The 136,286-nt window shown below is 51.2% G+C and overlaps 33 protein-coding genes across 33 annotated transcripts; 14 read left to right on the top strand and 19 right to left on the bottom strand.

Annotated features, from left to right (window-relative positions):
• Positions 1 to 6,682: 6,682 nt before the first annotated feature.
• Positions 6,683 to 11,931, bottom strand: T069G_07119 (ubiquitin carboxyl-terminal hydrolase domain-containing protein; the record flags this gene model as incomplete). Its single annotated transcript, XM_056174329.1, has 5 exons — positions 6,683 to 7,350; positions 7,423 to 8,179; positions 8,280 to 10,996; positions 11,115 to 11,845; positions 11,903 to 11,931. The coding sequence occupies 5 exons, from the start codon at positions 11,929 to 11,931 to the stop codon at positions 6,683 to 6,685; spliced, it is 4,902 nt and encodes a 1,633-aa protein (XP_056027908.1).
• Positions 11,932 to 14,271: 2,340 nt separating this feature from the next.
• On the bottom strand, positions 14,272 to 17,754 carry T069G_07118 (peptidase M16; the record flags this gene model as incomplete). The annotated part of the gene is made up of 4 exons (XM_056174328.1): positions 14,272 to 14,741; positions 14,802 to 16,437; positions 16,497 to 17,351; positions 17,497 to 17,754. The coding sequence occupies 4 exons, from the start codon at positions 17,752 to 17,754 to the stop codon at positions 14,272 to 14,274; spliced, it is 3,219 nt and encodes a 1,072-aa protein (XP_056027907.1).
• Positions 17,755 to 21,424: 3,670 nt separating this feature from the next.
• Positions 21,425 to 22,231, bottom strand: T069G_07117 (uncharacterized protein; the record flags this gene model as incomplete). The annotated part of the gene is made up of 2 exons (XM_056174327.1): positions 21,425 to 21,769; positions 21,848 to 22,231. 2 exons carry the CDS (start codon positions 22,229 to 22,231, stop codon positions 21,425 to 21,427), a joined length of 729 nt encoding a protein of 242 aa, XP_056027906.1.
• A 369-nt stretch (positions 22,232 to 22,600) lies between these two features.
• Positions 22,601 to 23,209, top strand: T069G_07116 (zinc-finger domain-containing protein; the record flags this gene model as incomplete). Its single annotated transcript, XM_056174326.1, has 3 exons — positions 22,601 to 22,861; positions 22,918 to 23,085; positions 23,147 to 23,209. 3 exons carry the CDS (start codon positions 22,601 to 22,603, stop codon positions 23,207 to 23,209), a joined length of 492 nt encoding a protein of 163 aa, XP_056027905.1.
• A 606-nt stretch (positions 23,210 to 23,815) lies between these two features.
• On the top strand, positions 23,816 to 24,533 carry T069G_07115 (uncharacterized protein; the record flags this gene model as incomplete). Its single annotated transcript, XM_056174325.1, has 5 exons — positions 23,816 to 23,981; positions 24,079 to 24,169; positions 24,226 to 24,250; positions 24,306 to 24,368; positions 24,429 to 24,533. The coding sequence occupies 5 exons, from the start codon at positions 23,816 to 23,818 to the stop codon at positions 24,531 to 24,533; spliced, it is 450 nt and encodes a 149-aa protein (XP_056027904.1).
• A 129-nt stretch (positions 24,534 to 24,662) lies between these two features.
• Positions 24,663 to 25,521, bottom strand: T069G_07114 (nucleotide hydrolase domain-containing protein; the record flags this gene model as incomplete). Its single annotated transcript, XM_056174324.1, has 3 exons — positions 24,663 to 24,919; positions 24,984 to 25,251; positions 25,294 to 25,521. The coding sequence occupies 3 exons, from the start codon at positions 25,519 to 25,521 to the stop codon at positions 24,663 to 24,665; spliced, it is 753 nt and encodes a 250-aa protein (XP_056027903.1).
• A 2,007-nt stretch (positions 25,522 to 27,528) lies between these two features.
• T069G_07113 (uncharacterized protein) lies at positions 27,529 to 29,451 on the top strand (the record flags this gene model as incomplete). Its single annotated transcript, XM_056174323.1, has 1 exon — positions 27,529 to 29,451. The coding sequence occupies one exon, from the start codon at positions 27,529 to 27,531 to the stop codon at positions 29,449 to 29,451; it is 1,923 nt and encodes a 640-aa protein (XP_056027902.1).
• A 604-nt stretch (positions 29,452 to 30,055) lies between these two features.
• T069G_07112 (uncharacterized protein) lies at positions 30,056 to 30,391 on the top strand (the record flags this gene model as incomplete). The annotated part of the gene is made up of 2 exons (XM_056174322.1): positions 30,056 to 30,085; positions 30,146 to 30,391. 2 exons carry the CDS (start codon positions 30,056 to 30,058, stop codon positions 30,389 to 30,391), a joined length of 276 nt encoding a protein of 91 aa, XP_056027901.1.
• Positions 30,392 to 30,622: 231 nt separating this feature from the next.
• On the bottom strand, positions 30,623 to 31,453 carry T069G_07111 (transcriptional regulator domain-containing protein; the record flags this gene model as incomplete). The annotated part of the gene is made up of 3 exons (XM_056174321.1): positions 30,623 to 31,236; positions 31,312 to 31,374; positions 31,441 to 31,453. The coding sequence occupies 3 exons, from the start codon at positions 31,451 to 31,453 to the stop codon at positions 30,623 to 30,625; spliced, it is 690 nt and encodes a 229-aa protein (XP_056027900.1).
• A 573-nt stretch (positions 31,454 to 32,026) lies between these two features.
• Positions 32,027 to 38,314, top strand: T069G_07110 (uncharacterized protein; the record flags this gene model as incomplete). Its single annotated transcript, XM_056174320.1, has 3 exons — positions 32,027 to 33,982; positions 34,025 to 37,711; positions 37,835 to 38,314. The coding sequence occupies 3 exons, from the start codon at positions 32,027 to 32,029 to the stop codon at positions 38,312 to 38,314; spliced, it is 6,123 nt and encodes a 2,040-aa protein (XP_056027899.1).
• Positions 38,315 to 45,896: 7,582 nt separating this feature from the next.
• Positions 45,897 to 46,382, bottom strand: T069G_07109 (life-span regulatory factor domain-containing protein; the record flags this gene model as incomplete). Its single annotated transcript, XM_056174319.1, has 1 exon — positions 45,897 to 46,382. One exon carries the CDS (start codon positions 46,380 to 46,382, stop codon positions 45,897 to 45,899), a length of 486 nt encoding a protein of 161 aa, XP_056027898.1.
• Positions 46,383 to 69,074: 22,692 nt separating this feature from the next.
• T069G_07108 (pyridine nucleotide-disulfide oxidoreductase domain-containing protein) lies at positions 69,075 to 70,560 on the top strand (the record flags this gene model as incomplete). Its single annotated transcript, XM_056174318.1, has 2 exons — positions 69,075 to 69,223; positions 69,300 to 70,560. The coding sequence occupies 2 exons, from the start codon at positions 69,075 to 69,077 to the stop codon at positions 70,558 to 70,560; spliced, it is 1,410 nt and encodes a 469-aa protein (XP_056027897.1).
• Positions 70,561 to 71,975: 1,415 nt separating this feature from the next.
• T069G_07107 (cytoskeletal-regulatory complex EF hand domain-containing protein) lies at positions 71,976 to 76,165 on the top strand (the record flags this gene model as incomplete). Its single annotated transcript, XM_056174317.1, has 6 exons — positions 71,976 to 71,997; positions 72,075 to 72,226; positions 72,374 to 75,149; positions 75,195 to 75,333; positions 75,434 to 76,064; positions 76,136 to 76,165. 6 exons carry the CDS (start codon positions 71,976 to 71,978, stop codon positions 76,163 to 76,165), a joined length of 3,750 nt encoding a protein of 1,249 aa, XP_056027896.1.
• Positions 76,166 to 77,066: 901 nt separating this feature from the next.
• On the bottom strand, positions 77,067 to 79,163 carry T069G_07106 (exocyst complex component sec6 domain-containing protein; the record flags this gene model as incomplete). The annotated part of the gene is made up of 1 exon (XM_056174316.1): positions 77,067 to 79,163. One exon carries the CDS (start codon positions 79,161 to 79,163, stop codon positions 77,067 to 77,069), a length of 2,097 nt encoding a protein of 698 aa, XP_056027895.1.
• An 859-nt stretch (positions 79,164 to 80,022) lies between these two features.
• T069G_07105 (HIT zinc finger domain-containing protein) lies at positions 80,023 to 81,300 on the bottom strand (the record flags this gene model as incomplete). The annotated part of the gene is made up of 1 exon (XM_056174315.1): positions 80,023 to 81,300. One exon carries the CDS (start codon positions 81,298 to 81,300, stop codon positions 80,023 to 80,025), a length of 1,278 nt encoding a protein of 425 aa, XP_056027894.1.
• An 830-nt stretch (positions 81,301 to 82,130) lies between these two features.
• Positions 82,131 to 85,142, bottom strand: T069G_07104 (DENN (AEX-3) domain-containing protein; the record flags this gene model as incomplete). Its single annotated transcript, XM_056174314.1, has 3 exons — positions 82,131 to 82,333; positions 82,383 to 84,678; positions 84,747 to 85,142. 3 exons carry the CDS (start codon positions 85,140 to 85,142, stop codon positions 82,131 to 82,133), a joined length of 2,895 nt encoding a protein of 964 aa, XP_056027893.1.
• An 8,117-nt stretch (positions 85,143 to 93,259) lies between these two features.
• T069G_07103 (uncharacterized protein) lies at positions 93,260 to 93,922 on the top strand (the record flags this gene model as incomplete). Its single annotated transcript, XM_056174313.1, has 2 exons — positions 93,260 to 93,319; positions 93,431 to 93,922. 2 exons carry the CDS (start codon positions 93,260 to 93,262, stop codon positions 93,920 to 93,922), a joined length of 552 nt encoding a protein of 183 aa, XP_056027892.1.
• A 1,005-nt stretch (positions 93,923 to 94,927) lies between these two features.
• On the top strand, positions 94,928 to 96,200 carry T069G_07102 (pirin domain-containing protein; the record flags this gene model as incomplete). The annotated part of the gene is made up of 3 exons (XM_056174312.1): positions 94,928 to 95,331; positions 95,398 to 95,969; positions 96,034 to 96,200. The coding sequence occupies 3 exons, from the start codon at positions 94,928 to 94,930 to the stop codon at positions 96,198 to 96,200; spliced, it is 1,143 nt and encodes a 380-aa protein (XP_056027891.1).
• An 861-nt stretch (positions 96,201 to 97,061) lies between these two features.
• On the bottom strand, positions 97,062 to 98,247 carry T069G_07101 (CFEM domain-containing protein; the record flags this gene model as incomplete). The annotated part of the gene is made up of 6 exons (XM_056174311.1): positions 97,062 to 97,130; positions 97,190 to 97,413; positions 97,468 to 97,672; positions 97,731 to 97,870; positions 97,924 to 98,107; positions 98,167 to 98,247. The coding sequence occupies 6 exons, from the start codon at positions 98,245 to 98,247 to the stop codon at positions 97,062 to 97,064; spliced, it is 903 nt and encodes a 300-aa protein (XP_056027890.1).
• Positions 98,248 to 100,714: 2,467 nt separating this feature from the next.
• T069G_07100 (fungal specific transcription factor domain-containing protein) lies at positions 100,715 to 102,721 on the bottom strand (the record flags this gene model as incomplete). Its single annotated transcript, XM_056174310.1, has 2 exons — positions 100,715 to 102,397; positions 102,473 to 102,721. The coding sequence occupies 2 exons, from the start codon at positions 102,719 to 102,721 to the stop codon at positions 100,715 to 100,717; spliced, it is 1,932 nt and encodes a 643-aa protein (XP_056027889.1).
• A 362-nt stretch (positions 102,722 to 103,083) lies between these two features.
• On the top strand, positions 103,084 to 104,244 carry T069G_07099 (RTA1 like protein domain-containing protein; the record flags this gene model as incomplete). The annotated part of the gene is made up of 4 exons (XM_056174309.1): positions 103,084 to 103,346; positions 103,418 to 103,761; positions 103,836 to 104,032; positions 104,173 to 104,244. The coding sequence occupies 4 exons, from the start codon at positions 103,084 to 103,086 to the stop codon at positions 104,242 to 104,244; spliced, it is 876 nt and encodes a 291-aa protein (XP_056027888.1).
• Positions 104,245 to 104,590: 346 nt separating this feature from the next.
• On the bottom strand, positions 104,591 to 107,478 carry T069G_07098 (ribonucleotide reductase, barrel domain-containing protein; the record flags this gene model as incomplete). Its single annotated transcript, XM_056174308.1, has 4 exons — positions 104,591 to 104,634; positions 104,698 to 107,188; positions 107,243 to 107,400; positions 107,460 to 107,478. The coding sequence occupies 4 exons, from the start codon at positions 107,476 to 107,478 to the stop codon at positions 104,591 to 104,593; spliced, it is 2,712 nt and encodes a 903-aa protein (XP_056027887.1).
• Positions 107,479 to 108,281: 803 nt separating this feature from the next.
• Positions 108,282 to 109,597, top strand: T069G_07097 (tatD related DNase domain-containing protein; the record flags this gene model as incomplete). Its single annotated transcript, XM_056174307.1, has 3 exons — positions 108,282 to 108,344; positions 108,404 to 108,590; positions 108,645 to 109,597. The coding sequence occupies 3 exons, from the start codon at positions 108,282 to 108,284 to the stop codon at positions 109,595 to 109,597; spliced, it is 1,203 nt and encodes a 400-aa protein (XP_056027886.1).
• Positions 109,598 to 109,686: 89 nt separating this feature from the next.
• Positions 109,687 to 111,207, bottom strand: T069G_07096 (kinetochore protein CHL4 like domain-containing protein; the record flags this gene model as incomplete). The annotated part of the gene is made up of 1 exon (XM_056174306.1): positions 109,687 to 111,207. The coding sequence occupies one exon, from the start codon at positions 111,205 to 111,207 to the stop codon at positions 109,687 to 109,689; it is 1,521 nt and encodes a 506-aa protein (XP_056027885.1).
• Positions 111,208 to 113,755: 2,548 nt separating this feature from the next.
• On the bottom strand, positions 113,756 to 115,028 carry T069G_07095 (uncharacterized protein; the record flags this gene model as incomplete). Its single annotated transcript, XM_056174305.1, has 6 exons — positions 113,756 to 113,837; positions 113,903 to 114,235; positions 114,296 to 114,318; positions 114,382 to 114,787; positions 114,844 to 114,898; positions 114,992 to 115,028. The coding sequence occupies 6 exons, from the start codon at positions 115,026 to 115,028 to the stop codon at positions 113,756 to 113,758; spliced, it is 936 nt and encodes a 311-aa protein (XP_056027884.1).
• A 1,022-nt stretch (positions 115,029 to 116,050) lies between these two features.
• T069G_07094 (uncharacterized protein) lies at positions 116,051 to 117,336 on the top strand (the record flags this gene model as incomplete). Its single annotated transcript, XM_056174304.1, has 2 exons — positions 116,051 to 116,356; positions 116,419 to 117,336. The coding sequence occupies 2 exons, from the start codon at positions 116,051 to 116,053 to the stop codon at positions 117,334 to 117,336; spliced, it is 1,224 nt and encodes a 407-aa protein (XP_056027883.1).
• Positions 117,337 to 118,055: 719 nt separating this feature from the next.
• Positions 118,056 to 118,646, top strand: T069G_07093 (uncharacterized protein; the record flags this gene model as incomplete). Its single annotated transcript, XM_056174303.1, has 2 exons — positions 118,056 to 118,517; positions 118,566 to 118,646. The coding sequence occupies 2 exons, from the start codon at positions 118,056 to 118,058 to the stop codon at positions 118,644 to 118,646; spliced, it is 543 nt and encodes a 180-aa protein (XP_056027882.1).
• Positions 118,647 to 119,256: 610 nt separating this feature from the next.
• On the bottom strand, positions 119,257 to 120,483 carry T069G_07092 (uncharacterized protein; the record flags this gene model as incomplete). The annotated part of the gene is made up of 2 exons (XM_056174302.1): positions 119,257 to 119,419; positions 119,471 to 120,483. The coding sequence occupies 2 exons, from the start codon at positions 120,481 to 120,483 to the stop codon at positions 119,257 to 119,259; spliced, it is 1,176 nt and encodes a 391-aa protein (XP_056027881.1).
• Positions 120,484 to 125,061: 4,578 nt separating this feature from the next.
• On the bottom strand, positions 125,062 to 126,369 carry T069G_07091 (uncharacterized protein; the record flags this gene model as incomplete). Its single annotated transcript, XM_056174301.1, has 1 exon — positions 125,062 to 126,369. The coding sequence occupies one exon, from the start codon at positions 126,367 to 126,369 to the stop codon at positions 125,062 to 125,064; it is 1,308 nt and encodes a 435-aa protein (XP_056027880.1).
• Positions 126,370 to 128,650: 2,281 nt separating this feature from the next.
• Positions 128,651 to 130,073, top strand: T069G_07090 (inosine-uridine preferring nucleoside hydrolase domain-containing protein; the record flags this gene model as incomplete). Its single annotated transcript, XM_056174300.1, has 3 exons — positions 128,651 to 128,793; positions 128,856 to 129,025; positions 129,085 to 130,073. 3 exons carry the CDS (start codon positions 128,651 to 128,653, stop codon positions 130,071 to 130,073), a joined length of 1,302 nt encoding a protein of 433 aa, XP_056027879.1.
• A 256-nt stretch (positions 130,074 to 130,329) lies between these two features.
• On the bottom strand, positions 130,330 to 130,792 carry T069G_07089 (LSM domain-containing protein; the record flags this gene model as incomplete). Its single annotated transcript, XM_056174299.1, has 3 exons — positions 130,330 to 130,524; positions 130,608 to 130,684; positions 130,765 to 130,792. The coding sequence occupies 3 exons, from the start codon at positions 130,790 to 130,792 to the stop codon at positions 130,330 to 130,332; spliced, it is 300 nt and encodes a 99-aa protein (XP_056027878.1).
• Positions 130,793 to 132,251: 1,459 nt separating this feature from the next.
• Positions 132,252 to 133,675, bottom strand: T069G_07088 (uncharacterized protein; the record flags this gene model as incomplete). The annotated part of the gene is made up of 2 exons (XM_056174298.1): positions 132,252 to 133,100; positions 133,214 to 133,675. The coding sequence occupies 2 exons, from the start codon at positions 133,673 to 133,675 to the stop codon at positions 132,252 to 132,254; spliced, it is 1,311 nt and encodes a 436-aa protein (XP_056027877.1).
• A 423-nt stretch (positions 133,676 to 134,098) lies between these two features.
• Positions 134,099 to 135,655, bottom strand: T069G_07087 (WD domain, g-beta repeat domain-containing protein; the record flags this gene model as incomplete). The annotated part of the gene is made up of 1 exon (XM_056174297.1): positions 134,099 to 135,655. The coding sequence occupies one exon, from the start codon at positions 135,653 to 135,655 to the stop codon at positions 134,099 to 134,101; it is 1,557 nt and encodes a 518-aa protein (XP_056027876.1).
• Positions 135,656 to 136,286: the final 631 nt, after the last annotated feature.

Here is a 136,286-nt window from a genome sequence, read left to right as displayed (position 1 = left end):
ACTAATGTACGAGCCCAGATTGACTCAAGCCGTGGAAGTCTTCCATGAAGAAAAAGAAGGCTGCAACGAATTTTCTGGCGAGGGGGGGCTTGGGGGGAGTCTAACAATCTGGTCCTTGCACTGGGCTCTGCTGCAGTCCCACCCGGTGAGCATGCAGCCAACCACAGCCCGCGGCAGCCGACAGGACTTGGAATTACGAGAGAGAGAATGCGGGAATATGGCCTGATGGGAGCAAAGGTTTTTGTTTTGTTGAGACATCAAAATGTATACGTGTTAAATACCTAGTACTTTAGAACTAGGCAATACGTTCCAAGTTAAAGAAGGGAAAAAAAAAAAGAAAGAAAAAAAAGAAAAAGAAAAATCAATAGATCAAGTCAAATCAAACCCAACGGCACGGCAAAAACCAAAACCCCCCCGGCTGGAAGGAATCCCAGCTCGTGCTTGCTGCACCACGCAGAGCAGAGCAACAGATTGCGCTCGCACTGTGCCGCCCCATGCGCCGCACAGCAAATAATATTCTCCGTATCGCTTCCCTGCGCCCTTGGCCGCACTGATGCATTTTCCTGTTTTCCCTTCCAGGGCTATCTCTTTTATCCCTCTCTTCCCGGATAATACTGCGAGTAGGTATTACCAGGTACTGCACAAGAAGGATTTGCCCGTACTGTACCGCGCGGGTTTGCTTTGCGGTCGCGGCAATCTATTCGCATCATCCAAAACAGGCACACTGCGCTAGACCATGCAAGCACGCAGCACCATGGCCGCTAGCAAGTGTCGTGATTGGTCGTTTTGTGGAGAGATAAAAGAGCCTGGTACGAGAGAGCATGTACCTGCTTGAAGACGGCAAGGAAGAGGGGAGGGCAGACATCAAGGGACAAGAAGGAGCATGAAGATGCTCGAGTCTTGATCAATACTCAGCCTCAGCCGCTTGCTCGACTTTGCCGCATTCCGTATTAGACGGATCTCGGCCGGCCCGATGATGGCAATATCCGTAGAAACGGAACGATGGAAAAAATCAGCCACTGACAACATGCGTGTCCTGCACTACAAACTACGAGTACACCAACCAGAAAGTTGTCTCCTGCATTTGGGACTTCCAGGTCCAGGTACTCGTATACATACAGGTACTGTAAGGACAATCCCTGGAAATGCCTGCCCAAGCTTCCTCACTCTTGTCCAGCTTGCAGCCCAGTTTTGCAGGGGCAGCGCAGCCCAGGGTGGAGATGATGGGATTTCGACTAGGCTGCGGTTATTATGGCAACAACCAGCCAGGGCACTGAGGTTTGTGGATCTGCAGTCTTTCAGCTCGCAGCAAACTGCAGGGGATCATGTTTGAGGAATAAGAGGGGGGGAGAGAGGAAATGGGCTCAGCAAGCACAAGGACGAAGGACCAAAAAGGGTACAAGGGATTGCGCTTTGTCTCGAAAAGGAAAAAAGAAAGGAAACAAAAAGAGAACCTTGAACGAAAGAGTAAGAAAAATATAGGGTACGAGTACGTCAAAGGCGCAGTTTCTGGCGGGTTGGTTGACTCGTGAGCTCCGAAAAGAGCCGGAGGGCCATCGAACGATGGATCGAGTCGACGGCTTGTCCGTTCGGTACGGAGGGCGGAGGCCCGTAGCACGGACAGCCAGCTTCACTCATGTTACCTATCTTTAGAGCCGAATCGTGGAGACGATGAAACGCGCAAGCCCTTTCAGCTAGGGCGCTCGGGGAGCTCGGTCTCGCTTCCATCTGCACTTTGATGCTAGAGTCCGAAGGCGTGAGGCCCGTGAGTACGGTACGTACGACCGTATAATACACGCTACAGGAATAGGAGCTTCGCGTCAGAAAGCCGTGCCCTCCGTGCTCGGGGATGAATGACGAGACAGGGATTTCGCGGATACAGTAAGTATTACAGTATTTGTGAGGACACATGAAAGGGACACAGGAGAGCCAGCCCAACAAGCACGAGGGCTTCGGAGGCTGATCCTCCCCAGCGCGCGTCATGCTCTGACTGTTTGCCCAAGGGCCCACGATCAGCAGAGCACGTTGTTTGCTGGGATGATTGGAAGCTGACGGACAGGAAACCAGAAAAAGAGAGCAAGAAGCCAATCAGGCAAAGCAACAAAAATCACCCAACAATACCGACCAGCGCCCCTGTCAAGAAATCAACATGTAGCTGTCGCACTGTCCAGCTCCAGCCACCCCCGATGTCTTGCAAGGGACAGACGGACAATTGTCCAGTCCATGGGCCTTTGACCCTTTTTTTTTTCCTACGTCAGCAAGTCTGTCACCGTGACGCCACGGGAAACTCACGAGAAAGAAGGAAAAGGAAGGGACAAAAGTGAGACACTGACACAGACAAAGACAGTGGATGAGCCGCATCTCCGAATCACGGCAGTGCTACCCGCGCCAGTGGCCCAGCCCAGCCTCACCGTTGGGACGCAGATTCGCGGGAGACGAACAGCCCTACTAGTTCGATTTTAATATCCCGCGCCCTTATTTGTGATTTGCTTGTTTGCTCTTGGTTAGGCGCAGTTGCGGTCGCAGCGACACCCAACGGACTAGAAGGGCCAGCTCAGCCCATTCCAGGCAGCCCGGCGCGTGCCGAACAAATCAAGGGGTCTCTCTGCTGTACCACATAACATATCTATGCATCTATCCATTGCATTAGTATTTGTACAACAGTAGATTCCTCTCTATAATACTCCGTATCTACGAACAGACACTTGTTACACTGTTCTGTTCTGTTGATCTCCATCTTCACTGTACAGTCGTGCTTCTTCGTGTCCTTTCTTTTCTGGTGTGGCTGATGCCTGGAATGAGACAGACAAGGACCCTCCTTGGGCTTCTAGCCTTCTAGCGCCATTCTAGAAGAGTTTTTCCTTCTTGATTGCATGGTCCGAGCGCCGCACTTCATCTTAAACCCGACTGCGCGGCTCCACCGGCTTACCCTCTAGTCAAGGATCCCTCGGCTGGCTAGAATCCCATTCGATTCCCTTTTCTGTTCGGGACGCCTGCCATCCGACCGAGCATTTCGACGATTGCCATGTTGCTAGAGTTACAAGATTGGTTTCTTTTTTCCATGTGTTTTACTTGTACTTTTACCTTCATGTGTTTTCTTTAGTTGTGCTCTTTGACTCACGACGTCCCTTTTTACTCGAAATTCACAAACTTACTCAGTAGCATTTGCCGTATGACCATTGTCTTGGGAATTTTACTTGTCATCACTTTATATCTGCACTCTCTTCCACGCTTACCACCCTGATCCCGGGAGTTCGGGATTTTTCTTCTTTCTATTCTAATCCATCTTCGCGTCTACTCCTTACGCGCTCATCGATTAGTACCCGATTCCCATTACACGTCCCTATTATCAAACCCTCACTCAACGCGCAGAGAGAGAGACAGCCCTTGCCCTGATTCGTAATTCTGTCGCCGGACCACGGAGAAGCCCGTCCATCACCCAAAAATCGGGGAGGGGCCCCCATTTTCGAAGAAAAAAAAAAGAGGTTCCATTGCAGTGCCCTTACTGTACTAAAACCAACTTTGCTGCATACTGTACTCCGCAATCTTTTCCCAACTTCCGTGGCCCTGCTTTCTGAGGCCCGGCTCCGGACTTTCCCTTGCATTCTTTTTTGCCCCCTTCCAAAATCTGATGGCGCCAGTTTTCTATATCGTCATCTGGGGCTTTTGTTGCTCTGATGTGGCAAAGCTAGAGCGTCTTTCCCTTGCATGTTCGCCCTGCGTCGCGTGGCCGGTGTAGGCCAATCCTTGCGAGTCTATTCATCAGCGTATCATTGATTCCCTTGTAAAACGAGCGAGTGCTTGTACGGTAGCACTACTACGGTACTCGTATGTAGCTAGTAGCGGTAGAATGTTCGTTTACACAGATGCAGCCACTCACAACGGTCCACGAAATGCATACCATCTGCACGCTTTTTTGGCTACATGGACTCGGTGCGCTCAAGTCTCAGTCCGAGTCTGAGTCTGAGAAATCTGAAATCTGAAAATTCGAGTTACATCCCAGACTCAAAACGCATGGGCTGACACGCTACTCATACCCGGGCGTTGCTCTTATCGTGTTCGCGCCGGAGAGGCTATGAAGCCTGTATTGCTTACTCCCTTGGCTTCACGCACAAGACAGGCGAAAACCACATGCTTTTTTGTGGCTTCTCCCCCCATTTTCACCAGGGATGCAAATTCCCCAAAGTGCTCGCTTATCACCAATTCAATCAATCTCCCTCGGCATTAACTTGCACCATCCCATCTTCCCCCCTTTCCCCTCTTTCTCCGTGTCCAAAATAGCCCGCTTCAAAAGTGCGACCCAATGTCTAAACGAGCCGCGCTTGCTAAGGTCCCCTTCAAATCCCTCCAAAACTGGAAAATCCATCCAGGGCCCCATACAGCGCCCGCAAATGAAGCCGGCGGTTCTTCTCCTCTGTCTTTCTCTTTTGCTGATCCACCATCTACTAATCCATCTAGACTACTAAGGCTTTTTGTTCTTTTTCTTCCAAATTGTTCTGGGCAAAAGCCCCAGTCGATCTCTCCCCCCCTCTCTCCAAACCCGATCCATCTCCGAAACACGATAACCTATTTTTGCAGCCTTCTAATCCTAGACAAGCTTCTTGCTTGCAGTGAAACAAGGGGCAGGATAAGAATAGCAGTGCTTTTGAAGCTCGCTTGTCTAGTTGAATACAACCTCTCATTGATACTCATAAGAGTATTACACGAACGAGTACATATGCTACAAAATTGATATCGCGTTCCCAAAAAGAATGAATGGATGAAACAAAAGTAGAAGTGCACTGAATCGTGCAATCGTGCCACAAGGAATCGTTTCTATCCGTCTTACCCTACATACACAATTCGCCCACCAAACACCATTGATTTGAAATCATCCAAACTAGTAATGTTGGCTAATCATCTCTATCATTTTACCTCTTTCGTTCACATCTATGGCTCTAAGTTCTCGTAGATCCACGCTGACTTGATCACTCACGCCATATTGATCGCCATCCATAGTGTTACGGGTTCGATATCAAAGTTTAGTAGTATAGTACCTATGAACTGAAGCAAGAATACGTAGTGTTCAGGTATTGTTTGGATTAGAGCTTCTCCTCGATCTCACAGGGCGTGTGATTAGTATTCAAGCTTTGAAATACCATATAATCAATAACTCTCGGAGTAGTCCGAAGCTGAACTCTACTTCGGGCTCCAGATCTATTGTTGATGAGGCTGAAGCATGCCAACCCCTCTGGGCCTTCCGACTCGTTCAGCTGCCCAGAGGCCCAGAATCTCGGTCACCCCCCATCGATTTTCCCATTGTCAGATGCCGCAAGCTAGATGCCGCAAGCTAGCGAAGCCCTACCTCTCTTTTACTGCTGATTGTCGGGCTTCTCTTGTTCTGAATTCGGCATTAGCTGATGGATCCCCGATATAGAGGGCCTTAAATCAGACACAGCTCCATATATATGTCATGTAAGATATCGCGGCGGGGAATCAAAGACGAACCCGAGTCAGAGGACGCTGTTTTTTTATCGTGCTCTTCATTCTTAGTCTGCTGAACGGCGTCATTATCAGCCTCTTCGACGTTCTTGGGGGCTACTGCGTGTAGGTCCATCACAAGGCTAGGATCGTAAGGAATTGAAGACGGCATTCTTCTGTTAAGCTTGGGAGACCGGGAATTTAGAGAGCCTGCGAATATGGTGTCGTTAATTGCAGTATTAAGCTTGATTGACAATACTATTTGTGTAGTATCTGGATTGACTTGAAGGCCGAGCAACCATTAATACTTATACATGTAGCTCTATGGTGTCTCCCTGGGTTAGGCAGCGTCTTAGTTGAGTGCTGTTGGGTTTCGTTAGTCACCTTGTTCGAGTTACAAACATCTGCTTCAACAGAGCTGAAATGCATATTAGTGGAGCGCAGATGAGAAGCTGTAGTGGCCCTACGCTGAGGTGCATATCTGGCGTAAAGTACTTGGGGAACGATAACTTGGGATCCCACAACACAGACATTCTTTCATCTAGATTCCATGTTATAAAGCCCAGACACTTATTTCGGCTACTGCTATATTCTCGCATGCTCGCTAATTCTTGCTTCATCCGCTTTTCCAATCCCTGCCGCCTCTTCCCCAGATCGCCCACCAGAACCCGCACAACATATCCTATCCACATAGCCAAGGCATATGATACATCATTTGTGACGACAGCTACAATGGGACGGTAGAAAAGTTCACGACGGGCTTAGAAAGTGGTGGATCCCTTCCCGATTATCAAAATACTGTAATATCAAGTACTTGTGTCTAAGTACAATGGCCACCACTATGTGCCAAAGTGGTAATGCAATGCACTGAGCATGCGATGACATCCTTTGCCCTCCATCTCCAATTTCAAGCCACCGTAATGCATACTATGTACATATAATCGTCAATTCATGCGGCAAATGCCGTCCCATCTTGTCCGGTCTCAAGAGGGATCATCGTCATCTAAGTTCTATCTGCACGTCCAGCATGTGTGTGTGGTTGTGTGCATCCATATGTATACTGTCCCCGCTCCTTTTCTTCTTCTTTTCAGCCTGTTGACCATAGTCATCTCACATTTATCCACGGTTCACACAAAATGTCTACCTATGTACGCGCCATAGTCGTTTGAACCGTATTCATATCTCATGTTTTCATCCACCAACTCTTCGTTATGTCATCATTTCACTCAGCCCGAGCGGCATTGTCGCCCTCCAGGTGGATTTCGGTAACTTCGTCTTCATCGTCGCCACTGGGGGGTCCCGTAGGCACCGTCAAAACATCCTCGTGGGCGTCCGCAGGAAATGATGCTTCTCCGTCCACAATTCCATTGGCAGAATCGGCCGATGTCATATGAGCATCGGCTTCAAACAAGTCTCCCTTAGAGCCGCTCCGCTCATCGCCAGATGAGTCGAATTGTGCGTCATCGCTGGCATACTCGGCGGCTGTAGATCCCTCTGCTCCACTGTTATCGAGCCCGCTAAAGCTCCAACTCTGTGTCATGTCGAGAGATTTTGGGCCGGCTGCTTGGAAGTTGCTTGAAGCACCCAAACCTTCGTCTTCGATGCTACGGATTGCCTCCTCATATGGTGGTAGAGTTCCGTCCTGGCTATCAGATAGAGACTTGATTGTGGTGTGAGTAACGCCAACCTTCAAAGGCGAGCCTCGGCCAAGACTGTCGTCGTCGGCAGATTCGCCTTCGTCATCGGCGCTCGTATCCGTATTGTACTTTTCAAAGATTTGAGCATATCGCGGACCGCCCAGGTGGCCGCTGGTCCGGCGACGGTAGAAAAGCAGATATGCTGCGCTCGTCACCACCGACGAAGGGTCGGAAACTGCTGAAACGGAAGAATCTAGTATCAAAAATTAGCCCTTGTCCATCTTTATTTTCTCGCTCGTAGAATCGCCCGAGACCCGAGACTTACCATTGTAATTATACCACCGCCCATCGACAAAGTTCTTCGCATACGCGGTGTAGTGACCTCCGCCCAGCCCTCCGTAGTGGTCATCAACGCCAATCAGGTCGTAAATCTCTTCCTTTCCATCTTCTTTTTGAATGACTCTTGAGGAGAGATCGAGTCCCTCAATGGGGAAGTCAACCAGAACATCCAATTTATCTCGTCGCCATCCAGAGCTACTGAAGCGCTTTAGGTGGCAAATCAAGTAGTCCGGTGTCTTCCAGAGGTCAAATTTCTTGCTGGCTCTTCGGTGTTCTTTGCATCGCGGGCAATACCACATGTCTTGCTCCGACAAAACCTCGGCTCTTTCAAACTCGTCCAAACACTCCTCTAGGGTGATGCCTCGGGACCTACGAGTTTGGCGCCGTCTCTGGTTGATCTTAAGGGCAGGGTCATTGACGGTTTCAAGATCGACAAAGGTCTTAGCTCCCTGACTTGCATCCTGCTTCTTGCCAGTGTAGCCAAACACCGTCTCCCAGCCCTCCTCAGTCCAATCCACTACAATGCCCTCTTGGAGTCGAATTAATGGACCGCCGTCAGCAACTGCTGGGGGCGTCGGCTCGGAATCGACGACTGGTGAGCGCTGCGCGTGCTTACCAGCCCGCATTTGCTTGTCGCGACGCTTGTTGCCCTTTTTACCGTATGTTTTATGATTCTTGAACTTCTTTCGTCCACCTGCGATCTTCTGAGCAGGTGGTCGGTTACCACGAGTTTGAGCCAATTGCTATATGCATCAACACCAGTCAGCAAATCCTCACTCAAGGGATTAATGAAAGGGGAATCCGATTAAAAGCTACGAAGATAAAGGTATGAGAGAAACTTACCCGGGCGCCGTGAGGCAAATCTTCTTCATCAGACTCGTCCGCCATGCGTGTCTGTACAGACTCCTGTTGAGGGCTCTCGTCCTCATTACTGCTTTCCTCGTTGCCAGAGGCGGTGCTGTTCCAGCTTTCGGGGCTTGCCTGGTCTTCGTCCTCCTTAATGAGTGGTTCTGGGATGCGATCCGCGAGTTTTGGAAGAGTTCTATTGTTATCAACGTTCGACCAACCGGTTGGAACAGGGCCATCTGCCGTGGCGGCAAAGTAGCTGAACTCAAAGAGGGTCTGGAGTTCCGGGTCAAGGAACTCGCCGGGTTGGACAAACTTGGGACGCTGAGTGTTGAACTGACGAAGAATCTGTGGCTGGTTAGGTAGAGGTAGCTCAGGAGGAGGCATGGCATTAGCAGTAGCCTGCGCGTCCTTCATGGTCACGTCGACCATGTCATCTTCTCCCTCGACAGATTTTGCTACAACCTTAGCGTCTGCAGAAGAGTCGGCGTCAGATGCAGTGGTGATGACCATGTCAGCCTCGGCTGCGTCTGAGCCTTCAGTGCTTGGCAGCTGGTTGAACTTTGACCAGGTCGAGAAGGTTGCCACTCTCTCCAATACCTTGCGCTTGATAATGTCATAGTTTGACGCTTCTTCCCTTGTCAAGATGATGAAGTGCGGCGGAGAGGTGCCTTCAGTCACTTTACTGGAGCTTTGTGGCCTTCGGTGGAGAACTGGCACCACCATTCTCTCATACCTGGGGTCATCCCATTCATCGGTGGTTTCAGGTGGAGTGTCGTCGAGATCCAACATTGAACGAGGCTTCTTTTGATAGCCCTTGGCGGGCCAGTTGGTAGGCACGGCCTCCAACTCGTGGAAGGTCGCAACATCGGAAGTGCCTATCTCCTCTGATATGTCTCCGCTGTTCTCGTAGATTTTGAAGAACTTATCCTTGAACTCTTCGGCCCCCATAAGACGATTCACCGGTACACCTGTGCGAATTGACAAGAAAGACTTGAGAGTCTCAATCGAGCTATGCTTGGACAGCTCAATCTCAAACTTGACGGGAACGTCATTAAGAGGGAAAAATGTAACAGTCTTGGCCCACATGTTCTCAACGGGCAAGGGTAGCGTCAAGTTGTTGAAGGGGTCGAATGTGATGCTAATTTTACTGCACACGGGACATTTGAGGGTCGACTTGTACATTCCAGTGAACAGATCGAAAATAACGGAATCGTCTCGTCTTTTGGTAATATCCCACACTTTGTCTGCCATCTCTTTGATTGCCGCTGGGTTGTTGATCATGTCATCTGTAGAATCTGGCTTCTCAATGTATGGCTTATTCTTGATGCGACTGAGGTCTTCCTGGAGGGCATCGAGAAGGAATCCGAGAAATTCCTGCGAGTCTTGCTGGCCCCAACCAGCAAAGGTGGATCGAACGCGGCCAACAGTGCTCTTAAAATCCCTAGGGACTACAGAGCCCCTGCCCTCGTCATAGATATCTTTCAACAGCCCGTTGTAGGCCATAGCGACTCTTCCGTTATAGCCTAGAGGATTGGTCTTGTTGAGTTCGGTAGAGAAAGTCCCTGTCATAAAATATTTGGACAATTCTTCTATGGCACGGAGGCACTGCAGCGCCGAGTTCATGTAGCAAGTGTTTCCAAGATTCTGCAAGCCCACAGCGCCAAGGCTTCGACCGTTTCTCTTCTTCTGCATCCTGCCACGAGTGGCGGGCCCATCTGATGAGCTGGGGCTGCTCCGGTTGCTCAAACTCTTGGACAGCGCGGTGTTATTGGTTCGCGTGGGAATTGCCTTTTCGAGTGACCGACTCGTGCAGGTGCTCACCCAGAGGTTCTTGTCAACCAATTCATCAACAACGAGGGTCTCATCGGTCACTAGGTCGAAGAGCTGAATCGAGGCGGAGCCATTGTAGTTGGGGTTTACGGTGTGATCTTCAAGGGCTGCTTGCCGTCTGGCATTCCGGACGCTGGCGAACGAAGGAACGTCAAGGAGCAAATGTGACCAGGAAGAATTTGCCGCGCCTTCCGCAGCTTGATCGCGACCAGGAGAATCGGGCGGCGTTGTTAGGGCAGCCGGAGGTTGGGCATTGCTCGTTCCGAGCTGCTCCGTGTTCACCACGAAAAGTCGAATCTTGCGGTCAGGTGGAATGCCGGCAAGCCGTTTAATATCCTTAATAAATGTCTGGGCATGATATTTGCGGCTTCTGGCCAGAGCCAGAGGAGGGGGATTCTCGGCTTTGAGGGACTGCTCGATTGGTAGCGGGCTGAGCTCAGACCACAGGCGATGCACACGGAAAATAGGGGGGTGAAGCTCAAAGACAACTTCGGTCGGGGACTGAGCATCGACAGCAGTATTGATAGCCGTTCGGACGATGGGTTTTTGCCCCTCTTCCATGCCATACCACTCCATGACCATACTCCAGGCATCTTCGGGGAAGAGCTCGAATGATTGTTGATCAAGACCAGGCTTGAGGCGAACGAAATCTTCACGGCCAGGCTCTTGAATGACTTGCTCTATGATATCCGAGTTGTCGACTGGGCCCAATGACACTTCGGCCGTGTCCGCCTTGCCCGAGCGTAATGACAAAGCTTTGTCAACCCATGTACGCGATACAAGGTAGGCTTTATCACCCTCCTTTGGCAGCTTTTCTGCTGAAGCTTTGAGTAGCATTTCAATTATCTTGACCTGCTCAATGAGTGGGGGAGGAGGGGCAGCTATAATGGGGAAAAAGGTAGGCGTTAGTAACCGTGCAACGTGGAGTATTTCCCTTCTCAAAAACAAATTTCATCGTTTTTGTGGGAAGTTTCTAGTTTAGAATACACCACAACTTACATTGAGCAGAAGAGGTATCGGTACCGTTGGTCAGCGGTTCTGAATCCGTGACTTCAACAACGTCAACGCTCATGGCGCGGGGCAGCTCCGCCGAGGGGTGGGAGGAGGATGCCATCTCCACGTCCCCGGTGCTGCTGGCAGCATCGATGTTCTTGTCCGGGATGGTTTCGGGATCCATGCTGGAGGCTCGTCGTTTTAGCGGAGAGGATGAACGTTGGGGCAGCTCAGCATCTCCGTTCATGATAGCCCTCTTGGAGATGAGGAACGGCGACTGGCTCCTGGCGTAGGCTTGCACGGAAGCGGCGTCGTCCCCTCCTCTTTCGCTGCTATCGATGGAAGTCTCGTGATAGAAGGACGCGCCGGGGGACGAGGCAACGGACGAGGCGTAGTCGGCAGAGACGAGAGACGAGTTGACGTGGGCTTGGGCCTGGGTCTGAAGGCGCGGGGGCACGCTGGAGGCAGTGATGGAGCCGGCACGGACGTAGAGCGGCGCTTCAAGCCCGGAGGCTATGGGCGTGGCGGAAAAGGAGAGGGCGGCGTCGTCGTCGGGCTCGCACGAGGGGATGGCGGTGTCTGGTGATGGAGAGGTCGGGTCGTCAAGATCGAGCGTCAAGGGACGGGCAAGCTTTCTCTTCTTTGAGGAAGACGTCTTGACAGTGAGCTGCCCGGGCAGCTCTGGGGGAAACGGGGAGAGCGAGTGGTCGAGGGAGGCGATGGGGAAGGCCTTGCATCTAGACACAGGACACAGCAGACCGTCGCCTTCGAGGGGTTGACAGAATCAGCCAGACAGAAGACTGGAAGCAGGGCCACCGGACATCGGGGCAGTGGAGGCGGGCGGCGTTGTTTCGTGCGAGTAGAGGCGGTGTTTGACGGGCTGTGTGGGGCGTCTTGTCAGCTATTTCTGGACTTTTTTCCCAGCGGCTCGAAGGGGCAAAGACGTCACAGCACAAGTACCGCCGGGGTATCTGCGAGTACAGTGCCGGGAGCAGCGCAAGGGCAGCTGGGCAGAGCAACGGCAGAACTGAACACAACAAATACTCCGGCGAATACTCGATGCAAATGTACCCGACCCGAGGCTTGATGCAACACAGCATGAGCTGGTGGATGCTGGACTGGGCATAGCGCAGTGTTCTTGTGCCGCGGTGCCTGACCTACCTGTGGGAGTGCCTGTAAATCCGTGGCCTGTGCCTGGCGAGAGGTGACAGACAGACAGCCAAAAAAAAGGATCAATACGTATGGGTACGTATGCCTGCGCGTGCCTGCAGGTTGTGCCGCTTTAGCAGGTGAATCAGGCCAAAAACAGAAACAAAAGGAGGGCGAAGGAATAATACCTAGAAGTGAATCGAAGAAGGAAGAGGGAAGAAAAAAAATTGAGCGAAGCGAAAGAGGAACAGCGGGATCTGGTTAGGGCCCCGTTTTGTACGTAACCCAGCCGCGAACCACTAGAGAGTGTTGGCCCAGCTGTGAATGCAAAAGATGATGGCAAGGGTATTGATGGATAAAAAGCAGAGGCACCGATGATGGGGAAGGTAGAAATTGAGTCAACGTCGCTGATGGTCTGGATGATTCCAGCTAAAATTTGTTGTGATTGTGGTTGTGGCAGCCTACAGATACATGTCACAATACTCGAAGCCGCCAGAACGAAGCAAAAAAGACAAAACACATGGAATTCATACTAGTAAAAAAATAAAACCAAGCCACATCAACTTTTCACTGGTCTATCTACCTAAGATACCTTAAGGTGCTCCCTTTCACTAACTTTGAAAAAAATCCATAAGAGAGCACCGAAAAAAAGAGGGCTGTAATCCGGACTGTATTACTTGTGTGCCTGTACTTTTTAGCTGCAGACAGGGCGAGACAAATCCCCACACTCGTCCAACAGCCGCCCACTAAACGACCCAGGCAAGGGTTCAAGTGAATCCATAATTCATCAGCCGGCATGGCCAGCGCACAGAGCCAGCAGGGCGCCTGAATTCTCAACTGCCGTGGCGGATATATCACGGCTGGTACATTTGTGTGTAGACTCCGGTACATGCTCTATCTGGAATCTTCAAGTTGTTCTCTGGGAATGGTGGCAAACGCTTTCGGAATCTTCTATTTGTAATTGATTGACTTCGCCCATTTATCATCGAGGAACTAGGTACCGATGAATTACGAATCGATATAGTATTCAAGTACGAAAAGACACATTACCATCGTCAATCAGGAGAGGCGGACGAAAAGTAGATTATACGAGAATGGATGCCGCAAGCACATGGCAATTTTTGCGAACATTCAGGCATCCGTTGTCACACGCACATGGCGTCGTTCCTCTTGCTTTTCAAGCCTCCTTGCATCAAACATTGGTACTTGTATCTTAAACTTTATAGGGCTGTCATGTTACTTTTTACCTGGTAATACGAGGCTTCTGTAAACTACTAGGTACCTACATAATTTCCAGGTTACCTTAGTAATTAGCAGTTCCAGTGACGCCAACACTGTGGCGGTTGCTGGCGTCTGCCGGATTCAGGGAGAGACGGTTCGATGCGCCGGCCTGCAGAGATTTTCAGGTCTCTGTACTAGACACACGGCGTATCCGTGCCTAGCCTGACTGGCTTGGAACTTGGTCATCAAATAGCTGAGTGAGATGTCAGGGAAACTCTGAATTGTCTAATATGCCCGATACGAGTACTTGAGGCCCTTCTAGGATATCCTGACTCTTTCTAAGAGCCTTGTTACGAGCATGAGCACAGTGAAAAAGAGGTAGTCTTAACCGGTGATTTTCTAGCAATACAAGTTCTGTACAACAACCTCCTCTTCCGTACAAGAAGTCGAGTCTACTACCTATATAGTTGTCTTTTTTACCAAACGAGGCGAGTGTCCAGGCAAACCCAGTAAGTGGCTATCTAAGGCATCCTTGGGCAAAACAGCAACTCAAGCAACAACAACCTCAAAATCCGCCGCTCTTCTTTCTCGTGTCCCAGACCCCTAAAACAGGAGAAGGAGGGAGAGATGTAGAAAAGCTCTAAAATATGTACTTGTAGTTAATGCCCCGTCCACCTCTCCCCAAGGAAATCCCCTTTGCTTGTGCAGCATCAAACATCTATCAGGTTTCCTTTTCCTTATTTGTTTTGAATAATTGGAAAATCATCGTAATTCATCAAAATGCCGCGGTGTTTCAAAGCTTTGAATCGGCCTCTTCGAACTCGGTAAGCTCCTTAACGGGGCGAGCACCAGAGCTTGCCTGAAGACCAGCCTTGTACTGTCGGCCGTCGGTAATCTCTATTGCCGCATCTATGGCCGCTTCGACATCGCTATCTGTTCCCTCAACTTCAGGAGCGGTTTGAGGTAGTCCGAGCTCCTTGGCCTTGGAGAGGAGAGATGCGCGTTTATCATCGGGAACTGATTGTTCCGCCTTGAGATGTCCTTCCAATGAGTCGAGGCTCGCTCGGCTCTCTTTGGGAATATCTTCCAGTCCCAAGTTCTTCAGGAGGTCCACAAGCTTCAAATCCAGTTCGTTAGACCCCCGAGCATACAAGTGAACCGAAAGACGGGCTCGACTGCTAGAAGATGGGCTAAAGTATTTGTCAAAGAAGCTCAGCATTTCAGCCTTTGTAAGCGGCTTCACGTGGGCAGCATCTTCTTGAGCTATAGGTTATAACACGTTAGTATCTCGCGCATATTGTTAGGGTCAATCATGTCGCTTACCTTGCTCAAAGTCGTAATATTCGCTAGATATTTGGGCCCAATGTCTTGAAGTCTCTTGGTCGAGATTACGCAGCTTTTCAAGTCTCTTGATGACCAAGCTTCGCTTGTGGCCCTCAAACTCGGTATCCGTCATTTTCTGGAGAGTCTCTCCAAAGCGGACCAAAAAGGCCTCGATACGCCTGTCCAGGTAATCAGGAGTCCTCTCGCTCTGAATCAGGAAGCGGAAGCCGCAGGTGGTGGAAAAATTGCGGATGCTGGCAAAGACAATATATCCAAGCTGCTCTTTCGTCCTGAGCTGGTCGAATGCGGGCTCGTGCATCATCTGATCAATAAGAAGAGTCTTGGCGCGAAGCACTCGGTCACCCCTATCGCCCACGTACAGCCATGTTTCAACGCAGTGGTTGACGTTTGCGGGGTCTTTCAGCGTCTTCTTGTAGACGTAGTTTGACCCAGGGGGTAAGATGAGTGAACGAATGATGGGCCACTGAGACTTGGGCAAGACGCGGGCCTTCAGAGTAGACTCAATCATGTCGGTTAGTTTCAGAGCCTCACTCTTGTACATGTTTCCGTGTACGTAGACCTCGACGTGCATCTGGGCCAACATTTGCTTCTGAAACTGTCGAACGTCATCTGCAGTGACATCTCGCAGTTCCACGGCAAGCTCCTCTACCAGGTAGTCACCTTCTGCGTTGAGCCAAGATGTGTAATCTCCCACTTGCTGATACGAAGATTGAAGCTGCCAGTTGTCGTAACCGCGGGTAAGACGTTCCTTGACAATGGCGAAGCGAGCATCCTTGATGGTAATGTCTCTCAGGGTCGCGGCGACATGCTCAAGAAGAAGCGGAAGCTTATCGTTGTATCCCGAAATGTCGAGGAACAAGCCTCGAGAATCCATTGACACCGTGTACTCAAGTCCTGCAAGTTCTGCGTCATACGAGTATTCCTCCAATGCATCTCTCACCAACTCCGTAAACAGTCTAGCCTTGACGCTGCTCTGGGCAGAGGCGTAAATGATGGGATTCTTCAGGCTCACAATGACATTTGCCTTGGGAACCCAGAAGGTGTCATCCTTCTTCCACCAGGTGCGAGCCTCTGCATCATTTCGCAGGATCCGAGGAGACAATGCAGGCTCTGATACCTCCTTCTTCTCCACCTCGAGCTTGCTGGGAATGAAGTTGTTCTTGTGAGGTAAGTGTAGCTCTGGCAGTCGCTTCTGGCTGGGAGTGGCCATGGCACGCCTCCAATCATCCATCAGATCCGCAGGAATCTGCTCGCATGAATACTCTGTACCATACCACTTCTCCTTCTGGTCCCAAGTGCCCGGGAAAGTGCGTGACACCACTGAAAGACGAAGATTGTCTGGCTGAATCTTGGATAGAACCTGCTCGATAAGCCTCGAGTCAAATGCTCGTAGGCGGCTGTGGGCACTCAATAGCCACTCTCGCGGCAAGGGCTTTTGCATCACAGAACTGACTCTGCTAGTGAACCGGCTGGCAGGAGTCTTTTGTCTGAATTTGAAATCTACATCGGCCATGCCCTTTTGCTCCTGGAATATCCATTCTTGAGGGGGAGCTTCGCGAAGGAGAGCAATGTACTGGAAAAAGATGTTGATGATTTGGGGATATACTTTAAGGCCCTATAGTATCAAGTTGTTAGAGAGGTTATCAATCGCTCAGAGCAAGGAGCTAGGCTTACTTCTTCCGTCAATCGGATCTGGACTTCAAAGACACCTGGTGTGCCAGGGCAGATGGGGTAAGCGCCGGCAGATAGGCTATTGGCCCAGCCCTTGTTTTTGATATATGACATGATACTGCCGGGTCCCTCATGGCCAATGAGGTGAGAGCAATATCGACTAGGTTGAGATTCGTACAGGTACTCCTCGTCAATGAAGGGGAAGCAGAGGTTTAGCTCTCTGGTATCCATGACTGGCTTAGCGAACCATTGGATGCCAATATCGCTCGGTCGGAAAGGGAGCTCGTCTGTCCATCTGTTGGGGGCTAGATTTTTGTTGGCAATGCCGGAGAAGAACTCGACAGTCCATTTCTGGAGTACATCGAGAGGCTCTCGGCCCAAAATGACAAGCTTCATGCGATTGGCAGAGTAGTGCTTGGCATGAAACTCAATGAACTTGTCTCTGACATTGATCCCACTGGCTTCAGGGAGAGTCTTGAGCACCTCTAGATTGCCAGTGGAGAAGTGGCAGTAAGGGTGCTTCGGATTTGACAGAGACTTGTCGAGCTGGTGCAGGCGCCAGGTGTCATTCTGCAGATTCTTCTTGTTTTCCGAGTCAACAGCTTTAAGTTCCCTGTCCAAGGTGCTGGACAAAAAGAGCGGCTCTATGAAGAACTGCGCAAAGCGATCGAGGGCCTCACGGAGTGGTGAGGGGTTGGTATCTGACGGGTCTTGGTCGTTGGCCGGCTTGGCCGCGACGTCGAAGTAGTAGTTGGTCGAAGTGGCGGCTGTATACGCATTGGAGCTGCCAGAGTTGGCAGAGAGATACTGGCTGTACTCATTTTCGATAGGGAACTTTTTCGTGCCCATGAACAAAAGCTACAACGGCTCCAGTGTTAGCCCACAAGTGTTGGCTCGCAAGAAGCACAATTGGTAAGATACGGCAATTGCAGTGTAGGAGTAGGAACCAAAAGAACCCAATCAAGTCCAAAAGAAAGCAACAAGAACAGGAGACGCGACTTACATGCTCAACCGCGTGTGCCATGCCCGGCATTCCATCCTCGTCGCTGAAGTTGCCCACATTGACATCAAGAGCGGCGCTGGCTTTGTCCGTCTCAGGGTCGTGAACCAGCAGAGCCTCGAGCTCGTTTTCCAGCCGCACCACGCGGTAATCGCGGTCATCCAGCGAGGGCTTCTCGAGGCTGTCGCTCAGGACAACGACCGGCGATTGGCGACTGGGGGCTTGGGCCTCAGCCTTGACCGGCGCCGGCACACGCTGCATTGCGGGGGTTTGTGTTGGTGAGGCGTGCGGATAACAAAGAGTCCAGTGTCCAATGTCCAGTGCCAAAAGATCAACAGACGCGGCAGCAATGAATAGGTGCCGACAAGCCTCGGAAAGGAGAGAGAGGATGTTCAGCCCAGGGAACTAAAAGGATCGTATGGGTGATTGGTTTTGGAGGTGGCGGCTGTAGGCTGACTGATCGAAGACCCGTTGCGGTGTGAGGCTCGTAGTTTGCTAGTGGGGGTGCGCCACCCAGGTTTAGGTGCCGGACGGTTTCGACAAAAAGAGGATCGGGAAAATCACCGAAATGGAGCTGACTGCAGTGGGTTAGAGGTTTGTGTTTCAGCGGGTGTTTCTCAGGATCGAGATTGGTGGGAATGCAACGAGAAAAGAGGGTGATGAACAAGAAGAAGAGGAAATGGTACTGTAGGAGTAATGGCAGCAAGAGAAGGAGAAATAAGAGGGTTGTAGAAGGGACAAAGGTCTTCGGCAAAAGTTGGACCAGTACATGTAATCAGTCTTATATAGCGGACGCAGCTGCTTCAACAAGTCCTGCATATACACAGTACCGAGGCATTGGTAGCGTGGGCTTTGTGAGATGGCAAGAGTTGTTACGTTGATTGCGTACTTTGTCAGATGCCTGGAACACCCTGTCCGAAGCGGGCTGCTGAGAAGCTGTTGTTGCTTATTTGCTTGCTTACACGATCTGAGGGTGAAAGAAGCTCCCCTTTCAAGCTCGTTCCTCACAGTCCCCCTTTGAGACTTCCATAAGACGGAAGCGGACGAAAGATTATTTATACCTGGAGGATTTGCTTCCCTTTGGATCGCCCAACTAACCGTGCTACATACATTTCTTTGTGGAAGCTCATCTCATCGACTGGTCATTGTACATGGTGTTTACAACTTCACACACTGCGCAACTTGCCACCGGTTGTAACGGGCTATTAGGGGACCAGCGTGCAATAATCATGCATGTCTTTTGCCGCCTTCATATTCCCCAGGCAAAGATGCTCTTCCTTGCTTCCCAGCACGGAGTAGCTGGTCCTAAGATGAAGCCAAGGGAAACTAAAATGTTGCCATTATGTACAAGGTGGCATTTCTGGACGACAAATCATGGGGCCAGCAGGTCGAATGCCGCCGTTGTTTGTTGGGATTGTGCTTCGGGATGTGGTGACACAACTGTCATTGGCTCCGCAGGGTCAGTCCCAGTAGTCTATGATGCACAGCAAAGGAGACGTGAAAAGCCAAAGCTTTTGTGATCCTGCAAGGGGTGTGGGGAGCAAGATGGCGCGCTCCCCGTCTCGTTTCCACCGTCTTGGATGCGGATTCGCAGTGGGTATGATTCTCTCCCAAAGCTCCCACTAGTCGTTCAGCGGTGGGCTTTGTCCTGGTCGTACTCGGAGCAGGGATTGCCGTTGGTCTCAGCGTGAACTTGTGCCTGATAACTTCCTGGTGATGGGCAAACATTTTGCTCAGACGTCCCACGGCATGATAACAGCGGGGGGCTGTCCAACCACAGAGCGTTGAGTAGACGCCGAGGATTCCCTCGGCAGGTCGCTCACAGCCTCCCAAGTACGAGTACGGGTATGTCTGCTTGGACTCCGTGAAGAGGGGCGCGCTAAACACAGAGGTCAGGGTTGCGATCTGATCTGCTTACTTGGGTCAGTGAGCTTAGGCCACGGCCATGCATAAGGCAAAGAGATGGCTATTTGACACGTCAACGATCCTATGGGCTGCGAGGGTGCCACCGGCCCATCAGGGTTGTCAAACCGAGCCATGGCCATCGTAAGAGATTCTCTGATCAACGCGGGTTTCGTCTGTTGTGCCCGCAGCTCCACAGCCAGCGGGCAATGCTTGGAAGGAAAGCCGAGTCAAGGGCTCATGTGCCATATCCACTGGCACAGAGTCTAGGAGCTTTCCGTGACATTTGATCGTGTGCTCGCTCGCTTCTTGGTTGCGGCACAGTAACACCGTCGAGCTTTGACACACGGGTGATTGAAGCCTGAGCAAGCTAAAGACGATCTATTGCTCATTAGCACTATTGGCTTCGCCTCCTGGACAAGCGACCTAGCTAGGTGCTGCTGTGATGTCCGAATCCGCTCTTCCATGGCTCTTGGTCCATAGCGGGGAAGTGGGAGGAGGATATTACTAAATACTGGCCGTCAGTTGGACCTGGGGTCGCGCGAATGCAATCCGTATGCATGTAATATGTACGCAACCCTCCTGCGGGCGTCTTTGTGGTCCGATTTGACCCTCGAAGTAGGTGACTGCGTACGGCAAGGTTGCTAACAGTGCTAACCTGGTGGATTCATCCTTCACAACAGACTGCCAACGAAGGATCGTGGACCCCGCAAATGGCTTTGAAGATCACACATTCGCGCTGCAAAGCGCATCAAGGCCGTATAAGATAGGGTGCTGAGTCTCCCTTGTGTGACGACCTCGCATAAGCCAGGTCCCGTTCCGTGTATCGGCAGTGCTTATCCAGACCTGATCGCAAAGTGTTGTTCGGTAGTCTCAAGAAAGCGAAGGGAATGGCTGTTTGCCATCCCTATGTCAACCTGAAGTGATATAACGCAGCACTTATAAGTATCTCTTACTCACTTCCATTATCATATCAGATGCTAGAAGAAGATAGCGATAGATAGCAGCAGATACTCGAAGAAGGTAGCGGTAGCAGCTGGAGCTTAGGATTACCACTCAAAGAGTAAGGTGCATGATCTTACTATGACCCTTGAGCTGCAGGTAGCCGCCGGAGCGTTGAATGAGTAGCCATTGACTTTCAGTCAATTGCCAACTTACGGCCAATATCTCTCTATGCTAGAGTTCAGTGACACCAAGACCGGATATAGCGTGCCATTTGCAATGCGTCAGCCAGGGAATCGGACTCTTCAATGCGTGTAGACTTACCTTGTTCCATTGCCAAGGCTTACTGAGAGCTCTACATGTATTCTTGCGGATATGGGAGGCTGTAGTATTGTAATTGGCATTTATTACTGGTGAATGATTAAAAAAAGGCCGCGACGAGCAGTAATGAGAGATTTCATTAATTACTCATCGTTCTCGTATTGTGATATGCATGCATGTAGGTATGTGATAAAGGAAATGGTGTCTCCGCCCCGCGATTGGATTGTAAGGATCTTATATTCCACCAAGATTGCATGGGGATTGCGATAACACGGGAGAAGTGGTGCCTCCTGCAGACCAGCTCCAGCATCATACCCATGCCCGCAGTAGCATTGCCTTCTGCTATAATCAGAATGTGAGATACGGAAGAGAGCGAAATGGGATATAGCATATGCACCTGAACTTCACTATGATTATCTACGAATGGATATAATATTATATGTTTTATCTTGATAAGCAATATGATTTATGCTGTACGGGCGAGAAGCTGCCCATGGCTGAATTTGTGTATTGTTTGGCTGCCGCATCCATATGGCGGCGTTGTGTCTGTTCGACAGACCAGAGCTTCTAATATGAAGGAATAAATGAAAAGATGCCAGCTAACTGAAGCAAGCATTTGTCTATGAGCTGTTCGGGTATAAATCAGAGAGGCTCGCCTCTGCACTCATGAAAATTACGTATCCCAATGGGGACAGAATGCGTATAAGCAATAAATGGGAACACGACCGTTCTCACTAATCTGGGGCCAAAAGGACAGGATTGTTCGTCATCTCCTGGAAGCTCCCTTGGGACAATTGGCTGCTTTGTGCCCAGGCTGTTTGCAGACATAGCAGTTGATTGAAGCCTGGCTGCCACCGCCGCCACCGCCGCCAGCAGATATAGAAGAGATGTTGTTCAATCGAACCTCCTTCTTCTTTCGCTTCTCACGGAAGTCTTTGGCCTTTTTAGATTCATCGCTGAATCGAGGTCTTGACCGCGACTGAGAACGACTTGAGCTGTCTCCAGTATCTAAACGTCTACTCTTGCGCTTCGGGGCTGAATCGTCATCGTCGTCTTCATCGTCACTAGATGATTCTTCATCTGGCCGCTCGTCTTTGCTAGCGCTAGGCTTCTGTTAAATGTCAGCCAAGGGACAACTTATACTCTAGGCTGCGATGGAGAGGCTTGGACATGCCTGATTCTCGGCTACCTTGGGTTTCCGCGTCGAGGTCCGTCCACTCTGAGGAGCGTCTTCGCCGCCAGACTCGTTAGATGAATCGATGTCTCCATAACCGACATAAACGACATTTAGAGAGGGTTCTGAAGGTCGGCCAGCATTCAATTTATCCAATTTTGTGTTCAAAACCCAATGCGCGCCGGTCGCAGTGTGTTGGGCCAGCGCTGCCTGTCGTTTTGCCTCCTGGTCTTCGAGAGCTGCTTTAATTGATGCCTGATCTATCAACGCGCTAACTCGTTCTTCCGCAGCCGTGGTCGCTGAATGTCTAAGCTTTCGTTTTTTGGAGTTCTGGGAGCTGTCGTCTGATTGTTGTGGCGAAGATGAAGCCGACGCAACAGCTCGTTGCATGAACTTCATCGTTAGGAGCCTCGAAGAGACTCCTTTGGGTGTTTCTGAAGCCATCTTCGTGAAGAAGCCCTCTGGCAAATGTCCAAAACTCGGTGACCAGTTATGCTTCTTTTTGCGAAGCGGGTCGTGTTGCAGATAATCTGCCTCTGTTGAATTTGCAGTTTTTGAAAATGTCCAACAGAGCCAAAGGGAAAAAAAAGTTACTGCTGGGTACCTTAGCTTGTCGCGATGCGTGCGCCTGCAGAAAGCAGCTGCCGATCTCGGACAATATTTGTTCCGGTGTTCGTTCAACCCACCTCCAGATCCAACCTCAACTCAAGGCAATTGCTGCTCGGCTTTGAGTCCAGATCACACAATCTCATCGCAAACGTCGCAGCCATGGCCTCGTCCCAATTGCGAGCGGTTCAAGCGCTGACGCGCAACCTGCGCGCATCGAGCCGATCATTCGCCACCTCCGCCCGCCGACTCGAGGCATCTGCGCCTGTTACTGGCACGAGCGAAACGGCCGCTGTCCTCGAGACCGATTCGAAAGCCATCAGCCAGGCCCCCAACCGTGGTGCTATCTGGTCTCGAAGCCAGAAGCCTCGATCAACGGCCATGACCGGTCCTCGATTCGAACAGACTGATTTCGCCCTTCAGGTACAAGCGTCGAGTGGTATTTGCTGTGTGAGGCCAGAGTATTGATGTGATTGCAGCCTCAACCCTATTCAGCTATGGAATTGGTGCACAAGGTGCCTGTTACATGGACTCACGACAAGATTGTATCGTGCGACGGCGGCGGCGGCCCTGCTGGTCACCCAAGGATCTTCATCAACACCGACAAGCCCGAAATTGCCTCCTGCAACTACTGCGGCACCCCCTACGTACGCCCGACTGCTCAATATGAATCAATAGGACATTGGAGAAAAGCTAACAACAAAATAGGCCAACGAGCACCACCGAAAACACCTCGAATCCCTACCCGAGACTTCCTACCCCCTAAAATAGACTTCTTCAGCAAGGCGGGAATCTGGGTTATTGAGCTGCTGGGCATAGACAGGCCTTGGGTCGGTTCACAAGATATTTTGTACTAGTCATGAAGAGTTTAAATGAAGAAAAATAAGAAGCCATCATATTGTACATAAAACCAGGGGGTGTGAAGTTGTTCTACTTACACATTGAGTCTACTGCAATGTAATGGATTGTGTGAGCTGTAACTCATGCAATTGTAGTGATGCTTATTTATGCTTGCCTCTCACATTCCGCCATTAAGTTAATTTCAATTACTACATTATCTTCTCCTAATGCAATTACTCCTTGAGGATGCACGCCAGACGATGTCACAAAGTCCGTCCAGTTTCTGTACTTTGTACACACACTCACCCAAAAACCACTAACCCCACTAAAGCGGCGAGGTAGCAGCTTCAAAGTCTCCACCTCACACATCATCGAAACCTCAGAATGCCTCAGCGTCTCGACGACATCACAACCATTTTCCTTATTTTACTGTTTATGATATCTTTGTTTCCTAACGCATTTCACTATATTTGGACTCTTCCTCTTAGCTACATCTTCTTAACACCGCCCTTACCACCTTTAGATTCCATCGCCACCATGACCTGGTTCCAGAAGCAAATCGCACTGCCGGCCAAGTCGCGCGGCTCTTATCTCATCACGGATCAGATTGTTTCCGCGCTGCCTGAGATTCAGGAATACAAAGTTGGCTTGTTGAATCTGTTTGTTCAGCATACGAGCTGTGCTCTTAGCTTGAATGAGAACTGTGCGTTCTTTTCTTTTGGCTTTCTTTTTCGTCCAGCTCTATAGCTATCTGAATGATAAGATGATTGCGTGCAAAGTCTGACATGATGGACTTTTAGGGGACGAGGATGTTAGAGCAGACATGAGTGACGCTCTTGATCGTATTGCGCCAGAAGCTGGTGCCAAGGGAGAGGCTCTGTATCGCCATGAGTAAGTAGCATCGATATTGGCTTCATGAGATTTTGCACTAATACCGTCACGAACAGTGCTGAAGGCCCGGACGACATGCCAGTGAGTCTCAGCCATAAATAAATAGACAACAAGTCAAAGATCTAACCTCGCATAGGCTCACATCAAATCAGCCCTCATCGGCGCCAGCGTCACTATCCCAATCAGGGACGGCAGACTAGTAAGTTGACACGGCTGCGCCTTCGTTTCCCGTAGCATGCCCAACTAACATTCCTACAAGGCCACTGGAACATGGCAAGGAATCTGGTACCTGGAGTTTAGGACAAGCAAACATCGCCGTAACATAATAGCCACCATTCAGGGAGATAAGGGAGAAAAGGCATAAAAAGAGTCTATGACATTGATTCGGAGGTCTGTATGGAAATAGACAGCCAGTAATCTTTGAAGATTGCACAATTTTACCTATACGCCAAACACCATCGCAATGTTTTTTCCAACATATCAGTCACCTTAATTAATGTGTCCCATTTTCCTCAACCATATCCGTATCGTCGCCAGCCAAGACCTTGGGCTTGGGCACATATCCGTCGGGGGCACCTGCGCCGGGGGTTGCGGCAACAACATCTCCATTCTCATCGACGAACTCAAAGTTGTATCGGCTGAGAAGGTGTGGAATGGCAGACAGCTGCGGTCCGTATCTAGCGGTGTTGTCGTAGAGTTCGAATAAGGGGACGGCGAGAAGCTTCATGTTCTTGGGCACGCTGAGCACCTCTTTACGAAGGGGGGAACGATATTAGTATGTGTGACAACCTGCTTGGAAATGGATGAGACCTACTGCTCTTGGGTAGCTGAATAAAGTAAAACTTCTTGCACTCCTTGGGCCGTGTAACGTGCGCAGGGATGAACGGATACATGAAGGTCTCAAAGTTTGGTCTCCAAAACTGCGCCAGACACTCGCCAACCTCCCAGTCACCGGCCTCCTCGCCTTCGCCCAATCGGCCTACCGGCGCAAGCCTCTCATCCAGCCGAGCTTTGAACCCTTCCACCTCGTCATCTTCCGGCCGCAGGTAGTCTCCAGGGAGCTTGAAGAACGCGTTGGCGATCTGCAGCATCAGGATATGGGGGTGGTTGTGCTCGTGGCACACCAGGATGCCTTCACAGGTGCGGCGCATGCCATGTTCACTAAAGTGCTCTTCTAGGCGCTTCAGGCGGGCAATTACAGATGGATCCTCCTCTGGCTGTGTCTCCTTGACACCGAATGTGTAGTTGGATAGCGGATACAGCGTTACCTTCTCGGGCTGTTTGGCATTGAACGGCAGCGGGATGATGGGCGGAGACCCCGACTGGAGGGCCGAGGTTGGAATGGTTGACATTCTGGGAATATCGTCGCAATGGGGTGAAAGAGTGTGAGATAATCCCGCGGCCGTCGGATTCCCTCGATGGGATTCGGTCAAAAGTTGTTGATGGCCAAAGGGGACATTTGCGAGAGCGAGCACGCGCAGCCGATACGGCCCACAACGAGCGAGGCTATGGGCAGAATTTCGGCACCCATGTCAGGGTTATCCAAAACAGGGAAAGCGGTGTAAGCTATTGGCAGGCAAGCTGAGCACCAGCCACAACCCCAGAGCAACTGGAGATACGAGGCATTGTCATGTGCCAGCTGCCGTGTGCTATCAAGTGCTCAACTCTGTATTTCCAATCATTACAGGGCATCTAGAGGCCTAGGGGCAATTAGCATGATGGGTTCCAGCACCTGAAGGCACCTGAATAGCTGACGGAGCTGCCGAGGGCGACGATCAGCATTGAACCCACAGGGGTCCCTCAGGTACAGCGATCGCCGGCCCTCAGCCACAAAGACACCTCGACCTCGAGTCCAGATCCGTGAGGCTGCAAACGGCTAAGTAGGTAAATCCCACCATTGTTGCATCCGTTCACATGTAAACACTGAATGGAGATTTTTGCTATTATTAGATTTATTCAGGAACATGCCGTATCTACTTCGTACTCCGTAAACCTAATTCTCATTCCTCAAAGCTGATGGCGCAAAGTGAGCCACCGTACTTGTCCAGGACATCAGATTGGTCCGGTAGCGGCAGAACAATGCACACACCAAGTGCCTACTAAGTTGCATTGAGCATGAGACACTATTTAGTAATATTCCATTGAACGGATACGCACATATCGGGCCCAGAGCATCAAGAAGCCGTGAGTAGCCCTCACCGTCTTCATTGAGTAAGTCTGGTGTCGTATCCTATGCTCTTAAGCTGCTGTCTACGGCTTAGATATGAGTAATTGGGTTCACAAGCTGGGCATGTGGCACACAAAGACACAAGGCATGTTTTGTGTGCACCCAAGGGGCCCCGCAAGGCAGCCAAGCAAGCACCGCAGACACACCGGCCGGGCTGTATGACTGCACAAAGCTCCAGGGCTGTCCGCGTGCTGCCGGATAGAGGAGAGATGAGAGATGAGGGGTTGCCTCGCCTCACCGAGCCAACAGGGGAGATCTGCAGCATGATGCATGAGCAAGCACCCTAAACCCCTCTATATCCCACGCTTGCCCACGCTTGCCCACGCTCCTCAGGCCTTGTTGGGGGCACGGAGGGCTTGGCTCAGGCCTCTGGTGGTCTGGAAGCAGCCTGGAATATCCGGGGTCCGAAATGGTGGTCTGCCACATCCAGACATGCCGGGCAAGCTGCTTGCCAAAGCCGTGGAAGAGTTACCAAAAAACCAAGGCTTTTCCCTTTCACCGCAGATGGCGGGCACTAGCAGGCCGCATTGCTGATTTGCTGCTGCTCAAGGCGCCTATCAACCATGGCATGACAGGCAAACAATCAAGTCGCTCCAACCACGCGGCGTGGTTGGTGCGATGGCTTGACGATATCCGATTGAATTGCCAACCTAATATCTGCCTAGCGTAAGCCCCCCTCAACGCAACGGATCAAAACGCCCAACGTCGCCCAGCTTTCTCGGAGGCCAAACCTTGCAGACAGTGTCGATTACCTTAAGACGAGGGTTTTGGTCATATCCTAGACAGGGCTTGAGGAAGAAATGTCGAGATGCAGGATGAAAAACAACGAGAATAATATTTGCGTAGATAGACAGGGTCACGGGCAGGTCGGAGGGTGGGGGAAGAGGCCGCGCTATGTAAATGCCCATACATGTAGTTAACCCACTTGTTCGCTGCCCAGATCTACATGCACCTGGCCGTGCTTTTCAATCTCGTCTGCAACGACGGAACTCAAACCGATTCTTTTTCTGGCCAGTGCATAGAGTTTGTCGGCTCCAAACCAGCGGCCGCCTTTGATCCCCGCCCTGCCTAGCGTCATGCGCAGATCAAGGCCATTGACACGCTCCAGTCCGCTTGCAGCCTCTTGTTAGCCATGGAGGCGACGTTGCTCAGCAGCCTCCACACCAAGCTGGATGACTTGGAGGGCAAGATGCTTGCCTACCGCTACGACCTGGTCTCCGACTTCCAGCGCTACTACCACGACCTTCTCACCGGCGTCAACCCCAGCGTCGCTACCAGCATCCAGCAGGCCATTTCGCCTTCCTTTGCCAACTACCCGACACTCCGCCCCGAGCTGGAACCCGAGCTGGAGGCCGCTGACTCACAACCACCTGACCCGGCTGCATTCCAACAGGCTCCGACGCCTGAGGTTGCTGCTCGTATCGAGGCTCCGGCTCCCAATAGCAGCTCGCGCGAGCGGGAGACGGAGTTGCAGGGTCTCTTTACGCCAAGCTACCTGCCCCTGCTGGACAGCTCCCCTCCACACGATCGCAGACCTGTTGCCACCTCGACTGTCGTCTCGACGGGCACAACAACCTCGACACAGACGGCACTCGCCTTCCCATTGCTGCCTGTAATGGCACCACCAGAGGTCGACAATGGCACTGCCACGGACCATGGTATCACCGTGGATGGTGGCCTTATAACCACAGGCAACAGCGAGGTTCCGGCAGACGCTCAGGCTCCAGCCGAGGCGCACCGCCTCGTCAGGACCACCACCGAGGAGTCAACCTCGTCTGTCAACTCGGATAAGAGCGACTCCAAGACTAGACGAAGTGCTCTGCGACGTTCGTCTAGTATATCCAAACCTCCCCAGAGCCCAAGGCGAGTCCGGTTCGAGTTCATGGGTTCAGAGGTTCTGCCTACGTCATCGCCCCAGCAGGTGGAATTCATAACTCCCGCTGTATCGGAACTAGCGCTGGAAGACGAGCCAATTGCTTCCGACATGATACTAGGCGACGACATTGACGAGTGGGAGCCCCCAGTTCGGAAGAGCTCTTCTACCGAGGCGCTGAGAGCTTTGTCTAGGGCGCCGGCAGAGGAAGGTACTATTTGGACCGTCGTCAATCCTAACTCGGACAGGCCCAAGTCTGAGCAAGACGGTACGAGTACGCCAACCCTGGAGAATCCCAGGTCTATCGAGCAGTCCACATCTACAGCGAATCATTCAAGAATAGACACTCCTTCAGTGAGAGTTGTGCATGGGGGTAATGCGACATCTATCGTATCCAATGACGTCAACAATCGCGGATCAGAAAACGGCAAGGATGCTGATGACTCTTCAGACGACGAGGACGAATATCTCGCCATGGGCAAGCGCAAAACTTCTGCCGCCCAGAAGCCTGCGTCGGCTCCAGTCGCCCAATTGCCGGCAGCAAGAGTGAGCAATGGACTTGGACTCATAACTGCGACATCTACGCAAGACAAGCCACACCTCAGTCCCAGCCACTCCAGCAACCCCAATGAGAGCAGAATCCCAGCTACTGTGGAAGATGAGAGCGTGGACGATTATGGCGACGACGACGATATGTTTGAGTTCGAACCTGGCGGTCTGAGTGCTCCACCAAAACCCCGCGAAAGGCCGCCTCCCCCGCAAGATGAGGAAGACTCTTCCGACGACGAATCTCAGGACGACGTGCCAAATATGGATCGACCTAGCCAGCCAACCCTCTATTCAACCTCACCGGCAGTCTCCATCGCCCGGCCCAGACCAGAGAATGCCATGTCCACCGTGTCTAGATTTCAGCCTGGGTCTCTTGGATCATACAAAGGCCGTCCGGTCATCATGCCTGTTGTTCGCAACCCAGAGGTACATGCGAGGGCGGCCTCGTTGGGCCAATTTAATACTTTTGTGGGCGGCCTAGACGGTCGAAGCGGAATGGATGAGGGAGACCTCAGCAGCTTCCGTGCTAGTGTTGTCCAGCCTGGCTTTACAGGGACGCCTCGGAGTTTCACTGAGCGTTTCATGATGGAGGAAGCACAGGCAGAAAGGGAAAGGAATGGAGCCGCTCAGTGATGCGCTTCTTGGTATACGGAACTTACTGGCGTCTTTGTCTCCGGGGGAGGGTTGGGTCTCCTATCTCAGCTTACCATAAAGCTTTGTGGGTACGGGTTTTGGATTCTAAGGAACTGGAAATCTCGACGGCGTTGTATTTTTGCGAGGATTCATGTGGTATTGTTATTTGTTCATGAGAGAATGAGCACGGTTGGGGATGGCCTCCTGTCCAGGCGACGTTATATTATAAACATCATTTACCAAACACCTATTTTTGTTCGTTGGCGATCAAAAGTGTATACGCATAGTCATAGTCTGGATAAGCCCTGGTAAACACATATGGGATTTGATACTGTACTATTTTCTTGATTGATGCGGTGCTTAATGTAACAGTAAATAAACAGCCCCCGGGCCAGATCTACCATCAGCTGATTCTGGTAGACAATGTGTGGTGTGAGGTGTGGGGGTTGGAGTTGGCGGGGTTCAACAGCTACCGCTTTATCGAGGTTATGGTGTAAACGCATCTTGGCGAACTTCTCGTCATCCAACAGCGTCTAGTTTCCGAGATTGACGTTCCCACGCATTGACCAACCAGTATCTCGACAAATAGCAACTGTTATTCAACATGGGTGGCCTTAATCTCGAAGTCTTCAAGGTAAGCTTCCTTGCCGCCAGCTGTGACGACGATTCCTGACTCTAGTCCTCTCCGGAACAGTTCGGTACCTACCTGCTTTTCCCCATCGGGATCATGTACTATTTCGGAACGAACCTGGATAATCGCTTCACTGTGAACGACTTCTGGCCGAAGCCTGAGGAATGCAACAAGTTACCGCAGGATAGAGAGGAAGTCAAGGCGGAGTACGAGAGAATCGTGGCGCGACAGAAGTTGCGACAGGCTCTCTTGGAGGAGAAGCAGCGACAGCAGGCCCAGCAGGCCCAGAGGAACGAGAGCAGCTCTTAATGGTGCTTGAATATGCCATTACATTCAACGATGAGGACGCTTGCAATCAAATGAAGAGGGAATGGACTGTATTATATCAAATTTATGTGGATGGGCGCTATTGGCGACAACAGGACAAAATGCATGATCGGCGTTCAGGCTGAAGAAAAAGGGGATTGGAATAGGAAAAATTCAACTCTAATAGCTCGGGGTGATTTTTGTACAGTATACGACTTGTGTTTATGATGCGGTTTATATATCAATATGCCTCTCCAACTTGTCCCATTCGTCATCTGTGATGGTGCCTTGGCGAATGTTGGCGAAGAGTGCTCTGACTTCGGTATATTCCCTAAGGCCGGAAAGCAAAGTATTCAAGCTTTCCACCAAGTCAGCCGAGTCGACGTCGGCCTTGGTGTCTTCATTCGCAGCCCACATGATCTCGGACTCGACAACCTCGAGCTCAAACCGCTTTGAAATGGCCTCGGTGATGGCCATGAGCTTGGATGGCTCCGTCCAAATCAAGTACCCGCCGTCAGGGTGCTCTTCAACATCTTCAGTACCCTCGTGCTCAATTGCCTCCTCTAGGACGTCTGTTAGAGATGGGCCATCATCCCTAGGTTTAAACACCGCACGCCCGCGTCTTGAGAAGTAAAAGGCTGTTGATCCCACAAGACCACCGGCCTTTTTGACTACAAACTTGAGGTCGTGCAAGCTGCGTGTTTTGTTATCCGTCTCAATATCAGCAACTAGAGCAATATTGGGCGGCATGAGAATCTCCATGGTCATGGGCTCAAGCTGTGCGCCGGTTGCAGAGCGGCCCTGGCCTCGCGCAATGGCCCCTTCGATTAATGACTTTGGGACGCTTGCTAATTTACGTATTAGAGGAATACCTTTTTTTTGTCTATGGGTGGAGAGAGCAATGAGTTTTAAGTTGTTCATACCTTTTGTTGCTGCCGCAACCGCATTTGCTAGCTGTGGATTGAACCTGACATCCTCACCATACACTTTGCATATCAAATGTCAGATGGAGCCGTCTGAGAGCTAGTGAGGGGGAACTTGGCGTTACTCACTCTTAGAGTACATGGTGATAAGCTTTGTAAATGAAACCCGCTCAGTCATCTTCTTTTTGTCTGTCACCGCCTTGATGTGCTTCGTTTTAGACCATTTGTTATGTCCAGCGTACTGAGACGCCGTTACTCCAAATGACCTTGAACATGACGGGCATAAAACACTGCCGGGAGACAGAAGAGACTTTCTCGCGAACGAGAAGGACCTTGCAGGATTCATTGTAACGCTTCTCAGTAATAAACAACGAAACAAAAATCCGCCCAGCTGCTTCAAAGCCTTACAATATCTTTTTTTGTCTTCTTCGAGGCTTCAATTTGAGGCATTCAATATGGCATGTTCCTGGAATGCGCCGGGTTAATAATCTTCCCTGAAGCTTGGGGCGGAAGGCTGCCCATCCAGGGCCACAGCGGCCTGCTGATTGGCCATTGCACCACCGCTAGTGTCGATGCCCATCATCATACTTGGATAGCTGGCCATCCCCCTATCAAAGACATCATTACGAAGACGAGACGATACGAGACTAGACGAGGCATCATAGAATAAATACACGACCAGACGGGGCCACTCTGACGACGCCGGATTTTCGCCATGTCGTCGAGCCAGGAGCCCGAAGCTCCCCCTGCGAGTGGGCAGACCAGCACCGCCGTCGATCCTGCCACTGCCAACCCGGAGCTGGATCTCCCCAAGCTTCAAGCACTGCCCGCCGAGCAGCAGGATCTCTTCCTGCTCACCTTTGTCTCGGGCCTGAGGAAGCACGTATTGGGGCTTTCGGCGGACGACTGTACAGCCCAGCAGTTCTATCTCAAGCGCGAGATATTCCAGATCATCAACCTCTCCGCCCCGCAGCCGTCCCGTGTCATCAGAAACAACCTGGGAGCTTGCTTGGCGCACATTTTCGGCAAGGGCGACAGGAAGCTGCTGTTCGAGACGATAAACGACCTTATTGCGATAGCGGCCGGAGGAAAATCAAAGTCGGATGGCGAGACGCGCGCAAAGCATGCGGCTGTTAGCTGCCTGGGCGATGTGTTTGCCTCTGCTGGAGACAGCGCCATTGGGCTGCACCAGCTGGCATGCACGACGCTGCTGAAGCTGCTGAAGTCTGCCTCGAGCAACGCAGGAATAAGAGCGGCGGTGTTTACCGCCTTGGAGAAGATTGTCATCATGGTCGAAGGGTCCATGGATGAATACATCTCGAGGGATGTGTGGAAGCAGGCGAGGAGCCATGCTGCAGGCGACAAGGGAACGCTCGTTGTTACGTCTGCATGCCGATGCCTCAAAGCCTTGGTGAAACACACCACATACTTTAAGAATTCCACCGATTTCGACAAGCTGGAGACGGCCATGTTCAAGGCCGCCGATTCATCATCTGCAAAGGTTCGGAACGCTATGGCCAGCTGCTTCGCTGAGGCTTTGGTTCAAGGATATTCAGAGTCCAACGCTGCGGAAGCTGCTGCAAAGAATAAAAAGACCAAGACTAAACTGAAGCGAGCATCCACGCACCCTAGCATCGCGGGAGATGACGACGAGATCCCCTCCCGCTCGTCGAGTCCGGCTCCTGGTGCAAGGCGAAGCCAAGACCTTGCTCTATCGTTCCATGATATCCTGAAAATCTTTGCCGGTCACTATGTCAAGGCTGCAACGACGAACAAAACTCGTGCGGCAATTGGAGTGTGCTACGGTAAACTCTTCCGACGGCTCGGTGAGAAGACGGTACAGACCAATTATCTGAGCATAGTGGAGAGTCTGTCCGTTGATGTTCTTGGCGCCACAACCATCAGCAACAACCGCTACCGCTTGTTGATATCCAGGAAGATTGTGGATGCAATCATTCAGGATGTAATTGGGCGCAAGATTCTGGGCGAATCTGGCCAGACATCTGCGGCGGAATCTTTGATTAGCGGCGTGCTGAAGAATTATCCCCAGGCCCTGGCTGAAAGACCAGAGCCTCAAAAGCACACCCTTATCACCGCTCTGAACGCAGTCGCATCGCTAATCAAGTCTCTCGGTTCCGCTGCAAACAGTTTTGCAGAGTCATGCCGAGACGGGCTTCTGCAGGTTCTCCAGCACCCGAGCTATTCGGTGCAGGTTTTTGCGTCGCATTGCATGAAGACGTTTGTTCTCGCATGCCCTCAGCAGCTATTGCCCTGTCTCTCGGTCTGCATGAACAGCCTCAGCCGAGAATTAACTCTGCTAGGAACGGGGCGCAACTCTCCCAGACGGTGCATTGGATTCGCTCATGGACTAGCTGCCACTCTAAGTGCCAGCCCTTCTCGTCCACTACACGGCTCTCTCGATGTCAACAGCCGAGTCTTGACAATGGCAACGAATCTGCTTAAATCTAGCAGCCAGTCAGAACTTCGGGTTTCGAGCACGCAAATCCAAGTAGCTTGGATTCTCATTGGCGGTCTCATGTCATTGGGTCCAAACTTTGTCAAGATTCATCTGTCCCAGCTGCTCTTGCTCTGGAAGAATGCACTGCCAAAGCCCCTGGCCAAGGATAATACCTCAGCCAGGAGTCTTCTCGAAGCATCATTCCTCACACACGTGAGAGAATGCGCTCTGGGGTCCATTCTGTCTTTCCTCCAGTTCAACAATCGACTCCTCACAGTTGATGTCTCCAAACGCATTGCGGCCATGCTCCAAAGCACAACAGCATTCTTGAAGACGCTGCCATCGAAGAAGATTACCGAGGACATCTCGCAAAGACTCACCCCTGCTCTCCAGCTACAGGATCTAGACAGAATGGTACAGCGCAGAGTTTTGCAGTGCTATATCAAATTGGTTAACTTGAGCCCTGCGGGTGGCAGCGAGGCCCTCTTGCAGTCAAATCTGCTGACACTCGCGATATCTCTCTTTGCAGACCCCGACAACTACACACCCAACTCGCTGAGCGCGTCGATAGCAAATGCTGCCGGCACCTTTGAGTCTATTTGGGACGTTGGTGATAACACAGGCTTTGGCATAACCGGTCTTGTGTCGGGGTTCAATGTCAAGCCGCTACCTGGTCAAAATGAGAATGCCATACAGGAAGATAAGATTCAAAAGAGTGATTCAGAGGCTTTCATTCATAGCTTACTGCAATCGCCAGTCTGCGGCAGTCTAGAGCACGATGCCTCTATGCTGTATATTGGCGGTATTGATGATGGCACGACAGACCCTGATCCTCCAGCTACCGAAGTCATCAACAACGCCATTCAGCTATTTGCTTTCGCATTTCCGCTTACCCCAGCCAAGGTTCAGGAAAGTATCCTCGAGCAGATAAGGACGTTTGCGTCTGCGGGCTCTCTCCAACGAGACCCGGGCCGCAAAGCAGCCATCAACGCCAACCTTGCAACAGCAGTTCTCTGCACAATGAGGGTTGCCGTAAAGGAAACTGGCTCCCCATCCGGAGATATTGGCAACATCGCAGTTGAACGATTATTGCAGGATATCGTTAGAGATTTCGTTCTCGACCCTGACCAATATGTCCGCAGTCTCGGCTACGCAGCCGTTGCGAGACTGTGCAATGTATATGGTAATGCATTTACAAACCAGGAGATCAAATATCTTGTTGACACCATTGTTGGAAATCGAGAGCCCAGCGCTAGAGCAGGCTGCGCAATGGCTCTGGGTGCCATCCAAACCAAGGTAGGCGGAATGGCGGCCGGCTATCACTTGAAGACAATACTGGGCATATTGATGTCACTCTGCAACGACCCTCATCCGGTAGTTCATTATTGGGCTCTTGAGGCATTATCTCTAGCCTCAGATGCTGCCGGGTTGAGCTTTGCCACCTATGTGCCGAGCACTCTGGGAATGCTTGCTCAGCTCTACGTTTCTGAGACACATCATGCCGAAATATCGTCGGCCATTACAATGAACTTTGAGATGGAACTGTCAACCACGGCCGCTATTGCACGATGTGTAGACTCGCTTATCAACGTGCTCGGTCCTGATCTTCAAGATGCCAACAAATCAAGAGAGCTCATCTTTACATTGGTTGGGCAGTTCCAGGAAGAACACGACATCTTTGTTGAAAGGGCCGCGTTGGGCTGTTTGGAGCATCTATCCTTGTACGCCCCTGGACAGATGCATTTTGGAGACTACGTCAAAGTGCTGCAGAAGTATCTCTCATCCGAACACGCAACCCTACGGGACATAGCCGTGGATGGATTGTACAACATCATGAAACGAGACCCTCGAGACGTTCTACGAGAAGCAGAGAAAGGATTCGAGGACCGACTATGGCTGGTGCTGGATGCTGACCCATCTCATGACGGTATTCGAAACATCATTCGAAATTGGCTACATCAGACAGCTCTGAGCGAGACCTCTTTATGGCTTCAGCGCTTCCAGGCTGTTTTAAAAATGACGAGAGCTAAGCCAGAGGAAGAGAAGGATGTGAACAAGTCTACGAGAGGCGGGCTGCCTGACTTACGAGATGAAGAAGCCGCAGGGTTTGCCGCCGCTTCGACAGATGCAAAGGAAGACAAGGCCGAGACAGCAGCGGAAGCAGAGCCTCTGCGCTGGCAAGTAACGACGTTTGCCATGAGCTGTATCCACGACATATTTGCCATTATCGCCAAGGATGTGGCAGCAAATGGTGAATCTAAGGCTCAGCTTGCACTGCAAAACAAGATTGCGGATGTCGTTCGCATGGCCTTTTCTGCGTCGACATCGGGCGTCTTGGAGTTGCGAATCTGGGGTCTCAAGATTATCGGCACAGTCCTCAAGATGTTTGGCAAGACACCAGACCCAGACTTTGAAGAAGCAATGCTGCTAGAGCAGTACCAGGCCCAAATCAGCTCTGCCCTGACACCGGCATTTGCGGCGGATTCATCTCCTGAGTTGGCCTCGGAGGCTGTCAACGTCTGCGCAAGCTTCATCTCCATAGGTATTGTCACTGACGTCGACCGAATGGGCCGTATCCTAAAGACACTTGTGAATGCTCTAGAGAACTTCTCGAGTGACAACGAAAATGCGGGTATTGGTGACTTGAAGGGTCTCAGTTCTAATGCCCAGGTTATGGTCAAAATCTCCGTATTCTCGGCTTGGGCAGAGCTGCAAGTGGCCAGCACCGAACAGCGGTATCTACTGGACGTTCTCAAGCCGCACATTGGCAAGCTGACGCCCCTCTGGTTGGAGGCGCTCCGAGAATTTGCTCGTCTTCGGTTTGAGCCGGATATTTCAATGACACTGGGACCACCGTCCCTGTCGGGCAGCCTGGACACAATCTACGCAGCATTGAATCGCGAGACGTTGCTTCGCTTCTACCAAGACGCATGGCTCAAGCTAGTCGATGCAATTGCAAGTCTGATTGAACAAGACAGCGCATTTGTCTTTGACGCCCTGGACGGCAAAGAGTTAAGCGAGACATCTACCAACGGACAGACAAAAGTACCGGGCATCAACTACCGAGACGAGCCGGTTGCCTTCTTCTTCGTGCTCTTTGGTCTCGCGTTCGAGGCTTTGGCCACCCGGCCCGGGCAAGACAACTCGCTGGCTACACAGGAGCAAATGCTAGCCATTCTCCAGGCCCTCAAGAAGATATTGCACCCTAGCGTCACTGGCCACGCAATCTACCGGCCTGACGTATTCTCCGAGACAATGGATCTTCTTGACCGTCTTGTGCTGACGGAAGGACTCGATGTCCAGAGCGTTATTGTCGAGGTTGCCAGAGACTTGTGTGTCACACACCCTTCTGCTCGAAGACAGTCTGATGACGACGGCGATCTCTCCGAGGACATTGACCAATTATTCGAACTGACGAGGATCATCGTCCTCGTCTTGTCTGGCATCTTACCGGGTCTGTCTGAGGGCAACGCGCCGGCACGACACCAAATGAACGGGGAGGCCATTATGCTGATTAGCACCGCGCTCAACGCCATTGTAGATGCCGCTGAGGTGTTCCCATCAATCATCAAGACGGACCTGCACGCGTGCATAATTCACATTTTCGCTACGATCCTCGCTACGCCCGGCTGTCAGGAACTCATTGTGCCACAATCGCTTGCCATACTGAAGCGATTCGTCGCCAGCATGTCCAGGTCGAGGAGAGACTCGGCCGAAGGGCCTTCGGCCACCGACATCCAGCTGCAAGGTTGTCTCCGGCGCTTCCTGTCCATCTACCTCAACGCGCAAAAGCGGGAGGCGCCGACTTCCCTAACGTCTGTCAAGAACAGCCTGCTAGCCACCACAATTCTTCTTACAAGTGGCACGAATCAACTGCCTGCCACTGAACCCCTTGTCGCACGCTATCTAGATGAGGTCGTAGACTGCCTCACAGATCGAATGGTATGTTTTATCTAACCCCACCCAAAACTCTACTCCTCCCTCACACTCTCGTCAACCCCAACCCTCACTCTCACTATGCTTGACGCCAGCCCACGTACTAACCCCCCTTGTGTTTGTTTCAAGACGGCCAAAATAGCAGCCAATTGCATACGATCACTACTGCTGCAAGGGGCGCCTTCTGCAGCAGATGTCAGCATCGCCCGCTATCTCTTCCCACGACTCTTGGCCTTTGTGACGAATGTGGAGCCTGAGGATCCTGAGCGAACTCGATCACTCGTCAGTCACACTCTGTGCTTGTATGTAAGGTCGGTAAAGCCTGATCGTGTCACTGCCGCCATGTCATTGATCATTCCGGCTCTCATGGCCAGAGCTACGGGAGAGGGCGAGGAGGTTTATGCAGAGACAAGCACACGCCTCCTGGAGCTGGCAGCTGTGGACCAAGGGGCGTTCAGAGCCATTGTCGGCGGCCTGAGCAGTGGTCAGCGGGCATTCCTCGAGGAAGTGATCCGATCGGGTCGGCCGGCGGCCGGAGCTGCAGACAAGTCACTTTCAAGTGAAGCTTCACAGCCAACCATTACATTGAAGATGAATTTTGGCGGCTAGATGGAGAAGCGCCTTAGCCAGGGAAGCCTCCAATCAGCCTCGACTGGTGCAAAATGGACACGCGGGAGAAAGGGAAATTGGGTTTAGGAAAGGATTGAAATTTGCCCGCTTCATGCAGGCGCTCGTTGGCAATGGAACGGTACGTGAGCCGGGCGGGGGCATGCTGGAGTTTTGTATGGTTTATTACGCCGGATGGATACACATGTCATGTAGACGCATGGTGATGGCGATGAAGGTGATGATGATGATGATGAAAAATTTTCTTGCTTCTTTCTCAAGACGGGCATCCATTCCTCGACGTCCAAGTGTCATCTCGGACCGTGAAGCAAAAGCCGATAGGCCGGATGAAAAGCATACGAGTAATATTTTCCCCTTGTCGTCTTCGTTATCATTTCAATGCGCATCCGTGTCCCATCGGCATCGCCTAGTGGGCAAAAGCTCTGCAGAAAGGCAGACGGAGACGGCAAAATGAATGACAGCTGCTGAGAGGATGCAGGATACGGGAATGTAAGAGCTGCATTACGGTCCACCGGATGTGGCCCTCTCCAGCCAACGAGACGGGAGCATCCCATCTATTACACGTCTCTGCTGGCTCTGGGCCCCCCTCAGCTGAAGAACCAATCCCGCGAAGTCTACCACCCAATTCCCGGCGAAGTTTACCACCCAATTCGCCTACGCAGATGCATGTTGAACAGCAGCCAGCAGCCAGCAGCTCCTTGCATTTTTCCCCCGCCTTAGAGGGGGAGAGTAAAAGTGACAAGTATTGAGTGATTACACATTTCACACGCGGCACACGACATACGTATGTGGTGTAGTAGGATGTGATAGAGGGATATTTTGCACTACGGCGGCTGCAGAACTGTCCCAGCCTTTTTTTCTCTATCCCCTTGTTCTTCAGATGTCGAAACTGAGGCTGCCGAGGCTGCGACACGGACACGGACACGGACACGGCAAGATATACGACCAGATGCAGAAAAAATGGTGGCTCATATTGATGGTATAAGACGCACAGAGGCATATTCAAGCAATGCATGACGTTATTCCGGCTAGGCATGGCGCTGCCCTTCTGTGTGGTTTTGCCTTGACGCAGGCTGTGGGTTCGAACGGGCCGAGGCTTTCTACGTGGCCACAGCTGAGTGAGCCTCTTTCTGCATATTGTAGTTTTCTCCTGTCGACGAATTTATTGGGGGTTTACTGTTTTACTGCATTTGGTGTGGAGGGTGCGGGATGTATGTGGTCGTATAAGGGATCTCATTGGCGAAAGGGTTGAATATGCGAGCGGCCCTTTTCGGGTTCAAATTTCTTTCAAGGGGGGGTGAAACTGACGGTGCTTCTTCTTCCCTTTCTCTGTATCATGCTCTTTTTTTGATTGTGTGTCTATCTATCATTGACTGGTTGGTTTGAGGTCCCACTGGAGGTCGAGGAGTCGGAAGCTTGTTTTGTTGTTTCCCCTTGTGTACTTGCGGATGAGAATTCTTGGCGATACTTTGTTGTCAAGTTCCTTTTTTGGAGGCGTCTGTCTATCACCATCACGGTACGTAAAAGGAAGTATAACGGAGGCTGAGGGGGGGGATTTCGCTTCCTCAGCCAGCTGGGTGAATTCTAGAGCAAGCCCAATGTTGGGGTTTGATTGCAGCTTTGCCATTTTGAAGTTGGCCGATATCCGATATCGTGGCTTTTCTCTATTTATTTCTCTATTTTGTCTAGATAATGGCTGGATAGGGGCTGGAGTAGACGCCTCTTTTTGGGCTTTGTTCCAACTGAGCATGAGCTGAAGTACAGCCACCCTTTCTTTCATTCCTTAACGGAGAAATACTTTAATACCAAGTGGCAAACCGTCTAGATGTTTTTCTGGGGTTCTGGACCTTTACCAATCTGCCAAGCTCGCGGCTGTGGCTTTTGGGGGATCAGTCCAGGAGCTTTGGGGGCGGGAGCTATGAAGAGGCGGTTCCTTATCGTGGTGTGCTTTTGCGGGATGTGGTGGCTTCAAGGTTTTTACTTAAATGGTTTTAGGAGGTGAAGCTTGGGACACGGCCACGGGCGAAGACGATGGACCGAGGCCTGTAGTTTTGGCGCTTGTTCTCCTTTTGATGATAGAGTATATCTTAGAGCAAAGTTTGTTTGCTTGTGTGGTGTGTCTTCTAAGATGTTGGGCTTTTGTGGCTGGGACGTGGGGGAAAATAGGGGTGATGAGTCTAGACCTAAAGGAAAGATTTTGCAAAGGTTATTTTGCTTGGAACGGAAAGAATTTTTTTCTAACAAAATATGCATCTTTTAGGTTGCTCGGTGGCAGACGGTGGCAGATGGTGTAAGTCGAGTGAAGTCGGCCAACTTGTGGATGATACCGCAGATGTAGCATCCAAAGAGAGTCGAGCGGATGGATCTGGGTTGGTGGTGGATCTTGAATGACTACAGATACTCCCTTGGGCTTATGCTCGTCTCAACTGGATGTCGTCGGTTCATTGGGCCGGTAAGCAGAGTAATACAGGACTCTGTTTATGCGCAGTTGTTTTGGCTGTACGGAGCACAACGGGGTTGTATCGAGGATTGGATTATGGATCCACGGCAAGTAATGCCCTCTCGCTTCATGTAATGGACTCTGCCAGAGAAATTGTTTATGCACCCCCCTCCCCCCCCTTGGACGAAACAGAGATCAATCAAGATACAACATGGCATGATATTGCTAAGAATTGCCGGCAGCACGTCACAGAACGGAAGAGCAACAGGGGAAGTTCGGAAACAGAATGCGAAAAAAGACGGGCAACTTGAAACAAGTCGAGCCCAGCGAATCGGAAGCGTCACCCACACGGAAGAGCCGGTCGCGCCCGGCTCACGCCACCGATCGTAAGATTCTAAGGGATCGACGGAGGACGGAGGAGAGGATCCGGCAAGGTTAAAACTGTGAGAACGGAAGACAATTTGGAAGCAAAAAAGCCCTTGTTGACGAGTGCCGAAGTAGGGCTGGCTAGCTGGTCCCCTGGAGAAAGATGAGGAAAAGACCCGGAAGGAGAAAAGGGAATCGTGTGATTTAATTTGCTATGCCGGATCGTAGCCGTGAATATGAGATGGAGCGGGAAGGGAGAAGCCGGAGAAGGCGGGCCTTGAACACGGAGCTGAAGAAATTTTTTCTCCTTGTGTCGCGTGTTGTGTGATTTGATCTTGATTCTTTTGCCGTAGCCCTTTTTCTACATACATTCTTGTGCATAACTATTACGTTTGTTTGGGAACCGTTTTCTCATGCCGGGCTTAGACTTGGATGTGGCAATTCGGACGACAGCCGGCTCACTCAGTATTTGAAATTGAGCTCGACGGGCTGAGACAAGCGGCTGTTTGGGGAATTTCGCCACCACTCACCAGCTTAGATTTCTCCAGTCTGGCTGTCGAGTCTTTCGCTGAGCGACAGCCGGGCCCAAGAGGCGGCAGAGGCGTCTCTCGCAGCAGGAGTTTTGCTATTTTGCTACATATGATTTGCCGGCATGAGGAATGGAAAAAGACTGGGCTTGTTGGCTTGTTGGCTTGTTGACGGCAGATGCTAACGGAGAAATTGTCACGGAGGATTATGTCTAGCTGGTCCCGAGTGCAGGGCACCGGGTCAAGGGGAAGGCCAAAGTCAAACGTCTCATGACGGTATGGAGGTTTGGGGGATGATGCTATTTGCAATTGAGGGAAAAGGGATTGAAAACCCGCATCATACTGAAGGCTAGGAGAATTACGAAAATGCCACATCATACGACGGGTGGTTTTTTTGTTATGCAAGGGGCTGAGCAAGGCGATGGATGAAGAAGCAGCACAAGCGGATCAGCTAGGCTGGCTACATGCACAACTGGGGTGCATATGTTCTTCTTCCTTCTCTCCTTGTCCATTTGTTTCTTTTTTTCGAATTGACAGATTTCGATCTCCGCCGTAGATGTAAAAAAAAGCAATTGAGGCTTTCAGGTCAAGACATGTTCGCTCGCTTACTTGTTTCCATCCAAACCCCTGGCAAGGAACAGAAGACTATTGGAAGAAGGGGGGCGGCCAACCAAATAGGAGAAGCGAAGAAAATTTTCATCGTTTGTCTCACATCATACGTACTGCGTTGCCCTTTTTTTAAACATCTTATGTTTTGTTTGAGCCCATCGCAATCTCACTCCCCCCCCAAAGGCTCATTAGGCAGCCTTAGATCGAGATCCGCGATGCCGCTAGTCAGCCCAGCTCAGCCCAGCTGGGCCTGACAGGAAGAGAATTTTTTTCAGTGTCTCTCTCCTGTCTGCCTGTGTTGTTAGCGGCCGTCGGCTGTCGGGGAGAGCTCTCTCCGGATTTTGCCTCCTCTGTGCTACTTTTCGGTTTTGTGTGTTGAAGTAGCGAGAAGTAAGAGCTTCTCCATCGGAAATCCACAACTCCGCTCCGCAGCCCCAGAGAATAACGGAAACAAAGTTAGAGAACCACTGTACTAAGGAAATACTACTAGTAAACTCGAGGTGATGCCATACAAACGTCGTGATAGTAGGCACGTGTTGTCGTTGTGGAATGTCTTTGCCCCCATACTCGTACACTGAAGCGCAAGTCTCTGCCCGCGACCGACTCAAACCTCGTGAAGCCGCTCCTCCAAAACCCACCCTCGTGCTGCGTTGTTACTTGTCCAGCAAAAGGCCAATGAAGAAAGACAAGAGACAGAAAAATGGATACACAGTTCCCCATCCCATTGAACAACGCACAACAAACCTTGTGCAGCAGCAGAAAAAAAAGCCCCAACCAAACCCCCCAGCTCTTCTCTCGGCTCTCCTACGTGCCCATTCCGGGGGCGAACAGTGTCCACTTTCCGGACAGCCGGTGGCCGGACCAGCAGGAGCTGTCTTCCGGGGGGTCTCTTTGAAAAGGTTTTTTGAGGAGCAAAGTGTCAAGGGTTTGATGCGTTTTGGGTTTCTGCATCTGCATCTCCAATCTCCATCGTGGGCCGATATGCGCCGATGATGAGCTGGCAAGGCCGGGGCGGGTTTGGCAGACTTAGCAAATCAGCAATTGGCTCGTATCGACTTGGTTTTTTATTGGTCTTGGCATTGAATGAAGCGCATTATTACTTTGCATGCAGCACTTCTGTATAATACTCGTACATTGGGATGGGTTCTATTTTATCCAATTAGTGAATTGAAATGTCGTCTCTGCACAAGGCATATTCGTCTGCCTTGTAGACTATCAGCATCCCAGCAAGGCAACTCAATCAAAACATGCAATGCAATCTACATCCAACTTCTGCCTAGGGGTCTTTGGGGTCCTAGCTGTAATACTACCGTGCAAAGTCCTAATCCTAATCCTCCCTCGTAAAAAAATAAATCGCCAAATTTCGATGCAACTGTGCATTGACATCCCCCCCGTTCTCGTTTGGGCAGCCAGAATCGCTCCCCCGGTCTCCAGCCGCAGCCGCAGAGCCAGGTTTGCAAGAGTTGGGCGGCATCAACTGCAACATTACAGTAGCCTGGCCGCCAAGCGCAATCTGATGGAGATGCAGTCGGTGTTTATTCAACCGCAGATGCAAAACAGGGGGGTTAAAGCCCGTCAATTGAGTACGTACGATTACAGTACTTCGTTTACAGCACGTACATAGACATATTACAGGGGAGCGAGACAACAAGAATGGATAGAAGCAAAAGGAAAACAAGGCAGCCCGTGTGCAATCTGCCTATTGCTTGCCTTGCATCGGCCACGTCCGTCCGGCTCTCCACACAGATGCTTTTTTTTTTCCTTTTGCGCAAGGCAATATCCGCCCGAACACCGAAAGCCTAGGCAACGGACCAACCAAGCAAAATGAAAACCTTGAAAGGCAAAAAAAAAACTAGCAATGCATGGGTAGACGAAAAGCCAATTGAGCCGGGAACCCTCAAGGATGAAGTGAGACACTCGTACATGAATTGAAAAGAGAAAATTTTTTAAAATTAAAAATAGTTGTAATACAAACAAAATAAGAAAACAAAAACAAGATTTTTTCGTACGTAGCGTTTTCGTCACCAAGGATGCCAAAAATTTCAGGGATGGCCATGTTCAATTAATTACCTGATTTGCCACTCGCTCCCCCAACCCAAAATCGCAACACCACGAAACAAAAAACGACCCCCAAAGAATTAAAGTCCCGTCAGGTACACAACAAGAAAAACTCAATCACCGCCTAGTAACGAAAATAAACAAGCATCAACTTCCAAGGTTATTATTCGCCCCCCTTACAAAGTTCTTCCCCCCTTACCCTTGATTAAATCTACGTCAACAAAGTATCGTACACTCTCCCATCATCCCCACGCCGGTCAGGCACGGCTACCGTAGGCACTTTGGGCTTCTCCCCCACAAAGCATCACTTGAGTCTTCCCTTTACGCCGGCTCCCTTCTTTTCGCCTCTGCTGGGCATCGCGCATTTGGGACGCAATCGAAAAAGAGGCTGCGCGTTTCCACTTTGCACCGAGTACCTTGCATTACGAGTATTCACTAGGCCATCATGTAGTACCTATCTCCATACACACGGGGCTAGTAGTAGTATGCAGAGTAACAGACACAAAACAAGATAGCAGCAGCATTAGATCGCAGCAGTAGAGCATCCACTAAGTAAAACAGCGGTTCGTTGGGCCGTCCATGTTATGCCCTATAGAAGATTGGGCATCACGATAGCTTGCTAGTGCCTCTCGCATAGAAACAGAGTTTACGTACAAGGTCGATCCGATGTCGCTCAGTCTGACAGTCACCACAAGTCGGCACCGACATCGATTATCGCCACTGGAGCAACACCTTTAGTGGCCCGCCCAATCATAAGCATCAAATCGCATCACAGAGAGAGACAAGGGAATGTAGAAAGTTGTTTTGACCAAGTCTTAGACAGGTTGTTCTATTCATTGATGATGCAGAGCATCTTCAGCTTGAGCTATCCAATTTCCAAGAATCCATCCGTTTTTTTGCTTCTCCCCTTTCCCACTTCCCTTGGTCTTTTTTGTGTCCAAACAGTAAATTTCCAATAGACCGGGCGGCTTTGCAGCACGCCGACTGCCTTTATCTGCGCCATCATTCTTGCTCTGATCCCAAAATCTTGTGGTCTGCGCCGCTGATCATGTCCCAAATATCATAATGTGTTGCCCGCCAGCACCCAAATGTGTTTGTTTCCCTTGTGCCATGCTAATAATAAACAGTGGTTTGATATCAAGTCTCCGCCCAATCTTTGTGTGTTGTGTTGTGGTATACAGACGCCCTCGACGGGGTCCCGCCAAATCCAAATCATTCCGTGATAAAACTCCGTGACAAAAGAAACAATAAAGAGGTGGGTGTAGAGAAGACAGTGCGCTCGATTAAAAAAATTCAAAGAGGCAAAAAAGTGCTTTTATGGGTATACGGTGCTCCGTGTAACGTCCGTCTTGATACAACTCAAGGGAAATAAAAAATGAGGTAAAAGAAAATGGGCTTGTTTTAAAAGAACAAGAACAGTATAGCAAGTAATGGTAGGATGGTTTCGTATCGTTTCATATTGTGTTGCGTATGATTGAGTTGCGTGATGGTAGATGGTAGAGTGTGGTAGAGTGTGGTAGAGTGTGGTATGTGTGTGAGTTCGTGTGAGGATGATGTTGGTTATTTAGTATGATCGCCGGCGCTGCAGTCTGACCTGCTCGAATGAAACAGCGTATGCTCGCAGTTCCATCCGTGCCTTGTCTGACAGCTGGCTCGCCTCGGCGGTAGAGGATACGCTCTGCATGGAGCAGAGGCTGCTGTGTGAGCTCGAGGGGGTGAGGCCCCGGTTGGAGGAGAGAGGTGACATGTCCGACATGTAGCTGCCAAACGACGATGACGACCGAGGAGTTGAGCCGTAGGGCTGGGCCTGGTTGAAGTCGTAGGCGGGAGACAGGAAGAACTTGGTGGGAGCAGGTCGGCTGGAGAGGCTGCCTGATCTGTTGTAGGAGACGGGAGAAAAGCCGGGCGAGCTGGCCTGCGAGCTGGGAGTAGAGGGAGTCTTTTCGAAGTCGGACATTCTGCATGCTTCAGAGCAGTAGGCGTCGCCGTCGACCTGGACCTGTCGGTCGCAGGTAAGGCAGAACTCGTGAGTCCACATGTCGAGAGCCATTGCGTTGGTGATTGGTTGTGTGTAGAAGAGTAGAGTAGGCGGGGGAAGAGTCCCGAGTGTATGCAAGTGCAAGTAGTATGAGTCGAAGTGGTTCAGAAGCAGAGAGTGGACGAAGAGTCAGAGTATTATAAAAGGAGTTGACAAGAGTCTTCGCGATGCCTTGAAAGGAGAGCAAAGTGGTAGAAGGAGAAAGTTGGTGAGGTTGACGAGAGGCAGTGGAGAGATGAAGCGAGGGCAACGGGATGCATATGTACTCTTCTGGGATGCTGGAGTGCGACTGAAAGTGTGAGTGGTGTGGACATGGTGTGGTGTGGTGCAATGGAGGGAAGTGGGGAGGGTCGAGTACCTGCGACGAGGTACCGGTGGGTCTGCAGCAGCAGTGGGCAGGACGGAGGTACGAGGATGGAGGTACCTTGGCTTGGGTGGAGAAGTGCTAGTGCTACCCCAGCGTCAGTCGAGGCCCCACCCGAGAATTTGTGTGAGGAGGGCCATGATATGATGTGAAAAAATTTGTGTAAGAGGTGAGGTGCACTAACGCTAACGGTTCTGGTCTGGACGGTACTTACGGTGCAGGTATGGCATGGTGCGCGCACACCCCCTGAGCCTGAGCCTGAGCCAGCCTGAGCACAGCCGCTGCAAAACTGAGGACGGCGAGGGATGACCACCGTTTGGCACGGCTAGCGCTGCATGGGCGCTGTACATACAGACTCTGTACGGTACCTGCCTGGCTACTGCGGAGAGAGGGAGGGAGGGGCCCTCGTACGTACGCACATTGGATGTACCGTAGCCATAAGCCCACGCATGGGCAGAGTCTTGCTTGTGCATCTGGTGCTCAGGACAGGACTCAGGAGCCTGCAGTGTCGCATCCAGACTGGAAACGGGCTGCTTCAGTACAAGGGGGGTGGGCCACCAAGGTTGAGATTGAAAGGGGGGCGTGAGGATGCGAATTACAGTCCAGCTTCACCACGGGGGGGCGTGTGGCCTGGCGTTGCTTGGGGTCATGCCCTGCAGCAAGATGGCCAGATAGCGCCGTTCGATGTGAAATGAACGTCAAAGACGTGATGCCAGCCAATATTATGCTTCATGGGGGTGTGTGGACGAGGCAACGCCTGGGTGGCTGATTCCTGCTGCTCTACGAGTACGCTTCAAGGCTCTCTAGCAAGCAATTTTTCGTGCAATTTTTTCTTCGCACAGCCTGGGTGTGGCTTGTCCTGCACACCTTTGTGTTCGCCCATGAAAATTTTTATGCTGCCTCACTGCTAATGCTCAAAGCACACCACGCAGAGTTTCGCAGCGACCGGCGCGGGGAGGTCCGTTGACGGCGGCGTAGCGATGGCGTCGCTGCGTCGCCCATCAGCCCAGCTCTAAACAAAAATCAAATCATGTCTGGCGCTCTCCAGTCTGGCGACAGCCGTAGCGGCAGACGAACATTGCGCCAGGCGTTCCATTAGGGCGGGTTGGCGGGTTGCGGGAGAGCCCCAGAAGTCGTAGTTTTGTTCTCCATTTTCTCTCTTTCGCTCTCGCTAGCCTCTGAACATTCGACTTTTGCTGGAGCCATGATGCCACGCCCGTGCTCTCTTGTCGCGGGTGACTCAAGAGCGCCGGCCGGGCTCGGGGCGGTCGCTTGTGGGCAGATTGGCAATCCAGCATTCAAGGTGACGCCAAGTTGGTGGGCTGTTTTTCGCCCCTCGGGCAGGCATGGAGTTCGAGATGGGAGCAGCTGGAGGGGAAAAAATTTTCGATTATCGTGTTGCATTGAAGCCCGGTAATGGTGACGGAGATGGTTGTCTTGTGTCACAAGGACCAAGCTGTGTGCAGAGCATTGATGTACTGTACGCGGTTTTTACGTCGAGGCGGCATGACATCAAAGCCGTGATGGGCTCAATTCAATCAATTCATTGCTGCGATGCGAGTAAGTGCTCTGCATAATTGATACTGGACACTGAGGTGTCGTGATTGCAGCCGCCAATGAGCCCATGAGACTGCCTCCCCTCCTTCTGTGCAACCGCTGGCCCCTTCTGTAGTCCGCTGTAAATTGCACCCAGCACTGGAAACAGAGGGGGTTGCAGACGCTGTGCGACCCTGCCTGAGTCGTCAACGAACTCAATCGCGTGTCATCCTGCATTTCATGCCACAGCGGTTGTGCAACAGTGCTAATGCACCCTGGAGTGTCTTCGTTTTGATACACGGAGGCAAGGCATATGCATGTTGAATTTTCTGTTTTTGTTTTTTATTTTTATTTTTCCTTGGTCTTCATGGATTGGCCAATTCAAGGAAGCCCATGGAAAGTCAAAGATCCAGTTGCAGATTTTCTTCATCAATTGGCTTGGGACACATGGCAAACACCCAGCCAATGCTTCCAGAGCCCTTCCTGCGGACCATCTTCCGAGACCCCCTCCCTTTTCTTTTTTCCTACCCAATCCAATTCCCCTTTCCCACCTGTGATATCAGCCCAGCCCGTTGTCCGCTATGGAGCATGGAGAACTGCCCAAGCGATCTTCTCTCGACCCCTGGAATGTTCTACGGATGCCCTGGAGCGAAAGGGAAATGAGGACTGCAAGATCCTTGAGATTGGTGCCTTAGGCAGGAAAACGCACAAGTTTTGGAGTGAGGCAAGTGGGGAATGCCGTGACGGGCCTAGTTCGAGGCTAGGCTGTCTTTGGCTAGCAGCCCGCGTTCTTGTCCATGATCATCCCCCCTTTGCCGTTGACAAGCTCCTCCAGAAATGATGCTCTTGATAGCCATGATACGCAACTACGCACGCAGACATTCCCCTAGAGGCAGTACCGGTAGTTGATCAAAATGCCGCTCCACCTCGAGTCGTATTGCCTCTCCCCTGGGAGCACCAAACTGCCGTCATGTGGACTCGTCCCGCGCTTCTCTTGGCTCGCAAAGATGCAATAGCTGACACCATCCGGGTGATTGCACGCGGTATCCTACAATACACTAAAAAGAATGCCTGATGTGATGTTAATCTATACTACGACTACGACTACGAGCACTACTGCGCAGTGCCGTATTCGCCCATGTCATGACCCCCATGCGCTGCGGAACAGTTAGTCTAGGACGCCAGCCGAGAAATGATAGTGTCTCCTTAGCATGGCCATCATGGTGTTTCGCTGGCAGCTCCAAATCCATTGGCGCTTGCTCCATGTCCTTTGCGAGCTGCAACAAGCTGCATGGGCGACAGTTTGCGGCATGGTGCCAAAGATGGTGCAAAATAGCACGGCGCCAGCATCATCCACCGAAATGAAATCAAAACAGCCACAGCATATCCTGCAGATACCAGCTCTCAGATCGTCGCACGGCATCTCTGTATTACCACAGCGCTTAAACAGGCATCGTCTGGGGGTGGTGCTCTCGGATATTACCAGCGACCAAACGGCTGAGCTGGAGGTGGTATTCACTAGCCATGGTGCGCCGTGCTATTGAACCAGCTGCCGTTGCCCTTCATTCCTCGGACATGGCCGTTTTAACGGCTCACGCGGATGCCTAGATGGCACCCTCTAGAGAAGATTTTTTTTTTCTTGTTCTTTTCGTATCGTTGCAACAGCCGGAGGGAAGGATAAGAGAGAAAGAGGGACGAAAAAAACCCTCATCTCCAGTGTGGCCACGGCAGTGGCAGAGTAGGACTCTTGGGAATAGCGACACGATCAACCTTGTCCCCCTTGTTGTTGCAGAACTGGTGCGATACCCATCCAACGCCAACCGTGCCGACTTGCACATCTGCGGGAGGCGCACCTGGATCATGACGCCCATTGGCCATGACGAGGCGGAAGGACGGTGATCACCCTCTCAGATCTGCCTCGATAGGGCGAGTCGACCATCCGCTAGCGAGACGACGCCAAAGTCTCCCAGCCGTGATGCAGTTGGTTCGAGTTGAGCATCGCTTAGACTACATACACACAAGCTCGTCGTCCACACTACGACTGTATGTCCATGTGCTGCTATCAAGGGATGGTGTGGAGGCCGCTAGAAGCTCGACCATGCCCTTTGCGATTTCACCTGCTTCTGGAGGCTTGGACGTCGCACCGGATTGGTGCATGGCGACGGCAGCCAGTTCGACAGGGACCGTCATTAGCCACTAGCAGCCAACACCACGCCTACCATCACCACCACCAAGTCGACCGTCCAGGCAGATTCCGTGCTGGTGGCCCGTCATCCTTTGCCTCTCCATTACGAGTACAGGCTTGGCTTGGTTGGGGATTTGGGGTGATGTCGTTTTGAGGGGTCCCATCCCTTTCTTCCTTGCCTCCCTCCTCCATCACCTGACAGGACGACTGACTATCCGGCCATGGCCAGGAAACCTGCCTTCTAGCCAAGACACACTTGTGCAGCTCCAACTACGACTAGTCCAAGTTTGCGCTCCTTACAAAGTAGCATACCTACTGTAGTATGCACTGCTACTCTACCAAGCCCACTCATGGCAAAGCCTGCGGTGGTGCGGCTGGTTGCAGTGGGGACGGACCATGGACTGCTACCTCATCTTGCCGTGCATTATTGATCAAACCTGTTCGCGATAGATGTACTGCTAAACATCCAGCCAGGCCATTTACAGTCATGTCAACGAGATTTGTCTGGGGGATCTCCGGATCACCAGGGTCCATGCCAGTATCAGCATTTTGAGTAGTACTCCGTAGTGGCACCACCAGCATCGCGCTGCTCTTTGACCGTCCGTATCAGACAAGGTTCTTCGCTCTGCTCAGTGCTACTGTATCTGACAACCGAATGAACCCCTTTGAAATTAATTTACATGGTAGTGGATCAAAGGCCGCAGCCAGCGGCCAACCCTCGCTTGCTCGACGTACATACAAGTAAGGTACCCCTCAAGCGAATGCGTGCGTTTCATTTGGGCATGCAATGGCAGGTTCCCCGGCTGTGGAGAGAGATCCCTACGGGGGCAGACTTAGACGATACGTCTTTGCAATTAGGGGATTTTTATTTCTTGGGGAAACACGGAGTAGCCTCTTGGCATTGGCTCGAAGGATTGATGGGGGGTCCCATCGATGGATGCAGAGAACTTGCAGCGCGCAGGCGCATTCCGGGGGGCCGCGCGAAAGCTGGCCTGGAACCAGGTTTATTTCGAGTTGCAGGACTGCAGTGCAAGTGCTTTTCTGAAGGCGAGGCGGTCGTCGTCATGCACGGCTCGTTTTGAGCCTAGCAGCCAACCTGCTTCATTCGTGGCGGCAACCCAGAAGTATACGAGCATAGCGATCGGCAGGGTATTACGTTAAAGGACATGATGGCTGCCGGGTTGACGTCGTTGCCTTGGAACTCACGATGGCTTCATGTTGCGAAGCAGCCACCAACATCATTACTTGGCGAGGTTTCATCAGGCTGCCATGGACATTGAAGACGAAAATAATTATACAGTGAAGAGGGTGGGCGTGAAAACGATATAAGCGGTAAGAGGGGATCCCTGGCGCGTGAAATGCGTGCGCCCTACAGTAATATTTGTATTTCGCCCTGTCGAAGGAATTGATCCAAATAAAGGGTTTTTTCAGCGGCCGTGCAGAAGCGAGCACCACCGTTGTCAGAAATGAGGAGAGCAGAGGCGACCATTGCAGGGGAATGTCTAAACTTGGAGACGTCCATCTATTCCAACCCCGCGATAATCGACATATACTGCAACATGTAATGCACGCTGCAGATGATATCACTTTTTGGACCCTCGTCGAAATATACTGCACACACAGTTCCTTGAAGCAAACCACGCATCATCACCTGCAGTAGACAGGCGCTTGACCCCGGAATAGGAAAGATATCGCCAATGAAGGGACTTTTCTCCAAGCAGTGTTGCACAACGAAAAGGACTGGTGATGCAACCTCGCCGCTATATTTCCTCTGCTGAGTTACCCTGTATTTCGTAATAGACAGTTGAGTGGATTGGCCAATCCGGGCAGGAAATAAAAACAAGGCATCTGTGTAACACCACCCTGGGAGGGAAAACATGGCCTTGAGCTGAGCTCAAAGCCCTTTGGGCACGCCTTTCCAATTGAAGGATCCCAAGCCCTAGGCAACTAGGGATATAATGGAGGGCATTCCGAGGCATCCATGATGCATTTCCCCAAATTTCACAAGCCGCCTGCAAGCAGTGCAGACAACAGCCCTCCAAACCGCCTCACATCACGACTAGTCCGGACGCAGTTTGGGGTCTTACATGACAGCATCCCACTAGCAAGGCCGATACGGCATCGCATGGGTCGTTCAGTCGTCCCTGTTGGTGTCGTGTGCGTCAAACCGCACGCTACCAACCGGGCTCGGCCTCTGGAACGTGCCGACTCGGATGTGTGTTCCCCAACTGGCGGGCGCAACAGACATTGGCGGGAGAGTGAGGGCTTGAGCAGGATACGTACAGTATTATGAGCAGGGCCTATTATTATTCATCGACAGGAGGCATTACGGGGTCCACGGACATTGGCATGGCCCAACGACACAGCCTGGCTTCATCGGTACCCCATACTGGAAGATGAGATCGGATGATGCGGAGAGCCATTGCGCAGAAAAGCAGCAGAGCAACTGCCCACGTGCCATGTGCCTAAGACACGTTGATCAGATCAGATTACCAGCAGGATGGCGAGGTCTTTTCTCAAAAGTGCAAAACATCCAATGTCGAATCTTCACTCCAACTACGGGGTGCTCGCTACTGCTAGGCACTTTGACGACGATTACTCACTTGCACCGGCTCACGGCTCGCTCTGACTCTTGCAATCAAAGGAATTTCAAATACTACCCAGCGCGCCTAGTCCAAACCACAGCCCTAATTGCCAGGGGCAGTCGAAAAAACGGGCGCCAAATCCGTTTCAGCCCTGGTTGATCAGACTTGGCCTGTCATGTCAGATTCACCCACTGCCGTGAGCAAAGAAAAGGGACAAAAAAACGATCAGTTATAGCACTAACAGCCCTTTTCTCCATACCAGCCATTACGGAGCCTACCTGCTACTCGCCGTGTATCACCACACACCGGCGGAGAAAAGTGGTGCCAGCGTTGGATGTACCTTATTTGCTATCCACCAGAAAGCACGTCATCCTGGGCACGGGCGATGGCATGTTTCTGCTTCTCTATTTCGTCTTTCCCACTCCGTCGGTATCCCAGCGCTGTGGTCACGGCCAATGCGCCTTGCCGTAGTGGCTGACTGAAGCTGCCGGGTTTGGGTCACTGACGGGCGGAGACTTTTTCTCTGCTCACCATTGCGCTGGGTACGAGTAATCAGCAATCAGCGATAGCCGTGGCGAATAAGCAGCTGTATTCGCAATGTCTGCCAGATGAAGATGGGATGAGATATGCACAAGGCGTGCACTAGGGGCACCGCGGCGTCAAGCTCATCATATCCCGTGCTCAAGCCCAAACTTAATCTACCCCAGCGGCAGAAACATGAGAAGACTGGAAAGGGGACACCAGGACGGGACAAAGCAACTTCGTGCGCGTATCAATACCAAGCATTGGCTAAGACGCCTTGGTCGCCACTCCCGCCGCGCTTCAGCAAACTTGCTACCGCTAACATGGTCGATGCTCGACTCAGGTTGAGCTCGTGCCCCCCTTTGGACTGTGGTGAAAGACGCCCCATCGTCTCACCCAAGCTGGGCGATTCAACAAGAGGACCAGGGCATCGGGAGAAAAAGAAGAAGGGCACGTGGGTGGCCCAAATAGCGACTTCGAATCTCCCTTATTCGGATCTGGGTCGAACCGTTATGGAAACTAGGCTCCGCTCAGAGTTCAGCTCGTCTGAGAAGTGGAGGAGGGAGTGTTGCTACGCCTTGCCGGGCTGGGACACGACTAAGACCGCGACTGGCATGGCGCGACGGGCCATGGCTCTTGAGGCTATCTTGAGCACATCTCTAGTGAGAATGTGGACGGCGCCGTTTCTTAGCCCAAGATGGGCGGGTGATCGTCAAGTTCAGCCATGGCTTGCGCAATACGGTACGAGATACGAACGAAGCACACAAGACACCAAAAGTTGCCCTATAATAGCTCCCCTCCTGCTATCTATGACTTGGGCTAGCAGTTTGGGGGAATGGTGTCGTATGTATGAGCTATTATGGAGTAATTCGCGGAGACTACGCCGTAACAGCTAATCTGGTTGAATCGTGGTTTGCTTTCCCTATGACTCCCACGCATGGAGATGAGCACAAGCACTAGACGGTGCCTTGCATTGGCTTGGAATGACTCGAGCATGAGCAAACCAAATCAGAGCTGCACTGGCCAGCTTGTAAACGAACCCATACCTTGGCAAATGTACAAGGCCAAATGTGTGCAGGACGAGTCTTGCTATTGGTCCCCCCACCATCAGAACCAAATCTCGCGATCAAATGATCCATTGGCTGGCTGTTGCGGCGCGCTGACGGTCCTCGCATGATCAATACTACTTTGCACTTTCAGAGGCGCCTCTGCCTCCGAACAGTAATATGAGGCTGCATGGCTTTTGCCACTATCATCAGCCATTTCGCTGCTGCTCGCACCACCGCCACCGTTTCCCCCAACATATGTCAAATGAAGCTTGGGGCTCATTGCCTCCGCCATTCCCTTTCAGTTGCTTGAGGGTGTCCTATTGGCGTCTTTGAGGCGCCTAAAAGATTGGATGCCATCCCCCCAATGAAGGCGCCCTCTCGCCTCTTTGTTTCATGCAGCTATTCCGAGTCAGGACCCCCGAACTAGGACCAAATGAGATCGACGACCAAGCCCTGCCAGCCCTCCCGACACCCTCGTCACGTCTCTCTCTCTCTTCTTTCTTCGCGCTTGAGCTCTTTTGAGTAAGGGCTCGAGACTAACTACGACGGGCTCTAGTTTTACCACCTGGATGGCCTGCGAAAGACTCAACACAAACTTCACACACCCCCTTTGCTGGACCAGCAGATCCACCAGATATGAAAGGATCCACCGCGTTTCCGTTTTGAACGCTCGTCTGCGCTTGGACTGGTGGGCTCACCTTTGAGGGCAAACGATGGGGACCCCTGAGTCAAATCTACGAGTACCGTCCGTCGCGGGAATTGGACATCAAAGAAAAAGTATGGAGCAATGCTCGCGACAGGCTGGCGAGCATCGTCCGATTCGCTTTGCCTGTCGCACGTTTTTGGCAAACGAGGTTGTATCCTATCTTCTCCGCAAGGGAAATCTCGGGTTCAATCATGAGAGCGTTCACTGGCAGCTCCAAGCTACTGAGTAATAGTCTGCTCATAAACAGCGTAGTCTTTGGGAGCTATTTGCACTTGCGAAAGCTCGGGCTGCGGTACAGCTGAGGCCGATGTCTTGGAAGTGACGACATCGATTGTATAATAGCCTAGAGAGAGGGGGGTGGTTTTTTTTTTCTTTCGATGCCAGGGCGATTTTCGGCACTGAACCATGTTCACCTTCATCGTCCAGGCTGCGCGACGATCGACCATGGAAACGGAGCACGTATCAAAGGCCCATCTTAGTGCCGTCATGAATACGGCAGCGCCTCCGCTAGTAGCCGTGCTATTCTTTGCTATGCTTCAAATTTCAAATTTCGGGTGCCGGGCACCAGCGCGCGCAACGGATCGCTGGTGCTTACAGCTATGCGCTTTTGCCGGACCCTCTGATTCACAAAGATGAGGGTCTGAGATTGCTGCTATTCTCGGCTCACAGCAAGAGCAAGGCCTACGGAGAGTCAGGTACTTGGTATTTAGCACGGAGTGCTCGTACGAGTACTAATTATATCATTTCCCTTCGATAGCTACGGATGATCCACGTTAAACGCCTACCGCTAGCAGAGAACTGGAATGGGAAAGAGTCCGAAACAAGTCTTGCTTATTACCGGCACCGTTTTCACGATGGAACGACTTGCTCGGGCAAAATAATAACTCAGGTCGCAGTGCTGTGGATGCTAGCTTATCAATTTGAATCAAGCATCGTCATGCAATGGAATCACGTCTCGTTCAAAACTGCCACTAACTATGGGTATCAAAGACTGGATGGACGAGTGGGAGGGCGTCTACGAGAGCTCGTTGGTCCAAGTCCCAAATTTTGGGGGGGTTTCTGTTTCTCGTTGGACAATGATGGTTTGCGTGCCTTGCATGACCGCTTCCAGTGACCTCCTTGGTCGACGGGGCCTCATTGGCTAGCCGCACACACAAAGGCGAGATTGCCATGTGGTTGATCTTTGCGCGCTCTCTGGCCTTCCCCCCTACTCGTCTTAGCTGGGACGACAGCAGTTTCGCTGGATCCAGGCGAGCTGCGTACCCAGAGCCAGAGCCTGCACCGATACCCACGAGAGCCGCTTTTTGTCACTGGGGGGTCCCGATTTTTCTCTTTACCGATAGAACAAGAAGAAGAGCAGAGTGGGGAGAAGGGATAGGATGTTGCATCGTGATTGATAGACGCACTGGACCTGTCAGGTTTGCGGGACGCCCGGAAGGGGAAAGGTCCTCCCCCTTGCGCGAACCAGAAGAAACCGAGTTATCCATTCTCTCTGCATGAGAGCTGCAGCACCTCCCTTTGAACAGGAGCGAAGCCACGTGCAGAAGGTGAACCCGCCCATGGCATCATGGCCGAGTTTGCGACGGCGCAGCGGGCGGGCCGGGACTGCTCTGGTGGATATTTTCAGAGCGAGAAGTGGTCTTGGGGTTGATGATATGTGACAGCTTTTTCGGACGGTTTTGTACTAGCACAACGGCGCACAAAGAGTGCAGATTCGTACACTGCTCCGTCGTCCATGCCTGTCCCTCCGGCAGTCGAGATGCAAGGGAGAGAGGACACGAACCCGACAAGGAGGGAGAGAGACGGAGAGGGGACAGGGCCTGTCCAATATTGGGGAGTCGTCCTCCCTCTCCCATGTCTCGCCTCTCCCCCAAGAGAGCACTTCTTCTGCTTGTGTCCGAATAGCGCGACTGCTTGTTCTGCCAAGGCAACGCCGGCGCTTGGCTGCTTCTCGTATACAAGATGAGCTGGTCTAAGCCGTTTTCCTCCCTCCCTTGGGTTTGTTCAGGACCAGAGACAAGACAGGTGTTGGACGGTCGCCGGCCATGGCCTGGATCCAAAGGCCTAGAACTCGGGTCGGGGTCTCCCTTATGTTTGGCTCAGCTTTTTTTTTTTCTCCTTCTGCCTCTCCTCTGACGCATTTTGTCTAGGACTTCGGGGGTTCGTTCAAACCACATGCTGGGATTGTGATAGATCACAATATTTCCCCGCATTCCTCTGGCGCCAGCCTTCTTGCGGTTCTCGCCTTCGCCGTGAGGAGCAAAGAGTTATTGGCTGTGCTGCAGCATCTGGACCCCTCTGTCTCGGTCTCTCACGGCCTTCTTCACAATTGTGCACATCTCCGTGCCTTAGAGGGGTGTGCGTGGCGCTGCTCCTCGTGGGATGCGGATTCTGTGAGCATGTTCTTTTCGCTATTCCCATCTTCCATCAGCCCCGGCTGGAAGCAATAGTTCGCTGTGGCTACTGGGAATGTAAGCAGCATGTTCTTCTTACTGTGGATGCCGCTGCTGCACCCCGTATTCTGCTCACCGGTTTGCTGGATCAGAGTCCCCATAATGCTTTTACCGCTTGGGCAGTTCCCCTTGCGGTGGTTTGGGCATACTTTTTTTGCCAGCAGACAGACAGACAGACACATGGTTAAGACAACATTGAGACTAGTGGACGCCGATAGCCCGGGTCAATGCCCGACCGAACGAATGGGAACTACAGACATGAAGGAGACGCCCTTGGGATAAAGAGGAAGAGACTTGTCTAGCGTCATTGACTTGCGCTTCAGCACGTCGAAACGCTTTTGTTCAGGTGTCGCTCGGGCTAGCCACTGCGTCAGAGGCATCCCTGATGAAGGACGGGATGCCCATTTGAGGAGGAGGACGAAGGGGCCACGAGAAGTCTCCTGTTGCCCGCGCCACAATTTGCCTTCACGGTACAGCAGATTCTTGGACGCGTTTGACCAACGACTCTCTGCTTTGAATCAGTACTGTATGGAGAGGGCAAAAGGTGGACTCAGGGTCTACTGCTAACGGGCTTCGTGCCGTGCCTCCCGCAATGCCAACCGACCCACCGGATGATAAATCGTCTGGTTTTCTCACCCTCTGTGTAAGTCCAGGTTAGCAGCCAACTCGATATGTTGCCGTTATATTGGACTCGCAGAAGGCCGCGTCCAATAGTCCTCGTTTACGACCTGCATATCGTTGCAAATAGCCATGCTGGTGGAGGGTAGCAGCACAGGTAGGTCGCAGTATTAGTTGCCCACCCCATTTCACCACTCCAACCCTCCTCCAAATCCAATAAATTGCTTTCTGTGTGGTTGCATGAAATTGCCTCCCCTCTCGCGAGCAGGCGTAGTCGACAAGTGCCGTCATTGGCTGGCCGCAGCAGAAAGGTGGCTTTTTTCTCTTTGCCTGCCTTTTTTCCTTTGCGTTGGAAGTTTAAGATTAATCGAGCCCATTTCTTGCATCTCTGCTAGCGCTATCATATCGTGTTGCAAAACCTGTCATGTCGCACAAAGGCTTGCCTGACATGCCAAGAGCAAGAATTGTGCTACGAGACGGCGAAGCGAGCCGACCGGCCCCCCCATGTATGAAGTATGGGGGAAGGAGGATTGTGTGAATGCATTCGAGCTGTGTGTTTTACAGCTAGTACAAATCCCGATGCTGCTCTTGAACGGCTAAATAATACCACTTGCCAAATTTCGGTGTTTGACTCGCTGTTATCTCGCAGAAACCCCATATTGATTTGGCGTCGCTGGTGTAAGCACGAAAGTCGAAGAAGCAGCGCAGCCCATAGTGGTAATTGATGCCCCGTTTGCCGTCAGTCCGTGCTTTTCGTACTTGAACTTCTTTGGCCATGGCCCCCGGAGAATACATCGATCTACGAAATGTCGAGGGCCTGAACAAGGGTCTTCATCCCAAGGGCCTTCAGATTGGCGTATCCTGGCCAATCAGCGCGCAGCAACGACAACTCCAGGCGAAGCTCAAAGATTGGCCCCTTTCGCACTCGACGCCGGATAAGGAGTGATGCTCCGTGCCTTGCCTTGTAAGTCGCCAAGGTGCCAGACGGCTAGGCTACCAGGGGGGGCAGGGCAGCCCGACATGGCAAGCATTTATCCCACATTGCCGTTACAGTACTGTACGGTATCTGGTGGAGTGCTGGCCGTTTCCTGAAGCTGCATGGATGGCGTGGACGTGTCTGACAAGGCTCTTCAAGACGACAAAGAGAGAAGCAAAATAGAGAAATGGCAAGGGTTTCTTGCCCAGTCGAGGACTTTCAACATGGGTGGACGGCAGGCCAGCCGCTGCCAAACTGAAGCGACCTGAGATACTCCCCCGGTCAAGAGGTAGAGACTTGCAGGACTTGGTGTTGAGCTTCTGCTTGGGGCTGTATCTATTGCAAATCTGCTACTACGGTGCAAGGCTGCTAGGACCGCTAGGACTTCATACTGATCCTATCGTGAGAAGGATCCTCGTTAGGCTGCCGACTAAGTTCAAGGCTCCCGCGCTACAGGGCACGCCTCTTTTCCTTCTTTTTTACGATGCAGCAAACCATATGGCCTTGTCGATTGGGCGTTGGGGGGAGGAGTAGTAGCATGGGGGTTAGTGAGGGAGCCCCCCAAAAAGTGTCAGTTCACTGCCGGCGAGATGATCTGCCTAAACTTTTCAAAGTATCGAAAGTGGCTCGTCGACTATCTATCCTGGCTGACTAGATGTCGAGCACTCATTGGCCCGTGGGGAGATGGGCTGGGGCGCCTCTTTCATCTCCAAACCACTCCCGTGTTGACATTCTAGTGAACGATATACTTTTTGCTTTTGAACACAGCTGAACTAGATGCCAAGGCCGAGGCTCTAAGAAACGGAATCAAAAGAAGAGAGAGCTGAATCCCGAGCGGGCGACACACTCCCCCCCATCCTGTTTTGGTTGCTTCCTTCTTGATAGCACCCCTGAAGGCGCGAAGGATGAAAAGGCCAAGCAAGTCTTTGAGGTCCCAGCAAAATGTCCTGCTAGCCAAGGCTTAGGCCACGCAGTTCATACATGTACATGGGGTACAAAGATGGGCTGAAGCCAAAGGGCAGAGGAGATTCGTTGCCCTATCTGGACGGTGCTTTTCGATATGCCGACTCACATCGGGGGAGGGAGGGTGTTCTCTTGGGGCAAAATCTTGGGACCCGTGTGACGATGTTTTGCGCCGGCACTAGCAGAGTGACATTTTTTTTTTTGCGCGGCAGCTGTCTCTTTCTATCCAGGTTCTTTAATTTTTTTTCAGGGTGTGGTGATGTTTGTGTGCTTGGCGGGAGTTGGCATGTATACTTGGTACCCGTATCTATGGAGTTTATGGAGGCCTGTGATGGCTGGATAGGCTGCGATTGGCTCAGGTGGACGGACGGGGTGCGAGATTGTGGGATTTGGAGCCGCACGTTTATGTCCGGTTGATGGCTGTTGGTTATCGTGAGTATCGTACCATGACAAGATGACGGTTTCAATCATCTATCATGCCCGAGGCCGAGGTTAGATTGCGTAGTGGTATGAGCCATGGAGGATGAAACGCTATCTCTCTCTGGGTATGTTTTGATATGGCCTGGACGTGATGAATTTCGTCTAAATAAGCATCATCTTGGCGCTGCTACTTTGCTACTGATCTGAACTATTACCGACTACTGCAGCATCTCAAGCTCGTCCGGGCAATGATTTCTCCCGCTTTGCTAGCACTTCTTTGACCACCTAGTAGGTACTCTACAAGCCATATTCTACTAGCTTAGACAAAACGGACAGGGGGCGTGTAAAAGAGAGCAAAGAAACATGGGCGTTCTTGTCTGTCCTTAGCGTCTGTATTCTATCACTTTTCTTTGTTTCTGTTCTTCTATAGCGGCTGCCAATTCTTGTTCCGGACACAAAACACATACAAAGGGAATTTACGGAGCCTCAAAAAAAGCCCAGTAAAACGAGCAAGTTTGAGGCTGATGGCCCATTTTCGCCGCTCCATGCCCGTTCCGGACGTACTTTGCGAGCGAAGGAACCAAGATACTGGTTTCATGTCATCGTATAACAGCTTTTTTTTTTTCCTCCATTAGTCCAGGCTGGCGGGTTTTCCATGCTAATGATGGAATCTTATGCCAAGAAGGTTAAGAGAAAAAAATTTGGACGGGTGATGAGATTGTGTTTCCAACAGGCCGCGGATCCAGCGCCCGCCCGGCTGATCATCACCTATTGGTTTCTCTTTTGGAGAAGTAGATGCAGGCAGGTAGTTACATTAGCTAAGTGGTGGTCAGAACTTACGGTTGCCGCGTTTGCCATTTGATCACATCGGGCCGTTGGAGTAATTGTTCGTTGGAGTAAGTGGTGAAATGTGAGTGAAATGCTACTCTGCTCTGCTCTGCTTCTCCTCCAAGGGCCCTCTTTGTGTGGTTCCGGTAACATGGTGTCATTCAACACTTACGAGTACCTTACAAAGAGGAGGGGCGTGAGTTGTCGTGAACGAGACGGTTTGGCCGTGTGATTGGATTCTTGTTGCTTGCTCTGGCCCCGAGCGTGGCTTGCTCCGATGTAAGTGATCTGTGCTTCTGCTGTGCCTCTGCTCTGCTCACACCCTCTTTCCCCCTCGCCGGTCCATCTGCTTCCTCCCTTCGTCTTCTCTCGGGCGATATCATCATCTCATCATCATCACCACGGGCCCCATCGCTGTCCCGTGTTCGCAAGGGCCTGCGGGCTTCCTGTCTGTCCCTTGGGCGAATGAACGCGTGTTCCAGCTGGTTGGACGGGACCACGGATCCAATCACACGGTGCTTGCCGATGAGGCTATTCTGGACCGGCATCCAGCGCCTGTCACGGTACCCTCCATCCCGCCCTTTTTCTTGCCCTAACTATGAGCTGCCTCTTTTTTTTCTTGTTCTTATTCTTGTTTTTGTGCTTTTTGTGTCCGTGCTTTTTTGTGCTTCTGGGCCGTCCCTCGAATCTTCTGGCTCTTATGAGGCGGTTCATCTTACATTCATGTTTACACGGCACGGCATGATACTTACATGTCATGTATCGACTCCAACATCATCGTGGCCCGTGTCATTTGATGCAACAAAGTGCCTGTTGGCCTCCTCACACCCCGTCCGTCATCTCTTTCTTTTCCGCATGCATCCCGCCTGTGCATGGACTCGCACAAGCAAAAGTACAGTCCAGGCAAACTTGACAAAAAAACACACGCCCTCACCTTGATGGGCGCGCACAAGCCGGGCCTCGGTCCCTCCCCCCCCAGTTTCAATGTTCCCAAAAGAACAGGACACGTCCAGGTTTCCATCCCGTACCACTCCATCGGGTAACCTGATTTCAGCCTTTTTTGCTTTTTGTTTTTTTCTTCCCTTCTCCCGCTTATCCCCTTAGCCGTTCTATTTTTTCCTCACCTTGTTTGCCTGGGCCTTCTGTGGCGGCGGCGCCCTGTTTCTGGAAACGAGCTTGACATTTCCGCCGTCAGCGTCGACGCCCGTCCTTTGTCTCAAACCAAGGGTTACATGACAATTTCCATTCCCTCTTCCATTGTTCTCAGTGGCAGCTAACACAAACGCCATTCTCGGCTTACTACTTGTTGCATGGGCTTTGACGCCACAAAACAAAGAGGCCTTGGAAATGATGGCTTGGGCTAATTCTCACCGAGGCTCTAATAGGGAGCTCGGCTCAGCCTTGCTGTTGCTAGCACGAGCATTACGCGCAACCAGAAAGCACACCATTTTGAAAGTACCTACATATGTGTGAGTACTGTAATGTAATGTCATGTAATGTAACCCTGGTGGCCGTTTGGCCATTCCTGCAGATACGCGCCCGGCCTCTCCTTTTGTGCTATTTTCAATCTTTTTTCGTGTCTCGGAAGCACGCCAAGTTGTATCCCGGAGAGAGCTACTGGACAGCTCTGTTGCTCCCTCGACGGTGGCTTTTTTCGTCTGCTCAAGAGGGTGGGATGGCGTGTTTACGAGTTTCATCCATGTTGCTTCCCTTGGCGGCGGCTATTGTTTGTGTACATGAAAAAACTGTGTAGCTTGTGCAAGGCGCGTCTGGACCTTTGATGAGACGGGACAAGTCATTGACCACAGAGCAATGCAGGGAGTCTGTATCGCGTGAGAAGCAAGTATGGGGCATGCCTGACGCCTCTCGACTTTGTAAATGGCCTGTTTTTGTGTCGTGCGGGCACTCGGTTCAATTCGTAGGAGAGTTTCATCTGTGGATGACCTGTCATGTAGCCCCAGGTGGAAGTGAGCGAATCCTGCGCAAGTACGCGATGAGGAGGTGATGCATACTGGCACGCAATCGCTTCTGCTCGTGCATGCCTTTGTGCGCCTACTCGTACACACCTGCATACATACATCAGTTGTACATGTATGCACACACAATACATACCTAGGTGAGATACGGCTTACTTATACTTTGGTGTAAGGTGTGTGGTATTCTGCGATACATGTATGATCCTACGCGGGGTAAGTAAATTGAACAGATTGCATGACATTGTGGTGAAATGAGCCACCCATTCAGCTGCTGCTGTCACATATCAATGAGGAGCTGTGCTATACTGTGTGTCTTGGCCACTCCGTGTATGGTGTAGGAGCGGCCCCTATTCATGTGCGTTGATGAGAGATAGGTTGGCCTAAATTAGGAAAACACTTGGAGATGTGGCGAGGAGCGTGAGGGGAGGACAGGTGGCTGATATTGGAATTGGGGGTGAATAGAGAGCCATTGATGTTTGGTGCCGTCTTTGCCGTCTAGTGTTAGTACGGCCGGTGGCTGTTTTATCTATAGACTTGCACTCTGTCTGTTTAAACGCAGGTGATCAAGTTGTTGTGGTTGAATGGGCACAAGATTTGTTGTATGTATATCTGCTCACCTTTTTGGTATCTACTACTAAGCTATTATCGATCATAGTCTGTGATAAGGTAGCTGTAGCTGTGGTGATCTTTGTCATTTACTTTCCAGGTGTGAGACTTCCACCGAAGAACCTTCCTGAATGTGTTTGTAATGATACTCGACTTGTATCCTGCAATGGCAATGCCATTAAACTGTAATCTAGTGTAACCACTGCACTTGCCAATAGAGAGGCTTTATAATCTGGATCATGGATAAGAAGGAAACAATGGTGAATTTGGACCCGAAGAAAACAGGTATTACATGCTCATGTCATTTTATGGATACTATATCCTGTATATATCGGGGATAACAGGCTGCTCAGTATTCGGCGAGATATCTTTGAATCGTCTTGTAAATAATAAAGTATATCGATAGGCAATGCAGGTTCGTTCTTGCATGTCCATGATATCAAGATATATTATATGTTGAAAAGTCAATATCGCATTTCTACTTTGGCTACATAGCAATTTAGACTTCGTTTTGACTCTAATTATGGGATTGGCGGCCCTACCTTATATTGTAGAGCAGCAGATTATTTGGAAAGGTGTACTGGAAGGGTCTAATCGAGTATTGTCGGCATCGTATCGCTGGATGATATACGGGGACGAGGACGCGCCGTTTATTGAACTTGCGGTGCGGCATCGACCTCCAAAACGAAGTTCCTTGTGACGTTTCGTGGTAAATTGAGATGTTTGATGGTTACCGACGTGTTCTATATTCTTTCTCTGGACAAGAATACAAGTCACTGTAGGAAGGAATGTGCTATAATTTCCTTCTGACCGGTAGTAATGCCTTTCCCGTTGAGACTGTCAAGCATCACATCTATGACATCCCAACTCCCTCGTAGCTTAGCCCGGGAGTGTACGATGGTGAATGAATTGCACATATACAACTAAGATGCTAGTTAAACAGTAATATACATCAATCTAAAGACTCTATCACCTTGAAGAAAGCCGCCTGGTGAGCCTTGAGTATTCTCTCTCAATTTGTTTGAGGATTCCAGCAAACTGCCCTATACACCTGTCTCCAAATTTCGGTACTCCCCTACTCAGATCCCATCACACTCATTAAATGCGTTCACGTATAATGATCTTCATCCTCTGAAGTACTGGTATGGTATAGTTTCCAGTATCTGGATCTAAAAGCCTTGTACAAGTCGCTAGAAAACCCGCGCTGCCTCCTCATTCACTAATACCATCCGTCAAAGTTTAAAGGCGATTTCTCTCCTTTCCCTTTCTTTGTTTTTCTTTACAAAGCGACTTAAATTTTACAATTTTTAGCTACACCATCATTATAAGCCTTGTGACTATCTGTTTCTCCATTTATCACTTCTCTAGAGTACAGAATCCAATAAGCATTCACATAAGCTTTGCAGGCCTCTGTTGGATCTGTAGCAAGGTAAGTGTTGATGATGTGAAAGATGAAACCGTGGACATGAGGATTCATGACAACATGATTCAACGTATCGTAGGTACTGGTACAGAACTGGCAGCCCCTTTCCATAGGTATCATCTCACCTAGACGGAAATTGGTAGAAAGCATAGAACAGAGCTATATTTGAGGCTTCATCCTTGTTCAATCCCAACTCTCCTGTTTTCTCTACTCCGAAGATTGTTCAGAAATTCGATGACTATTCCATGCCGTGGATCAAGAAGTCGAGTCTCTGGCAGGCATTGGGAATAGCGCACAAAATATTCCTAGTTGTTTTGCTCAGACGACGGAGCCTGCGGCCGCAGGATTACAAATATCCTCGATTGTATTGGCTAACCTGGATGCCAACACCGAGGCTTGATCAAAACGAGTCCCTGTGTTCTTCGAGTGATGTCTCTGGCATTTTCAGGATACTAATATCGTGGTCTTACTGGGGATCGACAACGGGCCCTGACTGAGATGTCTAATCCTGCGTTTCTCCCTTCCTATACTCTCTCCAGGCTAGCTTCGATCTTCTGATAATGAATCCTTAGTATTGATCAATGGTGTCATGTCCTATGCTTGTATCAACGTGCTGCCACGGCATGTGTCATGAATACATGCCGACCGAGCCAGGCAATATATGGCCAAGAACCCCCCTATGAGTCAAATGTCCAGGCATTTCACCCAGAAATCCGGAAGCAATACAAAAATTCTTCCGTTTCCAGTACATTCCTCGATTCCTCATTCGCCTATACCTCACTTACCGACTTGGGCCGTAGATACTGCATTAAACCGTGTTCAAGCATTCTGGAATGAACAAAGGCTGTATGATAGGATTTTGAGGATGTCACAGTAACAACAGAAGGAGCACAATGAATTAAAGCAATCTGTTTTCTTTGGTACAATCTGTCCATGTTTGCGACCACTCGCTGCTTAATATACTTTTGACTATCTGTGCCTTCATAATATCTGCGACTAGGTACATGTATGTCTCTGTCCTCACTGCGATAAGGAGTGTCTCTACCATCGGCATGGACAATAGGTGTCTAGAAAGTCGTTTCATGGACATATGACAAGCTACACGCATCTATTGAAGACATCATACATAGTAAATGGTCGTCTCTTTATGCAATAACACTTAAATCAAAATCGACTAATTTGTCGGCATATCGGATTGATATATGTTACAACACGTGGGAAATGATCTTCCCCAGAACATTGTATGATGCTGTCCATCCTGGATCGCAGCAATCCTCTGAGTTAGCATATGGGAATCGCAATCGATGCTGGGCGTAATGACATGAGTGTTGTTTGCAAGCCCACATGTATATTGGCTAACACTCAATAAACTTAACAAAGACTCGGAGTCATTTGTAGTGTAGACTAGGCAATTGCTCTCGGACAGTCACAGGCTTCCAATGGCCAACTTTCGTCATAGTAGAGCATTGTTAGATCAATTAAAATGAAGGTGCTTCGCCGCTTACCAGTCAGCTGCGCTCGTATCTTCTGGCAATTTCCGGACATGAACTTCGAAGTAGGTCGTTCTCATCTCTGACATAATTGTCCTCTTCGTGAATGCAGCTATCCTTCTAACCCCCCTCGAAATATATGGCCAATTGTTTCCAGCGGTTCTTTCGCATGTATAGACCTTTAGAGACTAGAAATACAAGGCTGTGTTTTAATTCTCATGACAACTCTAGCCATTGAGAGTGTTGGAAGAAGTACAAGAGGAACCCTTGAAACGCAGCAACTTCTATACCTGCCAGGCGAAACACGCACACGGTTTCTGCAAAGGTTCCTAAGGAAGAATATTTCTGCATCGATCCATCTCGGCACAATGGCAGAGTGGTCTAATGCGCATGACTCGAAATCATGTTCCTTCGGGAGCGCCTGTTCGAATCAGGCTTGTGTCGTCTTGTTTCTTTTTTTTGCTCTTCTGTTCTTTTCTTCTTTTCTATAGTTGATTTATACGGCAGTTGGTAATGAGATGTGCTATGCTTGAAATGGATACTGCTCTAATGGTGGTGAGCCTAGAATTGGAAGCTTCGTTTAGGTCTAATGTGGCGAAAGCTTGTCGATTAGACCAGGTACAACCTGATCAAAGCTCAATTTTGAAGAATGTACAATTAAAGGGATCTAAGGCAGTAGATGGCTAAGTTGAATGGAAGAATTTCATCACCATCGGATTTGCACTTTTGGTTTTGATAATCCCGAATTCTTATCGAAGGTTGAACAGACGCATCAAGGTCTACATGTACATACAAATAGGCTATTGTGAGGATCTTCGGGCTTGGTGTAGTAATCCGCACTTAATACCGCTTGTTCGGGCGACAGCCGGGCGAAAGCTGTGGTGGGGTTACATCTCAGGTTGCCGCACGAGAGCGGCCATGGCGGCCTTTTTTCGAGAAGCGAGAGCGAGAGTGAGAGAATCCATCGCTTAGAAAAAAAAGAGGAGCAAAGACTATCGCCCAGAAGGATCGATTTGCACGGCTGCTTGGGTTACTAAGAGGTGTTCCGAGAGGGTATTGGCTGTTCCGAACTGGTCCGGCTGGTGATGACAAATGGATCAAGATGTGGAATTTTGGGAGACTGGGTTCAAGCCGAGCTGCTGTTCGCAGTGAGTACACAGTACCTGTTTCAGTTTGCATGATCCTGTTTCTATTCTGCTGTTTCATTGGCATTGCATCTATTTGTCACTGGCAGGGAGGATTTACATTAGGGCTGGGCATGCGCTTATAAGGGATTATAAGGTTGCAGCACATGTCAAGGCCAAATGACGTAACTCGCCGCATGTATGTCGACAGCTCTGTTGAGGGATATCAATGAGATATACGATGTTGCGCTTGCGCCAAAATTCAATTCCAAATCTACATTAACCACATCGCTATAATGCTAGGAGGGGCGGCAATTATTCAGCGCCTCGCAGCAGCTTTGGTGGCTCCCGAGGCACAAATGCTAGGAAGAACAGGACCCCTAGTGGCAGGGCGATTCCTCATCAACAAATCAGGGCCGGTTCGGTGGCTCCGACAAGCCATGGCTGGGTGGCAGCTCGACAATCTCGTGTAATCACGGCTTCGGCTTGAAACTAAAAGAGGTAGTTTTGAAGCCGAAGTCAGCAGTATTTGCACCTAGTGGTTGCAAACAATGCCGCATTGGAACTAACACCACTCTACAGCACCTACTAAGCACTGTAGTAATCTAGTAATCTATCTGAGAGCTGCCAGGAAACGTCATTTTCCTTCCCCCCCTCCCCCGCTTTGGGAGCAACACTTTGGCACGCAAAATAAAAACTGCCCCTCCTTCACAACTACACGAGTATATATAGAAGCGCGGGTGTGGAAAGCTGTAAATCACACCAATTGTCCATGCAACCCTTCGCCTTACTCTCCCGAGCTCAGTCACTAGGCTCCAGAGGGATCGCTTCCAACCGACTATCTTCACTCCATCGCCATCTATCCACCACAGCTCGCGCAATGGCTCCCATCACCAAAGAGACCGACTACCTCGTCCTCGGAGGCGGCAGCGGAGGTCTGGGTGCTGCCCGCATGGCCGCCTCCAAGTATGGCGTCAAGGCCATGATTGTCGAGAATGCACGCCTGGGAGGAACTTGCGTCAATGTTGGGTGAGTTTCTATACTCTCATCTTGACTCTCACTGTTGTAAATGATATATGCTGACCATTCTTCTCGTGTCGCGTAGATGCGTTCCCAAAAAGATCACATACAACGCCGCCGCCCTCGCCGAGGCCATCCACGACTCAAAAACCTACGGCTTCTCCGTCCAGGAGACCGCGCCCTTTGACTGGGGCATCTTCAAGACCAAGCGTGATGCTCATATCAAGAAGCTGAACGACATCTACGCGCGTAACCTTGGAAACGACAAGGTGGACTACCTGCACGGATGGGGACGCCTGCTGTCTAAGAACCAGGCCGAGGTCACTCTGGATGATGGCTCCAAGGTGCTGGTTAACGCCAAGAAGATTCTGGTTGCCGTCGGAGGCAAGCCTACGGATCCCCCCGCAATCCCCGGAGCCGAGCTCGGCATCAACAGCGACGGCTTCTTCGATATCGACAAGAAGCCAGGCAAGGTGGCCATTGTTGGCGCCGGCTACATCGCCGTTGAGTTTGCCGGCATGTTCAATGCTCTTGGCACAGAGACCCATCTCTTCATCCGATACAACACCTTCCTGCGCAACTTCGATCCCATGATCCAGGAGACTGTCACCAAGGAGTACGAGCGCCTGGGAGTCAACCTTCACAAGCAGTCTCAGGCCACAAAGGTCGAGAAGGCCGCCAACGGCAAGCTCTCTGTCACATATCGCGACGGAGAGGGCAATGAGACCACCCTCCACAACGTTGATCACCTCATCTGGGCCATTGGCCGAACCCCCTTGACGAGCGGCATCGGCTTGGAAGAGGCCGGTGTTAAGCTTAACCAGAAGGGATACATTGTTGTAGACGACTACCAGAACACCAACGTCGACAACATCTACGCCCTCGGCGATGTTACCGGCCAAGTCGAGTTGACCCCCGTCGCCATCGCTGCCGGACGTCGTCTCTCACACAGACTTTTTGGACCCCCTGAATTCAAAAACCTGAGTCTCAGCTACGAAAACATCCCCTCGGTCGTGTTTGCGCACCCCGAGGTTGGTGCCATCGGTCTCACGGAGCCGCAGGCTATCGAGAAGTACGGCAGGGACAACATCAAAATCTACAAGTCTTCCTTCACTGCCACTTACTACGCCATCATGGACCCCGAGCAGAAGGGCCCTACCAGCTACAAGCTCATCACAGCGGGCCCTGAAGAGAAGGTTGTTGGTCTGCACATCCTGGGCCAGGGAAGCGGCGAGGTCCTGCAGGGCTTTGGCGTTGCTGTCAAGATGGGAGCGACTAAGGCTGACTTTGACAACTGCGTTGCCATCCACCCCACAAGCGCCGAGGAGCTGGTTACAATGAGGTAAAAGGGGGAGCGATTGATTGATGGAGTAAAATAAGACATATACGATGTACATTGTAGATAGCTTTGTATTGTCAAGATAGTAAAATTGCATATTATTTCATACACTTTACGAGTGTCCACATATTGGATGCATAAAAGCGGTACATGATGACGAGCTGCCTGCATACCTGCATACACTGACTGCACTGCTGAGGCAAGCCGGCTGGGTATGGGGCACTGCCTGGACCGAATGCTGCCATTAGCATCAATGGAGCGTACAGTAGAGCAGAATATCTGGTCCAGTGTGATAACAGCAAACAGCCCAGGATGCATGGCCGGGCTGCTTCTGCGAGGCGATTGGCGACGCGCAAGTCACGAGAGGAGTGGAAAACAGTTCGGGACTCGCGGCTACTGCAAGACGCTGCTTGGATGGCTTGGACGAGAGAAATGATTGCTTGCCCGTGGCATAGATTCCGGGCCTCCCTGCTGCCCCCTCATCTAATAGGCCGCAGTTGGTGACAGCAGCATGCGTCTGGTCTTGCGGGGAAGCAGAGCGTTGAGCTTTTGGGCGGGCTTATGGGTGTGTTGCGCCGGGCTGCGATTTGTTATTTGCTTGTGCTGCGTTGCTCTACTTATCTGGATGCATTCATCGTCTGTACTGTCTGTATGCAGCTGAGACAAAATGGCAATGCAAAAACATAACAAAATAATACAAAGGTTGACACAGGAGGGCAATGACGGGATGAAACAGAACCCGGAGCGCAGCTCATTTTACGTTTGATTGATGCTGGAGATGGGCAGCATCCCGTGTTAGCGCTCCCCAGCGGCCCCCGACGATGCCTAAATTGCCTGGACCCAGGGACTCCATGCTGGACCCCATGCCTGCTTGATTGATCACCTACCTCAATTAATTGACATCAATTTGATGCCATGCATGTACTGCCTCGTATCTGCTAGCGCTCAACCCCTCGCAGTGGTACCCAAAGGTACTCCGCAGCCGCCGGTAAATTGTGGCAGCGCGGTGACGCTAAACCCGCCGCCTAATTTGGTCGAATCAGAGCTCTGGGCAGCTTCACTGCTAAGGCCAAACTGCTGTAGCTCGCCAGCCACCTCTCAGGCTGACGACCCAAAACAACCCCGACTTCAACCCAATATACCCAGTTCCGAAAAATCTCCCCATCGCCAGCTATTCGACTTTTTGGGCCGCAAAGGTGCTGCTGCTGCATTTTGTCTTTTTTCTTTTAATTTCTAGTATCTGTTGCTGCTTCTTATCTCCTTTGATCTTTGGCCTTGACGCCATTGCAGCTTCGCATCCTCTTGGAAGCTTTCCCTCGAGTCCGTTTGTTTTGCGCCTTTGAAAGGGGACTCGACACTCCACCCAGCGAAGACGCCAACTAGCTGTTCGACACAACTTCTTCCTAGTGCCTGCGTGCGACAATGTCGGCGGCCGCTGATCCGAGTATGGCTTTCATGTTTCTCAGAGCTCGTTATTTGTTCATTGTTTCCTGACTGACTGGTTGTCCCTCTCTTCTCTAGGCGCGCCGAACCTCAATCTCTCACCCGAAGAGAAGCGCATCTACGGCCAGCTCTTCCGCCAAGCCGATACCGATGGCGTGGGCGTTGTCACCGGCGAGATAGCCGTCAAGTTTTTCGAGAAGACGCGGCTGGATTCACGTATACTGGGAGAGGTTTGTCGCTCCTTTATAATCTCCATCTGCGTTCTCTCTTTGTCTCTCGCTCGCTCGCTGCCTTGCGAGAGGGGGGTTGATTCGTCACCCCCACGCCCCCCATTTTCCCTGCCCGAGCTAACCGCTATGCTTTTATCACGACTACAGATATGGCAGATTGCCGACAAGGAGAACCGCGGCTTCCTCACTCCCGCTGGCTTCGGCATCGTACTTCGCCTCATCGGTCATGCTCAGGCCGGACGAGAGCCAACCCCCGAGCTGGCTCTCCAGCAAGGGCCCATCCCCCGCTTCGAAGGCATCTGGCCAGCTGCTGCCACCTCTCCGGCGCAGGCGCAAACGCCCATCCAGCCCCAAGTCTCTGGCGGCGTTCGCGTTCCTCCCCTGACTCCCGACAAGGTTGCACAGTATGCCGCCTTGTTTGAGCGCCAGAACCTGCAAGCGAACATGCTGCCGGGCGATCAGGCCAGGTCCATCTTCGACAAGTCCGGCTTGCCCAACGAGACTCTCGGCAGGATATGGGGATTGGCCGATACCGAACAACGGGGCGCTCTCGCCCTGCCCGAATTCATCATCGCCATGCACCTGCTTACGTCCATGAAGACTGGCGCTCTCCGCGCACTGCCCAACGTTCTACCTGCTGGATTGTATGAGGCGGCGACGCGCAGCTCAGCGGCTGCTCCTAGACAGTCGCCAAGCAACACTGGTGGCATTACTGCTATCCCCCGGCAGCTGAGTGGCTCGACTCAGCAGCAGAGGACAGGAAGCCCGCTCAATCGCCCGCCGATAGTCGCTGCTCAGGTTACTGGACCCCCCGCGCCAGCTGGTGGTGAATGGGCCATTACTCCGGCCGACAAGGCGAGATTTGACCAGATTTACCTCGATTTCGACAAGACAAATAAGGGCTTCATCACCGGTGAGGAAGCCGTGCCCTTCCTCAGTCAGTCAAACCTCCCCGAGGACACGCTCGCCCAGATTTGGGACCTAGCGGATTTTGGTTCTCAGGGACGATTGACTCGCGATGGCTTTGCCGTTGCCATGTACTTGATCCGTCAGCAGCGTAGCAACCGGGCAACTCCCTTGCCCAGCACTCTGCCCACAGCTCTGGTGCCGCCGCACCTGCGAACTCAGAGCCGCCCTGCTACTGCAGTTTCATCGGCCTTTGATCCCGCACCAGCTCTCACACAAACCGCTCCGCTACCCCCCGTAGCTGCCTCTGCACCGCCGGCGCCCAAGTCTGCTCTCGAGGACTTGTTTGGCCTTGATTCTTCCACTCCTAGCCCGGCGCCCCCGGCCCCGGCGCAGACCACAATGTCCACGGGAGGCTCAAATGCTGATCCATTTGCCGGTGGCATCAGCGTGCTCCACACAGCATCTTCCCCTGGCAAGCCGTCATCCCCCGTAGGTGTGACGTTTAGGCCATTCGTGCCATCCTCCTCCTTTGGTCGTGGCTTGGCTGGCCACCCTGGAGCTGAGGCTGCTCGACCGCATACTGCTTCAGAGGATCTCCTTGGTGATACTGATCCTGAAGCAAACAAGAACATCTCTGACGAGACTACTGAGCTGGCCAATCTGTCAAATCAGATCGGCTCTCTGACCAAGCAGACGCAAGAGGTTCAAACTAAGAGGGCCACGACTCAGCACGAACTGAGCCAGACTAACTCCCAGAAGCAAAACTTTGAACAACGACTGGCACAGCTGCGGCAACAATATGAAAAAGAGGCTCAAGATACACATGCTCTGGAAGAGAAGCTAAGAAACTCGCGGGCCGATACTAAGAAGTTGCAGGGAGATTGCATGAACCTGGAAGGACAGCTGCGAGACATCCAGGGCCAGCACCAGCAGGTCCTGGCTGCCCTCCAGGCTGACCAGCAGGAGAACGCCAACCTGAGAGAGCGCATTCGTCAGGCGAACGCCGAGATCGCCGAGCTCAAGCCTCAGGTTGAAAAGCTCAAGCTGGACGCCAGGCAGCAGAAGGGTCTCGTTGCAATTAACAAGAAGCAGTTATCCACCACTGAGGGAGAGCGCGACAAGCTCAAGGCGGAGGCCGAATCTCTGGCCAAGAGCGCCGAAGACATCTCTCGCCAGATAGAGACGGGCTCGCCCGTGTCTACCTCGGCGCAGATGGCCAGCCCTGCGCTTTCGACCTCTAGCGGTAACAACCCCTTCTTCAAGCGGTCCGCCAGCACAGACATCATGGGCGTCTTTGGACCGCCGCCCCCGAACAGGGCCTTCTCCGACAGGTCCTTCGACGATTTGTTTGGCCCCGGCCCCATCAGCTCCAGCGGCACTCCCCCGCCAGTTGCAGCATTCAAACAACAGAACACGGGGCAGTCATCAGTTAGTGTTGGATCCTTTTCTAACAACTCAGGGCCGACTCCCAATGTCAGCCGCGTCCCAACGCTGAGTGCTGAACCTCCTGCGCCGCCAGAGTCCAGACAATTAAGCTCGAGCTTCTTGCCGTTCCCCGAGCCTAACGAGTCACTGTCTTCGTCGCGACAAGTGTCTCCCCCTACCTCCTCACGTGCCGAAGGCTCGGCGTCCGGCTCATTCCCCTTCCCCGGCGGTGTGGCATCGGGCGCCGCAGAGGCCAAGGCCCCTGCGGCTGCCGCTTCCAGCGAAGAAGAGGAGAAACATGATAGCGCCAGCGCGACCCCTGTCCCGGCCGCTCAAGGCGATAGCTCGCAGAAGCCCGCGGAGGGAGAAGCCCTAGATCGATCCGGCTCTTTTGACAATACTGACCATGCTAAGGCCAAGGCAGACTTTGACAATGCATTTGCCGCCTTCACCTCAGCCAAACCCCCCAGCAGCAGCGGCGCAGACAAGGGAACTGCTGCTGTAAAACCCCATAGCGCCTTCGACAACGCCTTTGACACAGAGTTCCCGCCCATTTCAGAGCTTGAGCGGGACGTGTCTGAGTCTGACAGTGAGAGAGGAGGCTTTGACGACGATTTCGCACCCGCGTCGCCAGAGAACAAAGCCAAAGAGAAGCAGGTCGCTCTGGAGCCAACTCCGGAGTCTCACAAACCTGCTGCTGAAGCCTCCGACTTCAACGCCCCTTTGTCACCATCTCAGGATATTACAGCCACCCACGAACCCGAAACTAAAAGGTAAATGCCCACAAGTGGTTAATTTGCCTTTGAACTTGAAATTTTATGATGGTTGATCTCTCCGCTTCCTTGCCACCATTCACTAACGCAAATTCCGCAGCACGGAATTACCCTCTTCTCCCGCCACGATCACCAACAACCATGCAACCACCTCTCCGACATCCAACGCTGATGACATCTTTGGTTCCAGCACAATACCAGCACCTGCTCATCACAACCCACCCCCAGCTACCAAGGGCGCCTTTGATGACCTCGACGATGATTTCGAGGGTCTAGAAGATGCCAAGGAAGGTTCCGCGGATGATGACTTTGCCAACATTTCTCGGTCTGGACTGGACGACTACAACCCCATGTTTGACAGCAGCCCCCCAGCCAGCCAGGCCAAGAGCGAGTCTACAGCGTTTGGCAACGAGAGCAGCTTTGACTTCATCTCATCCAACTCAGCCACCAGCGCCCCTGGTCAATCTACCAACGGACAGCAGTCTCACGACTGGGACGCCATCTTCTCTACACTGGATTCTCCCACTACCGCCCCAGCACAGCCTGTACACAGCAACAACACAGGCCCTGCAAAGGAAGAGACAGCCGAGTCTCGCCCCCCGGCTCCGGGACGTGCACTTACGGAAGCGGGAGAGCATGATGACCCTATCCTCAAGAATCTGACTAGCATGGGATACTCTCGTCCGGACGCTCTTGCTGCTCTCGAAAAATATGACTACAACTTGGAAAGAGTAAGTCTTTCTTTTCTGAAGGAGGTGGACGAATGAGAAAAGTTCTTAATAGCTGACTCGTCTTTGCTTAGGCTGCCAACTTCCTCGCCAGCCAGTCTTAAAGGCAGATTGAGAGCGGGGATAACCCGTCCTTAATACCGACTTTAGTTTTCCATTGTAGTGAAGGAGAAAAGCAACATTACCGCATAGCAAACACCGTTCGTTCGTTCTTTTGTCGTAAGGGGAAGGGGGGCGGGGACTTTGAATTTTCTTGACATTGTGTTTTATTTTCTTCTTCAATAAGGGGCCGGGTTATTTTTTGTAAAAGGCCGTCGCAGTCGCGCTCTACTACTAGTACGTTACGGATCTTGGGAAGGGGTTGGAGGGGAGGAATCGCCAACATAAATCGATCGCTAGTCCTGTTCTATTACAATTTTCCTTTTCCTTTTATTTTCCTTTCTCATTTGTTCTACTTTTTCTTCTTGAGCTGTGTATTGAAGGGTATGGGAGGGAGATTGTCGTTCAGCAATTACAGGGATACGAGGCATGTATTCAACCTTGATTTAAAGGGGCCATGTCGCGGTGCTTGGGTCATTTTTTCACCATTTTCTTCTACTCTTTCATCTTTTTTTCATTCATTATGCCTGGATTGAATTTGATGTGTGAGATATATTTCGACTCAACTCGACTCTGATAAGACTGCTCTCTCCCTCTCACTCTCCCTCTCACTCTCCCTCTCTTGTATAACATGCCCACCGACATCCATAGAAACGCTAATATAGCACATATGTAAACATTTAAAAATCGTGATAAAACCCTTTCCATCCATCCACGTTAAAACAAAACTTCTCCCCCATCCATCCGCCATTCATTTCACCAGGTTCCCAAAGTAAACTTCCTTTCAAACCGGCCACACTTCGTACTTGTCTCCGTGAAGACAATATGATCTCTCTTTCCGCCCCTTCTCACTCTGCTGCTGCATATATACATACACCGTATAGAGAGCATGATTTTGTCTCTCTTTTACTTAATCTTGGCCATGACCGTCTCTGGGCCTCTCACAATGTCCATTTGCGCGGCCCTTGCTTTGACAGCATTCAGCATACTTCTCTCAAAATCATCCCTGGACCGCAGCACGGCCTCGACCCAACTGATCTGCAAATCCCAGTAAGCAGTCTTGAAGTTGGCAAACGCGTCCGCCACCGAATCCTTATCCACCGAAAGCAGGCCCAAGAAGGGTTCAGTGACACGCCAAGTGTCCTTGATAGACATGGCAACCTCGGGACTGGCCAGGTTAGAAAAGTACTCAAACGCAGTGGCGATGTCGTTGAAGAGCTTATCGCGGAAGGGATCCGTGCGGCGAAACTTTGCGCCCTTGTTGCGCACCGACGAGAGGTACCGCACGAGGAGCTCGTCGGCGAAGATCTCGATGAAGATGTCGATAAGGGAGTGGTGCAGGGCCTGGCGGTACTCGCCGACGTACTCCTCAAAGGTGACCACCATCTGCTTCATGGCCGTGTTGGTGTACCACTTGGGCGTGAAGAAGTCGGGCATGACGCCCCGGAAGTCGACGGCGAAGACGAGGTGGGCGAACTTGTGGATGCACCAGGTGCTGAAGTCGACGTAGCCATCGCGGAGGGCGTTGAGCTCCTGCTCGGCGCGCTCGAGATACTGTGGGCCGACGTTCCTCTCGAACTGCTGGCGGAAGCTAGACAGGTAGCCCAGGCGGCTTTCCTCCTCATTGTCATCGATGACGCCAATCTGGTCGTTGGCTGTGGCCACCAGCCAATCCTGCAGCGCCTGGAAACCTTCTAAATCAGGAACGCGGTCACTCTCGTAGCGCTCAGCCTCGTCGTCAAGCATGCGCTGCCACGACTGCTGGCGGGTGCGTAGCCGTAGGAACATGGCGTCGACAACGCCCTCGACCACGTCAGCACGCTGCGAGTTGATGGCCGCCTCGACCTGCTCACGCAACATCCTCCACAGCGCAACGAGGTTCTTGGTCCGGAAATAGCCATACTCGTCCTGGTCCAAGTTAGAGCCCTCGATGTTGCGACTGGCAAAGTCGCGTTTCTCTTGTTCAAAGATGCGGTCGATCCATTCGTCGAGGAATTTGATAATGAGTTGTCTAAAGTCGCGAACGAGCTCCGCCTCGCGATTGTCAATAACGTGCGGTACCAGGTCTTCTTGCTTGAAGCCTATCTTGGACATCTTCTTGTAGTATTTCTCGGGGAAGCTGACGATGGAGAGCGTGTGTGCGGAGCTGGCTTCCGGATCGTCCACCATACCGACCAAGAAGTCGTGCATCAGAACGTGATAGATATCTGCATATGTCTTTGCGATACGCCATTTCTTGGGCATGAGCGGCGTCATACCAATCTTTACAGCATTCAGGTCGTTGAAGAACCATTTCATGGTCGCCTCTAAGCTATCGGCATCGTCGAGAAAGTCTTCCCGGGCCTGCTGGAACTGTTGCTCGGCACTGACCTTGATAGCCTGCATAAACTTGTCCTTGTAGCCACGGACTTTGCGGGCACCGTCTGTGATGCCCTGAAATCGGGCTGCCATCTCTTCGTGATCTTTGAGTGCTTCCTGCAGCGCCAGTACACGCTGGTCGCTCTTCTCTTCCGCCTCCATGACAACGGCAAAGCGGACCACCAGGCCGTTGTTGTCGCTGACGACGAGGTTGATGAGGTTCATGGCCAGGATGCCGACGTGCTCGTCAAACCAGTCGATCGTATCGTCTAGCCTTGTAAAGTAGTCCTCCAGCGTCGACTCCAAGCTCCGGTCATCTGCCCTCTGGATCTGCTCCATGGCGTCGTCTCGTATGTTTCGTAGCTGCGTCAGCTCGTAATGGCACGGCAGCAAGTTCGGCATGTTTTCTCTATCTTCGTCGTCCTCCGCCAGCATCCTCTCCACAACGGCCAGGCGTTCGTTAAACGTCTCGAGGTTGCGTCTCATGGCCTCGACGGCGCCAAAGTTGCGGTGCGCCTGCGACACCAGATTGATGCTCGCAAAGTCCTTGATCATGGTCTGCGACTCGGAACACAGCTTATCAATCTTCATCATCTCCTCCTTGATCTGCTGCACCGCCTTCTGGCCGTCGCTGAGGCCGTTCATGCCGGACTGCGTCGTCTCGAGCTGCTCCCGCAGCCCATTGCGTAGCTGCCCATCGACGGCACTCTTCTTGCGCGAAAGCTCGAGCTTCAGCGCGGGTATCTTGTCTAAGTCGTCCGGGTGCCGGAGCAGATCCGACAGTTTGGGAACCGGAGCGTCGTCCATGGCTGGTAAGTTCGGGTTGGCGATAGGGGAGAGAAGGGAAGAAAAGGAAGAAGGGGGGAAGCTCGAGGTTTGTTTAAATCATAGTGCGCGGGCTGCTATGAGACGGAAGAAAGACGCACAAACGAGGTCCAGGGCGGAGCGTAGAAAATCAAAAGCAATTGTCCCCCTGTAGGCCCGGCCCCCGCGTGAGCGCGCGTGTTGAAGGCTTGGAGATGCGTTGGCCGAAGAATGCAAAGAAGCCAAAGTTGTGACGATGCTGTCTCGAGGTTGCGTACTTGCTTTAGGCGGGAAACAGGAGGTACTCGGTACCTTTGTTAGACGGAGCTTAAGGCACCGAGGCGTGTACAGGGCACCAAGGGGAAGAGTGGGCTCTCGACAGCACCCCACGCCTGCTACTGGCACGCACTAGAGCACCACAAAGCCCCCAGTGCTGTATTTCGCAGCCAGTGTGGGGAGAATCTTCAACGCCAATGGATTCCATTTAAGACATCTTTGGCAATTGGTAGCAATAACAGCCAGGTTTTCACTTCTTCTCGAGAGAAAATTTAAATTCGGAATTTGCTAGTGTGTTGTACATTTATCCTGAGTGTAAATCAATCGCTGGACCAGCTGAAAGAAAATGGCAGCAGCCTTGCAAAGCGACCAAATCATTATGCCAAGACGCCCTCAAATATTCCCATCCACTCCATGTCTCTCCTTAGTCGCTGTCAGATCCTGAGCTGCTGGTATCGTCATCACTGGTATCGTCATCGCCCTCACTCAAGCTTTGCTCGGCAATCACATCCCCAGCCTCCATGCCATCCTGGGCTTCTTCATCCGGCCCTCCGAGTTCGCCCTCTTCGACATCTTCCCTGTCGCCTGGTCTTCTCCGTTTAGCAGGTCTGTTCCTATCCCTTCCTTGCTGCGGACCACCTTTGCGTTTACTATTTCGTTGATGCTCTTCATGACCCGGGACAGTGTCTTTTGGACCCAGCACGAAGCCAGTCGGTAAAGCTTCTCCCTCGCGCAACACATATATCGCCGGGAATTCGAAAACTTTGGTATTAGAAAGAACGTCTCGAAGACATTCTTCAGATGGAATGGGCGTAAGGGTGACCAGTTGATTTGATCGCTTCTGGGCACTCTCAAGGAAGAATTGAAACTGTCGTCGCTGCAACTCATCGTGCTCTCGTGGCCACGCGTCAATCGATGCCGTTCGAATTGAAATCCAGCTCCCTGTCTGAGGGTCTTGAATTGAATCATTCGCCAACTGCCAATGAGCCGTAGAGGGATTCTGCGCGACTCCTCTGTAGGATCTCTTTTGCACCTTGCCTTCTGTCTTCGCTTGGGATTCCAACAACGAGTTGTATCCCACGTATAACGGCACATCGTCCGAAAGCTTCGAAAGAACTCTTGACTTGTTCGTTTTGTTCGTATCGTTAAGGTCCTTCTCAAAGGTGAACCACTCGACTTGCCAATTGATCCGACCAGACTTTCTGCTTATCGTGGTGTTGTTCTCCTTCTGCCTCGTCATGCCCTGGGGTGCGGACACAACCACTGTGTTCAACTTCTTAAGCTTGCTCGCAAGAAGCTTATCCGCCAGTCTCTCTTTGGATTGCTTCAGAACCCTCGTGATCAAAACCTTTCTCTTCCTCCCATCTCTGCCCACTTTCCATCTCACTTCCTCCACCGTCAGCGGCCGTAATTCGTCCTTTTGTATTATGCCTTTGTCTTCCACCAAGACTCGTTCCGCGCGTTCGGACGCCATCTCGATGCTATGCAGAAAATTATAGTCGTGGTCAATGCCAGCGGCCGTCGCCAGCTTCGATTTGGCGACATAGGCAGTTTGGTCGCGTTCGCCGCTGCATTGCGACCAAGCCTTATGCGTCGTGATGCATTTTAATGAACAGGTGGCGATGTTGCAGCGAGGGCATTTGTATTTCGGAGGGCAGATGTGGCAAATGCCGCAGAGAGACGTGAGGACGGCGTCGGCCATTGTGTGAAGTCTGAAGAAAAGAGATGTTGAATGGTCGCGAACTTCTTTTCTTGAAATTTCCAGGGACTTGATGATGCACAGCTCTTATCGGATTTTTTTCTTATCTTAGTGAGACAAGTGGGTCTAGAGTCGCTCTCTCTGCTCCACTCAAGCCGCCTCGAGTTTGTTACTGCATGTCTTCAACTTCGTTTGGATCACAGTGTCAAGTTTTGGCCAGCAAACATGTTACTGAGGGCTAAGGATCACTTCATATTAAGACTTGATAAATACATTTCACAAACAAAGAAAAAACTTTTAAACATGCAATTACAAAACATCTACAGATCCTCCAAACAGTCTAGCACAGGAAACAACTTAAGCCACCTTTTCACAAATGATTTTTTATAAGGAAAACACAGGAGGTCAATGAGCGAGAGACTCAATTGTAAAATCTTGAACTATCAAGTGTCATAAGATCCCCCAAATAGGGGCAGAGAAAGAATAATGTTAGTCATGAATAAGAAGAGATCCTAAGCCTCGATGGCGCCACGCAAGTCATCAGTCAGCCTGCCATCACAAGCTGTTCCCTTCATCTAGAATATAGTAAAAGATAAGGATAATGGTAGAACAGGGAACGCAAATGAACAGAAAAAAAAAGAACGCCGTGATCCAAAACAAGGTTGTTTTTATCCAAAGCCGCCACAAAACAAGAAGCTAAGCATATCTGCCCAATGAGGCTGGAAACGCTCAAGATACAAGGATATATAGTTTGGATCGCCGTATCGAAGGAATCAGGACAAAGAAAATGTAGAGATGCCAAGGAAGCATCGGCAATAATACAAAGGTCGTAACTAGGCTGGCGGGGTATCGCTGATCTGCTCAGCTTCAGGGCTGTCCTCTGCCTCGGAGACTGCCTGTTCAGTCTCAGGCTTAACCTCTTCAGCAGAGGCACCTTGCTCAACTTCAGTTTTGCTGTCGTCATCAGAAGCAACCTCCTCCGCACTGGGTTTGCTCTCGTCATCAGAGGCAACTTCCTCAGCTTTGGGTTTGCCCTCTGCATCAGGGATACCCTGTTCAGCCTCAGTCTCACCTTCATCGGAGACTGCCGAAAGCGCTGATTCTTGCTCCAGATGATCGGTGGAGAAGAGACTGCGACTGCTTCTTCGAGACGAGGCCGTGGTCGCTGGAGACTCCGACCTGATCACTTCGGCCGTCATCGAAGTCCTCTTCATCGTCCTCGACAATCTTGGTTGGTATCTCGTCTCGAATAGAGTACTGTTGACTGGCGCGCTCTGGCGTTGTGGCGGTTGACGCAAACGATAGTGCAGTGCTACTGCGGTTGGGGATGAGATCCGGCGTTGGTGGTATAGAGCTAGGCCTCCCGGCAGTTGGTTGTAAGCGAGAACTCCCCTCGCCAGCGTCCGAGGTGGCGGTGGAGCGGGCGTCCTCACCATCATCACTGTGAGCAGTCGATAGGCTGCTCATACGGCGGCTAGCACGTGTGCTGGCTCGAGATTCGGCATCCTGGGCAAGCTGCAGGCCGTCAACGGCAGCTTGGCACTGGTCCGCGATGTTGCGAACGATATGGGCGATGGCGTCGGTCTTATCCTTCAAGTGGCGATCGGCCATGTCAGCGAAGCTGGAGGTGGAGAGTCGGTTGCTGCTGCGAGAAGGTCGCAGAGCATGGGTCTCAGCGCCACCCTCAACTTCGTCCGACTCATAGCCATCCTCAACCTCGCGGATGAGCTCCTCAGGCTTGGTGAGGGACTGGATGAGGTGCTCCATGTGGTGGCTCTGGCCACCAATCAAGCTACGCAGGTGCAGAACGACGCGACGAGCCTCGTCACGCTGGCGCACGATGGTGGCATTGGTGTGGTGGAGCTGAGCAAGCTCCTTCTTGTTCCTCTTGCGCTCACGCTCGAGTTCCTCTGCAATCTCCTGCTGGAGAACGAGGGCCTCGAGGGCGTCGTCACGCTGCTTCTCGGTGCCAGAGAGACGAGTGGTAAGGCGGCCGTTGTCATCCTTCTGCTGTTCAATGAGGGCAGCAAGGCGACGGTTCTCCCGCTTGTGGCCCTCAATCTTGACCTTGAGGTCCTGAGTCTCCTTGGTGAGCTGCTCAGCGAAGGCCTGGAACTTGAGGAATTGCTGCTTCCAGCTTTCCAGCTCCTCCACGAGGTAGTTGTTACGCTTGGTAACTTTACCAAGCTCGGTGTCCATGCGACCCTTCAAGTTGATGAAATCCTGCCAGGCTTCAAGAGCGTCTCGAGAGTACTGGTTCCTCTCGCGGACAAGCTCGTTGAGGTGCCTCATTGACACCTTGGTCATCAGAGGCTTCTTGACGGAGCCGCCAAAGACAGCCTTGATGCCTGTGTTGCGGCCCATCTTCTCGCACACGTGGTCCATGACAGCCATGATGGCATCCTGGTTCCACCACTCGGGGTCTTGAATAGACTCAACCTCGCCACGCATGACAATGATCTGACCAGCAGGCACAAGCTTGCCACCGCCATAGGCAGAGCGAAGGTGCTGGGGAACGCCAGAGGGCGTAACGTCGCCATTGAGGGCTTGGGTCAATCGGGAGACAAACTTGTTGCGCTGACCAGGAGTCAGAGCGGTGGGAGGGCTGGATGTGAGAACGAAGTTACGATCCAAGTCGATGACCAAGGCATCAGTGGGAGCCGTGAAGAGGGATCTGCACTCGGCCGTAACACCCAAGATGTAAGGGCCAGGCTCTTGGACGAGCTCCTTGGCATGGCGGGCGTGCACCACGGGAACATACAAACCGCTCCACTCAAACACTCGGACGCAGTATCTCACAGTCTCTGAAGCAATTGTGAGCATGGCCGGGTAGTGGCTGACAAAGATGATGCGACGGGTGGGAGAGATGGCAGCTTCAATGACGCCAACAATGTTAGGGATGGACAAGCAGTTGAAAAGGGGCCACATGGCAAAGTTCTGGAATCCGGTAGGGGACGAGGGGAATTGGTAGCACAGAGCATAATCCTTCATGTCGATGCGGACAAGGTCATTCAGTCTCGGAGCCGGGAAGCTCAGGATACGAGAAACCTCTTCAGCATGGAACAGGTTAGTAGCCTTGTTCCAGTGAATCCACATGCCACGCAGGTAGTCGCCCAGGAGATTGTACAGAGGGTAGCGAGACAAGAAAGACAGACAATAAGGAATCCAGTATGTCTCCTCGGCGTTGTCATAGTAGTCGTTTTCGGTCCTCTTCCTCAAGTCACGGATGGTCTCAGCCCTCTTCTCGTCGGCCCGCGACCAAACGCGCAGGCAGATGCCATAGAGCGTGTGAGAAGAGTCCTGTTGGAGGACGAAGGAGTGGTGAGTGCAGTGGGGCTGGTTCCGGCCAGTACAGATTTCGACATCGTGAGGGAAGCAAGCCTGTTGAAATCAAAGTCAGCGGCGCACACAAAAACACATCATTCACCAAGTAATAATATCAAACGTACCCTCATAGAGGCGTGCAGAGCCCGCGCAATCTCGTTGTCCTGCTCAAGACGGGGGCTGCTGCCGAGGATCTCAGGAAGCCAGAACTGTCCAACAGCACCCTTCATGTGGGTGATTTTGCCCTGGGCGGGAGTGGGAGCCTTGACCCATTGAGAGGGCTCTCGGCCGACACCACAGACCATGTAGGCATGAGTGAGCGTCTTGGGGGTTCGCTGCTGGGGCTTCTGGGTCAAGGTGGAGGGAATTGGCTGGGTGATGCGGGAATGGAGCGATGAGGTACGGCTTGGTATCAACATCGAAGAGTCGACGCCGGCCTGGTCGCGGGTGCTGGGCCGGCCATCACGGTCGCCAGTTCGGGGGCGCGTAAACGAAGGGTGGGTGTTGAGAGAAGGAGGCATGGTGGCGGCTTCGATGTCGTTCTCAGAATCGAGCTCCCATAAACACTCTTGCTCTCAGTCGAAGGCGAAGAGAAGCTGTTGAGCTGGCGGATCTCAGCGGGCCATCCGAAGTGTTCCTGGATCTCACGGAGATATGATGAAGGGAGTGACTGTTCAACAGGCGCTTGATGCCTGGAGAAGAAAGTGTGAAGAAGAAAAAAAGGATGCTATCGGACGACCTCAAGTGGTCCGTACGAAGAAAAAAAGAATCCCGTACAGAACGAGAGGAAAACGGCAGAAGAAAGAGAAGAGTCAGGATCAGGCGACGCGAGACGAGGCGAGACACGGGAAATAGAAAAGGGGACTGGACCTCTTGTCTTGGACGAACGGGGGGGACATTCACACTGCAGCTAGCACGCCGTAGTGGTGGCAGTTAGCGGAGCAGGTACCTGCAGGCTGCTGCAACTGGAGCTGCTCAGCGCCCTCAGGGGCACGGCTGCACCAGCAGGGGGGGTTCCCGGGGGGCCTTCTCCACCTGCTGTGATTTTTCCCTCTCGACTCGGTATTAGCCAAAAAGACTTCCCCAATGGGCATGGATATTGGATAATTGGCCAGACGAGACAAGATATGATGGGCATGATGGTGCTACGAACTAGCACGGAGGACGGAGCACAGCCCAAGAGTAGTCGGCAATAGCGTGCGGCGCGCAATATTAGTTGGCCGAGCTGGAGTGGCACAGAAGATGCAGGAGTAGGTAAGTCATGCAGCGAGCAGGTACAGCATCGGCCTCGCATGTCGATTCGGTCCAGCAGCTATCCATGTCTGATTGATTCTTGCGCTCCTGAGACGCCCTGGGTGCAAGGAGCATCTCCTGCTGCGTGCAATATCCAGTCCTGTGGCATCCAGGCACCGAGTGCGGCTACCAGTGCTGTCCGCACGAGGGCGACAGGGGTGACTGCGTGGATCAGGGATCCTGGCCCGAAATGCAAATTGAGCTGCCCAAGGGCCAATCACGGCGCCCGGAAGCCAACATCTAGACTCCAGCGAGAGAAATTCGTCTCTACTGGTGCTAGAAGGGAAAGGGGATCGCGGCTTGGCCACGGCGTAGCGGCCGACATGGTGAATGAATCAATCTCAAGAGCTGGACTGGTGTGCTAAAGCTCTGCGGAGGTAGACTACAGTATGAAGGATCAGCATCGTAAGCAGCTTGGAGGCCAATTAAACTCACCAGAGGATACTGAAGAAAAAAGAAAAGTCTCATTCGGTTGCCTCCTTGCCTTGTCAAGCCAGCTGCGCCGCAGAAACCAAGACATGGAGGAAGAGGAGAATGAATGCAAGGGAGAACAAGAGCCAGCCGATTGCGCATCTCGGTGTCCTCCGTCACAGGTACTATACTTTCCGTACTCCGTGCGGACTACGGGTTGCCCGGTTGCTAAGAGCTACCAAGTATATGACCAGCCGTGTGACAATCAAAGCACTCAACCCATCAATCATTTCACCTTCTAGAGGCACTGGCCATACGAGTACGGGGTGCGGAGCTCCAGCAGTACTGCCAATTCTACGGAGAACCTGTCACTCGTTCGTACAGGAAATAAAGGCAGATTGCTCATCGTCATCGTTACCAATCGGCGCAGCCCTTCATCTCGTCGACCCCAGCCGCCTGCATTTCGTCACCAGTTCGACAACAGGGCTGCCCCTGGGCCCTGCCCTCTGCCGTCTTTTCAACTGATGCTTCTGTGCTCTGAAACTCCATGAAGACTAAGAGTATGGAGTGCATAACCGACATTCACAGGGCACATTTCGGCACGTTGCGCGCATGTGTGCTCCCTACAGGTCCTGGTGCCTCTGAGCACTAACATGCTCGCCTGCATGATTGTATGCACCTAACACAGACAGACACACGGGATGGGATGAGCATGGATCAATAGTATGCATTTCCCCCCGTGTGCCTGCATACAGATATGGCGCCATGCATATCGCACCCATCACTGATACCGTGACTTGTGGGGGAGCGGCAAGATTGCCAGAAGAAGAATGCCAGCGACGCTTCCATTCCGTATCCGGGTCCGTGGCTCTCGAAATGGGTGCAAGCAAGCTTCCAGTTCATTTATATACTTTATTAGCACAATCATGGAGGTTCTAGTGTTCATTTACGAGTATTCGATGCCCTTCGGTACTTGTTCGTGGCCAATCCTGATTCTCTCGGCCATCCTCGTCTGTCATCAAGCATATCCCTTGCTCAGCTTGTCTATGTGCCGTCCATTCAACTACATGTAACTAACGTCACGTCGCACCTTTGACAGCCACAATTGACCACGGCCAATAGTCTTGTCCTCGCCAGCCGTGGCACAATCATCCTGCAGAGCCGATGTACCTGTAGGGTCTCGGGTAGCAATCTTCGGATGCATGGCTCACGTCCGCGCCAAACAGACTTGGTACGAGGTAGTATTGCTCCAGCTGCCAACTTCAAAATACCACCTTGACGCAAATACCAGGCGCTCTCTTGGTATTTTTGTTCCGAAGACTGGCGCCGTCACCTCGTACGATATCGCCAATGGTCCTGAGCGCCGAGCTCAGCAGGCGGTCTGCTCTCTGGGCCTGGACGCATCACCACGATATCCGCGGCGTACTAGTAATATTCTAGATTACACTGCGCAGGTCTGTGCATGGGATTGCGGCAGTTTCTAGCGCGCCGTTTGCTCCTCATGTTACTGTACTGAGCTGAACCTGGTCTTGAGCGGCAGCATCAGAAAGTATTTGATCAATTTGCAAGCGCATGCTGTCAACTGTCAAAAAGTGACAGGTGACATATGGATATGCAAGGGAGAGCCGAGAGGCGGAACCACAGGGTCACCTGCTACATGCTGCATTGAACCTGAATCACTCTCCAGAAATAAAAATAAAAAATAGCATCCTGGGCTGTAGACAATATGCGGGCTCCGCATTCCTGTTGTGTTTCGCATGGCGAAGGCGGCTACTGCAAGTATATGCAAGAAATGTCTCCAACAATGCAAGGGACGGCGCCGGCTTTGCTTTTGATCCCCCAAAGTAACGAGCAACAAAAGCAAAGAAGGGAAGAAGAAAAAGGAAAAAATCAAGCCGTTTGAAAAGGGACCAGGACCAACCAACCAACAGATACAGGTATGTATCAACTCAGCTGAAGTTGAAGTAACGCCAATGCTGGCCTGTGCTGCCGATCAAGTGCTAGACCAGGTCGTGAAACCACGGCGTTTGCTGTCCCTTGTAACCCGATACTTCTAATGTCCCTGTATAGCTACTCAACTAAAAATAAGGATGGCTGTTAGGCCAATAGGTATTTGCTATCATTTTACATTTGATAGACTCGGCAGGACAGGCGAGTAATCGCTCGACTCGCAGATTTGGTGTTGTACAAGCATAGACCACCCTTGAACTGTCCCGCCATCCATCGACAAGACTGATCCATGTGTTCTTTTCAGCTTCGAGAAAGCACTTCGGTATTGGCAAATGGAGCAAATGATGGTTCCCACATAAACCCGTATTTACCCGTATTTCATTTTATGTCGTCTTGAGGCTACCCGTGAGTGTGTACGTACAATCAGCTATTTGAAGTCGCTCCAGACACTTACCCTAAACATTGATGATATGTGCCAACTTTTTAAGACGGCGGTTTACAAGGTGTGGTAGAGTAACAATATTGGTAGGTATGGTTGCGCAAATGGGTTACTTCTATAACAACTATTGTGGTATTGCAGAGAAGTCAGAGCCAAGGTATGCCCAAGTAATGTTTGATACCTAGGCAGTACGTTGTGTATCGACATACAGCCTGGAGTGAGCTTAAAAATGCTGTGAAAGTATTGCATTGCATTATGCGTTGCAAATCGCCGGACTCCCAATGGATGATTTGTTATATAGCCTTGAGCGAGGTTAAAAATGTTGTGATGACTCACATTGCATATTCACTGCCAAGGGTCGACCAAATGTCAGATATTAGTGGTAATTCCGGATTGATGATTTATTGGTAGATAGCTTCTGAGACTGGCTCCTTGAAATAGTGAAAGCACATGCACCTACATACATGCAATACCTACCCCTCCTGTGGTACTAGGCACGAAGTATACGTGCTGTGATGGATCTTCGTCCGTACCTTGTTAGATGGGGAGTATAATGCCGTGAAACGCTGATAGTTCCGACTGGTGTTAATGTATGAAATCTGTCTTAAGATCTACTTACCTATACCGAACTTAAACGAAAAATCCTGTAGACGAGGCATGCTCCGTGTATCGTCTGTGTACAGATGCGTTTTCTTTAGGGATTTTAACATCCTAACCATTTGGCGTAACTTGGATCGGAGTATAGACTGAGAACGAGATAACTATCGAGCTATCAGGTAGATGAGCCAACATGATTATCCAGGTGCGTATACATAGGTAGTATCGTAGCCGTCATTCTTCTTATATGATGTTGCTAGAGACGGCCTAAAAACCGTCATATTGCGTGTAGTTCTTGATACTGCGACTCAGATAGGTTTCTATAGTCTCTTTGTGCAACACATGTACATATAAATTGTTGTGCTACCGTAGAATATGGGATGTTGCATAGTTTAGTTTGCCAAGTCGGAATGTCGGCTGGTCCCCTCTTATCTCTACCGCGTCATTTCTCTCTCTAATCCATCACGGGGTGCCTCTTGATTCTCACAATCGGAGCTTCAAGCGCCAAAGCGGATGGTATATAAGAGACAGGATCGGCAATATGTCAGATCTTTACTCCACTACAAACTGCGGAATATACGCCGCAGGTTTGACATCTCCTCCAACGATATCACTCCTTTGAGAATCCTCGGATGTAATCCTGCCGGTGGTATAACAGAGCGAGCTAAAATTGATGAAGAGGCGCATGCTTGAGAGATTTCTCGTCGAATCACATGTCTACCGGAGTTCTTTCGAAATGACATTCTCCTCGGGAAAATCCTGCGCAGAGACTCCTCTTGCAGAGAAATGTTACGCTCTGCCTGGAAGCCATGGCGCAATTGGCTAGTTCACTACGGCTCGAAGCGTCCTGCAACCCTACTTTTAGAGCTCCCTGGTGGATATCTGACGCAATGACGCGGGCAATAAATCTGCATGGCAGCCGAGACAGCCAGGGAGAAGGAAGTGGCTTGCATATAAGATTAGCCAGGTGATAATAGTACTACTATTGTTGGGATCAAATCTTGCTAGACTGGGCCGGAGGCCTTTCAATGCAGCTTGTGACAGCCATTTGTCTTATTCATAGTCTATTTTCTTGACTAACATGAGGCTATGATGTTTTTATTCGCCGAAAGGGAGTACCTGTAAGCTACAGGTCGAAAATTGTCTCAGACATGTCTAGATAGCATTGTGCCTAGCTGGACCCTTCTTTTTATTTTGTTTGTTTATCACTATTTGGGCATAGATGAATAAGCTAGCTAATAAGGATACAAGATTCCGCCGTTCTGTCATATGGGTTCGTGACTTCTTGCAGTCTTCACAAGAAGGAGAATCGGAATCCGAGAATAATGCACGCTAATCGGACCTTCGAGTCGGAGATGAGAAACATATGATCACGTAGCTATCGTAGTCATGAATATTAGGGGCCAAGGCTGCTAAGAGGGTCTTCATGTCATGGAAATGACCAAGATAATACTGGGTCTTATGCAAATAATAGATGCTCAGATGACCATTTTGTTAGGCTGCGAATTGTTCTCGCATAATCCATATCGCAGAATCACCATATATTTACGATTAGTGGTACGATGTATACACCCTTCGATCTCACTCAGAGATAACAAAAGATGCTCTTTTGATCAAGGAGGTCTATATGAATATGTTTTGAGAATGGTGTCTGTCTTTCTGGCAAGATCTACATGTAAGTGGCTCTGGGCCAGCAAACGTGCTTGCAAGCAACGGCTGTAATGTGGCAACTTGTAGCCGAGATATTGTGTCTGTGCGACAGCCCATATGCAGATATTCATATGCAAGATTTGATAAATATAGAAAAAAAGTGCAATCAGGCCCACGTCAAGGCGCGATAAGTAAAATATCCAGTTGCTGCAGAACGATGAGGTCAACAAGGGACATGAACAAAAAAAAAAAAGGTACAACTTCATGTCTGGCATGTGATTGTGGCTGGTGAACTCCAGTTTTCCACAATAATCCGACAAGGGTGCGATACTAGCATACGGCGTGGATCGATCAAACTTCCGACCTGGAAAACTTAAAAAAGGTCTTGGAAATTTGCCGGCGGAAAGCCAAACGGTTGTGATGAAGGAGAAGGAAAAGGGAAATCGAGGCGCGCGGAAGAAGAGTCCGCGCAAGTGATATGCAGTACTACTGCTGCGCTGCTACACAACTTGGCGCCGATCGGTTGGGTTCAAGTTTCGAAAGGCACGGCTTGGCCAATCACCAGTGCAGCCGAACGGCCGGGCAAGAGAGAGAGCACTTACAAAAAAAGCACGTACAAGTTAGCCAAGGCATGCAACATGAAGCCGTTTCCTACACGTGATGGCCAAGCGGTCTTTGTTTCTCTTCATCTGATGCCGAAAAGATACGAGGCAGGAGTTTGCGTCCCGAGAAGAGTGTAGCCTTGGCGCTCACGCTACACCCGTTGTCAACCACAAAGTCGGCTCAGAGTCGCCCCATCTCCGGCTGCTTTTCGTCCCCTTTGCCCCCTTGTATGGTTGGACGGTTGGATGGGATGGGCAGGAGGTTTTTTTATTTTCTTTTTTCGCTAGCCGGTGAGCCCTGGGCCAAAGTGAGATGTGACGCACTCGACCGAGGTGCCGCAGCGAGTCAGTCAGCATCGCAGCCGCTGTATGTAGCTACAAGAATGCTCCGTCTGTGTACAGTATGTACTGCTTGGCGAGAGAATTGGGGGTACGGCTGAGAGATAAGCAAGCTCCCAGCAATTCTGCTCTCTCATTCTTGGGCAAGGGGGAACGTCCCCGGTGCGGCGCCGGTGCGGGTGGAGTGAGCGAGCTTCGTTTCGCTAGCTGACTGATCGCTCGATCTCAGCGATAAGGCGGATGATGACTGCATACACGACGCCGGTATCCGTACGGTCTTGCTGCTGCTTCATGTTAATGCAAATAATGCATCAGATGTGCCGCCGTGTTGAATTCGGCAGATTCAACAGAGATAGCGCTTGCACACCGCAACAAAGGGCCCAATGTCGCAATCCCGGATATCTCGCTCTGGATGCCATGCCATTCCCCCTCCCCCTCGTTCCAATCCTGCGAAATCCCATGCTGCCGGGCGATGCGGGTTTATCTGCCAGCCCGGGACCGTTTTGAGGTGATTAGTCGTTGCTCCGTATCAAATACTACCAAGAGATTCCTGGTAATGGTATGGCAACAGATGCAGCATCCAGCATCTGGGGGGTGCTACCAACCTGCTAAGGCATGCGCTTGTAGATTGCGAAATCGCCGAGGGCGTCGATTGGGTTGAATGATTGGAGAATTGAAGCCTCGTCCAACTAGAGGCACGGGAGCGTTTACCCGGATGTGCCGCTAATCAACGGCCAAGCAGGAAAAAAGAAAAAGGCAACGGCCAGCAAAACTAACTTTTTTGAAACCGGTCGTGCTGCTGCGGTTGGCTCAGAACAGCAGGCGAAAGGTTCCAAGGTTGCTTTCACATGTCGGCCAAGTGAGACGCACAGGAGGGATCCCTGCTTGCGAGGTGTGGCTGAGGCCAAGCTGTGGCCAATCGCGGCTCGGCTCCAAGCTGCAAGCCTCACACGTTTCCAGGGAGCGATTGACAAGCTGTTTCGCCGCTTTCACATGCCTTTTTCTCTCGTTGGCTGCATGTACCGTTCGCGGGAGGGCGCCTTGAGCCCTTGAGCTGTGCGCGTTATCAATACATCATCCCATGTGGCGTGCCAAACCGGCACCCTTGGGGGACTGGGGAATGCTCATTAATAGGCATCCACCCCGTCCTTATCGCCGTCCTGCATCCCTCCTGCTCGACTCTCACTTTCTTCTTTTCATCTCTCATTCATCTCTCATCTCCTCTCCAATTCCCAATCCTCAATAACCTACTCCGTGTCAGTTCAGCAGCTGTACATCATCGCATATCGACCGACGACGACCTTGTCCTGCGTTTTCCATCTCCAATTCTCACCTACCACTTACACCCAACATCACAATGCCTGCTCCTCAGGTCAACGGCGAGGTCACCAGCCATGTCAATTCCGCCTTCCTCCAGGTATGCATGGATAAAAAAAAAAAAATGAATCGCGTTGTCATTACACAATGGCAAACGCGAATCTCATCGAATCGTCATGGCTTTTAGTCCGGTTATTGATCATATTGGCAGCACCTGTTCTCCTATCCCCTGGTTAGCGACGGCATTCACACTGTGACCACCAACGAATACGCACAGCGGCCTATCAAGCTGGGCGAATCTGCCTATAAAACTTTTGCCGCCCCTGTTCTTCCCTACTTCTCCAAGCCCTATGGCATCGTCTCTCCCTACGTCCAAAGGGCCGACTCCTTTGGTGACAAGACCCTGGACCGCATTGACGAGCGCTTCCCCATTGTCAAGAAGCCCACCGGCGATCTCTACAACGAGACCCGTGGTCTGATTCTGTTCCCTTACCAGAAGGGAATCGAGGGCAAGGAGCACGTTTTCAAGATCTATGCTTCCGAGCTTAAGAAGCTCGAGCAGGAGGGCGTCGTGGCCCAGGGCAAGGCTGCCGTTTCTACCGCCTTTGTCATTAGCAACGAAACGCTGGCCTGGCTGAGCAGCTGGGTTGCTGTTAAGAAGGCCGACGCCTCTGAGGCTACCAAGGAGAAGATCAACCAGTAGACGATTTCCGGAGTGGATTACAAGCGAAACAGCGCATCATTTCCTTTTTTGACCGGCCCTCTCTCTCTTCTTTGTCTTTCTCTTCTTATCCTTTTGTTTGGGTCGGCATCGTGTCGACTTTCTCTGTCACTGGATCTCATTTGCTTTTTCGATGCCAGTTCGCTATTGTGATGAAAAGCACCTAGAGAAAAGGGGGAAGAAGGGTAGGCTGCTTCGTCCGCTGCGACTAGGCGTCTACGTCTGGCATCATGATCGCCACTACTAGCTGGTGGCCAAGCTCTGACGCATCTCGTTTCGATTCCATTTCTCTTTCATTCCTTGTTTCGACAGACTATGGCTCCACCACCCGCAGTTTCAACGCTCGTCACGTTGCTCGAGAAGTGCGAATCATGAGTATTGACGGGGAGGTGAGAGAATCTGCATCGGCAGCACAGCAGGTGACGGGCCTACTTTGACGACGAGAGGGCTTTCAACACGGGACACTTAACTCTTCTTTGTTTTGATGTATGGGCAATTATATGGAAGGACGTAAAAAGGGTAGAATACCAATGGGAGTTTGCTTTCAATGCTAATAAAAATCTCGACACTGTCTGACACTGTCCGCTTTGCATCTCTGATCATGTGATGCCGCCTGTTACTCTCAAACTCTGTAGCTGTAGAAATATTGAGCGAAGAAAAGAAAGCGAAAAGGGTGCTGAGTAAGAGATGCTAAACATTTACGCATCTTGAGCGAATGTGGGGCCCGGAATTGCTTCGCAGGGTGCTGATGTAAAAGTGACTAATTGTGGACCCCAGCTTTGTTAACTCGCCGCTCCGCATTAGAACGCCGCAAAGGCGAGGGCGAAGCTCTACCGGAAGCTTCTGAAGGACAAACTGGTGATGATATAATCCCTTGATAATGCGGCATAACACAGCACCTAGAAATTTCTCTTTATATCGCGGCTGCCCCCTCGGTCTAGCGCTTTCAAGTTATATAAAGCCACCGATTCTTCAATTCCCTTTCACATGAAGCTCTTTCAGATCATCCTTGCAATTCTCATTGGATTGTCATCTACAGTCTTATACCAGTACCGCGAAAGCATATCCGATTTTGCGACACTTGCGATAGCTTCTCTTTCGAGCCACTACAGCGACTTCATTAGCAAAACAGCCTTGAACAAGACAGCAGCAGCAACTTTTGAAGCAGCAAAGAAAGACAGCAAATTTCCAAACTTGGGTTACCCCGAACAACACCTCATAGTCACCGAAATGTCTGCCCAACGAGCCATCGCAAAGGTCGTTCGTGCCATCGAACAGGCTGAGGGCGCCGGAGCGCGAGTTAGGCGGTCAATTGGCACGCGATCGCAGCGCAATTTCAGCCCCTTCCTCATGCTCGATCACTTTTCCACAACTGCCGGTTTCCCTGACCAGTAAGCTTCTTCTTCCCGTTCCTCATCTTTGGCAAATCAGAGACTAACCGGGTTATTCTAAATCAGCCCTCACCGTGGTCAAGAGACAATCACATATCTCCTCGACGGAGTCGTCGACCACGAGGACTTCGCAGGTAACGCCGGCACCCTCTACTCCGGCGACCTCCAGTTCATGACCGCCGGCCGCGGCATCATCCACGCCGAGATGCCCCGCAAGCACGACGACGGCAGGCCCAACGTCGGCCTCCAGCTCTGGGTCGACCTCCCCAAGGAGCTCAAGTACTGCGAGCCCCGCTACCGCGATCTCCGCGCCGCCGAGATCCCCTCCGTCACCGTCGACGACGGCCGCGCCACCATAAAGGTCATCTCCGGCCAGAGCCACGGCGTTGACTCCGTCAAGGAGCTCGCCTACACCCCCGTCTGGCTGCTCGACTTCCTCCTACGGCCCGGCGCCAAAGTCACCCAGGCCCTCCCCAAGGGGTGGAACGCCTTCGCCTACATTCTCGACGGCAATGTAGTCGTGGGCGAGGGAGCACAGGCAAAAAAGGCCGAGCAGTACGATAACGTCTTCTTCGAGCAGGAAGGCGATGTTATTCACCTGTCAACTGAAGCAAGCGCCACAAAGGAGGCCCGAGTCTGTAAGTTTCACCGCATTCTGCAAGCCGCTTCTTATATCATTTTACTAACAACTTTCTCCCCTAGTCGTCATCGCTGGTACTCCTCTCGACCAACCGGTCGTGCAATATGGCCCCTTTGTTCTCAACTCCGAGGAAGAGGTCATGAAGACCTTTTCTGACTTCCAGAGCCACGAAAATGGTTTCGAGCGCGCCAAGAACTGGAGGAGCAAGATTGGTGACCGCGTGTATTGAAACAGGCACCTAGAGCTAAATGGCCGCTTTTGATGGCTACGAGTCTTGCATCATGATATCTTTTCTTTCACGTACTCTGGCGTTTTGGGTGGAATCTGGGGCTGCATCTTTCCGCGGCCAAAAAATACCTGATGGGTACATCACAGTATAGATTTTTGATAGCATTAGAATATATGTGTATTCTTTAAACACTCAGTGTATAATCATTGTACACGTTGTATGAACAACTCATCATCTCGTAGTTGATCGAATCCCCTTGTATTTTTGCCTCGGAGCTGCCTAGACTCTCACATGAGGCATTCTCCTGAGTTTTCAATAGAAGAATCAGTTTTATGAGCATCATTTGAAGACGGCGTGGCATATGAAGAAGATTGGATGTTGCACCAAAATTATTTATTATTCTCCTGTCAAACTGCGGCAAGAGAGTCAGCCCCGTGCCCCCAGCCTATACGAGAGATAGGTAGTCATCATGCCAAGTACACGGCAATCTTGGAAATCTCTCGTAAGACAGGAAGATGCGAACTGAAGTAAATCCGCCATGCGTCTGATCCTCGTTGTTGCACTTTACCTCCTGCTGGCACATGGCCAAAAATTAATCACCAAATCCTTTGTGCATTTCTCATGGCCCAATCAAAAAGAAACGATAAACCATTTAACTCATTAACCCTCGTAAAACTTTCCCAGTTCATGTTCATTCACCTTGTTCCTATTTCCTTTGTCATGAAAGATAGACTCGGTGCCAAATTTCCACGCCGAGCGCGAAAGATGTTTAGTAAGTCGAGGATTATGAGACAATAACAGGGTATTATATATCAAACATGTGCAACGCGAAACATCAAAAAAAGCTCATCGGGAGAGATTTTAGAGCATGAGGATGGCGAGGCCAGCGGCGGCAATGATGCCGACAGGGCCAGCAGTCTTCTGAGGAGCCTGCAATCGAATCAGTCAAAAGAGAACAACTATATGGCAATTCAAAAGTGAAAACTTACACCGGCAGCTGTGCTGGTGGATGTGCTGGAAGCACTTGAACTGCTGCTCGTCTCAGTCTCGGTGGGTTCGCTGCTGGAATCGGAGCTGGATTCAGCCTGTGTAGTAGATTCAGTGACAGAAGCGGTGTCGGACTCGGTGCTTCGGTGAACCGTGGTCAGAGTCTTGACGATGGTAGAACTACCAGAAGTCACAGTCGTAAGGATGGCACTACCAGTGGCAGTAGCTTCGGAAGCAGTAACAGTGACCGAACCAGACCCGACAGTCAAAGTGGTCTGACCAGTCGTCAGGTGAGCGCTGCCATCGGATCCGGTAACAGTCGCGATGAAAGTAGAAACGCTGATACTTCCTCCATTGCTAAGATTGCTGGAGATTGTAGTGGGAATGCCAGCAGTAACGGTTTCGCCGTCCGAGGTGAAAGTGGTGAAGATGGTGGACACTTTGCCGGACGCTTGGTCACCACCTGTGCTGCTTCCCGCAGTTCCCTAATGATACGAGTAAGCAAAGAAGTATTATAGGAGTAACAACAGTAAGAGAACTCACAGTGGCAGAGTTAGAAGCAGAAGCAGTGGCAGCCGTCGACTCGCCGTCAGTAGCACTGCCAGTGGCACTTGCAGAAGCACTTCCAGTGTGGCTAGCACCACCGCTGCTACCTCCAGATGTTTGGATCGAAACACCAGCTCCTGCAAATATGTGAGAGAAAGCTTCTAAGCGTAATTGAGAAGAGAAGACTCACCAGCACAGATAGTGATACCATATTCAACAACCTTTCTGGCATCCTCAGCCGGGCAAATAGCCGCAGAGCAGTCTCGGAGGCCGTAAAGGAAGTTCTTGTTGGCACAGAGACATCTCAAGTCATTCTGTTTGCAACCGAGCTCCTCAGCCTTGTCGGCGCTCAACATGTTGGTGGCGCAGGTTTGCTACAGTGAACTGTCAGAAACAGCCTGGGTAGGCATAAATCATAGCAACCAAAACTTACGCCGCAGGCTGCAAGGTTGGCAGAGCCTTGAGCGGCAGTGACCGCAACCAGGGTGCAAATGGCGATAACGACGGACTTCATCTTGGCGGTGACGTTGTCAAAAAAGTCGACTTGAGTTCTATTGATAAGATATCACTGTCAGCACAAAGAAGGTCTGAATTGATGGAATTCGTCGAGTGAACAGAGCAGATGAGGACTCAAGGATGTGAAGATGAAAAGCGAAATGATATCGAGGAGTTGAAAGGTGGCAGACTATGAAGGACCAAGAGTAGTTTTTTAACCAGAGAGGGGGTAGTGACTGCAGAGGGGAAGGTACGAGCTTCTAGTGATCATGATACCAAGACCAATGTTTGTACTAGGCCGTACAAGGGGGCTGTACGACGCGGTCGAGGAGATGAGCGGATAGAAGGTGGACTGTGAAGAGATTATGGTGTTCCCTCAGAACAAGCAGTCGAGCCATCTGTTGTTGTAGATGCTCGGGAGCTTGGAGAGATTTGCGAGGAAGACGGGAAGAGGAAGAATACGCAGACAATGTTTGGAGCGAGGGAAGAAGTAGGCGAGGTGGACTAACCTGGGAGATACAGAAATGCAACGAGAGACGACGCAAACAACGATTGGCGATGGCGAGGCGACCAGGAGAGCTTGACGCTTATTTTGTGCTTGAGAACGGTGGTGATGAACGAGGAGAAGTTTTGGGAGCTCTAAGAGGACAAGAGGTGAAGAGGGAGAATCTTGGAGAAAGAGAGAGAAGAAAGAGTTGCGGTCACCTGGCAGGCACTGGGCAAGAGGAGGAGGGCCTAGAGCGTTTATGAAGTGAGGAAGTAGCAACGGCAGTCCCTCTGGGGGGGTACCTTGCCCTACACTACCCTGCCACCTCTCTGCATTGTACCTTGCATGTAGTGCTTGCCAGCAACTGACGCTCTGGCCACCACGCCAGCTGGCAGATCTGGTTGATCAACGTCATTAACAACAAAAGAGAAGCTGCGATCTGGATGGCAGGGGGTGGGTGGAGTGACGAGGTCTGTGTGACGCCCTCCTTCTGAAATTACAGATGCACGATCGTGGTACCAACTGCAACTGGGCGCTACGAGTATAACGCCATGTACCGTATAGAGGCTACATTTCGGGTGATACGACCACTTGACTCTAGGGAAGTTGTAAAGTAAGACAACACTTGGTTGGATTTGGTTTGGGAGCGGTGGCGGCAGATTGGATGAACAGCCAGCGCACTTTGTTGAGTCGGAACTGGAGCTGTTGGTATCCGCGTTGCGTCGCCTAGTGCTCTAGTCCCTTGCATTGCTGGCTACAAAGTAAAAACAGCACGGCCTCGTGGTTTACGTCAAAGAGCTGCGTAGAGTGACTTGAGCATCCTGATGGAGTCCTTTAGCAGCTGCTGAATTGCTTTGACAGAGAACCCACTCGCAGCATCTACAGACCCCGGCAGAGCTGAGTAGATTAACTAGAGAGGTATCCGTACATAACCATTGATACCCAGAGATGGGGCCACTTTCAGCTCTTCATGGGAGCTTCACCGGCAGCTCAGCATCAAACAAGACCTGGACCGAATTGTCACCACTGTTAGGCACTAACCTAATCTCTTTGTACTCTAGCGCTGCACTTGAGCTCCCTCGCCGCCTCCCGAACTGCGCTAACAAGGCGCGGAAGCCGATATCCAGGGGACAACCAAAGTGGCGTCGTTGAAGGTGGCTGGATAGATCGAAGGATCTGATGGATGCCCTCCATCTTTCTCGCCACATCCCGCCAAGCTACGTCTTTTCGTCTGTTGATCTCACGTTTCCTTTCTCAGGACAGAGTTATCATTAACATCCAATGCATTTCGGGGATATGATGCATTTCTTGGCTTTCGAGCCAACTATCAGGCTCCCCCAACAGGGTCCACACGTACAAATTGCAATTGGAATTACTCCCGCACTCCACGTCTATGTCTCAGTTGAACTTCATCTTGTCCAATGCAAACCTGCCGACGGCCTCCACGGCCTCCACTAACAACAGCAGCAGGCTAACCAGCTAACCAGCCCCCGCTTCAACATCATCGAACTGGGCAATCAAGATCGGCCGACTGGAGTAACCCCAGCTGACGTCCCAATGATTCGCCAATGTCCATGTTATGTTTGAGACTCTGGTTGTGTGGCTCGAAGCCACGCGTTTTGCCAAGTAACTACCTGCTGCCATGGAAAGGGACTGGAGGAAATTTCAGACCAGACGGCAAGGTGCACAAGCCTCGTGCTCGGGCCTCTTGTTCTTGTTTTTGTTTGGCCTCATGAGTCGTGGCCCATTATGCGACTGATCTCATCATGTCGGCCGGTCGCTGGCCTCTGTTGTCATTGACTCAATTAGACAGCTACGTCTACGTCATGTCTGATGCACATGTATCAATGCTGGTCTTTCATTGAACACCAAGGATTAAATCTTGTGGGCCAAAATTCTCCAAGGTTGTCTGCTGTGAAACGGCGATATTCTTGCTGTTGCTATATGCCAAGGCTGGATTTCAAGCATCTCGTCAACACTCCCCTGTCCGATCCGAGAACTACTGTGCCACGACTTCCTCAAACGAGGCAATCTGCTTATCCAGCCGCTCCAGAACATATTCTGTATCTCTGTGTGATGTTGCCGTTGCCACAGCACTGCGGAATTCCTTGGCACCTTCTCTGTAGTCGTTGATATCTTGCTTCCTTTGATCTTTTTCGCCTTTTGCTTCTTGTTGCCGATTTCTGGGGCGAATATTGGTGAGACCTGAGGAACCATGACGGAACACTTTCTTGCCACGCTCACATGTCCAGTAGCATAAACCGGCACAAATATCGCGTGCAATTGATGGTGCAAGATCGATTAGAGAATGACTCTGGGTGATGCCACCACGCGTCGCTGAAGCTGAATATTGCCTCATCCATCGAGATATCTCCACTCCGTCATGTACCGCACGAAGGGCCTCGAATTCCACTCGGAGAGCCATCATATCCCCCTCCAAAGGAGCTCCAGTTTGCACGCCATACTGCGAAACGCAATCTTCAATCTGCATGTAACAGTTGATTTCCAGAAGCCAAAGGATGGAACAGTGCAATGGCTGAAGAAACTTAGCCTTGCTAGACTCGTTTATGGCCAATGGTACCAGTTTGCCATCAGCATCTCTCTTTTTACGAAGATGAGAAGGACAGTCGTGTTTCTGCCAATGACTGAGCCTGTCGTAAATACTCATCAAGTCAGTACATTTAACGCCATTCCGTTTCGTGCTGACCGTCACCAAAGCTTGCAAAATCTCTCTCGCAACAATGGCTAAGCTAAGAATAGCATCAAGATAGCTCCCAGAGTCAATTCGGGGCAACTTTGACGAGACTTCGCTATTCTTACCGTCTGGAATTCGTGACATGGTCTTCTGATCCAAGCTATGGAAAGCATCGAGGCCGTACACGTGCCAGAACAGGAGTTTGCGGCGCTCTTTCGAACGCGCAAGCGGTACTGTTGGGCCTGATTGCCCTACTTCATCACAATCTTGCATCTGACATTGGAGGGTGGCCAAGACGAGAGCCTCGTGCGTCAGAAAAAGCCTTCCCAATTGCGAGTGAAGAGATGAGCTTTGTGTTTCGTCATATGTCCAGTTGACCATGATGGCGAGTGCTTCAAGGTCGTCAAGACGCATGACCGACTTGCTGGTTGCATTCTGCTGGGCTTCTAAGAACTTTTCTCTGAATTTGAGGGCTAGAAGCTGCTGCTCGTTCCAGCTCTCTAAAGTATTTGAGAAGGATATTCCTCGACAGGCAATGGCATAAACGAGGGCAAGGCTACACCTCCCAGCGCGGTAGTCTTGCCAGAAGGCGTCTTCTATAAGAACCGGAAGATGAACGGCGGCGAAATCAAAATAAGCATGTAATGCTGAATAAAACGTCGCCTCGTCAAGACCGCAATCGAGCCAGGGCTTTTGAGAAATACTGAATGCTGAAGCGTCCCTAAGCGACTCACTTGCATTGTTCTGAGTAGCAACATCCGTGGTCAGGGAGGATTGGATATCGATATCCGTCAAGGTTTGTGGTTGAAGGTATTCTAATGGTGTTTCAAAACCACCCAAGAAAACTTGGTCAAGGAATAAGATGCTTTCTGGGCTGAGTTCAAATGGAGTGTCGATGAATGAAAAGTCCGGCGACTGATCCAATGACGATGAGATACCATCATCCAAATTTGACGGGAAATAAGAGGGCAACGACTGTTCCAGGCCCTGTGATGGTATTGGTGCCACTTCTTTATCTAACGTTACAGAATTGGTGATTGGATGATTGAAGTTTTGAACAACTGCATCAGCAGGAGCTGTAACCAACAGCGATGGGCTCTGCTCCACGCGCTCCTCATCGCGAACAACAGCTCTTCGTCGTCTACGAAGCCGAACATCATCTGAATCGTCAAGAAGGCACTGAATCCCTCTCAAAGAACACGGTGAGCAAGAATCATGGCCTTGTGATTCTCGTAAAGGCCGATCGCACTTGATCTTGCGCCGATGGCAGAAGTCGCAGGACGCCCGCTCGACTCCACGCTTCAGCCGCATTTCGGGGGAATTAAACCTCCGCGGGATGGAGGTTCGGAGTAAGAATGCTCTTCAGCTGAAAGACGGAGATTCAGTGAATTTGTTGGAAGAAAAGGACACAAGCTGCCGTTGAAATAGGCTGGGGGTTGAGACCTTGACGGCGACTAGCGGGAATTGAGCGGCGATATGACGGAGATTTGGCGGCGGTTTTGCGGGAGGGTGTGCCTTAATGGTGTCTTATAAGTGCCTTCAAGCAGCATAAAACAAAACGAGTATTCTTGTGAAATTGTCTATTTATTTTCATTAATATCACTTTCTGTTGTTTTCGGTTGTTTTCTTTTTCCAATTTCTCTTCTTGAATTACGTCGTTTACACTATTAGACATGAATTCTACAACAAATGGCACCAGCCACATCCCTCCGAACGGCATCGGTGCTCTGACATTCACGCCGATGCTTGCACCAAACGCTATATTCACCACCGTATATACAATCCTTCTCATCTTACAACTCGTCCTAACCGTTCGATTCTGGCGCTACTATGGTTACGCAATCGGCATGCTTGGCGGCCTCATCCTCGAGCTCGTAGGCTACATCGCCAAAGTCCAACTTTCCCACAACCGAGCAGACAAGAACGGATACATCATGTAGCATCCCCCAAACTCTCCCCCTTTCTATCTTTTCTTAACTAATAAGACCTGGGTTTTTGCTACAATAGGTACATCATCGGCCTCACTCTAGGTCCTACATTCCTCTCCTCGTCGCTATACCTCGGCATCAGCGCCCTGCAAAGACACTACGAAGCAGCTCGGTTCTCACATCTCAGGCCCAAGCTCTTCGCTACAATGTTTATTCTTGGGGATTTTATTTGTCTTTGCTTCATTGGATGCGGAGGCTCGCTCGCCGCAATCTACGCCGAGAATCCGATTGGAGTCGATCTTATGATTGCAGGGCTCGCCACTCAAGTTCTCTTTACAACCATATTCTGCATTCTCCTTGCGTTAGTGTGCAGAAAGATACACTATCATCTTGCTCAAGATAACAAGATCAGCTACATATATTGTAAGCAGCCCCTGTTTTTTTTTTTTTACGCATCTATGGACACTTTAGTCTAACTCTCTTTGTTTCGATAACAGGCGTAGCAACAGCTGCCATCTGTCTTTTCATCCGCTCTTGCTGGCGCGTAGCCGAGCTAAATGGAGGCTTCAACGGCCCTCTATCAGATAAAGAAGGCATCTTTATTGCCTTGGATTCCATTCCCATGATCATCATGTCGGTTCTCCTGACAGTGACTCATCCAGAGTTTTGGTTCGACAAGCGAAGCCATCTGAGGGTAAGATCAACGAGCGGCATCAGTTTAGACAGTAAAGTGTGATTAACCGTATGTGTATATATTTCAAGAGAAACATTATTTAGACAATAGAATATGCCATCTTTTCAATACATCCCAGACCTGACATTGATGACACTTAGCTATCGGAGGCAAATGCAGCATTATCCTTCTCTTGCCAGTCAAATATGACATACGACGTCCTACTAACATGACCAACGAGTTCAATATTCACGTAAGAACAACTTCAATGAGAATACATCATTATTTCATCTTGTTATTCGCGCATCTATGCCATTAACAGCTGCAACTAAACGCACGCAACATTCATACTCATGTAAACGACATGTAGTAAACGTAACAAAAATATACATAGTCCAAACGCATTAAACCAGTGTCAGACAGTCAGATCCTTTGACCCGACGCCTATCATGAATAAACCCTAAATCATTTATAAAATCCCACATTTCCGTTGCCTGTTTATTTTTATGCTTTATTAAAAACTCTTCCGTCGTATCCATCTCACCAGTCGTCGCCGACATTCATCTGCCTGAAACTCCTCTAGCCACTGCACATAACACAGGACTCGGGGTTTTCAATGCTGCCTAGAAGAGGAGTCAGTACCATGTCAATTTTAGTTTGCTTTGACAAGAGTCAGTGTAACTTACAGGCTAGAACAGCGTCCGAGTAAATGTCTCTTTCGCGCTCCTCATTGTCCTCGTCCTTGTCCTCGGACTGGTTGGGCTTCTTGCTCAGCTCCTCATCATTGACAGCGTCCAAGGGCTCAGTGGGAAGAACCTTGGGGCTATCTCCTTCATCAACATCGGCCTTCATAGGAGGAGCCTTGTGAGGAGACGCCAGAGGCCTGCTCACGGCGGGGGGAGGAGTGGTAGTGGGTGTAGGAACACCGTTGGAGCTCAGCGAGTTGCCAGAGTCTCCTTCCCTCTTCGCACTGGCAGGGCGAGGGACGGCAGATGGCGAGGACATCATGTAAGAAGATCCTGGAGGAGGCGCGCGCTTCTTCAGAACACGGTCTTTGCTGACGGTGGCATCAGCAATCTTAAGAGCCTCCTGATCAACGGTGAACTGAATAGGAGCAGCCGCGGCCTGAGTACGCAGGTAGTACATGCCGGTCTTGAGACCAAGCTTCCAGCCAGTGAAGTGCATGCTGGTAATCTTGCCCATCGTGGGGTCCTTCATGTGGATGTTCAGGGACTGGGACTGATCAATGAAAGCACCACGATCAGCCGCCATCTGGACAATCTGGCGCTGAGAAATCTCCCAGACAGTCTTGTACAAGGCCTTGATATCCTCGGGGATGTTGGGGATGTTCTGAATGGAGCCGTTCTCAGCAATGATACGGTTCTTCATGGCATCGGACCAGAGGCCGGTGTCGACCAGGTCCTTGAGCAGCCAGGGGTTGACAACCTGGAACTCGCCGGCAAGGACACGTCGCTGGTAGATGTTGGAAGTGTAGGGCTCGAAGCACTCGTTGTTGCCCAGAATCTGGGACGTACTGGCAGTTGGCATAGGGGCGAGGAGCAAGCTGTTGCGCGTACCGTGCTCCTTGATCTGCTCCTTGAGCGAGTCCCACTCCCACAGGTCAGAGGGCTTGACATCCCACATGTCGAATTGGAGGATGCCCTCGGATGCAGGTGATCCCTTGAATGATTCGTAGGGACCCTCCACCTTGGCGATCTCCATAGAAGCCTCAAGGGCCGCGTGGTAGATTGTCTCAAAGATCTGCTTGTTCAGCTCACGAGCCTCGGGAGACTCAAAGGGCATGCGCAGGGCAAGGAAAGCGTCGGCAAGACCCTGGACACCAACACCAATGGGTCGGTGGCGCATGTTGCTGTTGCGGGCCTCCTGGACAGGGTAGTGGTTGACATCAATGATCTTGTTAAGGTTGCGGACAACCACCTTGGTGACTTCATGGAGCTTCTTAAAGTCGTAGCAGCCTTCGTTGTAGTCGACATAAGCAGGGAGGGCCAAAGAGGCCAAGTTGCAAACAGCAACCTCATCTGGGGCACAGTACTCGATAATCTCGGTGCAGAGGTTGGAGCTGCGGATGGTTCCCAGGTTCTTCTGGTTGCTCTTGCGGTTGCAGGCATCCTTGTAGAGCATGAAGGGGTTACCAGTTTCGGTCTGGGCTTCCAGAATGGAATACCACAGCTTCTGAGCACGGATGGTCTTGCGACCACGTCCCTCCTTCTCGTACTTCTCATACAAAGCCTCGAATTCCTCGCCATAGCAGTCAGCAAGGCCAGGGCATTCGTTGGGGCACATGAGCGTCCAGTCCAAGTTCTTCTCAACACGCTTCATGAAGAGATCGGGAATCCAGAGAGCAAGGAACAAGTCGCGAGCGCGGACCTCTTCCTTGCCGTGGTTCTTGCGGAGATCAAGGAACTCAAAGACGTCGGCGTGCCAGGGCTCGAGGTAGATGGCAAAGGCACCAGGACGCTTGTTACCACCCTGGTCGACATATCTGGCAGTGTTGTTGAAGACTCGAAGCATGGGAATGATACCGTTGGAGGTACCGTTGGTGCCAGCAATGTAAGAGCCGGTGGCACGGATGCGGTGGACGTTCAAGCCGATACCACCAGCCATCTTGGAAATCATGGCACATGTCTTCAGAGTGTCATAGATACCCTCAATGCTATCGTCCTTCATGTCGACCAAGAAGCATGAGGACAGCTGGGCCTGCGGGGTACCAGCATTGAACAGGGTGGGGGAGGCATGGGTGAAGAACTTGCTAGACATGAGGTTGTATGTCTCCAGGACACGCTCAATGTCATCTCCCCAGATACCAACAGACACTCGCATAATCATGTGCTGTGGCCGCTCAACAATCTTGCCATCAAGCTTCAGAAGGTATGACCGCTCCAAAGTCTTGAAGCCGAAGTATTGGTAGTTGAAGTCTCGATCGTAGACAATGGCGGAGTCGAGCTCCTCCTTGTGTCGCATGACACACTCATATGTGTCTTTGGAGATCATGGGCGAGGCCCTGTTGTTCTTTGGGTTTACATAGTGGTACAGATCACTGACAACAGCTGACCACTGCTTCTTGGTTTGTTTGTGGAGGTTGGAGACGGCAATGCGGGCGGCGAGGATGGCATAGTCGGGATGGGTAACGGTCATGTACGCGGCAGTTTCGGCAGCCTGGTCTACACGTTAACGGCTGCAGGTTGGCATTACAAGAGATGGCTGACTTACAAGATCGTCAAGCTGCACTGTCGTGACACCTCCATAGACGCCAGAAATGACCTTCTGGGTAATGGCTACAGGGTCGACATGGTCAGTGTCCAGGCCGTAACACAGCCGAGAGACACGAGCCGTGATCTTGTCGAACTGAACACGCTCCTGACGACCGTCTATCCATGGATTAGAAATACTGAAAAGGCTTAATCTAAATCAACAGTGGGATACATACCACGCTTCCTCACATACATGGTGGCGGCGTGGGATGGCGGAAAAGAGAAGACGGCGGGGGGGATATATTGGACAAAAGAATGACGTAGGTGATTGTTCAAGGCTCTCGGACGCTTGCAAGTATCAGTCAAGACACTCAGGCAGTCGGACAGAGCTTTGAGGGCGTTCGAGATGAATCGAGGCCTTGAGATGCGTTTGCTTTGTTTTGGGAAGAGAAGAGTAAAGTGTGCCCTCCAGAAGGCGAGGGACGGTTTTATTCTGAGGCGCGTCTCCAGCACGCGCCACGCCAGCGGTTAGCGTGAAAAATACTGGTGGCACGCTGTGAAACTCATTAAAAAAAAAAGATGCCCCGCGGCAAGCACCATTCCAGTGAAGTGGCCAGTCAAGGGCGAGAGCGGCGCCGAGAGACCCAACAATCACTGCCTCATTCGTCCTCCTTAAGCCTGATCGGGCTCACAACAAATGCTAAGCTTCTGGGAGCAGTTAATTAATCATCCATCCGTGAATTGTAGCTAAGCATCCTCTGTTTTGGTGGATACGCGAATCCCGGGCGCGTGTCTTGGTCATCGAGTTTCTCGGAGCTGTCGCGGGGTCACGTGCGTTAAAGTGGTGGTTTAAATGTCTTTTGAAATTACTAAGCAGCTTTCGAGATGCCATTTTGCCAATGCCATGACTACTAGATACCTACATCTGCGGTGGGAAGTTGATACTGCTTTCTATACACGAGTATCCTGTATATATGTCTAGGATTCTGGGGAGAGTCCGTCATCATCTGCCACGCCATTACACCGCTGCCGTCTCTCGTTTCTCAGTGTTTTCCACAATGAGTGCCCCGCAGCCCAACTCTGAGCCGGCATCAGAGGCCTATAAACCCAGATATATCGATGTATTTTATCCCCAATGGCCTTATTTTCACGATAGAAATCTCGGACTGCTGATGCGTAGCTGGTGAAGATAGGAATCAATCTAGCCGATCCCATCTTCAGGGGCAAACATCACGGCTCTCAGCGCCACCCCGATGATCTCAAGGATGTCATCAGCAGAGCCAAGGAAGTGGGCTGCACTAAGCTCATCGTGACGGGCTCTGATTTTAAGAGCGCTCGTGATGCCTTGGAGCTGGCAAAGGAATTCCGTCGGTAAGCCCTTCTTCCATAGAAGCAATCACATGCTGAACTAGTACATGTAGCTGGAACATGCTTTGGTACCGCTGGCATCCACCCATGTAGCAGTGCCATATTCTGCAAAGGAGGCCATGGTAGACATGAAGAACATGTGGCTCCTTGTGAGCCCGAGGACCCAGAATCAACAGAGCACCGAGGCGAACCCGACTCGGAAACATCTGCCAAGGTGATTGCCGAATTCGAGACCCTGCTTGCCGACGCAACGGCCTCTAGCAAGCATCATCTAGTCGCCCTGGGAGAGTTTGGGCTTGATTACGACCGGCTGAATTTTTGCAGCAAGGCCGCTCAGTTACACTCCTTTGAAGCTCAGCTCAAGGTTGCTGCCTCTCTTCAACCCCAGCTACCATTATTTCTCCACTCTAGAGCCGCCCATCGCGACTTTGTGGACCTGTTGAAAGGGGCTTTCGGTGATAAGCTCGAAAGATTGGAGAAGGGTGGCGTAGTACACAGCTTCACGGGCACCATAGAGGAGATGAAGGAGCTGATGGATCTAGGCCTGCATATTGGTGTCAATGGTTGCAGTCTCAAGACGGAAGAGAACCTTACTATGGTGAAGGAGATTACCCTTGACAGGATCATGCTGGAAACAGACGGTCCTTGGTGCGAGGTACGACCCAGCCATGCTGGATACCAGTACTTGATAGAAAAGAAGCCCGAGCCTGAGCAGCCAGTGACGAATGGTGAGCCTCAACCGACTGATGCAGCCGCACAGCAGCAGACAAAGCGGCCGAAGAAGCAGAAGAACCAAAAGAAGGAGCCTGATGTGCCAGACCGGTTCAAGGTAGTGAAAAAGGAGAAGTGGGAGCAGGGGGCCATGATCAAAGGCCGCAACGAACCGTGCACTATTGAGCGGGTTGCCAAAATCGTCGCTGCCGTCAAGGGCGTGAGCGTAGAAGAACTTTGCGAAGCATCATGGAGAAACACCGTGAGCGTTTTTGGCCTCGGCGAGGCAAATTAGAGTCGTTATGGTTCATCGTAAGGGTATCAAGCGCATAGAAAGAACAGTATACAGTATATCCAAAACCCCCAAAAATGCCGGACATCCCATCATAGCCCCGATCCCTTGTTGCCTCGTATCCGTCCATGCTTTACCACACCCACAGTAACGCCATCTTCGCCAGTCATCCAACCGGGCATGCGCTCGCCATCCACAATGCCGGCTTCAACAAGTTGTCGGATACCAGCAAAAACATGGTTTCCTTGAAACGTGATTTGCACCGTCGGGCGCCACTGTGAAGGATTTCCAGGCTCATTCAATTCTTCGTCATCGCCATCAGCAGCTTGACGAAGCACAGCATCAATCGTCCTTCTCCGAGCTGAAACCGAAGTCTCGCTGGGGGCATTTGCCTGATCTTCTTCCGATGCTTGATTCTCCACAGCAGAAGGTGTCGGGAAGGGATCTTTGAGTAGAACGTCGACCCTTTCAATCCCTTTCCCATCAGCTACAAGGCCGGAATCACCAAACCGCGCTTGGGCGACCAGCTTGGCTCGTTTAGCAGATCGCTGATCCGAATTCAGCGGTTTTAATCTCTTGCGGTTCTGGTCAGAAAGGGAGGAATCTCTGGAAAGCGGAGGGCTAGGAAGAATGGCATCGAGGGGTGACTTTTTGTTTTTGTCAGAGGCATATATGCTCCAACCACCTCCTGCTGCATTTCCCCGCCCGGGACCCCTTTTGTCCAGGAGAGTTTCCAGGTTTCTGCTCGTAAGACTAGTCGGCTTTAGAGTATATCGTTCTCTTGGCCTAGACAATGCTTTTGGGACGCCGTGAATAATCAGATTCTGGAGACTCTTCGATTCACCTGTGGGAGCCGGGCCGTTGGCTTGAGATTTGGTTATGTAAATGTGGGAAGAGCCATCCGGGAATGCTAGGTATACCGTCCGCGACGAAGTGAAGTTGGTGGCACCTCCACTGCCGGTGACGCCGGACAGGGCCATACTACTGTTATATGGAGATTCAATGACGAATATTCGCAACAGTAGGACTGAGAGGTCTTTTGGTCGATAAAATTGGTAGTGAGCCTTGACATCCGGTAGGACTTGGTCCTGAAGGCTCTGAAGAAACGTCGAAGGGTGGAAACGGGGGACATTCAACGCCTTATCGTCAACTTGAAGGATTTCGTCGTCGGCATCTTTGGTAGGGGGCTTGAGCAGAAGTATTTTATAAGCCGTCCATTTCTGTGACATTGGATGCTCTTCCAGATAGTAAAAGTCGACCATGGCTAGCTGATACAGTGACAGTCCGTGTCTCCAATCGCCTTCCAGTATGCGGTTGGCCACGTCGCGCTTGGATCCCTTTTGCTGCTGCATCTCGACATAAAGCTCGTACAGCTCCTGGACCGACCCACACGGGGGGTAAATATCATCTGGATCAATTTCATCTTCTTCATCCCTTCGCTCCAAGTACGGCACTGCATTGGCTATGGTGTCTTCATCAAGCCAGCTGATAGCCAGGGAAATGAGTGCTTCGCGGGATAGTCGGCCCAGGCTCTTTATGACGGCAGGGTTTGAGGAATCAACGCGCAGTGAAGAAGGCAGCCTGGCCTTGGTTGGGACGGAGAACCTGACCATGGCTATGCTTTGAGAGGAATTGCTGTGAGTTGGTAAGAGGAAAAGATATATATAACAGGCAGCATCGCCCTACATGACCGCAGTCACAGGCTAAAGAAGTTGTCAGTGATGGCGATACGGAGGAGAATACATGATGATGAGCTTGGCTGCCCCGCCGGAATGAAGTATCGAAATTAGACGCGGCCGAGAGTGAGTGAGACGCGTTGAATGAAAATATGGCGGGTGTTGTGATTAGTCAGCATATTCAATGCTGCGGGATCCTACCTTGGAGGTAAGTAGAAGGAGGTATGACAGCATATTTATGAGTGAGTAGTGTAATTCTACATCTGGATTTAACCTGGTTGTATTAATATTTAGTAGAGATCATGAGAAGATCATATGTTGTCTTGTGTCTGAGTTGACTATCATTTTTGTTGCTGAACATCACTTTAGGTTAATGCTTCATAAGGGTTCAAACTAAGTGAGACTGCCATAAACTGTCAGTTGGTGAGTGTGAGACGTGATTTTTGTTCGTCAAACATTGCAAGAATTGTTATTATTACAGTATTGGCATGATATAACAGTATGCTGATGTAGTTGGCCTACGCCTCGCCCACATTGCCCGCTTTTATTTTGTACATTGACCTACTTGTATACTTGAAATTAATCCGCTTTAGATCGTTATGGCTGGATTTACTGCAGCTTTACGTTGCCTACCTTAGTAGTATAATCAGGTACTTTACCTTTTCCTCTTGAGCGGCCGGGCTCTATGCCTTTTTTTTAGTATACAGGGCGTCCTACCTGTCAACACCATATCCGTGCCGCAATAGCATCGCTAAAGCTGCATCATAGCATATTAGAGACGGAGATGAGCCAAGAGATTACGTGGTTCTGACACAATTAAGCATCTTCTAGGGTTGAGGGATTGTGACGATATAAAACAGTTATGACTCAAAGGTCTTGTAATCTTCTTCCCCGGGTGAGAGCACCCTTACCCTCTTTGGTCCGTCCAATTGCATTTTGGCCTTCCGCTTCTGCTCTTTCTTATCCTTGTCCTTGTCCTCTCCGCCCAGACAAGCTGCCAGGCGTCGCTTGCAAGAGCTTTGGCAGCAGTTGGTCGTTCTTGTGGCTCCCAAGCCAACATTTTGCGCAAAAGGCTGCCAAAAAGCGTCAGATCAGGGTTTGATTTGAAGGTTCTGTCTACTTGATTCAGGAGCTACCGATGGACATTCTCAGTTGCTATTTTGCTATCGTTTGGTTTGGCAAATGCGTATAACCATGAGGAGGCTAATGCCCAGATGTCGAGTTTTGTCTTGTCCAGGTCTCTTATGGCCTCTTGGTTCTGCCATACTTCAGGCGCGACGCAAATTCTTGTCGTTTCAAACATCTTCTTCTCTGCCCGGCTCATAGAGAGGGATATAACAACTCTTTGTGAGGGGGCAAATGCTGTTAATATGCAACTCAATTCCACGCCCATTGACGTCTCTATTCTGCAGGAGCCACCGACTTCGCCGGATTCACCAGTCCCCATTGTCGCAGAAGTGCCAATCGTCTCACCCACCATTACACCTACGACTACACCTACAATTCCACAGATGACAAACACTGGTCGAGTTTCACGCCGACGCACAAGCGCGCAACATGATGTAGAAAATTCAAAGGCGCGGCGTCAAACACGCAGGACAGGAAGAACAAAAACAAAGAGAAGAAAGAGGACAAAGGCAAGCCTGGTCAGCGACGGCCTCGGAACCGGAAATCCAAGACCACACTTGTGGCTGAGGAGCCTGTCGTCTTAAGACGGGTCATCTAGGAGAAATGCGGAATCTAAACTGTGGTTCTTAGACGGCAGTGGCAGAGCTTGCCCAATTGCGGCATCATCAAGATGAATATCACATGTTAAGAGGGGACCTTGAGACTCGAGCACCAGTTGGATTGAGGGAGAAGCATACCCGTTAACCTGGCAGGGCTGAGGGCAGCGAGCAGCTTTTCCCCCCCTGATATAAACTGACTACCTCTTTTGTTCTTTGATGCCACTTACGCATCACCTTTCTAGGCATGGCCGTAAATCTGACAGGGTTGGAGGCAGCGGCGCAGTCTTTGAAGGGTTCAGGTCTGAGGTGCTCTCGATATGTGTAACGTTTTGAACTTAGGCTGTGTTTTGTTTCATTGTTTTTTTTTTTTATTGGTTTCAGCGTCTATACCCAGTAACAGCTGGAATAGCTGGAAACCCACTTTTTGTTTCGCATATATGATGAAATTCGCATGGAATCACATGCGCCTACTGGAGGCTCAAGGTTGCCTCGCAGAGCGCTGACTTCTAGTTCGCATCATGCACTCTGCACAGCGGTAAATAAATAGAATCTTGAAGAATGATATTAAAAAATCTATTACTCCGCATCTCGAATACCAAACTTGAAATGTACACGTTTAAAATGATGGTTCTATGCAGTCATATTGCTTCGTTTGGTGAGATCGTTCTCCATGCATTATTGCCAGTGACTCCTCTATGGGATAGTTGGTGAAATACTGTTTCTCGGTAGATTAGGTAGCTCCATTTCATGGGCATATATCAGGCTGCTGTTATAGCCAAGGGGTGGAGTATTTCTCGGACAGCTGATTCAAAGATGCCCGTCTGAACAGCAGCACCAAACCTATACGCATTTACACTTGTTAGCTCCAATCTCTCAAGAGGTGTCTTCAATTTTCGTCAACTAACCCGTGACATTTTGCTGCTTCCCGTAGCCTCTCCGCCAGCCTGTTGAGGCGCTGCACCTCGAAACCTCCAAACTGCGGTTGGCGACGGATAAAATGCCACGCTTGTATCGGCGTCACGTCGCCGTCTGGCGATACACTTGGGGCAAGATTCAATAGACGATCGAGTACGGCTGCGGGAGCGTTGTGGTATGACGGAGGTACAGGGTTCTTTGGATCGATCGGAGGAAGTGACAAGGAGGCCTGGAGCTGAACTGTGGTGGTCAAGGCATGGCCGTGTGGTTCCAGGGGCTTTTTGGGGTTTCCATGTAGATGGTTTAGACAAGGCCTTTCTAGTCTGCATAATGTTTTTGGTTAGTTCCTCGTTTCGCTATCCTGTGAGATTTTCATAGCATACGTGAGCACAAATTCCATTCCGACCTGCGTGGGATCAAGTTCAGCAAGGCGAGTCCTGTCACCAGGCTCAGTTTGGGTGGTAGCAACCGCGATCCTCGTCGACGCTGGAACTTGCGGTTCATGATGTCGGCTAAAGATCCTCGAACCGTACTGCCGTAGAGTGCGATTTCCAGTATTAAAGATAGCGCCTTGGTCCGTCGTCGACTCTGGAGAGGTCGAATCCGTACTTGATAGGAAGCCTTCAGCGGCTTGTGGTTGTCCACGCGTTGTGAGCGGAGACGAATCTATACGCGGTACATCATCATGAACTTGTCCCTCATCGTCAAAATCTGGAGGAAGTGAGATGCCATTTTGGGACAAGAGACTGGCCAGTTTCTGGACTTTGGCACGAAGCTGCTCAATCTGGGACGTCAAACCCGCCTCACTCTTCCGAGACCGTGCTAGTTCAGCCTCGAGCGCCTTGGTGTACTTGTCCTTGCGATCTCGATAAGATCTGTTGGCCAGCGGTTAGCCACGTAAGAATCCAAATCCAGGGGCAAAAGCGCTCACTGTTGGGCACGTCGCAGCTGGGCGCGCCTCTTCTCAACGGGATCACCCTTTGGTTCTGTTATGCTCCAGGGTCAGCAAGCCAGGAACTCGCCATTTGCTATTAGTCAGATGGGCTGATCTGATGAAGAGGCCCCGGGGTCGGACCAACCTCCCGGGTTAAAGATGCGGAATATTCTGTCGGTCATTGTGAGGCCGGTGTGAGGAGGCCCAGTTATGGAGGGAATTGGCTTGCTGTCAATGCCTAATTGGATGATGAGAGGCTGAGATACGGAAGTGTCTAGACCATGTCATTCTCGAGTTTACAAAGTGACATCAGGGGGGCATCTATTCCCGAAATAGGCTAAGCAATGCCGTGCACTATTGCTCCATCACGGCTTATAACCGATAATACATTGACTTAATCAGCATGCACTTCCCTTTTGCTAAGATGAAACAACTGCGATGGTTGGAGATGAAGCTTTTGTTTTTCCCCTTAACAAAATAGAGTTACAATTAGCATAATCTAGACTTAAATTGACTGGCCACTTTCTAAGAGGCATCAATGCTCCTCCAATTGCATGGGCAGTTTCAAAGCCAACCTACAACCCTCGCGTTTCAATACGCTCATTGTCGTATCATCTCCAAATCCTTCTTGTCGCAGATCCTGGATAATGTCCTTGCTCCGTAGGCGTTTCCCAAATAGGCAATGCGAACTCTCCTAACTCGCTCACAAAGCCCCTCCGCTGCCTCATCGCGGGATCCTGCGCTACCCCGTGCCCCGTTTGTGTTATTCCCAAATAGGAAATTCTGATTATCGCGCTTCTCACGGCCCTTATATGAGTTGCCAAAAGATTCCTCATGAGGAGTTGACTTACAGGCAAAATTCGGTTTCTAAAGATCAATAGCCGTTACGGATTCCCCAGAAGCGCGTGCTTTTCGCAAATGAGACAAGAAATTGGTTTTGCACAGGAGCGGTTTGTCGGAAACGCGGCAAGTTGTGGGAATGGCTAGATAGGAGGCAATCGTGAAAACGCATGTATAAGTAGAAGTGGTGAAGCCTGTTCAACAATTCAGTTCTCAACCACATCACTCATCTTTTAAACTCATCCAATCAATAGCAACTTCTCATTCGCGGCTTGTCTGTGACAACTGCTTATTCCATTGCCACCTCTGATATTGTCATCAAAACTACCTGATCTGACCACCTTCCACGAATCCGACTTCCACCATGCATACTTCCACGTGGACATCCTTGCTTTTCCTCGGACTGGCAAACCTTGTGCCTGAAGCGTCAGCCAGACCGTCTTCTTGCCCTCCGCCACTCAAGCCCGGCAAGGCCCTCTACATGATTAGCAATGGCGCGCGCAACAGCGTGATTGCTCTGCCCATCAACAGCAACGGATTGCTGGGCCAGGGAACCAGCACCCCAACCGACGGCTGGGGCTCCAACTTTGTGACCATCACTAACAACAAGAAGGAGGCTGCAGGCCCCGATGCTCTGGCTTCTCAGGCGGCCTTGACCATCTCTGGCAACGTAAGTCAGCCCGTATCCATCACGGCCAAAGAATTCAGCTAACTTTTCACTCTGCCATACAGTACTTGTTTGCCGTCAACCCGGGTTCCAACACGGTCACCATGTTCTCCATCGACCCTAAGAACCCATTGAGACTCACCATGCTCGGTCAGCCGGTCCCTGTCCTCGGTGACTTTCCCAACACCGTTGCGGCATCGGCCAAGAACAATATCGTCTGTGTTGGGTCATCCGGTGCAAAGTCCGGCATTGCCTGCGCACCCTTCTCCGCCCGCGGAATTGGCAAGATGGACCAGCTTCGTCCGGTTGGCCTGAAGCAGACAACGCCGCCTGTTGGGCCCACCCTCACCGTTTCCCAGGTGTTCTTTTCCGGGGATGAAGAGACGCTATTCACCACTGTCAAGGGTGACCCCACGACCAATGTTACCGGAACACTGGGTGTCTTCCCTGTTGATCAGCCCTGTGATACCCGTGAAGCTGCCACTGTTAGCACGGATGGCAAGCTGACCAAGGTGGACGGAACCGTCGTTCTCTTCGGTTCATCCACTATCCAGAATTCTACGGACATTTTCGTGACTGACCCGGCATTTGGAGCCGCTGTTCTGTCTGTCGATGCCGAATCTGGTGCTGCCAGTATCAAGGGCAAGGCCACCATTGAGGGCCAGAAGGCTACATGCTGGGTTGCCATTTCTCCCGACACAAACACTGCATTCGTTACAGACGTTGGCTCTAACCGCATCGTCGAGGTTTCTACCACTGATGCTAGCATCAAGTCCGTCACTGATCTCAGCGCCAACGGCGACCCTGGCTTGATTGATCTGCGAGCTGCTGGCAGCTTCATCTACGCCCTGAGCCCTGGTAACGGAACCACTTTGCCAGCGGTTACCGTCATGGATGCCAGGAGCAAGAAGCAGGTTCAGCATTTCCAGATCAAGGGGCTCGGCGCGAGCAAGAGCACCCAGGGTGCCGCTGTGTTGCTGTAAAAAGTGTTCACCTCAGTCATTCAATATTTCGATTGGCTCAAGTGTGTGGTTCAAAGGGGGAAAGTATTAAAGCTGTGCTTTAACATGTAATTTAGGTTTAACCAGAGTTTCCTTTTTATTTCTCTTTTTTGTTTTTCCTTTTTGTTTTCTGTTAGCTACTAAGGCACCTGTATATAAAAAACGGCAGTTTAGAATTTACTTAACAAGGTTACATCAATGTATGATTGATGCTCTCCACAAGCCCCTTTGGTCACTTATACCGAGGCACAACTGCTAATCGATGGAGCAACAGCTCAAGAAATGCGTCCAAGTGATTTTCAAACTAGATAGTATAAGCATACAACGACTAAGCAGCATTATCCATTATCCAAACAAGTAGCTTTCTCTGTTCAAACTATGTATGAGGATACTTGCATTGAATGTTGAACCTGTTGCGGTCTCGATGTGAGTGGGGGGCCAGGCACAGTATTCTAGTAGAATGAGCTGGAAGCTGATTACGGAGTAGCGTCAGTGCCTGCAGCTGTCTAAACCCCACTAAAAACTGACGTCCAGTCCATGTCTACTGCTACAAGCTGCCCCTCCATGATAACCTCAACTTTACATGTGCTCGACAGCTCTTATCCGTTTGCGACATTCCAATCTAGCACCCAAATAAAGATACTCTAATCTCACTCTCGATCTCAGCTTCGTCTTCAAGAACAAACATTCCCCGGCCCATCATGTCCGCAGACACCACGCCCATATCCCCCGCGCGCTTCGCCTCCGCCATCAAAGACCTCTCCCTCGGCATGCTCCACCTCAAAGTCCTCGAAATCCGCAACTCCATCGCCCACCTGCAATACTCAAACGACCAGCTCAAGCCCTTTGCGGACGGCACCTCCGCCGCGCTGGGCGAATCCTCCGCTGCTCCCGACCAGGACTGCATCGACGCCATCAAGGAGAACGAGGTCGTCATCGACCGCATGGCCGAGCGCCTGGCAATCATCCGCGCAGAGGTCGAGGACCGCGGCGTCAGCTGGACCGAGTTCCAGAGCCAGGACGAGGTCGAGGCGGGCGCAAACACTGAGGCGGGCGAGGCCCTGACGAACGGAGACGTTGTTGCAGACGACCAAGCAGCAGAGACGAGGCATTCGGCGTGGACGGACGGCACGTTTCAGACTGGCACAATATCCAACGGTCAGGTGCGATTCGATAGCCAGCCGGGAGGACAGACCACATCGGCGAACCAGGGCGAGGCGCAGTCAACGACACAAGGGGCAGAAAGGCAAGATGGTCACGATGACGCTGAGGAGGATGGTTTGCATCTATGATGAAATATATGACATGGAACGGAAAGGCAGGCAAAAGAAAAAGAACAGCGATGGACTACATGGTTGGCGTTTTGGGATCCTTATTGGGTTGATGGACACCCGTCTCCGACGATATACCCCCTATTAGGCAAAATATCAGTTTCTATCACGAAGCAGTAGAGTTTAGTGTGGACGATTCATGGACACAAGACACCTCTATTGGAAGCAGGAAATAGGGACATGTGTGTGGAATAAAGAATCCAATGTTTGTTTTGTTTTGTGCAAAGCTAGCACTGCACCTCTAGGCTATAAAATCTTGCCTCTCTTTTGTCTTTGCTACAAGTACACCAAAACCCAAAAAATCGAAGCCAATACGCCATGCCTTTTAAACACGCACCGGATAAAAAGGCAGAACCAACCCAAAGGCTACCCAAAGCATGCCTCCCCCAGCGCCCATATTTGTGCTATGCTTGAACAGAAACGAAAAATGATGATGGAAAAAAAATCGACAGGAAAAACAAATGTCAAGTTGACAGACAAAGCAAAAACAAAAACAGAAAGCAATCATGGAGCCGACGTGTGCGGCAACAGTTCAATGCTTTAATACAAGAACGCTTCATAGGGTGCGTCTTTAGTCAGAGTCGTCTCCGACAGGCGACCCTGCTCCGGAGAGGGTCTTCTTCGACCTGGTAGACTTCTGCCGTCTTGATCTCTTGGATCGCGAACGGCCGTTGCTGCCTTCGCTGCTGTTTATAGTTTCCAGCTTTGGTCGCTGAGCCGCATGGCCAGGCTGGCTGGAGTGGCTGTTGCTCTTGGTAATTCGTGAGGAAAAGATATCTTCGTACTCATCCTCGGATTCTTCAAATCCGGGAGGGGTAGCCAAGGCCCTTAGGCGGTTGCTTCGCCTCCGCCTTTCGAAAGAGTTGTTGCTGCCGTCCAAGATCTCGTCGGAGCCGTCAAAGGACAGGCTACGGGTCCGTGTCATGTCGGACCGGGTGCTCCGAGTTCTGGTAACGAACAAAGAGTCGATGAGCTCGGATTCGGTAGGCATCTCCTTCATAATCTTCTCCCTAACTAGCTTCTCATGGAGTTGGCGAGCCAGTTTCTCTTCTCCTCCCGCAATGGTTCTCCCGCTTGTCCTACTGCTGGAGCTCATGGCTCTGCTGACGGGCACCTTGCCCTCCATGACCTTGGCTGACGGCGGCGGCTGAAGCATCCATTTATGAGCCTCCTTGTGGGGAAGCTTGCTGCTAACGACAGGCGGGTGTAAGTCGTTGACGGGGGGATTTCGCGGGGCCGCATAAAAGGCGCGGCGCTCTTCCTCTGTTACTTCTTTGTCCATACCCAGTGTTGATTCAATCAACCGCCCCGCAGAATCTCTCGCCTTTGAGAAGGCGTCCTTGAGCTTGGCGCCAGACCAGTCTGCACCCCAGAGCTCCTCATCCTCGCGCTGATATCCATGTCGGCTGTTCCAGTCGTCGGACAAGATGCCATCTTGTGATACCACCAGCGTGCTGTCTTCGTAATTGGTGTGACTGTCGCCAGTATTCGTGCGCCCTGATAGGCTAAGAGCACTGATTTCACCTCCCGCGCTCATCAGGCCCCGTTGACTCGAGTTTTTGCTCGTCGACTTCTTCGGTAGACTAGGTCCCATGTTGATCTCTTCTGCCCAGTAAGGATTGGTGTTGAACGGTGACGGGTGTCGATATAGGCCAGGTTGCTGCGTCTCTAGTTTTGCCTTTTCCACCCTCTCCTTCTTGGCCTGGTCCTTGGCCTTGGCCCGATGCCGTACCTCGGCGCATGGTGTGCAGGCAAGTAGGTAGAAGATGGCCGACTGTAGCGCGACGGGGAAAGACATTTTGGACGGCTACCGGGCACGTCCCCGTATCACGATGGCCTTTCAATTGGTGTTTGGTGTGTCCAGCATGGAAGAAAGATGGCGTGTTTAAGGAGGCGGATTCGAAACGAGGATGCCCGTAAGAGACGCAGTAAACCGACCGTGAGAGAAACCTCCAAAGAGCCCAGCAAATAATGAAGGAAAATGAAAAGCAGAAAAATAACAACCAAACAGCTGTCCGTAACAAAAAGGCCGTCGTCGAGCAAACTGGAATGCAAGAAATTCGATAGTTCGTAGTTCGATTGGGGCGTGGGGGGGAAAGAGAGTACAGGTATCGTCAAGAAAGTAAAGGGGGGGCTGCGACAGTTTCAAGTGTCAAGACGCCCCCAGAAGGCAGATTGCGTGAGAAATGGAGGAAGGAACGAAGCCAAGCCGTGAACAAAAGAGAAGAAGACAAGAAATTGAAAGTCGTCACAATAGTAAAGAGAAAGGACAGGACAGTAGATGACAGGAAAGGAAAGGAAAGGAAGCGTCAATGAGGCAGGATTCCGTTGGGTTTACGGATGACAAGAATCGACAAAGCAAGACGTGAGCAGCGGAAAGGAGAGCGAGCGTCTGGAGAGATGGCGAGGCGAAGTGCGCATTGCCAAGAAGGGAGAAGTGCTTAGGCGACGAGTTTCAGTGCAGAAGCGCGGCAGACGCACCGCCAAAAATAAAACGGCGCCGGGGGTGATTAGAGGAGCGAAGTCGACTGGGGAAGCGCCCAGGCGAGGAAGAAGAAACGATGGACACAGCAGCCGGACGGTGTGGTGCTCGTGCTGTGCTGAGTGATGGTTGATGGTTGCAATCAAATCAATCAAATTGACCAAAATGCAATTTGGCCAGGGGTCTTGAAATGTCTGGCGGCTGCGGCGCTGGTGTTGCGACGCTGGTGCCGGGCTGTGCTGTGCTGAGCTGTCGGGCTCAGTGCTGTCCGGTGCTGTGCTGTGAATTGGTCAAGTGTGCTGCAGACGTGGCGCTACAGAAGAGCGCAGAACAGCTGGAGATACGGATGGAGATGGAGATGGATCAATGCAGATATTGATTGACTGGCAGCAAATGTTACAAGCCAACGTAGCGAACCGCAGATCAGAGGGAGCAGGGGCCTTATGATGGATTGTCAGGCTCAATGGATCAAGTGCTAGTTGAGCCCAAACCCAAACCCCGCCCATCCCATGGAATGCCTGTAATGCTCGAGTAGTAGTAGTGCTGCCACTTGGGCTTGGGGCCAGACAGTAGCGGTCGCCACAATTGACAAAGGCCTCAAACAGCGCTGTGACGACTCAGGCAATCTGGTCCGGCTCGGCGCATGGCACCCGAGAGTTTCTGCAGTGAGGCGCGGCGGCGGAACCTAAAAGGCCGCCTGGCTAAAACCCAATCCCACTTTGATCGGGCCATTGAATTTGATCCGATTGATACTTTCAACTACATGTACTCGTATACATCATTCACACAATTCATTGTATCTCGAATTAACTGAACAAATAAAAAGAAAGGAAAAGAAAAAGAAAACCAGCTGGGCGGCCTCAGCTCAAACAGGCGCCTCCTCTCCTGCCCATCCATCTATTAGTACTCGTACTTGCACACTCGCAATTACAACTAGTACCAGATACGGAGTCGTGAGATATTCTCTCATTTTACTTCACGCACGGGTACCTGCCCCCAATATCTTAGTGCTCCAGGCCCCGTCACCGCCTGGGGGGTCCATCCGTAGTATCTCAATCACTGGCGCTTCCCCGTATTTTTGCTCTACTTTGCCTTTGCTTCACTTCGCGCGCGCGACCGCAGCCCTCTTGGCCTCGCTCTTGAAACAAACACCAGCCTGCTCTTGCGTTTCAAGTTTCAACTCTTGCTCGCGACAGGGATTTCCGCAGCGCATCATCATCACAAACCAGAGGATCTCGGCGGCACAACATTGGGATCCACGGCCGTCAAACATGGATCCAGGGCCAGTCAAGCGAGAGCGCGGAAACGGGGGAGGCCATGGCTTGTCGTTCGTTTCATTAGCACACGTAGCACGAGCATCTGTACGAGCGTGGCCAGCCAAATTGTGCCCATCACCCTTGTTCCCTTTTCGCCTCGACAGGACAGGGCCAGGCCAGGCCAGGGTCCGGGATGCAAATTGAATTTCGACGTCTGGCCCTGTTGCACCAACCACTGGGCAGCCGCTGTACGACTAGGCCAGCGCTACTAACCTTCTTGGTAGCAAGCATCTTCATCTCTTCAAACTAAGTTGCGCCGTCCGCTCGTGTGTGGCCGCCAATGGCAACATGTTGGCCATCCACGCCGTCCTATTTGCTATCCGCAGACGGCGCCTCTTGAAACCTGACATCACCGACTTCGAGTGACTTTTGCACGCATAAAGCAAACATGATCATGCGTTGCGTCTTTTTTAACTTCAATTGCTTCCATGACTTGGGCAGATGCATTGGATTATACCTGAATTGACTCAAAAGTTAAACCTCGTGAGAAGCGGTGGCCGCATCTGATACCGAGATGCCACGTCGTCATCCGCCAACTGGTTTGCCTCGCCAAAAACCCACGCACTGACAAGGACCGAAGCTAGCTAGCATTCGACCGAAACTCTGGACCTCAAAGAATTGTTTCAACCTTCTTTTTCCCCTCACGACTCGTCAACTTTCTTGGCCGTGCGTCTTTCCCCCACCTGCTGACGGCCAGACGACAAAAGAAAAGATTCAAGTATATCACTCATCCCGGCGTTCCGTGTACGACGCAGTCAGAGGTGGGATGAGACAAAAAAAAAAGAATGGATATTGCATGACTTTGCTTGCTATCTCGGGCCCGGCGGGAGAGCAATCGAATGCCCAAATGCTAATAATACGCCGTAATCCGCAGTGCCTCACTGCAAAAGAGAAGAGCTGTCCAGCAAAAAGGTGCCACCAGGAGCCGGCACGCCCGTTTCGCCAAGTGGCAAGCAAAAAGGCCGTCTCGGAACCACGTCCGTCCGTCCATCCGTTGCATCCCACAATAGCAACAAGAAAGAATGACGAAGAAACAAGAACCAGACAATGAACATAAACCACCCCCAGGATGCCAGCACTCAATCTCGATCTCCCCGCCAAATGAAATCAAGAGATTTTGCCCTCGTTTCAAATCCCAAACCATGCAAAATCGCCTCCCTCCATAAAAAGGGCCATCTCGATGGAGAGTCGGGGAATAGCCCCCCGCGTGGCCGCTAAAAAAAAGATCCCCATCCTGGGTTGCAGCGACTCCATTCTCCAGACGCTGGATCCTATTGCAGGGTCCCTTGGACGGCAACCCGGCTTCCGGCTCACCACCTTCGGGGCCACGCCACCAAAGGCGAAGGCGGAGATGCTTGCAGCTTGGTTGCTTTTTGAGTGTGTGTGAGTGGCCCATTACGAACGTTTGTCGTCGTAGCCACGTAATGCCCTCCCATAGCCACAACAACGGACAGCAAAGGAGTCCATTGTCCCGGGCTGACGAGGGGAAACAGAGACATTCAACGAGCAGGGACGCTGTAGGAATGCCATTGTAGCACTCGGCTGTCTGGGGAATGGAAGGGGGTGTCACATCCAGGCACCAGCAATACTAAACTGGCTAAGGACGTTGTGCTGCCCACCTCCAAATCGGTAGGTTGGGGGGACTGAATCTTTCATTAGCTGGGCCTAGTAGCAAGTCCTAGAGGCACACTAGAGCATGTAGGCACCGCCTAGCTTCACCTCTATCGTCCTCGGAGACGCAAAACTCCATGAGGAGAGATGGAAATCGTAGCAACACCATTCAATTAATGACATGTGTATAATACGTGGCCGTACACGTGCAAATACATGTATACAATTATCATACTGCCGGTCATAGTTATAATTCAGCAAACAAGTGTTCATGGCCAATGGCAAAATACTCCAAAAATATATTGGCTGCTTCACCAGGCACACACATTCGAGTACACACACACACATCCGTCACATTTCAAAATCACAACAAACAAACATCATTAATCATAGCAAGCGTAGATTTGCCCCATTTTGCGAGCTGATACCAACGGAGTATTTACACACACGAGCGCCCTTGTATCTCATCCTTCATCTGTCGTCCTTCAGAAATTTTCGCTTGTAGCATCTGTATCCTCCGTTTTTGCGTCCATTGCGAGACCTTTTTTTTTCCCAGTCTTGCTCTTCAACAGCCGATATCATAACAACAAAAAAATGGGTGAAGAAAAAAAAAAACTTTGGTCGACCATGCGGCACTTGTACGCTATGCCGGGCTACATAAATCTGCAAACCCCTGAGCCGCAGGCCAAGTGATCAAATGTCTTTCTCAAACATGTCCATCAACAGGTCTTATCCCTTTTTTTTTTCTTCTCCTACCTCCCGCGGTAAATTCTTTGGAGAATGCCTCCAGATCCAACATAGAAATGACAATCATAGAAACCAGCAAAGAGGAAATACCGACAGTTATGGCTTGTCAGCAGGTAATAGTATACAGAGGCGGGCAAGCTGCTCTCAAGCCGCTCCCGGCGACTGTGCAATGCACGCAACACATGCACGATGGTTCTCGTCGTCGTGCTTCTTTGTGTGTTTAGACATCCCACTCCTCTTCGGCGTCGTCCTCGACATCGTCGCCCTTAACGGTCAACGCAGAGAAGGAGCCTCCAAAGCTCTTAGCAGCCACAGGCTTGGTCGACTTGTTGGCGTTGGTTTCGGAGAGTTGCTTGGGCTGGGGGGCGGGGCGAGCCGCGGGAGTCTCCTCTCCAGACTCGGCCGAGGGTGCCTTCTTGGCCTTCTTGGAAGACTTGCTCTTAACGGTGTTCCACTCATCGGACTCCTCCTTGAGCATCTCCATCTGCTCCTCCTCAGATGGGAGAGCAGAAATCCAGGAGCTCTCTAGGTTCTGGACAGCCTCCTTCTTGGGAGCAGGGGCAGGAGTGGCCTTTTCGGCAGCCTTCTTCTTCTGGGCAGGCTTCTCAAAGGTGTCGAGAGGCGCATAGAGGGAAGCCTCTTCCTTCTTCTCAGCGGCACCGTTGGTTCCGTTGGTTCCATCCCAGGCATTCTTGTTTCCGTTGACGGCAGCCATGAACTCGGAGCCATCCTTGGCGGCGCGGCCTTCAGCAATGCGAGCAGTTCGTCGCTGCTTCTCCTCAAGGGCCTTGCGTTCCTTCTCGGTCTCCTCGCGGGCAGCCTTGGCAGCCTCGGCCTTCTTCCTGTTCTGTCTCTGCTTCTTGGTCTCAGCTGGCTCGGGGTTCTTAGGAGCCTTTTGCTTCTTGTCCTTCTTGGACTCAGTATCAGTCAGACGCAGAACGGAAGGACCGGCGGGGGCGGGCTCGAGCATGTCAGAGACACCGCTGACGTCCGCTGGCTTGGTCGCGGGAGAGAGGACAACGGGAGACTCGTCGTCATCAGCATCAGCGCCGTTAGACGATGGGGCAGATTGGACGGCCTCGGGGGCGGCAGGAGCAGCCTTGGGCTTGTTAGCCTTGGACTGCTTGACGGTCTTCTCTCGTTGCTTGGGGCCGTCGTTCTTGGTGTTGAACTTGGCGCCCTCCTTGGCCTTAGCAAGTTGCTTGGCAAATTCCCGGTTGTCAATCTTTTCTTGGTTTTCAGCATCCTTTTGGTTGCTCGACCACTGAGGAGTCTCGACGGCCTTTGCCTTTTGGGCATCAGCCTTGGATGCCTTGTTGGTGTCCTGGTCTGTCACATAGCTTTCCATGCGCTGCTTCTTTTTCCGGTCCTCTTTCCGAGTCACTGGTTGTGAGTCCTTGACGGGCTTGGTGATGGTGACGCCACCCTTCTTCTTGTCCTTTTGCGTTGAGACATAGTAGAAGGCATAGCCAACACCAATCAAGGCAGCATAAGCGCCGACTGTGTAGAGCATATTCGTATCAGCCATGATGACTTGGGGCCACCGTTGGTGTCGTGAATAGCTGCCAATGGACCGGACGAGATGGACTCTCGAGATGGAGATGAGGACGAGTGGGGAGAACTGCTGCTCTTTGTCTTAAGACAACGTATTTCGATGCTCTAAAAGAGACCAAGGCAACGCAATGATCAGACGCTCGATCGATTGTCGGATAGCTGCAGAGAGTGCCGCCGTTGGCTGGATGCTGCAACGATTGCACCCACGGGCGATGCAGCGAGGCTGTCTGCAGCGGCAAACCGGCGCGATTCGCAAGCTGGCAGAAACGTTAAAAACTGGCCACTGCGGGACTTGGGCGGGCAAGAGAAAAGGTGGAAATACGGATAGATGGCAAAGGGAAGGCCCAATTGCCGGAGCACGGGAGTGATGGATGATGGCAGCCAACAAGCATGAAAGAAGAGGAAAAAGAATAGAGGAAGCTGTACAGACCGTTGAGGACACGAAAGAAAAGCACCAGGTGGCTTCAACGCAGAGCAGGGGGTGTGTCGTTTTCGCAACGCCAATGGGGAGAGTTGCAGGGAGTCGTTCAGCGGGAAGGGAGAAAAAGCCAGCAGGGGGGTCCAGGCGCGGCACCTGAGTGGCCGAGCGGCAGAAACAGTGGGGCGGGCAGTTTCTTTTAGCCTTCGATTATGCGAGCCTGGACTGCTTCACTGAGATCGTCTTTCGCCTAAGATTCCGCTTTGGAGCTGCGAGATTGGCGTCCCCTGGAAGAGGAAGAGCGTACGAACGTCGAGGGCCACTGTTTTTGGGGGTCTGGGGTTTGGGGTTTGGGGTTTGGAGTTCGAAGTTGCGGTTGAGGGCCTGGAGGGAGAGTTTTTGGTGATGCCGTTTTTTATTTTTTATTTTTGACTCCCTCGCGTCGTATTGGCGTCGGGGCGAGGCGGTGCAAAGGCCAAGCAAAGCCAATCTTTCCTTTTTCCTTCAATTTGCCCTAGACACGGCTTGTTTTATGTTCCATGGGTATAGGTTGTAATCGGTACCAACTTGCCGACTCTGGACTTGTAACAGCAGCTGGCAATCCATCATTCACGCCGCTAGCTGGCAGCTGTGGAATTTGCAACCGCCTAAGGGTGTGTCAACCGCGTTTTAAGACAGCCAGGCTTGTCTATATTGAGCCACTGTATGCACAAAGAATGCGCTGTTGGCGGCAATTCACATCCGATGGCACCCTCCAGTTATTATCGACCTAGTGGGTTGAAATCGTCCGTAGCACCAACAGTCGATAGTCTGATTGCAATGCGAAGTACATACAATAGACTGGACGAACTTGCAGCAGGGCTCGGACTGTGGCACAGAGCCTCTCGGGCGCTAGACGAGCCTATGCAGCCGCATTCCACGCCCGCCACGTTTCCTAGGCTGCTGCGTTTTGGAGCATCGAGGTCTTTGCTTGCTATTGGTGACATTGCGTTCATGGCCATTGCGGCTGATTCCCCGAGATTTGTATGGACCTACCCTGTAATTTCAAAAAGTCGCATGGGGCAACTGAAAAAAACTACAAGCAACTTTATGCGATGCTTTGATAGGTAGGTAGGTAGGTAGGTAGTTTTTCAATTATTTGACAAAATCACAAATCCATCTAAACAGGGTTGAGCTCGGCTGTTATCTAATAGCAATTGACTCATCATATCACGTCAAAGAAGCATCCATTAAGGTTTCTGTCAAAATCGCAACCCCAGCCCAGAAAGGGAAACAAGCATAACCCGCAAAAAGCAGCATTGGTAGTTTCGCCAACAACAACCCCAAAAAGAGTTCAGACGAGATACGAAAAATACGAATCTGCATATCCAAGTGTCAGACGCAGATCGGAGGTCCAGCATTCGGCATACAAGCGTCACACTTTTGGCCGTTCTTCGGCCGTCGCCGGCCGCTGGGAGCCGCCAAAACGGGGAAAACCCCGGTGTACTATGAGGATTATCTCAGCGAAAAAGTGCAAACCCCGCCAACCTTTGGTTTTTGGCTCTCCTTCGTCTTGGCACAGGTCCTGGTTATTCAAGAGAGTCAAGTTTTGGCTATTTGGATCTCGTTGAGAGAATTTCATTATTAAATAGGCCCGCCCCAATTCTGAAGCATCGAAAAGTTCCTTTCTTTGCTGTGCCTTTTTCTTAGAAGACCCCGCTGTTACTCTATCTGCTCGAATCCCACCTTATTGCTCCAGATATATTTACTTGTGAGTGCAAAATATGATATATCTTTTGTGCAATTGAGTCACATTACCCTGAACATAATCTAAACATAAAAGGTTCAAAAAGAAAACATGGCTCCGAAATGCAAGATTATTCTGGACACCGACCCTGGTGTCGACGATGTCATGGCCCTTCTCCTGGCTCTTAGTGCCTCCCCCGAGGAGCTGGAGCTGGCCATGATTTCTGTCACATACGGCAATGTTCCTCTGGAATGGTATGTCTCCATCATGACACACAAATATCCGTGTATTTATCCTAGCTAATTTCGACCTCCAGCTGTCTTCGAAACGTGGCTGCCCTGTACCACGTCTTGGAGAAGGAGTTCGAGTGGAGGAAGTCTCAAGGCCGTCCCGAGGGTTATGAGACTCTGAAAGCCCACAAGACCATTGTGGCTGCAGGAGCTGAACACTCCCTGGCCGACCCTGTCTTGGCTGCCGACTACTTCCGTATGTGCTTGCTTCCTGAGCGTAATAGTTCATTTTTCTGACTGAGACGAATCATATAGACGGCGCTGATGGACTGCACAATGTTCATGATATCCATGAGGATCTGAAGCCCGCTGATACTTGGAAGGCCTTGTTTGACAAGGATGACAACACTGACCACAGTCCTTCTTACCCTCGCTTCACAGCTTCCAAGGAGCCTGCTTACAAGGAGATGCTGCGTCTTCTCAGAGAGAACCCTCCAGACACCATCAGCATTCTCGCCGTCGGCCCCCTCACAAACGTTGCGCTGGCAGCTACCGAGGACCCCGAGACATTCCTCAGGGTCAAGGAGCTGGTTGTCATGGGCGGAGCCGTCGAGGTTCCCGGCAACGTCACTCCCACTGCGGAATTCAACACATATGCCGATCCTCTTGCTGCCGCTCTCGTCTATGCCCTTACATCGCCCAACCCTGCGTCGACATTGCCGCCTATCCCTAACCACATTACGGGCATCAAGCCGTACCCTGCGAAGCTCTCTCGGCAGCTCACTGTCACACTGTGCCCCCTGGACATCACAAACCTCCACTTCATCAACAAGAACTACTTCAATGAAGCAGTCAAGACTCTTGTTGATGCCGGCAGCCCCCTCGCTCGATGGGCTGCCCACTTCATCAATGGAGCCTTTAACAAGATTGACTCAATGGAGGGAGATGGCAGGGAGCCCGAATTGGCACTACACGATCCCTTCACCGTTTGGTACATGCTGACACACGACGACCCGCGATGGGGGGTGCCTGCGAAGCCCGAAGATCTCCGAGTTGAGACGATTGGACAATGGACTGCAGGATCGTACATCCTGGACAAGCGTGTCAGATCCAAGCCCGGTGAGGCTGCCGTGGATCTATCAGAAGACCCCGAGGCCGACCCCCACCTGGTTACTTTGGACGAGGTCCCAGGAGATACCATGGGCTGGTTGAGCGTTCGCAAGGGAAACAGAATCAGGCGGGTGATTAAAACTCCTGGAGAAAGCATCTTCAAGGAGATCTGGATGCAGCGTGTTTTTGGATAGAACAATTTTTTTGTTGGTACTTTGTGCAAAGAGCCGTGTCAGCAAATAAAGCTTAAGAAAGAAATAGTATTAAAATAGATGATCCATATAAATTCGTACCCTTTGCAAAAAGGCTGGCTTCATGCGTGTATCATAACTCCAGGCGCTCCAAGTGCCCCCAATGACCCATACTAAAAAAAAAACAAAAATTCTAAATTGGTTCGCCTCCTCTCTTTCGAGATCGCAGCCTTTGGGTATATCGAAAAGCGGCGGACTTCTAAATGTGTTTGATGCCTCCTATTACTGTGCCCTTCACTTGTGTCCAGTCTATGCTTTCGTCTAGTGTTTCGTCGACCAGGCCAACGGAGCAGACATTGTCGCCTCGGACGAGATATAGGCCTAGGGGGACCTCGGCGGACGGCTCTGGGTCGTCGGGCGTTCGGATGATTCTTTCCACGGCATTTTTGAGGACCTGCAGCGCGTAACCGTTAGTACTTGTTCTGAACAAGAAGCTCCCACACGAGGCTCCCTTAGGGAAAAAGCACAAGCACGTACTAGATTTGTCGACTGATCACAAGCCGCCAGCTCTCCAACCAGGATTCGCGAGTCCGCCGTCACAATCAACACCTTTTCTAAGCACACCAAAAGCGTCAGTCAAAGATCACAACACGGGTTGGTCTGCGGGGTTGAAAACGAGGGGCGCCGAGCTCACTGTTGAGGTAGCCTCCCAAAGTAGCCATTGTGTGAAGAGAGCCCCGGATCAAAGCTCTCGAATGCACAGGAGGTGGTCGCCGGGGAAGTATAGAGGCTTTTTGGCTGGCGGTGCTTGGGGGCAAGAATTGGTTTGGATGCAAGTTTATGGTGATCTTTTTTGATGCGAGCGCCAGACGGTAGCTCTATGTCGCGCTAGGCTGTTTCTGGGAAGTTTTTGGGAACCTTGGAGGGGAGCGTCACAGAAGCTGGACAGCTTCGATCTCGCGTTTTTTGGTTTAAGGCGTGATGAAAAATAATATATAATGTTAGGATTTTGAAACAGTAGCTAGAAATTTATATTTATCCTTGATACAGGGCGTGGCACAGGGGAAAAGATACATTTATCCAAGCCTAACGTGGACCTTCAACGCGCAGAGGATTTTGAAGCTTGGAATATCGTACAGCCATATCACAGGACCCAATTACTTTCCAAAATTACAACTCTTCTTCACCTCATCAGACAAGCCAACAAAAGCAATGAAAAGCCGCCACCGAACAATCGCATCACCCGGAAACAGTGTAATACCAGGGACACAGTAGGCAGAGAACCCATGCGCAAGCACAGAGGGAAACTCCACCAGTGAACCAAAAATAAGAGTAATCAAGAAGGTCTCGCTTGGAGACGTTTCAGAGATTAAACTGAAAAGAACAGACACTACACTTGATCTAAGCCAAAAGGCAAAGAGAGCTGAAGAAGAAAAAGAGGAAAAAAGAAAAAAGGGAAAAGGTGGCGGGCGTTGATGGGCTTTATAATTGTAGGCAGCTGCACGCTTTGGGGGGCGGTCAGAGCGCCAGAGTGGCAGAATGGGTGATGCCAATTGGGTGAGCTCGTTTGATGTTCAGATGAAAACAGGCTCGTTGCAACAGGCAACAGTTAATCAAGGCAGAAAAGCCATTCACATGTCATCATGGAAATTTCCTGGAAGGAGCAGGTACCTAGCTAGCCCCCAGTCGGGTATCCAACCTGTCGTGATCTAAATTGAAAGATGCCTAGATACAGAGTAGACATAGCAATGAATACCTATTTCTAATTCGAAAGGAAACTCATATTGCACTGTATCACGGCCAAGGTCAGATGAGTCTTTGATCAGTTTGCATGTTTGGGATATCAAGCTCTGTCCAGCCCCTGCGGATATAGAATAGCAAAATACATAAAATCAAACCCCATCTCCTAGCTCAATCAAGTCGCATTTAAACCATTGTGCCTATGCGGCAGTCTCTATCCAACAAGCCGGGTCGATGCGAGTAGCTTTGATAAGAAACAGTCCCCAACGCCATCCCCAAGCTCGTAGCATTACCTGAAGCTAAATGACAAACGTCACATCTTTGCCGAGACCGTTCCATCGTGCCATTGCAGAAAAGGAAAAACATGATTAGTAAAACATTCCCAACGCCAAAACCCCCCTCATAGCAGGGTTGAATGATTCAACAAGTCTGCTCTGGAACCTAGTCTTCCACCAGCTCACCCTCATCTTCCGAGATTCTGGCTCGTTTTTCGGCTCTTTCACTTTCCGCAGACAGATCGGCCTCTGCATCTTTTCTCTTCGACGGCGATCGTGGTGCGTATTCCCCATCACCTGGTGCTTTCAAGGAGCCCTCGTGCTCTCTGTCCCTTGCTTCCGAGTGTCGGTCTGTCCCTCCATTCACCTTGGGGCCTGGACTATGACTCTCTCGGTCGAGTTCCATCGGCGTCCCCGCGTTGGATGATTGGGTATCATTCAATGCATCGTTCCGTCTCCGTGTGTTTTCAAGATGGAATGCCGGCGATGGCAGTGATGGGTTCTGCTTTCTAAGCGGATTCTCCGTGTAAAACTGACGCATCGCCTCAATGGCCTTTGTACAGCAGTCCTCGCTCCCTTTCAGGAACTTCCACCAGCCTTCACCGTTTACGTCATCGATTTGCTGATTTGTGTGGGCGCAGGCAAAATAGATGGAGCTGATGGCGACATCTCTCGCCTCAATCAAGAGTGGCAGGGCCGTTAAGCACGCGTCGTTGCAGAATGCCCAAGCTGCCTGCCGCAAGTGCTTGTTGTGGATAACTTCCAGTTGTCCTAGGAGTTCGAAAAGATGACGATAGGGGTTATCGATCATTAGGTCGAATGCGAGTTGCTCCAGCATGACTTCTTCATACGTCAGGATGCTATCTCTCCATCGCCAGTATTCTTTGCTCTGCTCGTCAATAATCAATTTCGTGTTCTTCTGGGCGACTCGAGCAACGGCAATGATGATTTCCTTGGTCTTCCTGCAGTTCTCTTCGGTCTTGTTTGCCAGAAACAAGGAAGTCGCGGCGATGTTCTATGTTTAAAAGATTAGTAAAGAACATAGAAAACTCGAAGCATCTCAAAGCAGTGGAAGAAGCCGTCGCAAATGCGAGGAAAGTGCGGAACAAAGGAGAAAAAATCTCATACATAGTGGTGGATGCCCCCTTTCTCTTGAACCATGCTAAAGCGCATGTAGAATCTGTGAAAGAAAACGCCGGCCACCCATAGTGTAATCTGCGGCAGATCAAGCATCACGCCAGCCTGATAGATGAAGTTGATTCCCTTCGCCCTGCGAAGCCTCTCTTCCGAAGGCGAGATTCCATCGATTATTGAAGGCGTACTTTGCACCTCGTCCGTCGTGAAAAACCACTGGTTCGGTAGCGCCAAGGGCGTTTCCTCCCCAGAGCGCGATGGCGTCTGCTGACTGGATACGGCTTGCGGTCGCGGAGGAGATGTACGTGCGCTGTGCTGCGGAGGCGTAGGCGCAGCTGGAGGCACTTCGCGACGGCGAGGAGGCGACCGAGATTGCCTCTCATGGCGCGCAGATCCTTGGAGACTCGGCGGTTGATAGCCCTCTCGAGGGGGGCGATAGCGGTCGATGCTCGCCATTGCTGAATGCGATTATGTCAAGTTGGGGATTGACTGCAAGAAGCGACTGTGATATTTCATGGAGAGCTTCAGTGTCGGGGAAAATATGCCTGCTTTTCACTTTGTTGACCGTTGTCGGCAGTACATCATGACGGAGTTTAGAGATGGGTGGCGCGACAAACATTACGCAGGTCGTGGTTGGGTCTGTCCTCCTTATCTAATCTACATCCGCAGTCAGGTTAGTCACATGACTAAGCAACGATCCATGCATCATCCAGTAAAGTGAGAGCAAAGATTCAGTGTAAGTGAGCTTGCTCTGAACCTGCTCTGACTTTTACACGTCTTTGATTCATTCTGCAGGGAAATTACGGGCTATTTCGCCAACCTGGGTATCAATTCCGACTTGCCAGTTATTTCCACTCAAAATTAAATACAAAATCTTGACTAAATCGCCTCGCCGTCATTTCTTCCCCAGAGCTTCACTGTGCGATCGTGTCCTCCACTTACAATCCATCGCCCATCGTTGCTGTAGTCCACGCTGGCAACCGGAGCAGTATGTCCACTTAGCGTTTGCACCAAAGTCCAATCGTCAGCCGAGAAAATCTTGATGTTTCGATCAAAACCACTGGAGATAAAATAGGTGCCGGCCTTCTTGGGCAGCTGTGCACCCTTCTCGTCTTGGCCCGGTGGGATTCCAAGAAGAGGGTCATCCAAGCCTTTGTACCAGCGCATATCGGAGACAGCACTGTTGTGGGCACCAACACCACCGGTCCTCTGCACTTTGCGGACATCCCAGCACTTGATCCATCCATCAGCAGAGCCGGACAGGACTCGGTGTCCATCAGAGCTCCAGTCTAAGGCGTGTATCGGTTTGATGTGTCCATCTAGATGTCCATCTAGGATCATTACGGTCCGCCCTGATCGCAGATCCCATATCCTGCCGATGCTATCCAGACCAGCGCTAGCGAGTAGGGAGCCATCCGTGTTGAAGCTGACGGCATAGACGCCCCGAGAATGACCTTCCTGTAATAGAAGCTCTGCATTGGTCTCGACATCCCAAAGCCGCCATGAGGTATCCTCCGAAGCAGATGCTAGATAGCGTCCGGATGGGTGAAATTCTACTCGACAAACTCGTTGCGAGTGTCCCTTGAAGGTTGATAGAGGGGTATCTTTGTTTAATGACCAAACATGGACCAACCCCTCGGCACCACCAGACGCAAGGTTGACTGAGTCTGGGGAGACTCCGCTCTCAGGCAAGGTAGCACCAGGAAACCACGAAAGACCGCTGATTTTGTTGGTGTGTCCACGGAAGTTCATCTTCTCCGTTAGATTTTGTGTTTCGACCAGTTTTACTTGACCACCCCAGTTGCCCACAGCAATCAGCTCCCCATTCGGCGAGAATCTGGTCATGCTTATATGCCTCTCGCCAACGGTCTGACTTCCCTGCAGCTCAAATGCCTGTAATCTGTCCTTGATGTGTTTGCGAAATTTGACATGCGTCCGCAAGGGTATTGTTGACTCGACTTTTTGGAAAGCTGTCCTCCGTTTTGCCCGTGGTAAGGAAAATTCGGCGATGTTGATACGAGCCTGTAGCAGCTCGGGACCTCCTCTCGAATAGAATTCTTCTTCCTGCTCCTCCTCTTCCGCGTCTTCGGCATCTTCCATGGTTATGTCGCCACTCTCTAGCCCAGCCATTTCCGCCTGAATCGTCAATAGCTCTCGTAGTCGGTCTCGGCGGTCGGCAGGTCCTTCGCCGAATAGGGTGATGGGCTCCCCCATTTCTCGCAGCTTGGCACGAACTCGTCCATCGTCAGTCGGGACGGCAATTGTGGCGGCAAGTCGTTTTCTATTGAACTGGTTCAGGATCGCGGAGGCTTTCTCTGGCGGGGCGCCATCGCCCATGTTCATTTCGTAGTCATGATCTTCTGGGACGTCTTCTAATGCAATGCCGGTGCTTTGCTCCGCCTCCTCCACGTATGCCTGTCGTGATGGATGTATCATTGTGTCGAGCTGGTTCAAGGAGTTTAGATATGGAAGTTCGTGACGAGCGAGTGGTTGGTTGGTTGGTTTAGTGGCAGGATGACGGGGGTTTCTTGAAGTAATAATTCAGGTTCTAAAGCAGCTTTTGCAAAAGAAGGAAAGAAGAAAAGGCTCAATGCCTAAGAACAAGGACCCTTAAATCGCTGGTCCCGATAGCAGCGCGATTCTTGGTGTTCTTTGGAGAGCCAGGTGGTTCAGCATGTGCATTTAATCTGGATGAGGCTGCCTAAGCTTTGGAGCTCTAGAAAATTGACACCACTGATTATTGGTGGGCCTGGATTATGTAACCCAGAAAAGTCTCGATGCGTTCAGCTGCGCAGATGTCCAACGCAAGACGAGCATAAAAAGCACGACCATATTTGAACTCAAATAGCAATGATTTTGAATGATTAGATGCTTTTCAGAGTAACTATTCCTATAGCGATTCCTCTAATTTAAGTGCCTATTCCAAACCTTGAGAAGAGAGGGAAAACGAGGGCACAGAGAGATATTTGACGTCTGCATGGGCCTCTACAAACGGTGACAAAGGTGAGCCGACGGAGCACATGAGTGGCCTCATGCCGCTGGCAGAGATATCGTGTAAATCATTGAT

Source organism: Trichoderma breve, chromosome 4 (genome assembly GCF_028502605.1).
Source record: "Trichoderma breve strain T069 chromosome 4, whole genome shotgun sequence".
NCBI classification, from domain to species: domain Eukaryota; kingdom Fungi; phylum Ascomycota; class Sordariomycetes; order Hypocreales; family Hypocreaceae; genus Trichoderma; species Trichoderma breve.
This window is presented reverse-complemented; position numbering and strand designations above follow the sequence as displayed.